The sequence below is a fragment of the Anas acuta genome, chromosome 24 (genome assembly GCF_963932015.1).
Source record: "Anas acuta chromosome 24, bAnaAcu1.1, whole genome shotgun sequence".
In the NCBI taxonomy this organism is placed as follows: domain Eukaryota; kingdom Metazoa; phylum Chordata; class Aves; order Anseriformes; family Anatidae; genus Anas; species Anas acuta.
Genome location: NC_089002.1, coordinates 7,317,429 through 7,439,324, shown reverse-complemented (window position 1 = coordinate 7,439,324; position 121,896 = coordinate 7,317,429). Strand labels below are relative to the sequence as shown.

Sequence of the window (121,896 nt, the reverse complement as noted above, 5' to 3'; positions counted from 1 at the left end):
TGAGACAGAAGCTCAGAGCTACCTTGGCAATATGCAGTACAAATTCTGGCCATTTTCTTCAGGCAGGAGCTGTTTTCCAACTTCATTCCTAAAGGACTGGGTACAGTCCTGGCTGCCAGTATGCTAGAAGGAATCTGCTTAAAGCTAGCTGTTAGGAGGCACTTCACAAATTGATACCCTGCTCTTTCAAATCCAAGCAACCTTATGTAGTTTAGGGGAGTTTTTTGGTACACCTTGGATTGTGCAAAGTAGTGGTCACTGCAAGGTAAGCCTTGGTTATGGTTCATCACTTACGGAGATAGGTGACACGTAGGCTTGCCAGCTGACTGAAAACCACCTTGCTATAATACAAAGTTATATAAAGGTAGTTCCTGAAAAAAATCAGAAACAAAATCATACCTTATAGCTCCCTACATTTTTTTTTTCTTTCTTCCCGTTTCATACACCTGAGAAGATGTGAGGACACTTGTACAACCCCAGCAGCTAAAATCCAGACTTTTGAGTAGATCTTTCTCTCAGGGAAAATCTTCTATGAATGGGACAGTAGTTGGTTAGACCACATCATGTGTACCTATCTTTTTGGTCCACAGCTCCTGTTATGATGAAAATATCAGCCCTGTGCCTTAGGGATTTTCTCTAAATCATTGGTTTAGCATGGAAGATGTCAGTTTTAGTCTCTCTTAAAAGACTGACTTCCATATTCTCATATTTTCCTGGGAGGTGGCAGTCTGGCCAAACAGGCAAAACTCTACTAGATGTGAAATGAAAGCCTAACTTAAATTTGAGCCCTGGTTTCACCTGTTTCAGTGGAAGTGCTTGTGGCTGCACTTTAAATAGTCCTGCAGTTCACCTCCCTTCTCCTTTTAAAGGAGGAGAGTCTAATTACAGGGAAAGGAAAGCAGTAAAGTAAGTTAGGCTGCTGTGCACTCAGTCAGCTGCTTGTGCTCTGTTACAGCAGGGTGTTACTTGGGGTTCTGCAAACTTGCTGCAAAGATGTCACGGGTGAAAATTCCAGGTAGGTCTGAAGGCAAGCAGTGAGACAGGGAGCACCAGGACAGGCTCGTTAGCCTACAGCCTCTGAGATTTTGGTAGTGTGTTGTCTTTCTGGTTCAGGGGACGGAGATGGGGTCATTGAGCACTTTCTTCCTGCATGTAGGCATTTTCAGATAATGCAGCAAAATAACAGTGGTATTGTTTAAATCTTGCCCTGCTCATACTGAAGAATGACATTGTCCACCCTGCAGCAGCCTGATATCAAATCATTGTAGAAGGGGTCAAAGGGGTTTCAGGAGTCTCCAGTCAACCTGGCTAAGCTCAGAAGATGTGGGGTGCTGCAGTCTCCAGGGAGTAGGAAACCTCCTGGGTATCAGGAGTACAGCTGGTCAGGCCTTGCAGAGCAGCACACAAGGGCATGTGACTGCCATTACAGAGCCCTGAAAAACATAAGCACCTAGTAGGTCCGATAAGAAAGAGCATGTTTAGAATTGCAGTGCTCTGTTGTGTGACAGATATGTCCTGGTAAGTGAAGCTGGTATTAAAGCCGTGCCCTGAAACATCAGTGGGAGTTTGTTGACCTTCATGAGTGTATTTTTCATCCACTAAAGAAATGAAAGGTCAAACTAGGCATTTCTGGGATACTTACTTTGCAAACGAATACATGGAGTTCAAATACCAGGACTGGATGCATTTGAACTGCAAATGCAGGCTGGACTTTGGAAAGTCAGCAGCTGGAGGCAGTGATGCCAGAACCCAGGTCTGTCTGAATTTTCTGGGTCATATGGAAAGGGCACGAGCAGCACCCTCAAAATGTCAATGCCACCCTGTAAGACCAGGAGTGAAAAATCTATGGAGCTGCAGTGTCTCAGCTGTCTGATCCTGTTGGTGAATAAGTGGAGATGTGACTGTAGGTGACAGGAGGATGAAAGAGAAACATGTTTGAAATCATTATCCATCCTGATCTTCATAAAGGGTGGTGAGTCACAGCCCAAAAAAAAAAGTAGATAGCAAAGGAACCCTGGCACTGAGTCACTAAAACATTTGCTCTTTTGTTCAGGTAGGAGAATGCTGTTTTGCCCTCTTAAGTTATTTCTATGCTCTTCTGCATCCCTGTCCCTGAACAGAGGTGTGGGGTAGACCTTCCAGGGCAGCTGGGTCCTATTGGATGGCTAGGTATCTGGTAGTTGCATGTACTGTTGACTGAGATGATTTAGGTTCTAGAAAATATTCTTCCCCTTGAACAGCTGCAGGGAAACCCAGGGCTTCCTGTAAGGCAGAAGCCAGATCTGAACTCTGTAAAGGAGCCTCAGCTGGATAGCATTCGCAGTGTGGTTCATCTATGCACAAAGTGCTGAAGCTGTTATCAGGGCACAGTGAATGCTGAAATTACATCCTTGTAGTGTAAAAAGTGACAAGTACTGTTCTTTCTTTTGTAAGTGGAAGGCTTTGCCTAAACTTGTACTTCACCAGTCCCTTTTAAATCACTGATTTGATGATTAGGCAAAAAAGTTTAGATTTTTAAGGGCTGATCACATCTGTTTTTGTTTTGTTTTTGTTTCGTCTCAAACAGCAGAAGAGAAAGGTGAGTATTGCTGGTTTTCTTTTTTACATGTAAATGCACTGCTGTGTTACTGTCTAGACATGATCACTGGAAACAAACAGCAGTTACATGATCATGGTGAACTTTTAGCAGTTCAAGAAGATGCTATTTCTCAGCAGTGCCTGTTGTGCCCCTCACTGTTTCATGGAATGGTTTGGAACTTCTGGTCCCTTGGTACATGAAGCTGGTTTTTGGTAAATACTGTCCTAGCACCCCCAAGCTCCTGTTTAGAGGACTGCTTTCCTCTGTGGCAGGAGGAGAAACGCTCTGCGACTTCCCTTGCGCCTATTCACACTTTTTTTTTCCTAAATAGAGATCCAGCCTAAATTAACTTTTTTTGAATGCATCCTGCTTCTAGTGGATTTGATCCATAAGGGAACAGATTCAGTGTTTCACTTCCTTTACTCAGGATGAATCCCAGAGCATGACGTCCCTGCCCTTGTCTTCCTACTTTGTTTGCTAAGGCCATATATGTCAACACCAACCATTTATTACTGAAATCTTGTTTTTGTGATGTTGCACTGCTGAGAAATGGACCTAGTGTCAAAATTTGCCCATGTGTTTACAGCTCAGCACAAACCTCTTTGCCTTAACATATAGTAGCAGGAAAGGAAGCCACTGTGTTACGTTTCCCAACTAACCTACTGGTAGGACTTTGGACCTGTAAACTCAGGAGTATGCTGTTGTGTTCTCCTACAAGACCCTGTGGGAGCAGAAGTTGGATAGGTTCAATGCTGAAAATCTCTTTTAGGTGTAGCGTATTTCTGTCATGCATGTCAGCCCTTTCTGCTTTGGTCCTCACCTGCTGACCATGATGTCCTGTTGGACGTGTCAGTGGTGTGGTCCTGTGTGCCCTTCTTTCAGCATCGATCTTCACTGTGCTTTATGCTGAGCTGCCAGTGAAACCTGCTCAGCAATGTCCACATGCTGCTATGCAAGTGTGCGCCTTGAGATGTTCCCAGAAGAGCCCTTGGGTTCTTGTTTTACGGTATTTTGCTGGCAGTAGAAAGGTTTTTAACAACCCTCTTCAGCTCCCTAAAACTCCAACCAACCTGGTGTCCATGGGGACTTTTCATAGAGCCATGTTATCTGGCACCTTTGCAGGATGCTGAATGTGATGGGCTGAGAGGGGCCTAGGCCACACGTTGGTACCCTAGCTAGGAGCTATTCAGCTGCCTTGTGATGGCAGAAACTATTTTGGCTGCTAGCTTTGTCCATCTCCATGTCCACCTCTGTCTTCATCCTGCCTGGATGCCTTGTGGAACAAGTAGGCCTTGGACATCCTGGAGTTATAAGGGCTCTGCCAGCCCTTCCCTCTTCCCCCAGTGTATAGTCTCCTAAGTGGCCTTCCCAAGGGTTTGCTTCTTTCTCAGCCTTTTTGTGCTACTCTCAGACTGTGGGTTGTGTTTAGCTTTTCTGGTGTGCTGCGGATGTCTAGGTGTGTCTCTGGTCCACAATGTGTGGGACAGGCCCTGTAAGCTTGTTGAAAAGTCTGGAGGGTGCTCAGGGTCTTCCAGGTGGGGTGGAGGTGGAGGTGTGTTAGGGAGATGAGAACCGAGCTCTAAGCTGATGGCAAGGAGCACCCTCCTGTTCGGGTGGCTGGGAGCCAGGTGCCCGTGTGACCCTGCGTCCTGCTTTCTCCTTTCAGAGATGGATGAGGCAATGCGCTCCTTTGCAGAGAAGGTCTTTGCCTCTGAGGTGAAAGATGAGGCGATCAGGCAAGAGATCTCTCCTTTTGACGTGGAAGAGATCTGCCCCATCTCGCGCCAGGAGATGAGAACACACATGATGCTTCAGGAGAGTTCCTCCGCGCCAGAAAAACGGTAAGCGACAACCAGAGTAGTACGGGAGAGGGTGAGGACCAGTGCCTGCTCATCCCCAGCCAGAACTGGAAGAAAGCAGGGGGATCACAAATCAAGGTCTGTGAAAACAGTTCACCACACCCAAAATGGGTTACTTCCTCGGTAATCCCAGAGCATCTGTCAGGTGCTTCAGGGTTTCCTTTCCAAGTGTTCCCACTGATGGACAGAAAGACACCCTTGGCCTGTTACCTCAGCACTAGCGCCGCAATGGCCACAGCTCTGCTGGAGAGCTGGGAGACCTTTCTCTGGAAAGGCGCAACCTCCAAAGACCACGTGTGCTTTTGAAAGTCTGTGGCCACTTAGAGTGCAGTGGCTTTTACTCTTGGCAGTGTCTGTCTAAGGTGCTCAGAAAGCACCAGTGAGATGGTTGATGTGCACAGCTGGAACATGACTGGTAAGTGCCCCTGACCTGTGTGTGGCCACAGAGTCAGGGCTGTTTGCCTGAGGCTTTCTTCCCTGGCAGGAGGAAGCGCATGCTCCGCCTGAAGACGATTGCACTGGCACTCCCTGTTGCTCAGAAGTCTATAACCAGGCTGTCCACTATTGATGAGGTCATCTCCACCTCCCCCCTGTACCAGACGGTGCCTGACTTCCAGAGGGTACAGATCACAGGGGATTATGCCTCTGGGGTAGGTACTTGCATGGCTATTCAACTTCCCCATGCTGGTTATCACCTCACCTAGTCCTTGCCTGGCCCTCATGAGTGCCAATTGTCACAGGAGCCTTCACTAGGTGCAGTGGGGACAGTCTGTGTCTTCCAGCTCTATTTGTGTCTCATAAGCATCTAATGGTGTCCTGCTGCATCCCTGGAGGATCTTGAGCTGAACTCCCTAAGGAGTCTCTGGGGATGCTGGATGCTGCCCATGACTTCCTCTGTACAGTGGGGGAGGGCACGGAAGGGTAGGAGATGCTCATTCTGCTGCAGCCTGCTCCAGCTTGCACACAGCTACGCCTTTCTGAGACCTGTGCACATAGGGCAGAATCACAGACCGGTTGAAGCTGCAAAGGATCTCCAGAGGTCATCTTGTCCCACCCTACTGCTCAAGCAGGGTCACCTGGAACTTGTTGGACAGCACTGTTAGCACAGCTTGGCCTAATTCCCCCTTCTCCTCCTCCTTTCTTCCACAGCCTCCTATTGTGTTTGTGCTGCTTAAGAGGTGCTGATGGCAAATTGCCCCCTCTTGGACTGGGGCAGGGTGCTCAGCTTGAGTTGCATAGCACAGGAGCCATTAGGGGAAGCTGAAACTCCATCCATGCAGAGGCACATTCCTTCTGCCATGACTGTGCCTAGCTGCAACTGCTGCTTGGTATTCTGTCTTGCTGCTCCAGTGTGACCACTCTTAAATGCCCAGAACACTTGTCTGTGCAGTAAATCACAAATTCTTGGCATATTGGCTGAGTGTAAGTTGTTGGTCATGCTTCAGTTTTCAGCCTGGGCTCCAAGAATAGCTTCCAGCGTTCTGCCCAGGCCTGGCTTCTATTTCACTGCCAGCTAGAGCTTGAGGTGAGGAATGTAAGCGGAGATGACAGCTGAAACTCATTTGTTCTGGCATGAGGAACTTCCTTTTGCCATGTCCAAGACTTCACCCATCATCCCTTCTTTGTCCTGCAAAGGCAGAGAAGTGGGAGGGAGGGGATGATTGTAACTGGCTGTAAATGTAGCTGTGCTCATTGCATTTTGATGCTCCAGGGTCTCTCACAAGCAGCTGGGTTCCTGTTGTGTGGTTGCATTCAACAAAAGCTCTCTTGCAGGTGACAGTTGAAGATTTTGAAGTTGTCTGCAAAGGCCTGTACCGTGCCTTGTGCATTCGGGAGAAATACATGCAGAAGTCTGTGCAGAGATTCCCCAGGACCCCATCTCAGTACCTGCGTGCTATTGAAGGTGATGTCTGGAGGGCAACTGACGTGGGCCCAGGTACGTTTAGGCATCTGCAGGGTTTTGCTCTCTTGCTTCAGCTTGGGACAGACGGATGTCAGAAAAGGGTTGTGAAGTGCTCCATGGGGAGATTGCTTACCCAGGCTGCTGCTTCTGTGTCACAGTACTGGGGCTATTCCTGCCCCGTGCTGGGGCTGGAGGAGCATGGCAGGATTGTGGGGTTTTGGCCAGCAGCCTGTGTCCTGTGGTATATTCTCCCCTTGGTCCAGTGTTCACCCCGCCAGTGAAGGATGGACAAGATCCCTTTGAAACTGGAAATCTCGGTGAGGACCTGGGATACCATGTCGAGATGAAGGATGGGGTAGTTTACATCTATGGCGACAAGGCGGCAGTTGGAAGAAAGGAGCCAAAGGACCTGCCCTACCCCTGTCTGGAGCACTTTGTTGATGACATGAACTTCCTCTTAGCCCTGATCGCACAGGGGCCTGTGTAAGTGCCTAGCCTAGCGCGGCTGCATGCAGCCAAACAGCTTCTGCTCCATCAGACAGAAGAAGAACCAGGGAAAAGCTAGAGTTGCCCCTTCCTCTCCCTGAAAGGAGGGAGGAACCCACTGATACCTGCCCAGTGGCTGGAAGCCTGAACGGGAAACTTCTGCCAGACTTAGACCTCTATGGCAGAGGCCCCAGGGGAGCAGTTGAGGGATGGCTGGCCTCAGGATCCCACCGGGCCACATGCGCAGCCTGCTGGCTACCAAAGCATCCTTGGCCCTTGTCAGCAATCTTGGCTGGGGTCTTGAGCAAAGTCAGTATTCAGGGCTTGGAGACACCCACTGCGGGTGTGTTCATACCTGGCAAGACCTTCCTGCAGAGCTCTGTGGTACAGCCAGAAGCACCGCAGGGAGGCAGGCTAGAGCAACACAAGTTCCTCCACCTCAGGCGAAAGCTCCGTCCAGGTGCGTTTGTCTGGCTGTGCCCAGTCACTGTTCTGCCCTTCGCTTTTACCAGGAAAACCTATGCTCATCGGCGCCTGAAATTCCTCTCATCCAAGTTCCAGGTGCACGAAATGCTAAATGAGATGGAGGAGATGAAAGAGCTGAAGAACAACCCCCACCGTGATTTCTACAACTGCCGGAAGGTAAATGGCAAGGCTCACAGCCCTAGTGACCCTGCAGCTGAGCTGTCGTGGTACCTGCCCCTCCCTGAGACATGCAGATATTAGAGTCAAGGTTTGGGACACCTGCATTGCTCCTGCTAATGGGATGGGACTGACATGGCTGCTTTTGGCCTATGCCATGGCTGGGCTGAGCCACACAATTTAGTCTCACTTAAGGGGTTTGTTAGCCTCCCCGTGGTGGTACCCAAGAATCCCATCCTGAAGCTGGATAGCTGTCCCTCTGCCTTCTCAGGTGGACACGCACATCCATGCTGCAGCCTGCATGAACCAGAAACACCTTCTGCGTTTTATCAAGAAATCTTACCGTGTGGATGCTGACCGCGTAGTTTATGATTCCAAGGGCAAACAGCTCACCCTGCAACAGCTTTTCCAGCAGCTCAATCTGCACCCGTATGACCTGACAGTGGATTCCCTGGACGTCCATGCAGTAAGTGGTTGGGCACTTATTGTAGAACTATTCTTACATCATTCTCATCCACCCCCACAGGCATAGCTTTTCCCTCTCTACGTGTACTCCCATGGCACACTGCACACATTGGTGTTTGTGGTACGGTTTAGCAGCTCCTAGCTTTCTGGGTTCTTTAGATCAGTCCCTGCCCAGCTGGTATGCTTGGACCCAGCATGTGTTTGCAGGATGCAGCCCTAATCACCTCTACTTCAGGGGCGGCAGACATTTCAGCGCTTTGACAAGTTCAATGCCAAGTACAACCCTGTGGGTGCCAGCGAGCTGCGTGATCTCTATCTGAAGACGGAAAATGCTATCAATGGCGAGTACTTTGCTACCATCATCAAGGTAGGAATATAGGGGAGGAGAAAGCACTTCATCTGTGGGGCTGCTGTGCCTAGGGGATGGAAGATCCCCGTGCACTGTCTGTTCTCTTGGTTCTCAGGAGGTTGGCTCTGACCTGGAGGATGCGAAGTACCAGTATGCAGAGCCTCGTCTCTCAATCTATGGGCGATCCGCTGAGGAGTGGCACAAGCTAGCCAGCTGGTTCAACAGGCATCGGGTCTATTCCCCCAATATGAAATGGATGATCCAAGTACCTAGGATTTAGTATGTGCTGTGGTTCTGAGAGCACTGTGCTTTATAGTGTGCTGTAACTTACTCTTTTACTTGAAGGGATTATGGGAAGAGCAGGCCATGTTCCTCTGCTAGTGGTTAATCCCTGTCTCTGTCCACAGTGATGTGTTCAGATCTCAGAAATTCCTCCCACACTTTGGGAAGATGTTGGAAAATATCTTTGTTCCTGTGTTTGAGGCAACTGTAAATCCTCAAACCCACAAGGAGCTGAGTGTCTTTCTACGCCATGTGAGTGTTACCTGATGATGTTGTCAGGGTGTGGTGAGCTGTGATGTTCCTGTTTGTGCACAAGAAATAGGGCATTGGCTTTGCCTGACATGAAACATGTCATCAGTGGGTTTGCAGCTCTTCTGCCACATTCTGGGAAAGGATGTACGCCCAGAAGTGCTGTAAGGAAGAGGTCAGGCTCTGGGCTGCTGGGGGACTGTAAGAAATGCTGTCCACTTACCTCCTGGAGAAGTGGTTTAATGTGAGCTTTCTTTCTACCCCTTGATAGAGCTAAGGGGTTTATGAGGAGCAAGGTCTGCAACCTCACTCCTCAATTCTGCTCCTGGGTAGGGCAGGGGTGTGGGTTACAGCCAAGCAATGGTAAGCTGCAGTGGGGCAGGTTGAGGCAGCCTATCTGGGCACGATGAAGTAGGGAGCTTTGAGATACAGCTTTTTTTGTTACTTTGCCAAGCAGATCACTGGATTTGACAGCGTGGATGATGAATCCAAGCACAGCGGACATATGTTCTCCACTAAAAGTCCAAAACCAGAGCAGTGGACTTCTGAGAAGAACCCATCCTATACCTACTATATATACTATATGTATGCCAACATCCTGGTGCTTAACAACCTACGCAGGTGAGGCCCAGGATCTGCTAAGAGACCTGCCTGATGGACTGGCAGAAGGTGGCAGAGGCCCTCCTTGCTCTGCCACCAGCGTAGTTTGGAGCTTCATGTCCCAGAGCAATTTCCAAACACTCCTCAGTAGCAAATGTGATGGACTAGGGTATAAAAACATTAGGATTGCAGAGATGTGTTCATTGCATGCACAGCGAAGAAAGAACAAGTAATGTGCTCTTAGGTCAAGTTGGGTTATTATGGGACACACTGGCAGGGGCTGAGCTGGACCTGAAGTCAAGGGATATTGCAGCACATGCCACCTAACCCTGTTTACCTGCTCTGAGTCCTCCTTCCATGTGCTTAGGCAGCGTGGTATGAACACGTTCCTCTTCCGTCCACACTGTGGGGAAGCTGGGGCCATCACACATCTGCTTGCAGCCTTCATGACAGCAGACAACATCTCCCATGGTCTCAACCTCAAGAAGGTGAGTGGAATAGGCTGCCACAGAACAGGCCAGGAGTGGCAGAGGAGAACGTGTTCACAGCTGATCCTCTGCTTTCAACTGACAGAAGACAGCCTGGCTTCAGGCAGATATTGCACGATTCCCTGGGTTTTCCCAGGTGTGTTTGGGGGTGCGGTTGTGAAATGTATTTACATTTCCCAAGGATTCAGCATTACAGACCTGTAATTGGATAAATCTGTATCTTTGGAATCAGTTGAGGTCTAAAATCATCCAGATTTCAACTCTATTGGTCTCTCATGCTCCCATGTAGGCTGCTAGCTTGCCTACATGTTCTTTTGCGTGACTCAAGCACCGTGCATCCGACTCTTGGCTGAGGAGCTGTGTTGATCTGAGGTGTGAGCCTGAAGAGGTGGAGGTCACAGCAGCTTTATCTAATAACCTGACAACTCTGCTCTCCTTTGCAGAGCCCAGTGTTGCAGTATCTATACTTCCTCGCCCAAATTCCCATTGCTATGTCCCCGCTCAGCAACAACAGCCTCTTCCTGGAATACGCTAAGAATCCACTGCCTGACTTCCACCAGAAGGGCCTCATGGTGTCCCTTTCTACAGATGACCCCATGCAGTTTCATTTTACCAAGGTACTGTGTCAGCTCAGCACCTCTCCCTGTCTGAACAGCGGCAGGAGAGCAGGGGCCCGGCTTGTCAGTGGAGCCAGCGGTGTTTGCGGAGGGCCTGGCCTCAGGGGCTGGCTCTGGGCCGGCAGAAGCAGCTGGCCTCTAACACCGCCTCTGGCTGCAGGAGCCCTTGATGGAGGAGTACGCCATCGCTGCCCAGGTCTTCAAGCTCAGCACCTGCGACATGTGCGAGATCGCCAGGAACAGCGTCCTGCAGTGCGGCCTGTCCCACCAGGTAGGTGCCTCTTGGGGGGGGGGGGGGCGGGCCGGGCCCCGCGGCGGCTGCCGGGGCTTCCCCCGGGGGGGGCTGCGAGCGGGGGGCCGCCGCCAGCGGTGCCCGGCCTCGTGCTCGGCAGGAGAAGGCCAAGTTCCTGGGGGAGAGCTACCAGGAGGAGGGGCCGCAAGGCAACGACATCCGGAAGACAAACGTGGCTCAGATCCGCATGGCCTACCGCTACGAGACCTGGTGCTACGAGCTCAACCTCATCGCCGAGGGCCTCAAGGCCGAGTAGGAGCACGGACGGGCGGCGGCGGCGGCGGGGCCTCGGGGCCGGGCCCCTGCGGACTGCGGCGGGACCTGGGGCGGGGGGGGGCTCAGCGGCAGCCGCCGGGCATTAAACGGCGTCAGCCAGAGCTGGAACGGCCTCAGGGGAGCGGGGCGGGGAGAGGGGCGGGGAGCGGGGCGGGCCGGGGCTGCGGGCTCCGGACGGGCGGGTGCGTGCGGGGCCGGCGGGCGGCACGGGCCGGGCCGGGGCTCGCCCCGCACCGCGCGGGCACCCGGCCGCGGAGGCGGGCAGGGGCCGTGGTGCCCGGCCGGGGCCTCGCCGCGGGGCGGGGGCGGGGGGGGGCAGCGAACGAGCGGGAGCCGAGCCCGGCGGGGAGGCGGCCGGGCCTGCCCCGGCCCTCGCAGAGCGTCCCTGCGGGGCTCGGCCGCGGCCCGAAGCGGTCGGGCGGCGCCGGTGCCTCCGCTCCTCCGCCTCGCTGAGGGACCCCAGCGGCCGTCGGGGCCCCTCCCGGCCGCGCTCTCCGCGCAGCGCCGGGCTCCGGCCGCTGCCGGGCCCCCACCCCCCGGCCGAGCGCCGCCCGAGCCGGCGCCGTGGGGAGCGCCCGGCCCCTGCCCCTGCCCGGAACAGGAGGGGGGCGGGGAGCAGCCGCCGGGCGAGCCGGGGCCGTGTCCGGGGGAGCCGGGAAGGGACGGCCCCGGGGGGCTGGGCCGATGGAGGCGCGGGGCCCGCAGCCCCGCCGCGTCCCCGCGTTTCTCTGCAGCGGCCGAGCGGCCGTCCCGTCGGGAGAATTGCCCGCCGTCTGAGCGTTTAGAAAATAAAAATTCCCGCAGCGATAATCCTGTGGTGAGAGAAGAAAAGGGCCCCAAAAGGCTCCTGGGCGGCCTGTCCTAAAAAATACATCCCTGGCTGCGTGTCCCGGTTTGTCACGGGGGGGGGGGGAAACGCAGAGAACGTGCGGGGATGCCGGGTGTGTGCTGGGGGGGATTCATCGGGGCTGTGCCTTACACAGCGCTGCTGCCTGAAGCGGCTGCAGGAGCTGCCCCGGAGCGCGGAGCCGTGGTGCTGTGCGCGGGTCTCCGTCCCCGTCCGGACGCGGCTCCCGAGGCTCCGTGGCGCTGGTGCTCTGGGGACGCGGTCCCCGGCTGCGTGTCCGGGAGGTTTCCCCGCGCTGTCCTCAGCCCGCGCCCTGCGAGCCTCGCAGCGCAGCTGCTGGGATGTTCCCAAAGCGATGAGCGGCGGCCCCGGCCCCAGGCAGCTCACCTGCGGTGGCCTTTGTAAGGCGAAGGTGTTTGTGGCTTTAGGCTGGTATCAGCTGGGGGGAGTTAGGTACTCGGACCTGAGAGCCGGAGGGAGTCACTCTGCTGACAGAATCTCACTTTTGAGAGCTGCACCAAGACATTGCAGCAGGATCACTCGTGTTTGGGTTTAATTTTCTCTCTGTCCCCCCTTGGTTCTGAGTTCTTACATGAAGCTGCACTGTTTCTGCGGCACGTAGGCAGTCTGTGGTGTCATGTCCCAGACAACTCCAGTTTCCAGTATTGCGAACCTGAGTGTTTAGCTACCATAAGTCAGGTTAAAAAAAAAAAGCAAGCCTTTAAAAAAGTAGTGCAGGTTGTCTGTATGTCCTCTGCTGCGGAAGCCTTTACAGCTTATATGTTTAGACTTTTTTTTTTTTTTTAGCATGGGTAGAAACTTACTTTCAAGAAACGGAATTTCATCCGTTCAGAAAAACAGTGGAAATTGAGAGTCAGGCATGTCTTTCTTGCCTATATAAAAGTCTTAGGACCCATGACAGTGGTCAGACTTAATCTCCTTTGGCCACATAGTTAAGATTAGCATCACACTTGCTGTGTTTGGCATCTGTGCTGTACGTTGCCAGGTATTTGATAAGATGGGACTCCATTCCATGGCACGATATGCAGAAGCTTCAAATAAGTTAATAACTTAAGTTGCTTTGAATGGAGGTGGAAATGACTAAGCATGCCACATTCCTGAAGCATTACTTATTTTGATATGAAATCGGCTTGTTTGGTACTGCCCACATCGTTCAGGCATCAACGTGACAGTTTTGTTCAGAAATGCTTCGGGTTTGTTCTGGAGCTGAACAGAATGCGAGTAGCTGAGAACTCTGGAAGGGATCCTTGCTGCCATGCTGACTGCCCCCTCATGCCCCCAGGACAGCTGTAGCCTTCTGAAGACCAGAAGCTGTCTTGTACTTGGCTACCAACGCTGGAAACTTAATGACAAGGCAATCTGTTGTCTTAGGTGATTTAGAACTGCATAAAAGGTGCAAAAGATTGCTTCAGAACTTGCCAAATCAGTGATTTGCTTGTTCTCGCGCCTGTTGTTCAGCAGGATAAGGTAAGGTGGTGTGTTAGTGTCTTTGTTTAGCTAATTACCTGCCAGCATAATTATAGTGAGGGGGTTTGCAGGGAACCAGTAGCACCAGCAGCTGGTGGGCTTGACTTTGGCATTTATTCTTGGACAGTGCTGGCACCATTCTTTCCTTGAACGTTTGGTTTCAGGAAACTGGATTGTCTTGAGACTGTGTGGAAAATGTGTAGCACCCTCTCTGGCTTTCTGAGTTGGAAAAAGAGTAAGGGCTGCCTATCACGTGGTGTGAATGTGCCTTTATTCCTCCGCTTTGGATAAAGAGGTGGAAGCTATCTTCAGACAGCATGGATCTGAGAGGCACTCTTGGGGAGAAATGTGTGATACTTCTGGCATGTTTTGTTTAGAAATGATTTCATGTCCCTTCGTCCGTGGCAAAGGGACATGAAATCATTTAATTTCCTTGAGTTTGGACCCTGGGCATCCCCAGCTGTGTTTTGTTCCTGTTGCAATGTTCTGTTTGATTTTTAAGCCACTGAGACCTCTAGTTCCTTCTGTTAGCCCTCCCTGATGTGTGCTACAGAAGCAGGCTTTGTGGGATGTGTGCTGTGAAAGTCTGTCTTGAACGTGTGTTTTGGGGAGGAATGTTTATCAGCAATTGGCCAGAGTGCAGCTGAGAGCTTCTGGTGATGTGTGTGGCTGGAGCGTAGCTGATGGTGGTTTTCTTCTTTTTGTCCTCAGGTTGTTATAACAGGCAGTCCCTGCAGCTCTGATACCGGGGTTCCTGGAGACCGCTGGGTGCTTTGGAGTCTCATGCCAGCTTGGTACATGCAGGGCACAGGTGAACCCGAGCAAGGCCGGAGATGGGGTGTTTGTAAGCAGGTCAGCACTTACCATGCACCCGACAGGGACTGCTGATGGTAGCTTCTCCCGCTCTGCTGTGCAGACCCTCTCCCGGAGCCACTGCCGCAACATCAAACAGAAGATCTCCCAGTGGGAAGGGAGGACACGAGGGTGCTCCAGCAAAGAGAAAGAGCACCTGAAGGACTTTGGAGTAAAATACGATCCAGGCTGTGATGTTCTATCCAAAGTGAAGCCAGAACATACAGAGAAGGGCAGAAAGGCTGGGTCTAAAGATCCAAAGAACTTGGGCTTGGACTTCAGGGAAAATGCAGGGAGCTGCTTGCAGACTGATGACCATGATGACCTCAAGTCCTCTGCATGCAGCCTAGCTTCCCAAGCCCAGGAGAATGGAGAGTGGCAAGCAGGCTTCCTGGACCCGGGGGCAGTGCCTTCCCCAGGCAGCTTCTACGCCTTGCAGGGGCTGTGGAGGAGAGCAGATGCCTTTCTGCCTGGCAAAGCCCCACCAGTTCCCTTGGACCTGGAGAGGAAGCAAGGGAGCTGTGGCTCCACAGGAAGAGAACTTAGAGCTGAAGAAGTGGACTCGTTCTGTAGAGCAGAGAGGAGCATGAAAGACATTTATTCAGCGGCTGTGGGGCAAGAAGAGGAGCCAGCTGCTGTCCCACCACCTAAGCCCCGTAGGACTTTCCGCTATCTTGCAGAAAAGAGTGCAAGTGGCTACAGCAATGCTAGTGCTACCAAGGAAGCTTCACTGCAAAAGAAGCATGGAGATGACTCAGTGTCATCTTCCAACAATCTTGAGAAGACAACAGCCAGCAGGAGTATCAGAGGAAGAAGCCAGAGGTACATTGATTCATCTCTTCTGTATGAAACACGTTTCCTTAAATCAGTTTCTAGATGGGTGTGGTGGTTTTACTCAGGTGGGCAGCTGAGTTCTATCATGGCCGGTTTCTCTCACTCCCCCTCCTCAAAGAGGAAGGGGGAGAAAATACAACACAAAGAGCTCAAGGTTTGAGATAAGGATGATTTAATTAAAGGGAAATGGGAGAGGGGAAAAAAAAAAAAGCAAAGGCCGTGCGGAAGCACAGAGAGAAGAAAAAAAAAGCAGTTACTGTCTACTTCCCATCAATGGGCAATGTTCGGGCCACGTCCTGGGAAGCAGGGCCTCAATACGCATCATTGTTGTTCCTGAGGACAGATGCTTCCACTATGACAGCCCCCCTCCTACTCCTTTCCCTTTCCTACCTTTTATTGCTGAGTCCAGAGTGGAGCATCCATGTGCTTGATGTCCCCAAGGAGGATCAATCTGTGCAGACTGGAGACTATTACTCACAGGTACATGCATTTGTCTTTAGAAGATGTTTTGCTGGTTTTCCTCTAGGAAATCCTTTGAGTTTGAGGACATCCACGGCTTCCGCAACTGTACGGCAGCCACCAGCTCCCACAAACTTCGAGAAGAGACAAATGGCACTGCAGGACCCAGGCTCATCTACACACAGTCAGAAGACAATATCTATGAGGACATTATCTGTATGTGCCTGTGCTTCTGGGGGATTTGCTCACCTTATTTGGGGGTAGCTAAGCAGCTGAGGAGGGAGGAATTAAGAGGAGAATGCATTGAGGACCTGTCTAGCTCTGTGACTTTTATAATCTGGATTCCTTGTTGATGTTAATAGCTATCTGCCTGTGAATAACTGTGCAGAGTAACTCTCTGTGTCTAGTTTCAGATGTCATGGAAGGTTGCTAGAAATGGCCTGTGTTAAACAGATTTCTTTATTAGCTCTTGACACCCCCTGCTTGAGTGCTGCATAGAGATCCGTGTGAACACTGGCAAAATTAGCTTCTTTGCAACAGAGCTACTTTCTCTGCAGTGTTGGAAGTGTTCCATTTTGTTGAGTCTATGTACAGCTTGCCAAGTTGATGGTAATGGGTTAGAAGGATCTTTGTGTGTTAGAAACCTAATTCATCTCAAAACACATCTCTCTTCAAACCCTGTTCAAACTTGGCAGACAACTGCACAGACTTGTCCTAATCATTTTCCTTGCAAGAAATCAGAACTTTGTCTTCCTCCATAAATCCTCTGTCCCAGGTCCTACAAAAGAGAACCCCTATGAAGATACCAGAGTGATGCCTTTACCCCTGTGGAAGATCCCATCTGTCTGGAAGTTACCACCCTCCCGAAGCACTAGGAGGGCTCCCAAGGTAGGGGATTAAACTGTCATGTTTGGAGAGCCGTCCTCACAAGGGCCCCATTTTGTGCTCCTCCCCTGCTCTAATTCCCCAGTGATATGTAACTGTTTTTCATATCCGTTTATTGTTGTTTTTAATGTAAATGGTAATGAATAGTCATGGCAGTAACAATTGATAAAGCTGTTAAGGAGCAAAAGAATAGGAACAAGAGGGTGTTTAGGAGATATTTCAGTGTACAGGATGGGGGTGGGAGGGAGAGCTTGGTAGAGCAGGACATTGCAGAAAATTTATAATTTGTAATCTCTTCTTTGGCTCTGAACTTGGACCAAAGCTTAATCCCATGCTTAACCATCTCTTTCAATATTATTTTCTAGCTTCCCCCAAAACCTTCCTTCTTGAGTCGCAAAACTCTTGAGCTGCAGCCCTCCCTAACAAATTTGCAAGGAAAAACGGTGAAGGACACAACATTGCCTGTCACATTGACTGAGTGGAAGCTGTTCCGAGCAGCAGAGGCTGCTAGCAGGAGAAAGAACTTGCCCTGGGTAAGATTTAAACTTGAAACATTACTTCTTGCATTGCATTTGAAACTCTTGCTGCTTTGTCTAGCACCTCTACATGCTTCGTAAGCAGTCATGGAGCTGTGTGTCAGTCAGGTGAATGTTGATTAGTACTGCTGTATGTGTGGACAAATGACCCCCTTGAACCATTTCCCATCCAAGTAGTAGGGCAGATACTGGGAGATCAAAAAACAGAGGTTCTAGCTAGGCCAGTGGTAGTTTTGTTGGCCAATAATTTGCAAATGGGATAATGGGTCAACGAGATCAGTGCTGTATGTGAATGTCAGCTGTTCGTAGTGCTTTGTCCTTTAAGGCTTGTTCCCAATGCTTCCATGAAGTGTGATGATGCTTGTTTTGTGGTGCAGGAATGCAGGGAAACTCTGAGCTAAAGGGCCAGCCCTGTACAATTCTGTTTGAGTGTACTTTGCTCCCCGTGACTTTGCAGACTGACCCCCAGTGTTCTCCCTTCAGGAACTGAGTTATTAGGCAGCTGGCAGTGAGGTGCTGCTGTAGGGAGATGGCTGGGTCCTTGGTTATTTGTCATATTGACTTGTGGTTCTTGATTTCCACTGGGAACATACTTTTGTAGCCTTTTCATATGCTAAAGGTGAAGAGCAGCTTATTAGGGATAAGCCCATTTCACAAAGCCTTCCAACAGTTCTCCCCTCTGCTGATTCTGGTTGCTCCCTTCTGCCTGCGTGCCAGAGATGGATATGCTTCTGAGGCCAGAGTGAAAAAAGCCTGTAATCCATTTTTGCACTAGAGGATTAGGAGTGGTTGTAATTCTTATTTGATATGCTGGTAATCTTTCAAGATTCTGGTATTAGTTACCAGCGTGTAGAACGTGCTATAGAAGGACAGCTGCAGCTACTGCTGTGTGCTATATGTGTGACACTTGGTGCACAGGACTCAAATTCCAGTTGTAATGGCAAAAACTTGCTTTTGTCATGGGAAAATCATTTAACTTCTGCGGATCATTATTTCTTGAGCATATACACCCAATTTGCACAAGACTGTGAGGTAAAGTTGGACAGGTGCAAAGTACTTGTCAAATGTTAAGTGTTTTAGAATAGCAAGGAACTTTTACATGTGTTTTGTAAACAAACTGTAGGCTTGGAAAGTCAGGAAGGAGTTGGCATTGGCAAGATTATAAAAATGCTGTGATGAACAGTATCTTTCTTTTGGAGGGGGAAAATATAACATTCGCTAAAGCAAACCTACTTCAAAAATCTGGTAACAATTTACATGCAGGAAGCATACTTTGCTGTCAGGAAATTGAGCCAAGATTGCTCAAGAGATCAAGAAAAGGATTGGAGTCTAAAAAGAACTTTCTTATTGCTTAAGAAATGCATAGGTGCCTCAAACACACCCAGTATCTTTCGCTGATGACTCAATTGTACAAAAATCAGAAGAGAAACTGAAAATCTTTACCCCCCTCTACCACCCAGTGTAATTTAGAGGAGGCAGATTTTGGAAGAGAAGCACTGCCTCCTGCTGTGTGCTGTTTTCTTCCTTTCAGCCTCATGTCTGTCTAGTGCAGAACACTGCACTAGAACATAGATCTGAAAGAAAGAACCTAAGTATAGCTTGCTGAACTGGGGATAAAGGCTAGAGCTGAAAAACAGGTTCCTTGCTGAACATCTTCCTTTTTTTATGCAGTATTTGTGGTGACAAATGACTGTACCACACCCTGCTATGTTCAGTAGGAGCATTTAATGAATCCTTCACTTGAGACAAGAATGAACTTGACTTGCTGTCTACATTTTAAGTAATTCCTTCACAATGAAGTGATAGCAGTCTTTGACATTCAGAATCGATGAGCCAAATTCAGCACTAGCAGGTGAGGATAGGAGTCCAGAGGAACCCATGTTACAGAAAACATTAGGACTTTGGTTTTAAGGCCTTTGTGACTAATGGAACGAGGGTTAGTAGCACTGACCTGGAGTGACAAATGCTGACACTTCCTCAGTTTCTGTAGCTTAGTCTCTTTTGGAGTGTGTTTGTTTCCCCAAATTTTTCTTCCAGTGGATTAGGTCTGTGGCATAGGCCCATTGTTCAGTCCTACTGTCTTTGTTCACCTGTGCAAAATGAAAGCACATAATCCATTCAATTTAGTAACCTACCCTAACATACAACTACAGCAGCAAATAAACAAAGCAAACAGACATTTAAAAAAGCTGCACTGGGAGAGCTTTGCTTTTCCCTGGTCTTGGAAAGAACTGGGGTGCTTGAGAGCATGTGAAGTTCAGAGTCCTTCATGATGGGGGGTTTTTAAGATACATCTGCAAGTACCTCTGCAAAAGAAACTGAGGTCTGATGCAAGACAATTTGCCACTTCTCATGTCTGTTTAGTAAGCAAAATATGACAATTTCCAGATTGTATGTACAGTTCCGTGTCAACTTTGAGTCGCGCTAACAGTAATCTCTCTCCTGCAGCAGAAACTGTGCTTGTTCATTATCCAGTAAGTTGTGCTAAAAGTACTCTAGCAAATGATCTCTGAGCCAGGGTTCCTGGCAGGACTTCAGCAGCCTTTCCTAAGTATTGTGGTGCTTCATGATAGCTCTATTGGTCTTCAGTCCTGTTGGCACCTAGACCTTTTTCTGGACCCTGATATTAACCTCTGCTTCTGCTTTGGATTTCAGTTGGTACTAAGAATACAGGAGATCTTTGATTCTAAGCGTGGAAAGAAGAGGGTGAAGTTGCTCAGTCCTGCTGGGAGAGTGACTCCAACAAAAGGTATGGGAGGTCTCCAGCACCATTCTCTTTGCTACATACTTGTTGAGTGGCACAATTCCTGTAGGTCTTGGGGTACTCTTAACAGGCCAGGCATCACCACCTCCTGCAGCTCGTGCTGGACTGACTCAACAGTGCTGAACCCTGTGTCTTCCAACTGAAATTCCTGGACTTTCAGCACCATTAGGACTGGGAACACTTTACTAACATAAGTTTAACTCTTAGGAGTGGAAGATTTTCCTGTAGTCTGTGCCTGAAGAGCTGGAGTAGTGGTTAAAAGTACTTCTTCAAAGAAACAGGGAAAACAAAAAGTCCCTGCAAAACTGCTTGGCCCAAGAACTCTCTGAGAGCTCCACTCTTCTCTTTTGTGCCTCTAAAATGGTATTATTGTTGCCTTCTGAATTACTAGCAGTGGTATGATTTTTCTTTATCGTATGTTCTGTTCAGCAACTCTGGTAACTTTTATAGCAGCATCAAATCACCACTTGGTTTCTGTTCTTTGCCGGTGTTTGGCTGATCTACATTCGGCTTACTGGAAACAGTGACTTCAATCAACTCTACTTCCTGAAATTTACTGTTTTAGCACGTTTGCAAGTAGCAGTTGTTCTTTGCTGATGCCTTGAGCAGGATAGATGAGCAGACCTGAGTGATGTTGATCTGATGAGTCTAAAGTTTTCTCTTTCCCAGGTTAGGGTGTTGCCCATCTTCCTTCTCCATGGCTAATAAGCGAAAACTATTTGTGTTTCAGGTGAAACCAGTGGGAATGAAAGTGATACGGAAAATCAGCCAAAAAGTGAGTGAATCACAGGGGCTGGTCCTGTCCCCATAGCTCTACACATTTGGCTAAGCTTCTAATGGGATAGGCACACTGACTTATCGTGGCTTCTGCCAAGACAGAGAAAGGGCACATCTGAGAGGTAGTGTGGCCAAGGCTGGGAGCTGTTGCCTTGATAAATCAACTTCTATTTCTTCCACTTCTCCTGAGCCTTTCAGGTTTAATGCCGTTAATCTGCTAATGGCTAGCAGTAAATTTATTTTTTGGGGTTGGTAGAATCACACTTATTAAAATATCTGTTGCAGTAAATTGTCTACAGATCACCGTTATTGATAACACTTGAGTTTATTTTCCCACTATTTCCTTCCCTTGGCTCTATTTTATATTTAAAGTGTTGTGAAATGCACTTTTCTGTGGGAAGAAGTCACTTGGTTGTTTGTCTGGTACCTTATTCCCAAGTTTGATCATAGGCCTAAACTGCAGACTTGAAATAACTACTTGGTCTTAACTGGTGTGTGAAGAACCAAACTGGTTTTAGTTTCTATTGCCTGTAAGGTTTGAATGTGAAATGGTAATGGTTTACCAGCAGCCATGATAAGGGACTTTGTCAAATCTAGTGAAAAGGGCCAGTGTAATTGTTTTGGGTGTTTCATTTACTTAGCAGAAAGCATTCAAAAGGCTTTAATGTGGAGCTGATATTGAAGTTTCACCTTTTTATGTTAAGGAGAGTAATAGAGAGTGAAAACTGTCTGCAGAAATACAGTGTCTGTCACTATCTGATACAGGAATTGTTTTAAGTGTCCATAATGTGTTAGGGTGCCTGGGCCATAGGAATTTCTTACATCAGTGTTACCTGTGCATGTGAGTCGGTCGAGACATCTCAGCCTGGAAGCTTGGTCTGTCTCTCTTAAATGGCCGTGCTGCTTTATGGGCTAGCTGCCTGAAGCTTGGCAACTACCGAATTGATGGTGCTGAGCTTTTCATGGCCTTTCCTTGTTGTTACTACTGTGTGATGTTCTGAGATGCATAGCCAAAATAAAAAAAAAAAACAAAGACAGGACAGGTGGAGAGTGTTTGTTATCAGGCAGAAGAGATTTGCAGAGTTGCTGCAATGCCATTGGTCCTGTAGCTGTGCACTTGACAAGTTGACACAGGAGTCCAAGGCCAATAGCATGTAGCAGTTCTGTGACATTAGGCGAATGTACCCATTTCTTTTCCTTTTTCTAAAGGTGATGGTGATTCCTATTCTGTGAACTGTAGGTGTCTGGCAGTAACGGTCACAGAATTGTTTTGGATTTGTTCCCTTCTTCAGGTCGACACAGGGGCCTGCTACTGGTGCAATCAGCCTCCAAGAGGAACCCACACTACCAGACACTGGAGAGAGATTTGATAGAGTTTCAGGAGCAGCAGCTGTTTGAGCTGTTTGTAGTGGTGTCACTGCACAAGAAGGCATCTGAGATAAAATACACACCACAAATCATACAGCAGTTTCCCAACAAGGTAAGAGCCGAGGGGAAACCTCCTCTTGAAACACACACACCCAGCAGCTGTTTATCTTTCCTCCCAGTGTGTGTCCATTCCTAAACTCTATACCAGTGAAGCTGGGCCAATGGTTAGGGTACAGGTTTGGGATATGAAGCACCTTGCTTTGTTACAAATGTATTGGTTATTGTTGGACATTCGTTTGAGTATCTTTCTCAATTCTCTATCAATGGGGAATCAAGTGATATTTTGGAGCTCAGGAAGATGGTTCAGAGGGGATTTGGTGCTTACAAAAACACTGGCCTTTTTTCTGGTATGGATACCACTATCGTGGCAGATTGCTTTGTTTCCTTGTCTGTGGGACCTTGATATGCCTTATATCTCTTTAACAAACTTTGACAACTAATACAGATGCAACTGCTTCTTGACTGTCCAACTATGTAAAGATCAGCTTTTAGGCACTATACTATGATTAACTACAGTATAGTGGGTAGGACTGTCTGGAAGTTGGGGCATATGGCAAATCTGTTTGAAGAGCTCAGAGCTGAGAGAATATAAAACCCAAGAGAGCTGGAAGACTGTTGAGAGGTCTTTTTAAACTGAAAATAATTGCCTCTGAGGCAGTTAATGAAAATAAATCTGTTCCGGCTAGCCAGTGTGCTTTTACCTGCATGCTTAATTCCCATTGGATGTTACAGGTTTGTCTTTTGTTGGAACTAGGAAGGTTCATACTGTTTTTGTCTGGAAAAACCATAAAGCCATACTATATTGTGCTACACTGCCAAGGCAGCCTGCAGGAGAGCAAAGGGAGTGCTGTGCTTTGTTCCCAAAGCTGGCATGACCTCATCCAGGTAGTTTGTGATTTATAAACAACGAGTAAAGCAGTTGGACTGATGATGTGCAGGGCTAGAAGCCCAGGGATTTTATGCTTGCTTACACTGTTCTGGAAAAACAAAAACAAAACAAAACAAACAAACAAAAAAAACACATTACAAGGACATGTCTAGTAACCTCCAAAACTGGAGGTGAATTATGGAAATTAAACTATTGTGAACTAGAACTTTTGAAACAAAGTTTCCTTCTGTCTGTCATTTGGGCTTAACCAAATGGGAGACAAAGTTGGTGTGTGTGATTCTGAATTATGACTCAGTGTACACATTAGCGTGAAGTGAAGAGGATGATATGTTGATGTTTTCTTCTGTGGTTCCAGATGGAACTGAATGTTCAGTTGTCAGAATCTAGGCTTGTATCTGCTGGCCTTCCACTGAAAACAGATCAGAACTAGTAATTCTAGCTGTGCTACCAGGAGTAATCCAGTGATTATTAAGAAATCTGAATGTTATCCAAACCTTGTTCATGTTATGTTGTCCAACAGCATAAGTGTTTTGTATGCAAATAACTTGAGTGTCAGATGTGAAAATGTTTTAAATTCACAAAATTAGTAAGGGACCATGGCCAGAAAGAGAGTGCACAGTCTTAATTGATGGGTAAAACTGAATGCCCATAAACATCTGCCAAAAGTGCGAACTTCAGGGTGTTAGAAGGAAGAAAGGAATGCAACCAGATTTGGCTTTTCCCTGGTGCAACCTCTCAGACTCTTCAACACTTCTGGGAAGGGCAGTACATTGTTCTTTCCCTGTTGTCTTAGCAGACAATCAGACCCAACTGTACTATGTGGCTGTTTAATGGCTTTTATATATTCACTGAAAATAATAATAATGATAAAAATTAGGGTTTATGTGTCTGCTGCTCAAATTTTGGTAGGTGACTTCATTGGGACAGTTTATTGTGTTGGGATTTTGCAGGACGTGTTATCCCATAGTTATGCAGCAGTGATTATTGAGGTATTTTCATTTACAGATGTCTTCTGTAACCTTGGTCATGGCCCTAAATCTTACTCAGTTCTTACCACATCCAGCTGGATAATTTTAAAAAAGTCCAATTAGCAGTTAAGTTGCAAGAGGGAAGTAGGTACGTGTTATAGTCAGGATGTGTTCTCCTATACTTGTGGATTAGCTATCTGATGGTTCAGCATTTGGAAGTGTCAGGAAGATGCTGTCCCCCGTTGTTTTAAATGCTGCAGCTGTGTACTGCACTTCAGTTACTTTAAATGTATGTTACCCCTCCAGCCTGAACATCCCTTCAGACAGTCAAAGGATACTGAAGAGAGGCTAAAGGTCATTCCCAAATTCTGCTTTCCAGATCCTAAAGACTGGTTTCCTGCATCACAACTTACAAGGTAAAGACTTGTTGCATACTGATGTCTGAAGTGGATAATGCTGAAAGCTCAGATATTTGCAAGTTCCCAGGACCAGAGGAACTGCAGACAAAGCCAGCTAAAATGGGAAAGGCTGAGTCCCTAAGTCCAGTGAAGGGGAAAAGTGAGATACAGAAGTGGACTCAGAAGTGCCATGTCTGCCTGAGCATCATCTTTTTATTATAAGAAGGAAGTTTGTAGTATCTGTTTAAGGCCTAGCTTGATGAGTCCACAGTCTGCAGGTGCCTTTACAGCTGAAGAGAGCCTGATGTAGCTTGGCTACCCACAGCAGAGGGGTCTTTGACATGACTAGAAGGAGGGATGGCATATAGTTTGTGTGGTGCACATATGACTTTGTTTGTCAGTCTTTTGTCTGAACTGCATAGTCAATTTAACTGTGACTGTTCTTTGTTTCCCCAGTGAAACGTTTTCTTTTGTTTTGACGGGTGAGGATGGCAGCCGCTGGTTTGGGTACTGCAAGAAGCTCCTGGTAAGCATTTGTGTATTGGATGTAGTGTAAAGAATGCACTGATAAATGCACAGTCAAGGGCAGATTGTGAATTGGCAGTAATTTCCCACGTAGGTTCTGTGGCTCCTGTGCTGCTGAGGTTACTAGTCATTTAATTGCATAAGGGATGGACCATGATGATGCCTGGTAATACAGTGAAGTGGGTTCCGGGTGTGAAAGCTCCTAGAACTAGTAATTGCTCAGGAATTCCGAGTCAGAATTGTAGAGGGAATTATGGCAGAAAGAATACTGTGTATCAAATAGATTGTAGGTGTTAGGTTCTTTATTGTATCCATGTTATCAACATAGCCATTCTTATTGCCTTTCAGCCAGAAGGGAAGGGGAAGCGCCTTCCTGAGGTATACTGCATTGTCAGCCGCCTAGGCTGCTTCAACCTCTTCTCCAAGGTGAGACGGGGACTTACTTCATGTCAGACATGAGTCTCTGACAACCTGCAAGCACCAAGAAGTAACTGGATGCTTCTGTCCAGTCTAGAATTGTTCAGCAATTGCAGTAAATCCTAGCAGTGTGGTGCTTCCTTGCTGTTTTTGTACTTTGATGGGGCAAATAAAATCATACTGGGGCTGGGACTTGTCAGCTGATATACTGACAACTACTTCTTCAGCAAATTATTGTCATGAAGTGGTTTCTAATACCTGGTATTACTGATGGTGCTCCCTTCATCCTCTTCCATGACTTGGAAATGGAAAATCAGTTTGTGAGCTGGGGGGAAAGCTCAGCTTGTTTTTCATAGCACAAAAAGGAGAGTAGATAAAGGAGGAAAACCCTAGAGAAAGCTCTTGCAAGTAAAGAGCAGCTATTGCAGGAGAGTACAGGGGCAAGTTGATGATGAAAGCTGATTTCTAATAATTGGAGCACTTGAGATTAAGATTGGAGGTATCTGTTACTATTTGATTGTTCAAACATTTGAGAGGAGCTTACATGAGAATCATACGCAAGGGGGAAAGAGGCTGTTAGTGTGTTGGACCCTTCAGGTGTAGCAGTGGAATGGCATACTCGAACATAGGCCTGTATCTCCGCTGGTTTACAAGCAGGCATTGAAACCGTCTGATTTATTTTCTTGCAGATTTTAGATGAAGTGGAGAAGAGGCGAGAGATGTCCCCAGCTCTAGTACACCCATTTATGCGTAGTGTAATGGAGGCGCCTTTCCCTGCTCCCGGGCGCACCATTGCTGTAAAGAGCTTCCTGCCAGGAGCAGGAAACGAGGTAACTGCATTCAGGACTGCCTTTCATGTGTTGTCTGGTGTCTCGGGGCCATCATGGAGTTTTGCAGATTGCACTGTAGAGTGACGCTGTCTGCAAATCTTCATTCTGATGATAATTTCCTAAAATCTGACTGGAGCTTGTCACAGAAACTAGCTTCCTGTTGAACCACACTGCAATAGAAGTGATTCACTGCTTTTTTTTAAAGGAAGAACTGATTGAGAGTCCTTTGTATTACTCTGACTTGGCTGTTGAGGTGACATGGGTTCAACCTGTGAGAATCCATCACTTCTACTTTCTGGTCAGGTCCCCCCTCATGCATTTGAACTCTGTGCTGTTCTCCCAGGTTATGGAACTCTGCCGTCCTTCAGATTCTCGACTTGAACATGTTGATTTTGAATGCCTGTTTAAATGCCTAAGTGTCTCTCACGTGATACGGGTCTTTGCCTCTCTCCTGCTGGAAAGGAGGGTGATCTTTGTTGCTGACAATTTAAGGTAAAATAATGAGACTGAGTAACTAGTTCTTCCTGAGAGATACTGCTTTTTCTCCTGTTTAGGTCTGTTTCATGTGCAAGGTTGTCTGACTTGCTGTAAATAATTTCATTTTAAAGCTTTTTTTTGTAGACTCTCCACAAAATGTTTACTTAAAATTTGGAGAATGCATGAGGAAATAAGTGAATGTGTCCTTTACCTCTTAGGTCTGGGTTGATGCTATTCCTAGCTCCCCATGACTGATTTCAAAAGTGGACGCATGGGGTTTCTGTTGATGCATAAACAATATATCTAAATTACAATTTTTTTGAGCATTTCTAACCTATGTCTGTAGCTGAGCACTGAAAGACACATTGACAATACACTCTATGCTTCTCTTACTTTTTTTTTTAGCACCCTGTCTAAATGTGGCCATGCTGCAGTTGCAATACTTTATCCCTTCACTTGGCAACACACATACATACCAGTCCTACCAACTTCTATGATTGATATTGTGTGCTCTCCGACCCCATTCTTAATTGGCATTCTCTCCTGCTCGTTACCACAGCTCCAGGACCTGCCTGTAGAAGAGGTGAGAACTGGTTGAAGCACAGTGGAGGGACAATTTCAGTGGTATTAGGCTGACCTCACTGGAGGAATCTCTGTGGATTCTGTCTTTAATATATAAGTCTTAAACCTTTCTGAGACAGTTTGTGACTTGTGAGATACATGTCAGGGTGTTCCATTGCTATTAAAGATAAAAAAATATTGACTATTCTTATAGGCAGGCTGGAGTTACGTGAAACTTGTGGTTTGTGTGTGACATCCCCTACCACTGGAGAGAAAAAATAAATAAAGAAATGGCAGCATATGTAGTTAAAAAAGTTAATGTGTTTTGTACATCTTTTCCCAGGTTCTGATTGTTGATCTTTGCACTGACAGGTTTTTGCAAGAGGTGAGTGAAATAACAGCACTAATCACTAATGTTTATGTGCCAAGAAAAGGCACCAACGAAAGGAGGTGTTAGCAAGAAATCAACAAAAGCTGGTTTTCATATGTAGACTCCAGTGGTTGAAGAAATCTCTTGCGTTCCCTTTTGATCACTAGAGAAGGAAACAAACTTACAACATCTTTGTTGTAAGATTGAGGTTTCATGAGATACAGAGAGAGCACTGAAGCCAAAGGTGCAGCTTACCTGAGCTGGATTTAGAAACAGATACCAGGATTCTTTTCTGCTTTCTGTCTGTCTTTCTGTGGACTTGTTCTCTACAGGGCTTTCTCCTCTCTCGTCTAGTTGGGGTATTTGTTTTCTTTGTTCTCCAGGAGTGATAGTCTGAGACAAATAATTACAGTTCACTTGCGATTCTCTGCTGGCCCCAAACTTTACCTAATGTGCTGGAGGTGCCTTCTACATCACTAGACAAGTCACTATAAACTTACTGGAGTATTACTAGTTCAGGAGGATATTTGCATCTCCTTTCCTTTGCCTTACTGTTCTGTTTCGCGTTGCTGCCTGCAAATGGAGAAAGGTATTAAAGGATTGTTTTCTCACTAGAATGTTGAGACTTGTCATATTTTTCGACAAACTTTTGTTGTTCTATCACAGTTTGTTTTATCGCTGGTCTAATGAGCATGACTCCATGTAGATGGTATGGTATACATTGTTCTGTATTGGTCATTTATGTATTGATTCTACATAGTCAGAAGGCACCGAGCAAATGTTTTTCATGTCTCTGACAACAAGACAAATGTATTGTCTCCACTGAGAACTATCATAGCATATATCATAGGGCAACTTCCCTCTAATTGTTTTAGGCATGTTATGAGTATTTTTTAGCAGTTCATGAAGAGAGGTTTCTGTCGAATAGATATAACAGAAAAGCTTTAATGGCCACTTTTCTGTTTAGGTATCAGATGAAGATGAGATCCTGCCTCATAAACTGCAGGCTGCACTTGTACAAATCCTGGAGGAACGAAATGAAATCTTGTCACATGAGCAGAGCTGCATACAAGGTAGGTTTATGGAAAAATGTTTTCACATCTTCAATTCTCTTCAGCTTCCACGTTGTTGCCATAAAAGTGTGCAAGTGGAAATAAGCATTAGGAAACCCATTTTATAAAGCTATTTTCCTGTGACCTTGCTGAGAACATCTTTATTTTGTATGTGTTATAAAGAAGTCTGCTGTCCTAATTGTTCCTCTTTTTATGATCAGTATATGTAGAGCTCTTGTTTTGCTTAGGCCAAGTGCATCATTTCCCACGCAAAGTTTTCTGTAATTTTCCTGAAGTGGCTGAGAGCAAGTTTTTCTTGAACTCGGAGCAGGTTTCTGTACTTTAGAAGATTATGTGACATTATTTTCAAAGTTGATCTTCCTTATAATGCTTCAAATAAATTAATGTGTAAAATCTGTAAATCTGTCTAATTTGTAAAATAATTAGATTGTTATGAGTTTACTGTTTATTAGATACTAGATACTTAACAGGGGAAAAGAAACTATGAATGCTTTCACTCTACTGATAAAGTTTCAAAATGGAACCTGTGCCAGCAGACAGTTGACATGGGAGAGAAATCTTAATATTTGAGCCAAGGGCTGCTCTGATATTGAACACTCATATGAAATTTCATAGTCTGAGACAGCCAGCCGAAAAAGCAACTGCTGCCCTTCTTTTAAAGAGGATTGTCCAAAGTGGTGAATGCAGAGTGAAATTTCTCCTCTGCTGAACTCTTTTGTCCTCCTCACAGGTGACATGCCTCTGAACTCCTTGGTCTCTGAAGCTTTTGTGCAGTTCTTTGTGGAGATTGTTGGTCACTACTCCCTGCACATGAACGTCACATTAAAAGGGGAGCGGGTGTTCCAGCGGGAACTGTTCCGTAAATCCCACGTGTCACGCAGTGTGCGTCATTTCCTGCACTTCTTCATGGAAACGCAGATGTTTGCAGGGTTCATACAGGATCGAGAACTAAGTAAGAATGTGGTCAAAGGTGAGGTTTGATTTTAACTTCTTGTTTTACAAACTCACTTTCAAAGTATAATGTCATATAACAGGATGAGGCCTTGGACAACCTAATCTGTTAGGTGGCATTCACCCCTGCCTGTGCCAGGGGGGTTGGAATGTGATGGGCTTTAAGGTCCCTTCCAACCCAAGCCATTCTATGATTTTATAACTTTTACTCTTAAAAAAGCCTTTTGTCCTGGCAGGTTTTCCCATTGGCATATGTAATAAAAGCCAGTTCAGTACCTAATGGTGGTGGTAGAGGGACAGTTGGACCAGATAGCCTTGAAGGTCTTTTCCAACCTTAACGATTATGATTCTAATAGCTCCATGCCCTTCTAATTACTCAGAGTTCATCTTCTTAAGCAAAGAATTTTTTTTCTGCCTCTCTTCTGAGGTCTTGATCCTGTAACTTACATTACATATATGATTTCCGTTTTGTAATGTTGTCATTGATGATACGAGATGCCATGTGCTGAGAGATGGAATACACTGACTGGCTGCACGCTATTTTTCTTCTTCAGGCCTTTTTGAGGTCCGTGCCTTAGAGTATTTGGAGAGTGTTACGGAGACTGAACCAACTGGAATGAACAAAATCCTTCGCAGTCTTGGTAAAGTCATAGCTTTGTTTTTTGTCCTTGTTCTTTTAAATAAATGTAGCTATTGAACAAGTCACAGAACGTTAGGGATTGGAAGGGACCTTGGAAGATCACCTAGTGCAGTCCCCCTGCCGGAGCAGGAACACGTCCAGGCGGGTTCGGGAGGTGCCCACCCGCTGGGCAGCCCGTGCCCGTTCTGTCACCTGCAGTAACCCTACGCAGGTCGGCTGGACGCGTTGGTTACCTCCTGTCCTTGCGTTCCTCCTGTCTTTAATTGCCTCTGCAGGGGCCACAAAACACCGTTGTAAGGCTTTTATTTCTAAGCTTCGGCAGCCCTAGGTGAGGTGTGCGGCCATCCTCAGCCCTCGGGGCTGTCTGACCGCGCAGCCTGGCCTTGCTTGGGGCTCCCCTCGGAGCCTGCTTTGGGGGGGGCGCGCTCTTGCCGGCAGCGGCGGCCCCCGACGCGCCTGCAGCCCTAACAGCGGCTTCGTTCTCTTTGTGTCCCCTCTGCAGGCAGCAAAATGAAGTTTCTCCAGAAGAAATGACCTCGCGCTGCTGCGGGACAGCAGAGCGGGGCCGGACTCCTCGCGTTTGGCTCCGGAGGGGCCGGGCTCTAATAGCAGCCGTGCCGCCAGCCCGCCGTGTCCGAGCCTCTCTGCGGGAACGGGCGGGAAGGGGGGGGAAGGGAAGGGGCGGGCGCCGTCCGGGGGCGGGAGGGGGCGGGGCGGGCCCGGCGCGCAGGCGCCGCGGGGCGGAGCCGCGGGGTCGGCGCAGGCGCGGGGCGGGGCCGGGCCGGGCCGGGCGGGCGATGGCGGGGCCGGGGCTGGTGGCGGGCGAGGTGGTGGTGGACGCGCTGCCGTACTTCGACCAGGGCTACGAGGCGCCGGGCGTCCGCGAGGCGGTGAGTGCGGGCCGGGCCGGGCCGGGGCCGGGGCCGGGGCCGGGAGCGGGGGCGGCGCTCCTGCCTGACGCCCCGCGTGCGCTAGGCTGCGGCGCTGGTGGAGGAGGAGACGCGGCGGTACCGGCCCACCAAGAACTACCTCAGCTACCTGCCGGCGCAGGACTACAGCGCCTTCGAGGTGAGCGACCCCGGCCCCGGCCCCGGCCCCGGCCCGCGGCGCCGCTCCGCGCCCCTCACCGCCGCTCTCCCCGCAGACCGAGATCATGAGGAACGAGTTCGAGCGCCTGGCGGCCCGGCAGCCCCTGGAGCTGCTCAGCATGAAGAGGTGAGGGGCTGGGGGGGGTGGCGCGGGGGGCGGCCGGCGGCCGGGGCTGAGCGGGCGGGCGCTGTGTTCCAGGTACGAGCTGCCGGCCCCGTCCTCCGGCCAGAAGAACGACATCACGGCGTGGCAGGAGTGCGTCAACAACTCCATGGCACAGCTGGAGCACCAGGCTGTCCGCATCGAGAACCTGGAGTTGATGTCTCAGCACGGCTGCAACGCTTGGAAGGTGTACAACGAGTAAGGCGTTCCCCGACCTGCTGAGCCTGGCCGAAGGGCTGGCGCTCGGTTGTCGTGTTTTCCGTGCAAGGCCGGTGGGAATCTTTAGGATGCACCCTGGAATAATGGAGTCCCTCTGAGAGAGCTGCGTGTGGAAGAAAGGAATGCTGATCTGAAAGAAAAGGAGCTTTCTCTGTGGCCAAGAAGTACCCTGTGATTCCATAAATCTCAATCCCGATTTTTTTCAAGTTACAGTTTTGGTGGCAGATAGTTGGTAATGGGCTGTAACTACGGATAACTAATGGGAATAATGAGTCCCCATGAAATGGTAATTCAGTAGCTGAAAATAAAAGTGATGTGCTGCTGATCTTCCTCACTCTGCAGCCATTTAGTAATAAAGTTGTAAAAGCCATGAAGAGTTCTAGAAAGTGTGGTTGCAGGAATCTCCAGAGCTATTTCAGGCAGAGAACGTAAATGTCTGCTTTTAAGAAGGGTTAGCTTCACTTTTAAGTAATGGTGTAGACAAAAGGAATGTGAAGCTTACCTTTTGTGAGAAGGCAAAGGGTTGTTTACCTTAGGAGAAGGGCGTTAGGTAGAGAATCTTTTAAGTTATGTATCAGGAAGAGAAAGGAACTGTTTCTATTCTAACAGTTTGATATGGGGGGGGGAAAGCTGGTTACTGGTAAGTTTACAATGAGAATTAAAAGACAGACAATAAGTTAACGAGACGTTTCAATACAATTCTGCTGATAATAGTGCAAACTAACACTGAAAAACATGAAAATAAAAAGCGTTTGACTAATGGATGTAGTTTTATGATATTGTCTGATGGCAAGGGTTGAAAGTAGTGATTAGTGAAGGTTTACATCTTAAAACTGCACGTATTATGATTTGAATGTTTTTGTATTGTTCCCTTCAGGAGTGAAGAGCACAGACTGGTGAGGCCAAGTCTTATACTTGCCTTTAGTGACATGCTGCCTGTTTAAAGAGTCCAATGGCAAGTTGGGTAAACGAGGCTGATCTAACAATTACATGTTTTGCTAATGCTTTGCTTGCATTCTGCTATTAGGCATCTGGTTCATATGATAGAACAAGCCCAGAAAGAGCTTCAGAAGTTGAGGTGAGTCATTGGTTTTCATAGTCTCATACTGAGGTTGGAAGGAAAGTGGAACAATATTCCCCCCCCCCCCCCCCCTCCTTGTGTACTTGTGTATCAGCTGCTACAATGGTCAAGGGAAAAAAGATCCACCCCTTCCCCAGACTATGACATTTATAATACCTGTTGCACTCAAAGTAGGTATGGTTTGATTTGATTCTGTCTGAACATGTGCTCTGAAGAAAATGAATTCTGGTAGGATCCTCTTAGAAATGCAGTTGTGTTTTCGTTGCTGATATGCTTTTAACGCGCAGTTGTCTCAGGGCATGCTGGCTGATATTGAGTTAGTCCCGTCATTTTTAAAGTGAATGCTTTAACAAGTTTACAGAGGTGAAATAGTCAAAAATGGTGGTTGTATATTGAAGTGATGTACCTTCATAACTTTGTCTGGACAGGATGCGATGGACTTAGTAAGTAAAGCTTTCAGATATGTGTAAGTTACCATCATTTGCAACCTGAAGATAGGGCTGTATACCGGTAGAAGGTGGGGTTGCATAGCCAAGTCTTATTTTTTATTGGTGTTTGGGTTATCTGTGATTAGTGTCTTAGAATCAGCATGGAAAAGGAGCTCAAGTTGGGAAAGTTAAAGGAGCACCGTGGTGTTGTATAAGGAGGCTAACAGGAAAAGTAACTTGGTCTCTAGGTAGTTCCAAGTATTCTTTCTGTACTTCCCCGTCGATTCACTGAACAACTAAATTTTGTTAATGGTTAGCAGGTCCGCTTCTCTGACTTCTTTCAGAACAAAACTGATTTCCTGTTCCCTGCATTGTGCCAATAGTGGTAGACTTGAATGTTTGAAGTTTTGGTTGTAGTGGGATGGATTTCTTTTGTGTATTTTTTTTGTTGTTTTTTAACTTACATCAGGGTTCTGGATGCTGGTACTGTATGGTGGTTAGGATGTTGACTACACAAGTAATGGTAGTACTTCTAGAGCACTGTATTTCAAGCAGCAGATACTACAAATTTTAAAGAAATGAGGCAAAAAAACAAAACAAAACAAAACAAAAAAAGACAACTAACCAAAACAAAAAAATGTATTTTTTCTTCGAGGAAAAACATCCAAGATCTGAATTGGCAGCGAAAGAACATGCAGCTCACAGCTGGGGCGAAGCTACGAGAAATGGAATCTACGTGAGTGTCTCGATTTTTTTCTGTTACATCTTCCATGGATTATATCTCCTGTGTGAAATTCCTTCATGCAGAACATCAGTTATCTTTCAGTACTGTTGTAAGAAGCTATCATGTGAACAGTGTTGCTTTGCACAGGGTTTTAAAAGGTGCCTAATTCAGTTACTGATTACAGTTACTGTGTCTGGGTGAAACTGTGTGGCAGATGCAAGGAGAGCTTATTGGCTGCTTGAAATTGTGTAAAACGTTTTTCTTAAACTTCTCCATATCTAAATATGGAAAATCTGGTTTTGAGCCTTTTTTTCTTATAATCTAGTAAATGAAATATTTTATAGTAAGGCTCGATGGGGTTGAAATCCCGCCTTTTGTCACTGTGTTTGTTCTAATGGCTGTTGATTTCTCACGTGCTGAGCAAAACGCTGCGGTATTTGGTGTCCTTGTGCTTCGTCCCGAGCACTTCCCGTCCTGTTCCTTTGGAAACCGTTAAGCTCCACGTAGCACTGAAAGCCTTTTTCTCCTCTCTGCTCCCTTCCAGGTGGGTGTCTCTCGTCAGCAAAAACTACGAGATCGAACGGACGATCGTGCAGCTGGAAAACGAGATCTCGCAGATCAAGCAGCAGCAGGGGGAAGCCAACAAGGAGAACATCCAGCAGGACTTCTGAGGGCGCTGCCCGCTCCCGGGGCCGCTTCCTCTTTCTGTATTTCCCCTTCTGCCCCCAATAAACCGCCTTCTGCTCCGTTCCGTTGCGTTCCCTGCGCCCTGCGGCCCCGGGGGGGGGGGGGGCGGGGGTGGGGCTCCGCTGGGCTCCGCCCCGTCCTGCCGGCGATTGGCTGGGCTCCCGCCGCCGCGGGCCAATGGCGGCTCGCTCGGCGGCGCGATGACAGGTGCGAGCGCCGCCCCGGCCGGCCGCGCGTCACGGCCCGCCTCCCCCCTAACCCCCCCGCGGAGCCGTCTCGGCCGCGCCTGCGCCAGCCTCGGCCCCGCCTCCCCGCCGGGGAGCGCGCACGGCGCGTGGTGACGCCGCGCGTGCGCGGAGCGGGGAGCTGGGTTCAAAGGAGGAAACATGGCGGAAAACAAAGGAGGCGGCGGCGGCGGCGACGGGGCTGCCGAGGCCGGGCCGGGCGGCGGCGGCGGCCCGGAGCCCGTGGCCGCGTCCCCCTCCGGCGCCGCCCCGCCCGCGCCCGCCGCCGCGCCCCCCGAGGAGCGGGACAGCCCGGGCGCGGCGGCGGCGGCGGCGGCGGAGCGCGCTCTCGGGGAGGCCGAGGCCGAGGCGGCGGCGGGGCCCGGTGCGGTCCCGGGGCCCGGCCCCAGCCCCGTGCCCCCGCTGACGCCGGCGGCGCCCGGGCCCTTCTCGCTGCTGGACACCTGCGCCGTGTGCGCGCAGAGCCTGCAGAGCCGGCGCGAGGCCGAGCCCAAGCTGCTGCCCTGCCTGCACTCCTTCTGCCGCCGCTGCCTGCCCGAGCCCGAGCGGCAGCTCAGCGTGCCCGCGCCCGGCGGCGCCAACGGCGACATCCAGCAAGGTGAGCGCGGGGCCTCCCCCCCAGCCCCCTCCCAGGGGAGCCGCTCGCGGCCCCGGCCCCGCGCGGAGGGCGCCTTCGCCGCGGCTGCGGCTCCGGGGGCTGGGGCCGTGCCCCCCGGGGGCCGTCCCGCGGCGCTCGTCGCGGGTGGCGGCTGAAACTTGGGAGCCGGCCTGCCCGCCCCGGCAGCGTAACGCCAATCGCGGCGGGCGTTCGTGCGCCTGGCTGCGGCTTTCGGGGCTGCTGCCGCAGAGGCGCGTCTTTGAGGAGGTGCTCAAGTGTTCGGGGCTGCAGCGCTAGAAAAAATCCGTCGGGGTGAGCTCCAGTTCGGCGTTGTCACGGTATTACGGGTGCTGCTGCCCTGCCTGCGTGCCCGGTGTCCTGTGCCGGTGGGCTCGCCGTGTGTGCGCAGTCCAGCCGTGAGTAACTTTGGTGCGGTGGAAGAAGTGTGGATTGCACCTTCCGGGTGCTTTTGTTGAAATCGTAGCTTGAATCTTGTATCGTTCTAGTTCCCATGTTCCGGAATGCAATGGAAAAGCTTCTGGAGCTTTTAGTGGAGTGGCTTGTGTGCTGTGGCCTACAGACCAAGCCAGAGCTCTGGCGAATGGCTTTTCAGCTCTTAACTGGGCCCTGTGGTCACTAGGACCTTGTTTGGTGACAGCTTCCTGCTTTTAGCAAGGACTTGAGCCTTTCCTGTGTTGCGCAGTGATCTGTTCACGGGAGGTTCTCAAGTAATAAACCTGGCTTTCTAGTGACTCTTTCCTCCAAGCTGTTCAGAAGCAGTTCATCTAGGATATGGGTCTGAGAAGGTCCTGTGCTTTCTCTTTTATAAGGCTTTAAGTGTAGTTTATAAATACGGTAACTAAAGCACTCAGTTGGTCTTGCGATCCTTCTTGTTAAATTCCAGAGTTTATATTCTGTGTGACATGCATTAACGAGAGATATAGAACTTGTCAATTTAGGTTTATTATACTAGTAATTAGGAGGATGATTGGAGTGCATCTGTTAGGGTACAAGTGCAGGAAGAACATGAAGTATGCATGACGTAGGATGTCAGTTCTCATTGTGTATTTTAAGAATGCTCGATTGCAATGCTTTGGTGAAATAAGGCTTAATGTCTTGGTCAAAAACTTACAGATGACGAGAGCGAGGTGTGCGTAGGATCCGTGCCAGCAGAGATGTGTATGTGCCGTCTGTTGTGGTACGTGAGCGCATGGACATACGTATTAGTGCAGCAGGTCATTAGAGAACGAAACGCTGATTAACCAGAACTGCTGAGGTGCGGTTCTGTCAACATCTCTCTCCACATGTTGTAAATGGGATCAACCGAATGGCGCACGAAATGCTCATCAGTAAATCAGGTTTAAAAAGAAAAAAAAAGACATTCTCAACGTACGGAGAAGTACCGTGCTGCTTAGTCATGCAGGTTCATTCCCTGTTGGCATAGATTGTGTTAGTCATGAATCCTGGTGTTACTTCCACTTCTGTAGTCTCCTTAACTGTGAGCAGATGTTTTTTCATGGAGGAAGAATTAATGGAAGGTAGTGCCCGTAGCTGTACCTGGAGTAGGTTGCGTGTAACTGCAGCCTATTCCTGCTGGATTATATGCTGTATGTGCATCTACACTTGCCTGCTCTTTTTTTTTTTTTCAGCGTGTCTACACCTAGTTAAGAGAGCTATAAATGCAATGGAAAAGTACTGCATTTTGCTTTTGATATTTTTCTCGTGGTTTTCTTAGTTTCAGATTTTGCTCCCTAAGAATTGTCAAGCACTTCAAAGAGTAAATATGTGTATTATTGGATAGTAACTGAGGGAGCTGCTTACTGGGAGTTGAGTGCAAGTTGGGTACCCACAGAGTAATTCTCTGACAACAGCATGCCACTGCTCTCAGAGAGAAAATCGTACGAGTGCTTGGAGGCAGTGGTTGCTGGTGGTCTGTATCGGCACCTCCTCTACCCTGTTGTCACTCCTTTGAGTCACTCCTATTCGCTAGCAAATACAGAAGAATGGTCTTAGTTCCTGAAAGTTTAGAAACGCTGACCAAACATAAAAACCAGAGTTGTGCCTTGCTGTGTTAATAAAGATGTAACTGGTAGGTTCGTGCCTCTTGCACTGATGAAGGAGAATCTGTGCTGTTTACGTTGAAAGAAATCAGAAGGCTTTGTGTTTATGTATTTTTATGTTAGGTATTTAACACACAAAATTGTGTCTTGTAGTCAGTTACTTTGTAAGTTGTCAACGTGCATTTTATTTGGTGAGTAGATGATTTCTCAATGCCTGGTGTTTCAGCTGTCCAACTGTACTCTTCTTTCAGGTTGAATAGAAGCCTACAATAAAATGCCTTGTCTTTGTGTTACAGTATTCTGAAATATGTGTATTTTTAAGATAAAGATTTCAGAGGGTTAAAGGTACTGCAAAACAGTTTATGCACCCACAGCTGCTGCTTTCCGTGGGAATATAGGTTGTTTAGAGTTTTTACTGAGGTATTTACAATCTTTCTTAAGAAGATTATCTCACTACAGGGAATGTGTGTTTCTCCCGGTTCCTTGTGAATATCGCAATCTGGCAAGCCTGTGTTAGGCTGAAAACCTGAAATGGAGCTACAAGATGCTTTCAGAGAGCCTAGGAAAACATAGAAAATGGGTAATATGAACGTATGTATAGTTTGAGGAACAATACATTTAATTGTGCTATGGAATACATAGCACAAATTGTTCTGAGATGATGAATTCAACTCCCATACCCAGGGTTTGTGTATTTAGAAATAGTGTATTAAATGACACCTTAAATTATGAAATAACTATTTTTTGCCTTTAGAAGGAGAAGATAAAAATGATGCTACATCCACACGAATATCACTTAACGTTTGGTAGTAACCTTGTTCTCAGTAAGGAAAGTTGAAGATCAGGACCTGAAATAGACTGCTTAAACTATGCAAACACAGGTCATCTTGGCTTCAGGGACTGTCAGTACTCATCGCCTGACCTCTCAGGGCTCTTCAGCTTTCCTGTGCTTATGAGCGAGAGCCATCAGTGTGTTCTGGAGCCCAGCGAAGGCTGAATTCTGAAAGAATTTCTATTTATGTCCTGAAAATCTTGGTATGAATTAAATTTCAATCTCAATTAGTAAAGTATTTTAAAATAAAATCTGTTGTTTGAGGACATTCTAGGGTGGTTTTTGTTTTGTTTTGTTTTTATAATATTATAGTTGTCTGCAACTCTTATAAATTTATATTCTTTATTAAATATTATGTGTTAGTTCTATGCATGTGTAGTAATGATATAAGCAAGCATTGTTTGCATTAAAAAAAAATAAAAAGGGAGTTAGAAGTGGAACTTGAAAGCAGTTAAACTTTTTATATTCAGACAAATGGCAGCCTGATGGTGTCTTTCGCTTTACCTGTGCGGTTATTTTCTGTGTCTAATCCGTGAAACTAGAACAGGGGCTTTGATGTGTGGCTATTCCGAAACGTGTATTTGCACATTTAAATTTCTGGCAGAAGTGAGTATTTTGCATATGCAGTAACCACTATTGATGCTGTCAGCCAATAAACGAAACCTGGCAGCAATTCATTCCTCAGAGGACCGCGCACATGCCAAGTTTGAGCTTAAAACGGAAGTTTGAGTTGTTAGATTGCACAAGTGCTTGCAAATATTTCCTGAACTGTGAAGCTTTAACATCGTTATAACAAGGTAAATATCTGAAAGGATTTGGGAGTTACTTAATGCTTTTGTGTTGGGAACCAGCCTGATACCTTTCAACCAAAATAAAAACTGTTTAAAAGCAGGTGTCTGGAATGATGCTGTTCTCTCAACTAATAGTAAGGGTTGTGGAAGGGTGGTGACTCGGCTGTCTGTGGATGTTTTGGTAAAGCCTTAGGTTAGCTCTAACCGATGCAGTAACTATCAACAGGAAATCTAATCCATTTCTTTAAAATTGACGTTCTTGAAGGAACAGGGAATCAGAGCAGGTGGTCAGGGACCTGCAGGTGTCTTGCTCAGCCTCTTGCCAAGCACAGGCGCAGTTAGAGGAGAGGAGGGTTGGTTAAGGCCTTGTCCACGTGAACTGTGACCGTCTACGAGGACGGTGACTTTATGGCTTCGCCGATGCGTTATGGCCATCCTTGTTGTAAATATGTCAAACATTAAGGTGACGCGCGTTCTCCCTTTCCTCACTTGCACCTGTTACTCCTTCCACTGCACGCCTCCGGGAGGAGCTTGGCTCTGCCCCTGTGAGCCCCGCTCCCTGAAGTCAGGAAGCTGCAGGCAGCGGCGAGGTCCCTGGCACGGTGTGAGCAAAGCCGTTTGCTCCAGCCGTAACCTGTACGTGCTGGGTTCCAGCCTTGATCACCTTGGCTGCCGCTGCTGGGCTTGACCCTGGTCTGTGAGTGTGTGTGCTGTACTGGGGAGTCCCAAACTGGACCCAGTACCAGTTGTGGTCTCCCAAAGCGCTCGGCAGGGGAAAGGATCACTGCCTGGGCCTGTTGGCTGTATGGCTGATGCAGCCCACGATGCTCTTGGCCTCTTCTTGCAAGGACATGCTGTTCACTTCAGTCAACTTGTTGTCCACAGGTACTTAAAACATTATATTTTTGGGTATTAGAGTAAAATCAAACATAATTTTTATATTTAGGCTATGGATTTGCTTGAATATTGTGAAAGTACTAAAGAATTGAAAAAGATTTTCATCTTACAGACCAGAACTTATGCGGAAGGAGCAGGATGTTAGTTAAAGATACAAATTTTAGTATGTAAGTAGGGATGTTTAGGAATGCAAGTGTTTAGGCTCAATTTCTGGATAATCGGGAAGAGAGATACTTTGAATTTGATTTAAAACTGCTGGAAAGACTCTGCAGGTTAGCACACCCATGAAAGGGATCCAGCAATGAATGGTGCAACTGAAGTGCAAAGTACTTCTGTAGCACCTTATCCTTTGATTGTGGATGTTTTCACTTGGGAGTTACGTTACGTCTGGTTGCATTTGTTCTGTGAGTATCTTCACAAATGCTGACTCATTAAAAGCAAAGATAGGAGGCATTTTATGTGAATATGCCATTTGTGTTTCTTCAGCATCAGTGTTATTCCTAAATGAATAAACTTTATTGGCTGTGCCGTGGGGTCACTGTGGTGATCACATGTGAGTGCTGCTTTTTGTGATAAAAGCCCCCAGTTTCACCTATAACTGGGTTGACCTGAGGGGAAGCAGTTGCATCACATGCTGTTGCTGAAGTGTGTCTCAGACTCCTGACTTATGCTCTAATATTTGTCTCTTGCTCATCAGCTGCTCCCTTGGTCAAAGTTCTTGGCTCCTGAAACCGTCCCCCTTCTTGTTTCGGACGGTCTTAAACACTCGGTGAGATGTCCTGCGTGCCAGTGCTCTGTTCAGAAGCGTGTGCTGGTGGCACAGGTACGGGTGCATGGGGTTATCACACCTTCGCCGATGGGTAAAAATTGCCATCATTTACTCATCTTTCAAAAAATGACAATTAAGTACCCTTAATCAACGAGGAAAAAGAAACCTGTAAATGTCTGCCTAAGTAGGTGTCTGATGGCTTGGTGTTACTTTGCTCTTACATGATTTACTTGGTATTGCGTGCGTTCTTCCAGTCTTACCTGTTGTGATTTGCTGCTGTTTGGCTTCACGTGTTCATGTACAAAGTGACTAAGCTGCATCCTCTTCTGTTTGGAGGAGAAAAGGTGGGAAATCTCCTCAGGAACATGCTTAAAAGAAACAATGACATTCTGTTGAAAATAACCCTGTGCTGCGCGGTGCGAGCAGTGATCTCCTTGCCGCCGGCAGTGCTCTTTGTCCTGTTGCCCGAAGGCTGTCGTGGAATTACAGCTTGAGGGGTTTTGCTTCCCATTGTTGCTTCTTTTCTGTAAGGTTTACAAAGCATTTGGTTAAGCTGTTGTGTGTTTGCTTTAAGTTGATCACAGCGCATACGGATCCTTGAGTTCGGAAGCCTCTGGTAACAGTTAGCTCCGTTGCTGTAGCCAGGATCAGGTCTTCAGAGAGCAGACAAGTGGTCGTGGCTAGCTGTGGCTGCGTCCTCCCTCCCGGCTTCCCCTTTGCTGCCTGCCAGCCCCGTGCTGCTGGAGGCTGCCGGCTGGCGTCCCTCTGGCCTTTGTAAAGAGACCTGGGGAGGGGGCGAGGGGAGCGCAGGGCGCAGGTCTGGCCAGGAGTCGTGAGCTGATGCTGCCAGCTCAGAGAGCCTTGCCTTGTCTGCACGTGGTCTCTGAAGCACCTAAGGAACATCCAGGAGGGAATTTCTGGAGGTGTGGGGTTAGGAGCAAACGTGATTTAGAAAATTCCATCTTTTATTCCTTCTTGTGCAAAAGCAGTAGAGCACGTACTGTTACTGGGCAGAACAGGCCTAGCAAAGCTGTGCTGGGGACAGATCAGCCGATTTCAGCGTGTTAGAAGTGCTCAGAGTAAGAATTCCACAACATCAGGTTGGAGTGGGCATAACATCCAAAGGCTTGACATAAGCTTTCACTAGAAAAAGTTTTTTCTAGTTTGCTCCTACGAGATTGGAAGCATAGGGAATCAAGCCTTTTCACCTCCATCTCTGTGAAAATGTGTGTATTAGGACTAAAAATGTTTTTCAATATTAAATTCCTAATTTAAATCGACACAGAAAAATCAAGTAGTAAGTTCTCCTGTAGTGTAACTAGGAAGATACATTATTATTATTTTTTTTAACATAAGAATTTTCTTGGGTTGTAGCCAGCGGTGAAGCCTGGTCTATCTACTTGTTTACATAAATATTTGAGCCTTAGCTTGTCCCAAAATGTATTCTCATAACATTTTTATCATTAACTTTGTTAGCTCACAAATTATCTTATGTTTTGACATAGATAAGGATTTCTCCCCATTTCTCTTTTCTGTAAATGCAGTTTCATCGTTATTTTCCCTGTTTTTCCTTCTTCCCTCAAAATTAGAGTTGTCTGTATTTTTTCAGCGGTGCAGTTTGTTTTTTAGTACTAATGATGCATTAATTTGGTTTATATTAGATTAAAAGATTGGGATACGTCAAGTGAGTATGAGTTGTACAAAAGCTCGTGTAATATTAGAAAGCTATCAATATAATAATTAATATAATGACATAATAGTAATTGAGATGTGAAAATGAAGTCAAATGCTGAATGAGAATGGTGAGGCCTTTTCGGAGGATTGTGATTTTCATCTCCTTTGAGAGATGGTTAATGCTGAATAAGGAACACAATCATCAAATGAACGATGTGCATTACAGGCGTCCTATTACAGAATTTCTAGGTTGGAAGAGACCTCAAGATCATCGAGTCCAACCTCTGACCTAACACTAACAGTCCCCACTAAACCATATCCCTAAGCTCTACATCTAAACGTCTTTTAAAGACTTGCAGGGATGGTGACTCCACCACTTCCCTGGGCAGCCTGTTCCAGTGTCTAACAACCCTTTCGGTAAAGAAGCTCTTCCTAACATCCAACCTAAACCTCCCCTGCCACAACTTAAGCCCATTCCCCCTCGTCCTGCCACCAGGCACGTGGGAGAATAGACCAACCCCCACCTCACTACAGCCTTCTTTAAGGTATCTGTAAAGAATTTTTCTGTAATTTTCTGTATTTATCTGTGTTTTTCTGAATTTGTCTGTAAAGAATTTATTGCTGCAAGGCTGCCGTGAGCTCCTCACATGCAAGTATGCCTTTACCCAAATAGGATTCTATTTACTAAGCAGTCTCTTGTGTCTAGGGATTATTGTAGTTAAGGTGAAAATAAATGTCACTGTGGGAAAGCAAGCATCTTCTTGAAATACACTTCTCTAATCGTATTTCAATAGAACCTTGCACGCGGCTTCTATTTAGGACTCAGATCTGCGTGCTCCAACCTCGGCAAGCAGGGCTCTTGTGGATTTGCCTCCAAACCTCTTTGTCTCTCTCTGCCAGGTGCAAAGCGCTGGCAGCACCTTGCATCAACGGGTTTGAATGTATGGGGGCAAAAAGCAGGGGTGCGGCTGTGAGAACAGCGTGTGCAAACAGCTCTTCCCCCTGTCCTTTGGGACAGAAGCAGTGGACAGGGTGGAAGTACCATGGTCAGAATCCAGCCAGTGAGTTGCCAGATGGATCTCTCACTTCTGGCAATGAAAGGCTTGATTTTATTCAAGCCTTCAGTGCTTGTCTAGTTCAAAAAAGAAAACAAAGCCCACCTTAGGGAAGTGCTCTGCATCTGTAGAACTTGACTATGCATCGTAGAGACTAGAGATCTTGGGCTTCATTTTTTTTTTCTGTAGTATTTCCCGTGATTAAACCACAAGAACACTAAAAGTCAGCTTTAGCTGTGGTCTGGTTTAGATGGAATGGTTTTAATGGTAAATGTTTGAAAGTTTTGTTCTGTAAGTACATCTGCGTACAATCTGATAAGTGGCTTTCATACAGTGTTCACTGAAATAATCTTCTTTCAGGAGTAAGAAAATCTCAAGATTCTGCATGTGGGTGAGACTTCATTGTGTATGTGGAAGCTCTTGTACGTGGAGGGACTGATGCTGGTTTTCACATCTCGCTCTTGAAGAGTGTGTGTTTTGATGAGATAGGGAATTCTTAGTTGGATTGTTGCTCTGCAAGAAATCGTTTGTGTTCTGAAGAGATCATTGTTAATTTTAACACTTGGAAAAATAATAATTAGCTACTAATATAATTAATCTTCCTGAAATAAGATCCAATGTTATAACTGCATATCCACAAAGGAGTTTTACATCATTTAATTGCATTTACTTTTCAAAGCATCACATGTCCCATTGTACAAAAATCCTCAAACACTTTGAAAGCATCTCCTTGAAAAAGGTATTCCCAATGAACGTGTAGGAACTTGATTTAAGACTGGATGACATTTCTGGGAAGGAAGAGATAACTGCCACCTTAGTGCTACGTAAGTGTTCAAACATTAAATGGAGGTGGTACTTAGAACACCTCTAAATGTTAACTTGGTTCCTGCAATAACTTCTTTGAAGTTCAGCTGAGGATTTAGAACTGTGATTTAACAAGTATGGAGGAAAACAAAGTAGACCTTTTGAAGAATACCAGAAAGGAACTAGTTGTCTTGATACCTAGTGTTCAAACTGTGTGTGTGTGTACATTTGTACGGATATATGCAAATTGGTTGGGTGTTGCCAAAAGGCAGGTGCAGTTGGCCCAAGAAAACTTTTTGGTAGAAACTTACACATTTATTTGCTATTATTTCTGCCTTCCCTCCAGAATGTTGCTTGAAAAAATCCTGAAACATTCATATAGGGCATAATGCCATATCTGCCTCCCCAGCCTGGTGGAAATGGGCTGTTAGAAAATATCCTCTGGTGTATCAGGGAGACTGTTGTGACACTGTAGTACTTTGTAGATGTTTTCTTGAATGTCACTGAAGTCATACCTCATGATGTGGGCACACTTCTCTTAGTGCTTATTTTGAGACAAATTGGAAAATAGATGGTTACAAAAAGTAACAAAGGGATGTCTTGAGTATCACAGAAAAAAAAAAAGTTGGGAAAAACAAATTGTTTTCCCAGAAGTATAGTGTGGTGATTTTCTTGGTTTTATTTTTTTGGTCTTGTTTGTTTGGGAAAATCTGTTGCATGATGTATAAATTATCAAAACTTAGTTTCTTCTGAACAGGTGTGTGTGTGGTGCTAGGGTTTTCTTGTTTGTTTTAGTTTTGAGATGTTTCATTTTGTTTTGATTTGTTTGTGAAATCTGTTATACATGAGTAACAACATGTTTTTTAAGGGTAAAATCAATTTTGGAATCTGTGTTTACCCAAGTGAAAGAAGCAGTCTGAGGGTGTTGTGTTCATTCTCGCCGTCTTTTAATTTTGGGCATGATGGTTTCCCATTCATTTTCTTAAAACTAGGAAATATTTTCTGCGTTGCAGTTGGTGTAATCAGATGTCCAATATGCCGCCAAGAATGCAGACAGATAGATCTGGTGGATAACTACTTTGTAAAAGACACATCCGAAACACCAAGCAGCTCTGATGAGAAATCAGAACAGGTATAACACTTTCCTGCTTGCCAGAATTCATGTGCTATTTTTGTTCCTGTGTTACGTTAATGCTTTATAAGAAAATTATGGTAACTGACTTTAATTCCCCTTGTAGGTGTGCACAAGCTGTGAAGATAATGCTAGTGCTGTAGGATTTTGTGTGGAATGTGGGGAATGGTTGTGCAAGACCTGCATAGAAGCTCATCAGCGAGTAAAATTTACTAAAGATCATATGATCAGAAAAAAAGAGGATGTATCTTCAGGTGAGTGTTTTGGTATCACTGTAGGAAAAATATTTTTTCTTTGGCACATGTGAAGAAAGAGAGGGAGGATTATTTAGATACCTACCAGCTGCCTGGCTTTCCTGAAAGACTCGGAAAAAAAGCTGCCAGTGCAAAACTAGTAGTTCTAAAAGTAAAGGAAAAATAAATTTTAAACTGAAATGGCTTATTTGCTATTACTTTGTACCGTTTGATGTTCTATATAGAAACTATGCTAAGCACAGAAGAAATGTAATAAAACTGTCATATTTAGAAAGGATTTTGATCAGGTCTTAATGATCCTTTTACTTAATAGAATAAATAACTAAACGGAGTGGTTGGGAGCTGGAGAGCACTGACATCATGCTAGTCATATCCACTGGCCAAGGAAATGAAATTATCCATTTTGCTGTACTTTGTTATAAGGAGCTATTTTAATTCACCCAGCAGAAAGAAAAGTATATACAGATAAGCTTACATTCATATTCAGTATAATGGTACGGTTACATTGATATTGCTGTGTAAATGTGGAATTTTAATTAATTTTCAGGTTTTATCTCTTGGTTAGCAGAAATTAACAGACATAGTGGGTAGGCTGCTTGTTTAAGCATGCAACTTTATTAGGAGTTTTTAATTCCTAAATTATCATTTGACTATATAATTTGCAACTGACTGAAATACTGTGGAAAACATTCTCAAAACAGATGAAAGGTTGCTCCCCCTTTTTGTAAAGGGGATAGGTTCAGATTTATTCTCTCTCTTCAGCTAAAATAAATATGATCTTCATGATTGTTCTTCATGATTGGGCCATTTCAAAGGAGTAATACTGCATTGCTTTCTGTCACTGCTTTTGGGAAAATTGTATTACTAGTTAGAAATTTTTAGTTCCTGAGCTTAGTTCCTGTGGATGACAACCTTGTTTCACTCGCTCTCTCAAATAAACTTAATTTTTGGAGAGGCTTCTCTTTATGTCTTGCTGGGTGTTGTTTCATATTACATTTAAATGTATTAACCCTAATAAGCAATAACCAATTAACATAAAATCAAATGACAGAGCGCTACAAAGGATTACTGACTTCTTTCATTAGGATTGTCATATTGTGACTGTCAAGGTGATAATATAGCCCCTTTTATGCTTCTGTAACCTGAGTGAGGAGGTGCCCCAAAATAACTGTTCCAATGTAGTAAGCTTCCTACTAGAAATTCGTGTTGATGTTTATGGAGATGGAATGTGGCAAAAATGTAACATTCCTTTAGCATACAGCCATCCCTAGAAACTGTTGGTTGTGGGGAATGGCTATTCATTACTTGCTCAGCAAAGCTTTTTCCCGTGTTTGTCAGAATGTATGGTATGCCTTGGGGACTTCAAAATTCAGTTAAGGAGCATCAGCTTTAGATTCATGAGCTTTCTTCCTTTACAGTAATTTGTGTGATATAACAAGCTTCAAAAATGTTTGAGACTACAAGGAAGACATTTGTGTTTACTTGTTTTAAACCTTACCTGATCTATCTTCCAAAAGCTGCTTTCATCTGGGTCAAGCTCAAAAAAGCTATAGAATACCATGTATTTTAGTAAATTCATGACCGTTTTTTGGACAATAAGTTCTATGCGATTAAGTAGATAAGTAACTCAGTTTAGTTGGAGTTTAAGTAACTCTAAGACTGGTTAATAATGTCGCCTTGCATTTATCACTTCAGTTGCATATGACTTAATGAGCTTTATAAAGATTTTGAAGTGATAATATAGAAGACCTATGGGTGTTTGATAGTATAAAAGTTTGAGAGGTTTGGTCCATCCTTTAGAGTGTCAAAGGGGATATTGCATGCAATTTAATCTTTAAATGTATACGCAAGCCAAATGATTGTGTACAAACAGGCCTTGTGTTCTTACAGGTGGCAGTGTCTTTTTGAATATTTTTGGTAGGGAAAGAAATTCCTTCTTCCATCTCAGTACAACGGAAGTGAGAACAGCTATAAAACACTGGCACTGTAAATATTTTAGTGAAAACATTCACGGTAACATTAGAACAGGACTATCACTGTCTTTGAATTCTTGGTTGTTACTTACTTAGCTTGGAAGTTAGTATTTGCACTTCATATTGTCTTAAGTTTTGTTTTAAAATGCAAAAATGGTTTGTTTCTAAAAACAGAGGCCGTGGGAGCATCTGGTCAACGTCCTGTTTTCTGCCCTGTCCACAAACAAGAGCAGTTAAAACTTTTCTGTGAAACATGTGACAGGCTGACATGCAGAGACTGTCAGTTACTGGAACACAAAGAACACAGGTACTCACATTACCATGTCTTGTTTCCTGTGGTGTGCTTTCTTAGAGGAAAAAATGACATTGGTTTCAAACAGTGTCTCTAAATACTGTTGTATGTACTCTCTGTCAGATTGAAATGATCCCGTGCAGAGGAGAACCTGTGTGCAGTGCTGAAAACTTTTAAAACTGAGCTATGTCAGGTGTCTTAGGACTGGACTCGAAACAACATCCTCTGAGGTGATTTGGTGTGATTAAGCTGTTACCTAGCCTGGCATTCACCAGTCACTATGTTCAGGACACAAGTAAAACACTTAAATAGGTGTTAGAGCCCTGAACACCTAGTGCTATAAAAAAGCAAAAATGATACAGTGAGTCACAGATGTGGTAATTTTTTGAAAAAAAATGATGTGGTAGTCATTCAATTTAGGGTGAGTTTTGTAAAGGGAAGGAATACGTTTTGCAGCATAGATTAATGTATTTTTCTAATATAGAGGGGGGAAAATGGAAGAAAAATGGCTTTAGTTGGTTTAAAGTTGCCTCATTCCAACTAAAAAGAAAGTATGGGTTTTGTCTCAGGAGCTTGCTTTTTTCTTGCTGCTAGAAAAAAGTTTGAACCTCTCTTATGATGCTTTACAATTTACTTCTCTTTAGCAACTCTCATATGTTTGAAAAAGCACTTGGCAGTGATATAATAGAACCAGGGGAGGAAGTACATATCAGCAACTTGCAGCACTGCTTTATATAGGTGCTCTACAAGTAACACTTCTCTAAAGGTGCTTGACATTATGATGCAGTACAGAATTTACCATTTATTATTTTTTTTTTACTGGAGCAGTGATTAATCTCGTAGGCTGCTAGAGCAGCCTAATGGAGAATTTTCACCTTTAAAATTAGTACCATTTAGAATATTAAATTCAAATATTCCTACTGTGTTCTTTTGTAGGCTTCATCATAAATATTCTGAAGGCACTCCTGTCTAGAAAGTGCGGTCTCCTAGGATTTGTTAACTAACATTTTCTAGTTTCTTTGCAACCATGCCTTGTGCTTGATGCTAACTGATTAATAATCCATAAATGGATTTTAATTTTTCTACTTATTCATTCTTTCAATAAGAGAAGACAATGCTTTGCTATTAACATACTTTGTTGTAGAAGAATATTTTAAAAACTTTTATCTGAATTACAGGTAGTTAGGGTGACTGCTTCTGTCTTGAAGTAAAACTGCTTTTTATGAAGTTCACCAAATCACTGAGGGAAAACCATGCCAAGTGGAAACAATGATTGATTTTAATCTTCTATTTACTTCTTATTTGACATCCTACTAGTTTGCAACAAATGAGGATGTTGAATCACTGTTTCAGTAGCAACATGGCACAATGATCAGAATTTCAAGCGAAAGAATTGCTGGTGATGCAGAAAGCTGACAAGCTTTCAGCAGCCTAATGGAGTGGGATTCATCTCTAGTGTAGGTAGTTTTCAGTTTGCATACTTTGGAAGCTTAGATGTAAGCTTCTAACATTGAAACTGAGGAATGTAAACTCATTGTTCAACCCTGTCCCTTGCTGCTACAAACAAAATGAACAGGAGCACAGCTGTGTCTTCTCTAAAGAGAAGTCACAAGACTTCTCTAAAGTTTCCTCTGCTTAAGGCTCTGTTATCATAACTGTGAGCTGTTTGGAACTGAGAAACAGTGTTAATAGAAATTTGATCATATATTCAGTCTTTTCCCATTATATTAGATTGTAACGTTGTAGATTTTGATACTACTTTTTAATAAATTTTGATTTAAAATAAAATAGCAACTTCCATTTCAACAGTTGTTGCAAAGAAAGCACAGGTTACTTCTGCTCAACGTATGAGATGCTTCACTTTTATTGTAGGAGTTTTCTGCCCATTTAAATGTTGAGATTTACTATAGTGAAGAAGGGACATTTGTCTGTTACTAAATTATACTTGAACATGAAGTTTACTCTACAGACAAGAATTGGCAAATAACTGGTAGGAATCCTGGCTACTGGGGGGAATCTTGATAGTTACACAGTTGACAAGAAAGAATTGAAACTCTTGGAGCTGCTTAATTCCCCCCTGTCATTTTCAACCTAGCCATTTTGTTTCTGTTGCATTGTTAATTCATCTTGTGATGTGTGTTAGGAAAATGTGTTTTCATGAATTTCTCGTGTTGTAGCTACTTGCACTGTTTTAAGGTAAAATAATACCTTAAAGAAGCACCCTGGAAGCAGTAGCTGTTTGGTTGTGCATGGAAGTGAACAAAATGTTCCTCACTTGGAAGTACCTTTTACAAAAAAAAAATTTAATAGGATTTTTTTTTTCAAATTAAACTACTTTAGTCAAATTTGAGCAGTATTATATCAAGTGAAAAACCTTTCTTGGGATCGGATTTTTTTTTTTTTTTGGTATAAATGTATGCTTATTTTTTGGCTGTTTTTGTTTAATGAAAGAATATAACTTTAAAGCTATTACTGCATTTTCCTCATCTACTGTTACCAAAATCATTTGTCAGACTCTAAAGATTCTGATACCTCTCTTAGCTGGTCTTCCATAGCTTGATATCTTGTGGAAATGATGCAGTGTGTTGCCTCCATGTGTAGATGAAATTAAGAAGTGACCCACAGAGATCCAGTCTTCTGGACATTAACAGAAGATTTTATTGGTACTGAAACATTTTGCAAATTGATCTGGATACATGTAATCTGATTTTTTTCTAATTTCAGTCATATTTTTTTCAAAATTTGCATGGGAGCTAATAGCTTTACATCTAAATTAGGAATCCTTGTCTTCAGCACATTGCTCCTTGGTAACTGAGATCTTCTTTTGCATGTGAAAAGGTATCAGTTTCTAGAAGAAGCTTTCCAGAATCAGAAGGGTGCAATCGAGAACCTGTTGGCCAAACTTCTTGAGAAGAAGAATTATGTAAATTTTGCAGCTGCCCAAGTTCAGAACAGGTAAATAATCTAAAATGATTAACTATAACTATTACATTGTAATGTTTTCTGCCTATGGCGAAGATTTTCTGGCTTCGCTGAGAATTCAGTGAATTTCTGCAGAATATGATTGGATTATATAAAGGTTATGATTATATGCTGAGCCAAGTGCAGGTGAGATGCTAGTTTTCTTTGAAATGTTGTGGGAAGATGGCTGTGGTGGTTAGTAGCAGGAGGCATAGTATAAAGCGCCTGACAATGCTTTTCTCTTTTTTAGGATAAAAGAAGTAAATGAAACTAACAAACGAGTAGAACAGGAAATCAAAGTGGCCATATTCACGCTCATCAATGAAATCAATAAAAAGGGAAAATCTCTCTTACAGCACCTTGAGGTACAGTCAGTAATAAAAGTAATAGTGTTGATTCATTGTTCCCAATCCCCTGTTGAGAACTCTCATTCCATATTTGAAAACTGTTTGGTGTGAGTGCAGGTTTTGCAATACTAATATTGCCTGTGAATGATGTGTTCTTGGAAGTTTATGGAAGTTGAATGGAAGTGAAATTTTCCATGAGATTTTCAGCTGGCAGATTATCAAAGGTTGAGTATTTCTCAGAAGTGAGGCTGCTAAGTTTATCTGCTGTGTTGAGGAGGTATTAAATGGCATTTTTCTGGTTGGGATAGGGGGCTGGTGTTCAGAGTGCCTGGCCACCTCTGTTGCTGTCTCTTTCTGCAGCTCTTGTGGTGGCAATTGCAGGAATGCCAGGGCATCACCCAGTACTGAGCTGGCACTTGCTGGGTCCTAGTCTGGGTCACTCCCCAGTTCTCTGTCATGCTGCCATGACCCTGGCAATATGAGGACGAGGGAACTGATCTCATTTTATATTAGTTGAAACTTTCTTGGGATAAAGCAGAGGTTCTTACTTGAGCCCACTCTTTTCCCTGCACTTTGATACGTATAGGAAGAATGATAGATTGAAATAATAGAGCATTATTACCTGATGGTTTTAGCTACTCTGAATATAAGCTTTAGTATAAGTTAATTTGCTTGTGACATTTTTCTGTTATGCTGGGAGAACTGTAAAAGTGGTTTATATTTCCCTCTTAATCTGGAGTCTTCATTGTAATAAAGTTTTTATCTCTTCATAGAATGTAACAAAGGAGAGACAGATGAAGTTAATACAACAACAGAATGACATCACCGGTCTTTCGCGACAAGTGAAGCATGTGATGAACTTTACTAATTGGGCTATTGCAAGTGGCAGCAGTACTGCTTTACTGTACAGTAAACGACTGGTAAGGAAACATTCTTCAACTTGTACGGTACAGAGAATGCTTACTCAAAAGAAGTATCATGTAGCTTCACTAGATTATATCCAAGGAAGAGAAAATGACTTGTTTGAACATCATTTAAAAAACAAAAAGAACACTCCTATAACAATGGAATATATTTCCCCAATTGTACATGTTTCATGTGTAAATTAAGGACATAACAGTTTTATTGTAGGAGTGAGGTAAAGCTCTGTAAAGGCACCTCAGTGTTTCACTTGAGTCATTGCAGAAAATTTGTAAAAGTACTTTCATAATCCTTTGGATACAGTTAAAAAAAAAAATAAAAAAATTAGTCGTATGGTTTATGGTTTTTGTGGTAAACTGAGTGTCTTTTTTAGGCTACTAACAAAACACATGACTAGTCCTTGTTGGTGACTGAGAAGTCTAAACTTGCTGGGCAAGGGCACTCTTAACATTCTCATTCTTTATTTCGTTGTAATCAACAGTCTTGTTTTTGCTTTCCATTAGATAACGTTCCAGTTACGTCATATTTTAAAGGCACGTTGCGATCCTGTCCCAGCTGCCAATGGAGCAATACGGTTCCATTGTGACCCTACATTCTGGGCAAAGAATGTCGTCAATTTAGGTGAGAAAATTCTGACTGTTCACTCTCTGTTACTTGAAAAACTATATTGAGTTAGAGGTGCTCATCAAATATGAATGAGTTGGAGTGCAGTGCATCTCTTAATGCAGAAGAGCAAAACTCTCTTGATGTTATCTGTATCATTATCCATATAGTCCTGATTACCCTCCTTGTCTTGCTCTCTCCTATTACCAAAGCTTCTTCTACAGCATTTTTGGTTCCCAATAGGAATGGTTCTAGAAATGGCCCTTTTCCATCCTCTTTTTAAGGTCGTTCTAATGGTTAGTGTAATATGCTTGTGCTAAATGAGTGCTTCAGTTTCTGAAAGGAGCATTTTTGGAAGTAAATAGAATCAGTTTTGCCAATGTGAGCTTCATATTTATCTGCATGTGGGTTATGTACAAATGTGTTGGAAGTTGTGTGAACAAACATAATTAGGACAGTTGATAGGGTCTTGAGTACCAAGCCAGTCCATGTTATTGCTGGAAAGGTAAGTGAATTCAGAAGCAATGTTTAATTAGTTTTGTGTTCTAAGATTTCTGACACAATTATAAAGGTAAAGAAAAAAAGAAAGCTTTAAAATGAGAAATGGCTTCTGTTCATGTGTGCTGTTTCTTGCAGTTCCCACAGCAGTAAGTTACAGCACCATAGCTGTAACTTTTTGTATATTTGGTAGTTTTTCCCAGTATACCTGTTTATTCCTTCTTTTCCCTAAAGCATTAACTGCCTTGGGAATGTATAATATTTTTGAAGAGAGGGAGGAGCTTGGAGGGGTTGTTCTGCATGAGTGCTTAGTGACAGCTGGGATCACTGAACATGCAGTTATGATTACTGCACATAGCTGACTGCTGTTAGATGCAGTAACACATGTGCTCTTGTGACAATGTAAGGTACTTAATATGTTAGCCTCTTTATTATCCACTTATCCTGCAGCAATTTAATATCAGTTTGTTTTTTTCATATGAATCCCACTATTATTTATAGTTTTCAGAGAACAGGTTTTGAATGAAAGAAAAGGTGAACTAGAGTGGGGAGAGTACAGTGAGACAGAAGTATTTATTAGCATCTGTTTTCTGTTCCTGAAAATTCTAGTAGAAAATTTGATTAAAATATCACCTTTCTGATACTTTCCTGATGCTTTTGTGTGTATTCAGTTCTTGCTCAAAGTCCACTAGCCAGATTTGCTGTTTCTGTCCTTAGTCGAGGAGGTTTATGTTCACGATAAACTTTTCATCATGTCAATAATGTTTTAAAATTGATGCTGTTCCTTTGTGGCCAGTTGCTCAAGCAATTTTTGAGTGTTGTTAGTCTTGGGGATTAATCAAGAAGGAAAAAGCAGTGCTTTCAAGAACAGAGCATCAAATGTTTGGCTAGAAACCAGGCAGAAAAAAAAAAGCTTATATAGGAAGTAATATAGAAACTACCTGCCTTGTTAAAAAGCTACATGCGGATTCCAATGAGTATATGTTCAAAGTCAAAAATCATAATTTTGCCCTTGCCTTTTAAAAATGGGATTAGACATATGTAGAGGGAATATGATCCATCCAACTGTATCAAGGCAGTACCCAGTTTTAGCAGTATTTTGTGTTATGCTGGTAGTATATCCTGTTCTTAGAGTCATGCAGTGATGGGACACTCTTCTCCCTTGATATCGTTTCCCAGTTTTTGCTTCCATACTTACAGAAACTTTATGCTGAATGTGTTGTTTTTTTTTTTGTTTTGTTTTGTTTTTAAGATTATGTCTCTTGTCTTGTGTGATTGTGGTGAACATGAAGAACAGTCATGTCTGTTTATGAAGCTTTGCAATTACAGTTCTTTCAGTCTTTCCTCACATGTCATATTTTTAGTTCTGTAACTTATTCTCTGGGTTTTCTTTTTGCTTCTCTCTCGTGTATGGTTATGGAGACTTAATAAGAAAATTCAAACTTAAACTGCCTTGTTACTGCAGCTGTCAAAAAATCAGTTAGAAACGTCTGACTGTTCTGCGTTTATTGACCTTTGGATGATAATGGAGATCAAACTGTTCACTACTTCTATTTTGTTTTATTCCTTAGGTAACCTTGTTATTGAAAATAAACCAACTCCTAGTTACACTCCCAATGTAGTGGTTGGACAAGCTCCTCCAGGAACAAATCATGTCAACAAAACTCCAGGACAAATTAACCTAGCACAGCTTCGACTTCAGCATATGCAGCAACAGGTGTACGCACAAAAACATCAGCAACTGCAGCAGATGAGGATGGGACAGCCATCTGGGTCAGTTCCCAGACAGACAGGTCCTCAAATCTTACAGCAGCAGGCAAGTTTCTTGTATGCTGTTATTTCACATTAGACCATAATACCAAGACTTTCAAAACAAATCAGTTTATAAACATGAAAATCTTTTGAAATTTGACATGCTTTAAATATGAGAGCTATTGGCTTTTCTTGGTGTTATGTATCTAGTAAACCTACTTCTGTGGAAAGAGATTGGCTTCTTTTTTCCATGTTAAAAGCAAAAATTTTAAAAAACAAAAACCCTTGCAGCCTCCCAGGTTGATCAGCATGCAGACCATGCAGAGGGGTAACATGAACTGTGGGGCTTTCCAAGCACATCAGATGAGAATGGCTCAGAATGCTGCTCGTATACCAGGAATACCACGCCACAATGGACCACAATACTCCATGATGCAACCTCACCTTCAAAGACAAGTATATCCTGTGTACACGCTTCATTTGTGCCATTGTGCCAAACTTTCATTACAATAGATGATACCTCCAGCTTTAAATGTGTTTATCTGTAACACAACTCACAGCTACACACATTTATATGCTTTGCCATGTTGCATACTGTACTGTGACGTTTTTGCTGCTGAATGTAAGAAAACGTAAACATGAAAAATTAAATGAATTTTCGTTCTGTCACTAAAATGTATTGCATTTTAGTTCTGGGAAACAAAACATTTCCATTTTTCGCTTTTAGTGGCATTCAGTTTCTGGGTTTCTTAAAGAATAGTCAGCAATAGTGAAATTGAATGTGATGTAATTTAGAGTTTTTTAATGAAACCAATATCTAAAGTGTTTTTAAATTCAAACCTGAAGCACGATGCCAAGCTCTGCATATCATTAAAAACAAAAATTATTGCCAATGTTAACATGACTGGAAAACCAAAATGACTTTTTAAAACTTGGAGCATATACTCTTTTGTACATAGACATATGGACTCTAAAGTTGTCTTTGGATGAAGTCATTGCTTTAAGAAAATATAACTGTATATGAAAATAATTTGATATAAGATCACGAAAAATCTGTACTGTGTATTTAAATATCTAGCCATATAAAGTTCTGTGTGTGTGTTTTTTGTTTTTTGTTTCTTTTTCCTTTCCAAGTAAATATATACAGCAGTTGGCTTTGCATTCAGTGCTATCGGGTTATGTTGATAGAATGTGGATTTATATCCCTCCCCTACCCACCATTTTTGTTGAGGACAATCATATAATGTACATGTTGCAATTTTACTTGCAGAATGGCTATACAATTTGTCTCTAATGCAGTGGTGGTCTCTTCTCTTTTCCTACAGCATTCTAACCCTGGACATGCGGGGCCATTTCCAGTTGTTTCTGTGCACAACAACACTATTAATCCAACTAGTCCCACTACTGCAACAATGGCAACTGCAAACCGTGGTCCAACAAGTCCGTCTGTTACAGCAATTGAACTCATTCCTTCTGTAACAAATCCGGAGAATTTACCTTCCCTGCCAGATATCCCACCCATCCAGGTCAGTGGAGAAAACCAGACAATTAGGCTGTAGGTGAAGCAATGACCTGCCTTACTTTCTGTATCTTTTTTATTTGTTTATCAGTATTTGTGGAATTGTTCAGTTATCATTTAGAGTAGAAGAATTAAAATCTCCAGCCCTGGCCATGGGCATGCAGCTATCTTAATTATGTAGGGCTGACCTGCTTGGCCTGTGATGGGTAGTATTTAATGGCTGTTTTACAGTAAAATTGTTACTTAGATTAGTGAATTCCAAGTACTGTGTTTACTCCCTTTCTTCCACAGGTCTGTCATGTGGGAAAATACCACTAGAATAGTTGAACAGTTTTGTATGTTGAATGCTCTGAATGGTGATTTACTCAGTATTAAAGTTGCCTGTCACTGATTTGTGATGTGGAGAGTTCCTAAATGTTACAATCAAATGCAGGAAGTACTGCAAATAGGTGTCCTACTCCTCTGCTTTCTCTTCATGTTTCCCCTGTACCCCACTAGGGTGGCTGTAATTAGTTCCTTGTATTTTTAAGAGGCCAGCATTGGCATTAACTTTGTATGCTAGAAGATGCAGTGGAACACTTAGACTGGCCTCAGTGATTGATCCTGAACTGTGGTTGTAGTGTCTGTCTGGAAATTCAGTGTGTGACAGCTGCTGCCTCTGTAGTTTTCACTTTACCAGCACAGTAGTTTGGTACTCACTGACTTGGAAGTGCAGTGTGCCTCATGCTCTTTTCACAGAGAGATACTGGGTAGTACTGCACACAAGGTGAGGTAGATGTTGATTAAGTCAAGTTAATTTGAAGAGGTCAGAAGCCTAATGTTATCTACAGGTGGAGTCAGAAAGTAAAAACAGTAAGTTTTCTGCAGGAGTGTTTTGTAGGCCAGGTGAGAGGAAGATGGCTTAATTTCGGGAATGTGATGTTTATATTGAAATTCCAAGTTCCAACACTGTTCCCACATAAAACACAGGATGCTTGATCACATTCAGGGACACAATCACCTTAGAAACAAAACTAAAATTTTATCAAAGCAGCTGGTCTTCTGTAATACCAACAATTTTGTAACTCTTAATCTAAAAGAGTTGTGTTGAAGGGTTATTCTTTTTTTGATGAAGCTGCAGGTAATTTGCTAATGTAAGAAGAGCAAACAGAAAGGATCATATCTCTGAATGTGATTGATCTATAGTCCTGAAGCTCTCTTTAGTCATTAGAATAAAACACAACTATAACTGGTTATGGTTACAACATGACTGGTTATGACCAATTCATATGAAGACATTATTCAGAATTATGCTGTCATCTATCTGGTGTTTTTACGTAGTCAAAGTAACAGGGTACCTGTTTCCTTGTTTCCAGTAGATACTAAAATTGATGTAAAAAGGGAATGGTGGGGAGAGATTTCACATCATGCTAAGGAAGAAAAACAAGTTTATGGTTTCCCTTAATATCGTAATTATGGAATAACTCTTGCAAAATTAGTAATCTGTTAGTTTGTGTGACTAATGCACTGAACATCTGGGAACCAAACAAGTCTGGAATAGCCCAAAGTAAGTGTAGCCTATGACCATGCTGGAATAATTCAAACAATCATAAGCTTTTCAAAATCTTACATTAAGCTTCTGACTGGGGGGTTCTATATTTTTGAAAGATTGATCTCTGTATAGAACTGATTAAAATAAAAGTGTTGGTGCCCTGAGTCCTTGAGGAAATACTGAATAATTCTGTTGAAGATAATGATCACAGTGTAAAGATGTGAAACTATTAACAAAGTTTAATTAGGCTTCTCTGACTCAGACTCTTGTTTTTGTTTTCTAGCTTGAAGATGCTGGTTCAAGTAGTTTGGATAACCTTTTAAGTAGATATATCACAGGCAGCCACCTACCCCCGCAACCTACAAGTACAATGAATCCCTCCCCAGGGCCTTCAGCTCTATCTCCAGGGTCATCAGGTAAATGCGATAGGTATTTCTAGTGATTCTAGAAAGCAATGGGTATTTCCAGAATTTAAGAAAATAAATATGAAAATAACCTACTACTTCATGACACAAAAAAAAGTGATATTTTGTTAGTTTAAAAAATACTTTGCTCAGAAATAAGTCCTGGAAACTTAAATTTTATGCTCCTTCAGAAATATCTTTCTAGTAACAAACTGCCAGCATATGAAGGCAGTATTCCAGGTATGTGTACAGACTGATCTATCTGTGCTATATTTTTTGTCTTACATTACTGCAATCCATTTTTTGTGCATGTAGTTCAGTTATGGATATTATGGATGTAGTTCAGTTATTGCCTCCAAGTGATGACTGCTCAGACCATTTAAATAAGTTTGTTGAATATCAGCAAATACTTTATTAGTCACAGAAGTTCCTATACTCAACAGTCATCTAAACAAGGTCATTGTAAGTACAGCTCAATTGAGAATAGAACTCTTGTTATGCACATGAACAAATTAAGTCACCAATACATAATGCTGAGTTACAGAAACATTGCAAATGTCCATTCCCATGAGTTAAGAGGCAGTTTTCAGTCATTTGATAGGCATGTTTCCGTTAATCTTCCCTCTTCAAGATTATTGGAAGATTTTATGAATGATTGGTTGCAGCAATGGAACTTGTATTTCTCAACACCTGCATGCAAAACTCTCTGTCTTTTGAGTTTTTCTGGTTTTTTTTTGGTCTGCATTTCTTGATATTATTGGTGGGTGTCAATGGATAAAATTTGAGAACTTAATCATCTGTGGCCTGTAGTACTGCTTGGAATAGGTGAAATAATTAGGGCAACATTAACAGTGTGTTGTCTCTGCTTATATTTAATGCAGTGTGCTAGACCTTTGTTTTAATCAAATGACTGAGAGGGCAGCTGAGTCGTTTGAATTATTAGGATATTCCAGCAGCACTTCTGGCATTAATGAATACCAATTATTTTTTTTAGTGCAGAATGTAATTTTGTACTAAGTTAAGTTCTACATTTTTTCTTTTCAGGCTTGTCCAACTCCCACACTCCTGTGAGGCCACCTAGTACCTCCAGCACAGGTAGCAGAGGAAGGTATGTCATGTCAGTGCTGTGAGGCTGAAAAATCAGACATGAAGAATTAAAAAAAAAAAAAAAAAAAAAAAATCGGCAAGAAGTCAAATAGGGATTTGTGATCCAGTAATTGAAGAATGCTTAAAGGAAGGAGTGTTTTATTTTTTTCCTTTAATACAGTTCTCTGCTGTCTCATAACATGAGCTTTTACTCTTATAAAAGTTGCTATGTGCTTTGCCTTTGAAATCTTTTAAGAAATGTTAACTTAAATGTCTTTGTTATAATGAATTTTCCTCTTATTTATGTGCTTTCTAGCTGTGGCTCCTCGGGCAGAACAGCTGAGAAAACTAGTGTTAACTTCAAGTCTGACCAAGTGAAAGTCAAGCAAGAACCAGGGACAGAGGAAGAGATATGCAGCTTCTCAGGAACAGTAAAACAGGAGAAAACGGAGGATGGCAGAAGGAGTGCTTGCATGGTAAAGTTAGTTTTTGAAATGGTATTTTATGGTATTCCTACCAAACATGTAGAATTCTGAAATCATAAAGCAATTTTACTCTTAAGCATTGTATTCTGTTAACAGCCCAGAAGACTGAGAGGTATTTTGCTCTCTGGCAGTATGTCTGAACTTTAAGTGTGGGCAAGCTTAAGTGGTGAGCTGTTTTTGTAGCACTACTAAGGCTCTGTATTAGGGATTTTTGACTTAAGTACCAATAAGCTGGCATCAGGACTTGCATAATTGCTTGCTGGCTTATGTTGAACAGAAAAACATTAAATAATGACAGATGATTTGGACAGGACTGGACCTAGTGATGTGGATGCAAAAGAAGCAGTCCTTCCAAGTTTCATGTAGTTTGGTAGGTAGTTCTCATTGAGAGTACTTCAGTAGAAAAGTTAGGACTTAATAGGTTTGGCGTTTGTTTATGACTTTTTATTTTATCCACTGATACCATGCACTGCCAGACATGGGATAGAGTGCCACGTAAGATTTATCTTCAGCTATTGAAATGAAATACCCCCAGCAAGTGTGTAGGGTGTTTGCTGCTTTTAATCTTTAATAAAATCAGCAAGTAAGCCATTGTTAGTACGAGTTCCTGGGCATTCATATGTATGTAATTATAGAGAAGTCTTCCAATCAGTCAAGAGTTCTTATGTCAAAATAAATAAAACATTTCCGCAAATGAATATTTCGATGTTTCCCAGCTACACTTCCTTTTAATAAGATTGTGTAGTGGCAGCAGGGTGAAGGATTTGAGGATTTTTCCTAATGAAAGTGGAGATATATATTTTTAACAATTTATTGGTATGTTAGGATTGAAAGTCTATTATGCCATATTTTAGTAGGAATAAGTCTTGTCCTTGAAAGGATAGACTTAGGAAAAATTAGTTTTCAATACTGTATGCAACTCTGCTCTTCAGAATGATTTGCCGCTTATTTTGGGAAATGCATATAGTACTTTTTAAATGGTGACTGATGTTTAGCTTGCAATATAAGAAGAAAGATTCCCTTGTTAAACTGACTCTTAGATTTTCATGTGCTACTTTCATTTCAGCTTAGCAGTCCTGAGAGCAGCTTGACACCACCACTATCCACTAACTTGCATCTGGAGAGTGAATTGGAAGCATTAGGAAGTTTTGAAAACCATGTAAAAACTGAACCTGGAGATTTAAGTGAAAGTTGCAAGCAGTCTGGACATAGCCTTCTAAATGGAAAATCCCCAGTGCGGAGTCTAATGCATCGATCAGCTAGAATTGGAGGAGAAGGCAATAATAAAGATGATGATCCAAATGAAGACTGGTGTGCAGTATGCCAAAATGGAGGGGATCTATTATGTTGTGAAAAGTGCCCAAAAGTGTTTCATCTAACTTGTCATGTACCAACACTCCTCAGTTTTCCAAGGTACCAGAAACAGTGTATTGGTTCCTGAGAACAGCTCTGTGGTCTCATTCAAATGGTAGATTTCAACATCAGAACGTCAAATGATATTCTGGTACTCCTCAAGATCTGTTAATTCTGCGAGACTTTTTGTCAGTAAAAAACTTGCATTTTAAAGATACGCCTGGATCGTTTTGCAAGTGACTGATTAATGTTTGTTTGAAAAACATACAGTCTCTCAAAGTGTTCTGTTACGTAAAGTTGATTTTTAAAGTTATGGTGAGGAAGGTATTGTGAAGTATCTGAGCATATTTGGGAGAGGAATACGAGGGCAGGCAAAATGGCCTTGACTGTTAGATTTACCTTGAGCACTATGGGTTAACCCTTATCTTTAAATATATCCAAGTCTTTGATATTGTACAATGTGAATTTGTAAGAGCTAATGAAAAAATCTTTGTAGCTGGCACTGATGAGACCTTGTCCCTGGATGCCTGGAGTAATACTGTTTTGTGTGTTGTTTTTTTCTTTTTTTTTTCTGTTTAGTGGAGAGTGGATATGTACATTTTGCAGAGATCTGAGCAAACCAGAAGTAGAATATGACTGTGACAATTCGCAACACAGCAAGAAAGGGAAAACAGCACAAGGCCTGAGTCCTGTGGACCAAAGGGTATGTAAGTGCATTCTGACACGACCAGTCCCCCACTGTTTCTTGAAGATGTTTTTTGCTTTGGCTGCAGCAAATTAATTAGAGCTGTGCGTTTAGAGAGAAAAAAAAAAAAAAAGAGTAATGAGAGTGTCTTGCTGTGGCCACGTGATTAGGCCTTGGTGATTGTGTGGAAGTGCTCCATTACGTTGGAACTGCTAAAGCTTGCATGTAAACATACATACTGTATTTAAATGCATCCTTTAACGTGCATTAATCTCTGTGATGTTCTTAAGTAGACTTTACATTAACATTGATACAGTCTCCGTACAAATAGCTATGTAAGTTTGATATGTTAAATTTATACTGTGAGAGGTACGTTCTTGTGGAAGGTATAATGACTTTGACAGAATTATTTTTAGATTTATCAATGAGCCTGTGCATAAAGCGTTTAGAGCATTAACAAATCAAATTAATCCAAAGGAATTATAAGCAACGGAAAGACAAACATTTGAACAGGGAATTCATAGGAACACTGTAGTTGGTTTCAAATTATTAAATTTTATCTTGTGGGGAAAATAATAATTCTGCAACTTAGTCCCTTCTTGTAACTTCCAGTTGCTTGGACAAATGCAATTGTGGGTTGTTCTGTTTTTTTAAAAAATAAATAAAATAAAATTGACTGTTTATTAGTGTGCCTCCACATGTTTATTTTAGCCCAAGACTTTTGTTTGTTTGTCTGGAAGAAGAAAGCAAAAAAGGAGTATATTTCTGCTATGTGAACAGTAAGGTGTTGTTCCACTCCTTCGTGCCCCACCCCTCAATGCCCTCATAAGGACTTTCACATATTTATTTATAAACTTTTGAAGACTATTGAAATTTTCTAGTACAAAATACAAAAGCATTTATAATGTGGAAATATAGACCTATGGGCTGAAGATAAATTTAGGATGTTAACATGAAGCTGTTTATTTCTTTGTAAGAAATGTGAACGTCTCCTGCTTTACCTGTATTGTCATGAGCTGAGCATTGAATTTCAAGAGCCAGTCCCAGCCTCGGTGAGTCCACTTAAAAATAGTTTGTGATTTCTTTTTTTGTATAACATCTCTATAAATGCTAGAATAGAGTTTGGGAAGGAACTGGCTGCTTTTACTTGAAGCAGGTCATTCAGAATTTCATGATGCTGAAATATGCAGAAGCTGATCACACAGATGTTCTAGTCTCAGTCTTAAGCCTATATATTGAAAACGTTCAGTTAGCAATTATTGAATTGAAAAAGGATGAGTCAGGATAGCAATGAAATTTAAAATGTTACAAGAGGCTTTTGGAGAACTTTTTTTTTTTTTTTTTACAGTCTTTTAAATGAAAGGATGTAAGAAACTTTTTTGGCTCTTCTGTTTTCAGCTGTAAGAGAAATAAGTGTACTGAAAAGCATTGTTATGCTATGACAGTGAGATTTGGGAGGAAGTTCTTAAAAAGTACGAGGAAAGGAAATTGTTCCCACTTACTGAATGTGCATACTGTGTGTGAAAATACCAGCTGGTTGATATTTTGAGAAGAAATTAATTGCTTCTCTGAACTATGCAGTCATTTTAGTGACAAGTCATTGTTCATTTTTTACAGATACCAAACTACTATAAAATTATAAAGAAACCAATGGATTTATCTACAGTTAAAAAGAAACTACAAAAGAAGCATTCCCAACATTACCAGACTCCTGAGGATTTTGTGGCAGATGTCCGGTTGATCTTCAAGAACTGTGAAAGGTTTAATGAAGTACGTTAACTTCCAATCTGTATACATTTTTTTCTTTAGATTAAGATTTATTTCAGCGCAGTTCTGCAGCTTCTCCAAGTAGAAGCTGTACTTCCAGTTGAAAATTTCTGCTTATAGAGCAGATGCTGAATCAGACACTTAAAAAATATAATACAATATAGTTACAGAACTAACTCTCCTTTTCAGCTAGATGGGGAGATTGAATCCTTAAAACTGTCTCAAACTATATAGGTTATTGTTCTTAAACTCATGAAATACAGTAGATCTTATTTATTAAGGAAATTTCCCTTACTGAGGAAAACTAACTTTTTTGACAAATATTCTACTGGTTCTAATGCCTCATGTAGGCTGAATCCAGAAAAGCATTTTTTCATTATTCCTAGTGTTAAGCGTAGTGCTTTAGCTCATGGGTAGTTGGGCTCTCATAAAAATTAGTTTTCAGTAGATAACTTCTGTATGGAGTCATATTTCTGATGAATGTGAAAAGTTGACTTATTTTGCAATGAACTCATCTGATACAGAAATATTTGGACCTTACCTGTAGAATGTGAATTTTAGAGGTGCACTATGTAGGTGTTACTATTAGGTGGAGCAAAGGAAAGATACTCTGAATATCAGAAACATTTATGGTGATGTGCTGAAACAGTAGTCACTGAGGTAAGATAGGCATTTCTGAGATGCCTTAAAGTAAGGCCACAAAAAGCCCTGCAGAGAAGACATTTTAAGGAATGGCATGGCCAGTATTTTTCTGTAAAATGTTATCTGAGTTTTACAACGTTTGGGAATATGTTTCTGGCTCTGTGAAGTGGTAAATTGAGGTATGCAAGTATACATATAAAATCTCAACTGCTTCCTGAGTACACTAGTAAAGATCGAGGTTAAATACTTCTTAGAACTGTGATGCTGTACGCTGTAATTGTTCACAAGTGTTTGGGACTTTGACACCCCGACTCCCTTATGTCTCTGTATTAGGTGGAGGTTATTGAGCACTGTGGAAGAAGTTGCAATTATGTGAACTTCTCAATCAAGGGAATTAATGAAGCATCTACTGTAGAGGAAAACATGCTGCAGCTCTTAGGGACAAGAGTAAAACAAGGGAGCAAGGACTGATGGATGTGTTTAAAAAAGGTGTTTCAGACTTGTCTTGCTGTTTGAAATGCTGGCTAATGGCAAAGGATGAGTCACCTTGACCTCTTATAACAATATTGGGTCTAGTGCCTCTAAGCCATATTCACTTAAAAAACAGAAATCAAAGTGGTATGCCCCCCAGGAAGGTAGTCTCGTGGAACACTTAAACGTTAAAATTGAAGTGAGGCTTTTCCACAATAATGTATGGGCAACTTTGTGATGGAGGAAACAGTCATGAGTAGAGTGCAATTATTAAAATGACTGGGAGCCACTTATTTGTACAGAAGTTATGTGTTTTGTCAAAGGTTTGTTTACCTCATGTCGCCCTCTTAAGACTGTTTTATACCTGCTTCAACTAAGTTTGAGAACTAAAGAGGTGTAGTCCATAACAAACTGTTTTCTTGTTATGGCTGACTTTAGTCATCCAAGCCTATGCAATCTCATAACTTTAGAAAGGATTATAATTTCATTTTTTTTGACTCTGGTATCCTTTTTAGATGATGAAAGTTGTTCAAGTTTATGCAGAAACACAAGAGATTAATTTGAAGGTAAGCGTTTCAGACCATGCACACTTGGTGAAGGGATGTGCATTTCCAACAGGTGAATATTCCTGTCTTCTTTTATTTACAGGCTGATTCAGAAGTAGCACAGGCAGGGAAGGCAGTTGCATTATACTTTGAAGATAAACTTACAGAGATCTACCCAGACAGGACCTTCCAGCCTTTGCCTGAATTTGAGCAGGAAGAGGATGATGGTGAAATAACTGAGGACTCCGATGAAGATTTTATACAACCACGTAGAAAACGCCTAAAATCAGATGAGAGACCAGTGCATATAAAGTAATCTAAAGTGGACCTTAAATTTATTGTAAAAACTGTTACTTAAGTGTTCCTGGAATATTACCATGCCTACAGTGGCCATCTTGAAGAAGCTGGTAGCTTTTTAAACAGTATTAGACTACAAAAAAAAATAAAAATAAAAAATAAACCACACTTGTACAGAAAGGCATCAAAAGGGGAAAAACTGTATCGTGAATTTTTGGTGTTTTTTTTTTTTTCCTTGATTATTTTCTGTTTCCTTTTTTTTCCCTGATGGAGGGGACATGCTTGTCCTGGTCTCAGATAGAGGTGAATGAATGTTGAAGAGAAGCAGATTTGATATTTTCCATGTACAGATGAGACTGCTTAGTAAAATGTTCTGCAGGACTGGACCAATACAGTTACTGTATCTTATCTTGATGCTGAACTACAGTGTAAACTGTAAGCAACGTTCCTGAAATCCCCTCTTTGTGTGAACCTAAGTGTGTGTTGGGTCATTGCTTTTATCATCTCATTTAAGCGGTATTGTGAATAACTGATCTTCTGTGTTGATCCAGTTACCTAAATTTGACTTTCTTTACTACATTTTATGTATAGAAAAAGAAAAAAAATCATTAAACTGTTCTGAATTGGCAAGTGCAGGAGTGTGAGTTCTTGACAGGTGCAAGACTAAACTGGCTGTTGCAACAATTGATTTTCAGTAGGCCTAGGTGTATTTATTACAAATCCTGTACACAGAACGTTTTAATAGCATTCATAGCTCAAGTCCTCATGTTATATCATCTGTCCGTGATCTCCCTAATAAGGCAGAATGTTATTATCTTCAGTATTTGTTACCGAATGTTCTGTACCTGAAGAGGTAATAAATAACTGTTTGGGGTGTTTTTCCAGTCTTCCTAAATATCAGTTTCTAATAGACCACTTGGCAAACAATAACCTAGTAACTACCAAATGTGTAAAATTTCCTGTATTCGCTTTGTCTTATTTGTAAATAGTGAACTGAGATTTCTTACAGATCAGCAACATTTGCTGAACTGTTTTTAAGCTAATATGTATTCTTATTAATTGTTCCTAATAAGAAAAGATTTGTAATATATGCTGTTTCTAACATTGCATTAATTTTGAGGCTCTATCTTACTTTTTATTAGAGTACTACTCAGAACTTTCTTCAGAACCAACTTGTGAGCAAAATGTCTAGAAAGATTGGAATAAACCTGTTGAGATTGGGTAATTTATCCTTCTATGGAACAAAGCACTTGCACAGGCCAGGATTTGGTGTTGAGTGGTTTCTGGTCAAATACTGAAAACAGGTCAATTTCCCTATTCCTCTAAACCCTGTGGCAGGCATCTCTGCTGTGCCTTCCCACTGCGCCCTGTCCTGTGTTCATTCTAGCATTTCTGGTTGGAAATTAGGTCATTACAAAGTAATTACACTTTTAACAGTTATTTCCTTCTTTACTGACAGAAATCAATACTAGAACTAAAATGTAATTTCTGGCCTTCGTATAGACCTTGTTAAAAGTAAAACAAAACAGAATTTGCCATTAAGATTTTGTATGAAGCATGGGCAATTCCTGTGACTGTTCATTGTCTGTACTTTACTATAATAATGGTAAAGATCAGTATTTTTAGCACAATGTATCAAATTGAGATATGCTCTCAGCAATGTTTATGCAAACCTCTTGAGATTGATTTCTTTTTATAGTAACAAAGTAGATGTACATTGTGACTATACCTCCCTTACAATAAATAAGGGGACTGAAGGTATTTGAAACTTCAATCTCACTTCTTTAAATAATATAAACAATACAGTGGAGACAAACTATTTTTTTTTTTTCATTTCTAAGACATTAATATAGTGTCAGCTTAATTTTAGTTTTTACTAGTTGGATGCAAAAGGAAGTTATCCTACTTAAACATGTATTATATGAACATACAGCCCATAGAAAAGAATGTGTGAATAGGACACTAATCGTAACAAGGGATCATTTAATGGCTCTGTCTATTGCCTACTTACGCGTTTCTAGTTTCTCATTTTCATTTTGGAAAAGAATATTATTAAAATTGAAATGAAAATAAGATACTTGTGAATTTTCTTCAGTTGGGGTTACTATTTTTATGGTGTTTATGCACTCCAGGTTCTGTACCTTCAGGCATCAGCTTCTTAACTGTTCACTTTGTGAGGCACCAGTCACAGACTGCAGATACCTACTGCCTGAACTGAAGCATAGGACAAGCATGATGGCATCATAGACTCGGTCACAGAGTGGGAGAAGGTCCACAGCACAAAACTTGTTCAGGGGAAGCACGTGCACCCTGGCTGCTGCAAGGATGGCAGCATATGTTTTTTTTCCCGAAGTACCAGACCCCAGACCAGTTGTTTAAATGTTTTTAAGATATCCCCTCCAGTAATTCTTCTGCCTTCTCATTGGGGGTGAAACAAACTTTGTAATCTTGCAGAAGTCCTGCAAAACCACATGTGATATTAAGCTTTGACTTTGATGAGAGTTGATGCTATACTCTTGCACATAATCCAGTGAACTTCCAGAACTGGTCCTTCCATTCTGCTCATTAGCCTTCAGTATGTTAGGTGGAATTTTGACCTGTGTGCAAGAAACTTTAAGCATTTCTTTTATATGAAGGAACAAAACAACATTCTGAACCCCAAACACAGTAATTCAAGGTTGTTTTGAAATTAGCTACGTTCCACTCATAAATACTCAAAAGTATAGATAAGCTCTGCTAGTACATCTCCTGATCCTATGAATGGTCTATAAATGGTCATCACATAATTGATCAGGGTTTGCTCAGTCAAAGCAATGTTTTGGTGCCACGTTGTATGTAACTTGTTCAAGAGCAAATTAGTGAGTTTTGTATTAACAGGCCACTGTGTTACTCTGAGAATCTTTTTTATGCTAGATGATGTGAGTGCAATACGTGCAAGTGACAGTGTTACCCTGGGAATTAGTGTAACTTCCATAACTTATTGCAGATAAAAGATATGGTGGGTGCACTGTCCTTGCCAGCTGCTTTATCTGCTTGGTTGTAGTGTTTTAACATGATAGCAAGAAGGTAGTCTGGCATATGATGTAACTGTATGCTCTCATTTAAGGCATTTCTGCAAAAAGACCATTTGTGTCTTAATTTTTGTTGTAAATGACCCTGAAGTTTAAGTTAATCCAAAGAAGTAAAAGGCAACTTGCTTTTGAAATAGGAATGAAAAGTGTACAGTATGCTACTTGTGGATTTCTCTATTACCTCAGCAGGTATCCTGCCATGTAATTACTAGTGATTAGTGCTAACTTAACCAGCTAAGTAGGTTAAGGTCTTAAGTGGCCTATAGTATACCAAGGCTGAGTTACTATCCAAAAAAAGGATATTCCCCAAACTTTCAAAAATGGAAATGCTCTGTTATATGTACATAGCTTTTTTTTTTTTTTTTTTTTTTTTTTTTTTTTTTGTTTGAATGTCGCTATTGCTATTACTTGTGACATTTGACCGTGTCAGTATACTCAACACTGGATCAGTGAAATGTTTTATAAACATTTCTGCAAACCACTGGAACAGAAGTCTTTAAAATTAGCTTAAATGTATCATTCTGTTATATAACCTAGTTTATTGGCTGACTTCTGTAAGTTTAGGTAATGGCAACAGTGTTTTAAAGCTGTGTGTATGAGGTACTGAAGTAGGCTTTTTCTTGTTTTTCTTACTCTTCCTTGGAAAAAGCAATAAAACTGCTTTATCTGTTGCCTATTAGCATGACAGGAATCCTTTCCTTTGGATAGTGATTTTATAGGAAAGTTTGTATGCATATCACCAAGCCTAGCTTTTAAAAACAAAGTGTGCAGGAGTTATTGACAATATAGTGTGGCATTTTATTTTAAAAATTGGGGAAAGTTACATATTTTTTTAAAAAGTAGGTGTTTGAGTAAATAATGAAGGTACTTTTTTAAAAATAATAAAAAAATTTATATGCCACAGTTTACATAGACATATTTCAGATCGAACATATGCATTGTATCTTCAGATATGGCAATTTCTTTTATTTTCTCAAAACGCATGTACAGTAACTCTTCCATCTAGTTCCTGTGTTAGTTTACAGGGATTCAACTTTATACGCTTTCTAATGTAATTGAATTGAATTAGTTTTCAAAAATTGCAGTTAATTTGGGTATCTTTATTATAAGTGAATTATTAAATGTCTGAAATGCAGTTTTGGCCTTTTCTATTGAGTGATCTAAGCAGCTCAAGGCTGCTTTCTTTAGAATTTATTGAATTTGTATAAGGGAAGGTACTAAAATAATTTTGTAAGTTTGACCTGTTGAAGCATTCACTCTAGAGTGAGTGCAACATTAAAAAATAAAAAAGTGCATGTCTGCTAATGGCCTGCAAATGGGGGAATTTCTTCAGTTCAGAACACCATATATGTATATAAATCTATGAAGATTTGTGCAGCTGAAAGCCTGTTTTTACTTGTAAATGTATTCATGGAAGGGTTAAATTCATGGCATTCTGCGATTATTTCTTGCTTCTAGTAACTAAACTGCTACTCTTTTGCACATAGTAAACTTTGCTCATCTTTTAATATGATTATCCAGAAAGTGCTGTTTCTGTGGTATTGTATTATCTAAATAATCATATTTAATTTTTTTTGAACAAGCTTACAATTCCTAATTGTTCTGTTTCTGTGTTGTTGTTTTTTTTTCTTTTTTTTTTTTTTTTTTTTTTTTTTTTCCGCAGGTGTGTAATAATAATAAAAAAGTTTTTCTTTAAATAGTTATTTAATACATTAGTTGCCTGTAAATATTTCTTGTTAAGTGCTCTGGAATGTGCTGTAGAAGTTGTATTAGATCAGTTTAAGCATTGTTTGAAAACCATTTTGTTTTGGTTATTTCTATTAAATTAGAAAAATGAATATTTCAATTTGAGTTTCTTTTTTTGCAAATTAGGTCATTAGGTTACTAATTCACATCTGGCAGGAGAATTTTCTGGTAACTGTAGTGAGAAAGTACAGATAAATATCTGGGTGAAATTTTAAGTGTGGCAATTAAAATAGAACCACCTGGGGCTGCATTGTGTGCAGCAGCAAGCAGTTAGCAGTTCCAAGACTGAAAATACTGAAGTCTAAGTGGCACTCTTGTATGGTGGGAGTCAGCAGATGGTGCTCTAGCATGGCCGTTTATGTGCTGATCTCAACGAACAAGCAATGCTCCTCATTTACTTGATGCTAAAAGTTGTGCCTTGGGTTCTTTTTATGATCAGAGCAAGCAACCCAGCTAGTAGCCACTGCAGGTGCGTGCTGAGTGCTCCCCAAAGCAGCAAGGTCTGAACACCACCCATAGCCAGCAGCCCTGTGCCCTGGCCCTGCAGCTGATCCTGCCTCGGGCTGTTGTATTCTTGGTGCTAAGCAAAGGGTTAAGACTAGAGGGGATCTGAGCCTGTCAGTCAACTTAGCCCTGGATTTTTCATGTTAAATCAGGCAGCAGATGTTGGTTAAATTCAGCCTGCTTCGAGCTCTGGCACAGCTGTACTGCAATAGCAAATGTTACCAACAATCGTGGCACTGACTGGTTTTTCCTGGGAAGCAAGACTTATACTTCCCTGAATGAGTTAAGGAACAGTACTTAATCCTAGAAGGATGGGCAGTTCCAAAGGCAGTAAGACTGAGGCATTTCATTTCTTCCTTTATCAACAACTGAAGAGCTGACTGGGGCTGTAGAAGAGCTGCATGTAGTCTGCCTCCTGCCGGTGCTGCAGTTTGTTCCTGATGTACCATCCTTGTGCAACTCTCCTTCCTTCTGAAAAACATGATTAATCAGAATGTCAAGTGTTCGATAATCTGCTTTGATATTCAGAAGGAGATTTCTCCCCCTATCTTGGTGTCTTGGATCTTTGTTAATTCTGTATTCTCTGAGCTCCCTTTCTCAGCAAGTGAGAAATACTTAGTGTGCTGCTGGTCATGGTGGGGGACTGTGGACATGTCAAAACAATTTAAATGTTCTGCCCAATTATAATTGATCTAATCTTTCTCTAGATTGACACTATCTTTTTAATGTCTAAGCGGAACATAAATGTGTCATGCCACCTTATGTGCTGCTGGCTGTTGAAAACCAAGTTATGTAGAAAGTAATCAATAATTTTACTGCTGGGCTCTATCCTACCGTCTCCTCCCAAGGAGGCCTCTCTTTCTTGCCTCTGCTGCACACAGTGACTGACTTCACAGAGATGGATTTCTGGTTGCATGTGTCTGAGATATGATTTTTGGAGGCCACACTTTAGGTAGTGTAAGATGGCAGAGCTTCACCAAAGTCAATAGAAAAACTTAAACTCTTGTTCACTTGATGAATTAAGTAGGTACTGTGGTCTGTGATGCTAGCTAGAGAATGAAGAGAATGATCGAGCAGGTTAATCAAGGAGCTTTCAGGTTTCTTTTCACGTTAATTTCTCTTGTAATAAAAACATTACTACACTTTTTCTCAAAGGCACCATTGTTTCTGCTTTCTCTATTATAGAAATATTGCCATTTTTATTACATATATTTCCACTGGGAGAGATAAAAATAATGAGAATATGGAAAATATTTTGTAAGTGCCTTGAGAATAAACAGCTTATAACTCCTTATTTTCCATTACAGATATCAATTTAGCCTGTTTCTTTCTGAAGGTTGAGACTATTTTTTTTCATAGTTTTTCTGTTTCCATGAAAACAGTTATGATTTAAAGTCAGTAAAACTCCAGAGAGGGCTGGGCTTGCAACCTCCTGGAGTCTCTCTTCTGCCAGTTGCTATTGCCCCCAGTGTTGGAGTATGATAGTGGCAGGTGGATGTGCTCAGTCTCTTACTATGCCTTGCAGAAACATGGGACTTTCTGGATTCTTTTTTCCAGCTCCTCTGTGCCTAGCTATTTTATTTTTTTTCATGGTAGAAATTTTGCTAAGACAAACCCGTATGTACTACAGTCCCGGGCTGTTTCAAGTCTAAAGACTACTCACCTCATAGCTGCTAGAGCTGCCTGTGTACACAGGTTTAGAAATGTCACGTAAACTGTCAGTGGAAATCCTTGATCAAAACCCTTGTTGTGGTCTGGAAACACTTTGTGCCACCAGGGAAGACCAGGAGACAACTGCGGTTATGCTTAGAAAGGCTGCCTTCTGCTTTACTGAGTTACAGTGGCTGAGGAGTGTATCAGAGCCAAGGCTTCTTGGCAATCTTTAGCACTTTATTACTGAATACAAATGTTAATCTGTTTTCTGAATTTTGACACCAGCATTTTATTGGGCTTTGAGGAAAGTGCAATCTTTCAAAAATAAATTATGCAGTAATACTGGCCATCTGTCCACTGGACAGAGGGTTGAAATGAGACCCTAAAAGCAGCAGTTCATAATCTGTTCTCAGAAAAAGAAAGTGTTAAAATCTGTTGTTAATTTTTATACAAAGGCCATCTTGATCCATCTCATAGCTGCGTATCAAGCATCAGCTACACTTGGGGCTTTTACAACATCACAGAAATATGTTTTTGACCTGGGAGGAGAGAGTGGCTAACTTTATAAATCAGGTTCGGGAACTGAAATAGGTCTGATCCCAGGCTTACTCTCATTCTTATGGGGTGGTACCACATCTGGGAAAAAGGATTTGCTGCCATAATATTCCTAAAGCTTAGGTCCTTAATAACCCTAAGTGGAAAATACCTGGCAGGCCTTTGTGGCATGATGTTGTCACCAGGAGTGTGCACACAAGCACTCTTGGCTTGGGTGCAGCCAGGAGGTCAAGTCCTTGGGCAGGTACACCACTGTGACCCCAGGCTCTCATTTGATTTCATTTTATAGAGATTGTGCATGTGTTAACTGCAGATGTTTGGAGGATGGAAGGACAGAGCTGCACAAACTATTTAGCTAATGGCTTTTGGTCATGGGTGATAACAACTACAGTACTCAGGACCTCATCTGACCTCACAGTTGTCCAGATCCTGCCTGAGCAGAAATGGCTTTTTAGATCTTCCAGCCCTGCCAAACCATGCTGTGACTGTTCACCTTGAGGATATGCAAATATTCCAGGTCATTAAAATATGTTTCAGAAATCCCATCACCAGAAAATAGTTTTTGATGCTAGTCCTGCCCCAGAAATCTTCTTGCTAGGATGCACTTGGCTTCAAAGAAGTCTGCAGTGTCTGGGTTTTAGTGCAGTAAGCTGAAGTGCTTCTTGGAACCAGTGCTTTTCAGGACACTGAGCCACATTGTCTTGCCATTAAACCAATGAAGCTAGCACCAGAGAGCAATATCTCCCTGACAATATAAGGCAGAAATACTGTGTACCCCTTGTTGCTGTGGTCTTTACCACTATGTAGATTCATCATGTGCTGTGCTGAGGAAGTGAATTAATTGTGAATTAATTTGAATCTTTAAACTTCACATCTCACAGTTTGCTCATAGTGCAAGTCAGGGGAATGTCTCTTTAGGATACAACTTGGAGGAGCAAACTGAGGATTTATTTTTTTTTATTATTATTTTTTATTTTTTTAACCTTCCTTCTTCCTTGTGGTGCCAGGATATTCAAGGAGAGATATGTCTAGAACTGAATAACTGCTCCCAAGAAAGCTGATACGGCTGAGCAGACACTGTGCAGCCAAGAGACTTGGTATGCAGAAGTAGGGAAGTAGTGTTTCCTTTGTTTCTTGTATTGCTTTGTGCAAGAAAGGGCACCTTCACAAGTTTTATTGCTCAGCAGCATGAAGGACCAGGGTCCTGGGGACCTTTGCTTTGCAAAATGTTCCTGCTTAAGAGGAACAGAGAAGTGATCTGAGTTTTTTTGTGCAAAGAAGTGTAAATCATTGCTCTTTGGGGAAAACACAGTTCAGCCCAACTGCCCTCTCCACCATGGGAGGTGCTTCCTTTTCTTGCTGTACCAGCAGAAATACAAAATCCTGGCTGCTCCACAAGCTCCCTGGGGTTGAGGCAGGAGAATGCTGCTGGCTGGCAGTTGTGTACAACATGCAGTTCTGTATGCATTTAATACTTCAAGAAGAGCTGGTTTTATTTATTTTCTACAATTAGTTTGAGCGCCAATTCTTGCTACTAGTATTGTATTTCTACTTATACTTAAAGCCCTGTTTCTGTTATGGCAAACAATAATTTCCTCCTCTCTGTGCATAGAGATTAGGTGAAGATGTTCTTTTAGCTTGCCACTTTCATAGTCTGCCACCACAGAAGATCTGCATATCAAAGCAGTGCATGAAGGTGCACAGCAATATGTGTTATGTTTATACACAGATGGCACATTGATGTTGCCAAAGGATCCAGATCAGAGTCATTTTTCCTGGCAAGAAGCTCTGAATCTTTTACTAGCTGTTTCCAATTATCATATTAACTGGGAGAGTAAACAATGTCATACTATTAGTTATAACTGACATAAATAAATGCTGCTGCTCCCTCTCCAGTATTGATTATCTAAAAAAAAAAAAAAACACAACAAAACAAACAAACAAACAAAAAACACATTAAAAAAATGCTTCAAATATACCCTAATCCAAATTAAAAACAACGTGTTCTACTTAAATTCTCAGTTGGACAAATATATTTGCAATTCTCCCTTAGAATCACATGCTCCCATAGATGTGACCAGAGGCACTGAACAGAAAAAATAATTGTACGTATACTGAGCAAATTTCAGACTATAGACATAAATAGCCTAAGATTAGATGTGTATTGAACGTACTCTCATTAATACAATTGAAGTGTGATACAAAACTTCCCACTTCCTACTTCAAATGCTAGGTGTAATATTTTCTTTGGTGCTTGTCTTCCACTTTATGGATTGGAAAACAATTATTCTTTCTCAATCTGCTCACTCTTGGATTTTTATGACTGTTGCTGCTTTTAATCTTGTTTACTGAGTAGTATGTACAGTCCTCTAACTAATGCAAACTATATCCAGTATTTTCATTCTTTCATTCTACTTTTTTTTTGTCTTCTCTGAGGTGATTATTTCAAACTTAGCTGAAGAACTGCATTCTTGCTTGTAATAGATTTCTCTGTATAATCCAAGTATATGAAGTCATTTTCCCCTAACATTTGCAAAGTGTAATTATTCAAGGCTAAGCCCTTCTGGACTAGCTACAGATTCAGCATTTTCTATTTAACTATTAGCTCTGCCTCTTTAAACATAACATCAGGCCACTGGACAAGGAGAAGATAAATGCTAACACCTAAGAGGAAGGCACGCCACACTTTCCTAAATGCCACATGAACGCAGCAGCAGGGAAAAGCTTACTAGAAGCCCAAATGCCAGGGTGGATGCAGGCAAGACAAAACTGCTGAACCCATTCTGAGATCATCAGCTCTGCTCAAATCCCTATGACCTGGGAGCACGGGGAGGGCACTTGCCTTCGCTTTTCATGCTAGAAGGTAGAAACACGACTTAGGGGGCAATTTGGCATCTGAGTGCAGTGCAGTCTGGAGACAGTTGCCAAAAGGATGCTATGCAGTGGTCTAGGAGCCACACTCGTGGGCCTGTTCCTTGGTTATGCCTCTCTGCTGTGCGTTGACAGCAAGGGAGGGGACAGGGGGCTGGCAGCAGCAGCAGCTGGAGGGTGGTGAGAGCAGCACCTGGGGAGAGGGCTCTGGCTCCTCCAGAGCTTTCCCTGTGCTAATGCTAGTGGCAAAATGGGTGCTTAGCCAGAGATGAGGCAAAACCCCACCCACACCTTTGTAACACATACATCTATATGAGCAACAGGAGCTAGGAGAGGCGGGGGGGTTCTTACTTGGGAAATGTTGTTTTCCAGCCTCCTAAGCCAGACAATAAAAGGTGTGAATGACATACATGCAAAGGAGTCTGCATTTTTTGTTCTGAAGAAATAACTGTTGAGAGGATGAACACTAATACCAGGATCTCCTGTTATTGTTACCCAGCAAGCCCGGAATCCTCCTATTTGTAAATGAAAGTGAGCAATTGACCCAAGGTGACTTTAAAAAGGAAAATGTTCTTGGCATTTTCTTTGAAATAAAATTAGGTGGTTTTGTTTTGTTTTGTTTTTCCCCCCAAATAATTGAATTTTGCTATTGATCTCTGTATTACAAGCGCTCAATTGGACATTAACCTTTTTCTAAGGGTGGTTTGTGGGTTTTTATTTGTTTGTTTCATCGTTGTTGTCTGTTGAAATATCTTCAAGGTAAATTCAAATTTCAAATGCAGTACTTGACTGATGTATTCCAGGAATTCCACTCTTGGTGCCAGTTTGGTGGCTTAGGAAAAAGCTGTTATTGTGCTGGGGAGAAGTAGTGATGGTAAATTAGCCAGGAGTTCATGTGGATCCCCTTGGGTCTCACTGTACTCTGGTTTTGGGAGTCTGGGCCACAAGTGCCCCAGAGGAGGCAAAGCAAGCAGGAGCAGGTAAGAGGTGCTGCTTCCTCACCGGAGCCTGGTTGGCTCCTTTCTTGCCAGGCCATGAGCACGGCAGCAGCAGCTGCAGAGGTGCTGGCAGGCGTGGGCCGAGTGCCAGCAGTTGTTGTGAAGCACCCTCTGAGGCACTTGTGCAGGTGCCAAGGCTGACCACACGTATCACTTGTTGGTTTCAGTAATGCAGGAGATGAAACTGCTCCATTTAGAAAAACCTCGGAAGGCTATGATGAGTGTTGATGTACCTATTCCTCGCTGCTTAGTGTCATTATCTCTTATTTTGGAGCTGGCTCCCAAGCCTGGGACTCTGTTGCCTCTGAACAGTGCTCACTCAGCACAGCTGCTTACCTCCTGAGAGACATTGTATGGACCTAAATGAGGGACAAAAAGGCCCTTCTCTAAGGGTCGTGTTGCCTAAGGAAAAGTACTGTGCAATGAATGAGGCAAAGAAGAAGGATGAAGGTATCAGTGAAGGGAATGCTTGGTTCAAAAACAAGTTTTGGGAATAATCTAAGTTTTGTTTGTTTGTTTTTAAAAAAAGATAAATAAGTGGGTAGTTTTAGGGAGTTTGTCATAGAAATGTTATGCAAAACTGTACGTGAGTTTGAATTCCTGGTGAGTTACTGGTTAAGTTTCCAATCTTGCAAAGATTGGAATCTCTGCTCAGTAAACATGGATCTGTGTAAGCCATGGTGCTGGCAGCAAGCAGCTGGAGATGGTGTTTGTCCTTGCATATGGCAAATATTTTCAGAAATACTTCCAAATTTGCAGATATATCTTAAACTGTTTGCTGCAAAAGGTGATATGGCTTGACCGGGAGGTGGTAGTGTCTAATTAAAAGTGTTTCTGTGACCAGCTGCAGGATATTGCTGTCTTAATAAAAGATTTCAGACGTTGTTATGGCAACAGAAGTTTTTTGGAAGAAGAATTGCTTAGTAGGTAAGTTGCTTTTGCCAGATAGAGGTTGCTATGCTGAATAAAGCACTGTGGTGGAAACCTGCAGCCAGATAGCGATGGTGAGATGCCCAAAACACATCAGTCTAGGCAAGAAGTCAGGAAGGACTGGTGTAACCAGGACGGTCCTGTCTGCAGCTGCACATGGATGTTGGAGCCAATGCCTTTCCGTGTATGGGTGGCATGTGCACCTCAGCTGCTCCAGGTGGAAGGGGATGCTGGTCCTGCCCAGCGTGTGGGAGAGGCACGGGGCAGTGGTGGGGCAATCCTGAGGTGCTGGGCAGCACCAGCTTCCTGGTGCCCTGTGCCTGTAATGTGGTGCTTGCCCCCAGGCTGGCCACAAGAGAGTGGAAATGGGAAGGGACCTGGCAGGAGAAAGCTGCACAAGGGACAGCTGGGGTAGGTCCTGGTGTTCCCTGCCTGGAATTTCAGGACTGAGCTCCTGGAAAATTTGCTGACTTGCATGAGCCTGTGTGGCTGGGCTGGAGGATCTGTGCTCCTAGTGCTGCTTGGGTGCTTGTGTAACTCCTGGGACTCATATAGTATGATAGCTCAAAGCACTTCAGCAAGTAATTAACAGAGAAAATAAACACAACGGCATTAATCTTAAACATACTCTGTTGTGATGTGGGGCTGAGGGACCTGTGCAGCTTTAGCTCTCTCTCTCTCCAGTGCTCTCATTATATTTGTACGAGCTACTCTGCTCCAGAGACTGCAAGAAATCATTCTGCTGAATATAATTGTAATTGCCTGTTATACAATTTCTTCTTTTCTCATGTCTGTCAAATGCTGTTGCATGGCATGACCTGTCTGCTAAGTTACAACAGAAATAAATTAAAAAAAAAAAAAGTTACAGAAAATAAGTTAAAGAAAAACAAACAACAAATTATGAAATGCAACAGCATTCTCAATCTTCATGGCCATCTGCAGCCTGTCATACTATGACTGGTACGAACAAATCAATAAAAACTACTGCTTTTGTTATCTTTAGCAGTTCTAATAGTTTGTGCAGTGTTCATGGGAACACTTGTTTCTCTGGCCTGACGATGTGCTGTCCTCAGAGCATTCACTCTTCAGTAAAATTGCTCTGGGGCTGGGATTTGAAACTGTGCCTCTGGAGAACTGAGAAAAAGGGAGGCCAGCAATGGAAGGGTTAAGTGGAATTATCTGGGCTGCAGCTTTAAAAACATAGTATGGAGGGGATGAAACTGAATTTAGTAGGAGGTTCTTTGTCTGGAACACGCCTTGGCAGTAAACAGAGATCTGATCTCAGAGGCAAAAGACTGTCAGGAGCACGGCAGGGCTGCAGCGAGCTGAGATTTCTGGAGTCTGACCCACTGGTCTGAATGCTGAGGAGGGTTTGTAGAGCTGGAGATGCGCAGGGTGTCCCTTGAGGTGCTGCCATGCCAAAGGGTGGGACTGGTGTGATTAAAAATAAGCAAACCTTCTTCTCTTAGTTTGACTTTCTTAGACAGCCAGGGGGGACAGCAGAGGATGCAGTCTGGGAGATGAGCGGCACCAAGGATGACAGCCGCTGTCAGAAGGCAGTTCACATTGTCAGCGGGCTATGCCGGAAGAAAAGCCTGCCTAGCTTGGACCTGGATGCTTGCAGGGAATTCCTCCTTCTGCCTTCAGACCAGAGCCTGAGTATCACCGAGCCAGGTACAGTACTCTGGTCCTGTGTGCTTGAGCAATGCTTGTGACTGCAAACAGCCAGAGGCAGGAGGACTATTGCAAAGGGTAGGAAATGTTTGCAAGCTCATTGTTGGAACCTGGGGGGAAATGGTCTCAGCACACACATCTGTGTCATTATTTTCCTTTACATGTTCCTCATCTGAGCTTTTGGTGCGAGTACTACTTACCCTGTTGATGTGAACAAGTGTAACCTGGTGGGGATAGCTGTACTGAGAAGACAGACAGGGGAAGTGCTGGTGGAGAGATGGTTAATGATATAAAGTTCTGTGAAAGTTCCTCATTTTATTAAAAACCTAGGCTCCTGTCCTGTATAAAGCAAAAAGTAATAAAAAGCCTATTTAAGAAACAGATGCCAGGAACAAATTGTTGTTATCCCAGCTTAAGAAAAGCAAGGATTTGCATGGATTTTTATTTTTATTTTAAATCAAATAGGGAATCTTAATGTACTTTCATGTATTTCTTTTAGTGTCCCTAAGAATCACCTGAAGGTTGTCCTCATCAGCTTGTAGAGCTAGAGAGACACACCAGCATTTCAGCAATGGGCTAAGAGCAGTATAGGGCTCTAAAAGTAAAGAGGCATTTCTTTATTGGAATGTGGTTAATTTTCTGTACACTTCTGATCACAGCTTCTTGTTCCTGAGAGGTCTGCTTCTGCCTGTAACTTAAAGACATTTGCAGAGGGAATTTACATCCCAGGGTCACACTCTGAGGAGCAAAAACCAACCAAACAAAATGCTTTTTAGCATTATTGATAACATTCTCTAAGTTGTTTGTGTATTAGATCATTTGTGCAGAGCGCTTATTCATTTATTTATTTATTTACTTTTGTAACTAGCTGACACTTATTTTAAGGTTTCTGTAGATAATAATCTACTAACCCGGCCTGGTTTCATGGCATAAGTATTCAGAAGCTTTTCATCTCCCCACATGAGGACACCTGTGCAGAGCCCGGGCATAGCACTGCAGCCCATCAGTTCCTGCCCAAGGCTCGTTGTGTCACCTCGCTGCAGTTCCTTCCTGCCAGTGTCTCACGCACCGGGACATGACTGGCACCAGGACACACTGACAGCTCTCTGCTTTCTCTGGGGTTCTGCCATCTGTTTGCTTGTAGCACTGCTTCTTCTACTGTTTTGCCAGTATGTTAGGCCTAACACCTTCATTTCACATTCCACTCCTCCTGTAACTTGTCATCTTAAAATGTCTTTGCTTTATATCTGCTTCTTCTGGAGGCCTCTTATCTCTGCTGGTACTACAGTTGTGCTGCATCCAGTGAAGCTGTTTTCTCTATTGCAAATAACTTTCTGCATTGTTTCCTATTTTTTTTTTTAACCTTGGTCCCAAATTAATGTTTTCTTGACAGTATGCAGCAGGAATACCTGTACAGCTGTTGCTCTGCCTACACTGATAAGACAGATAGGGGCCTGCAATTGTTTGTGCAGCCTGTTAAGGATCTCATTAGTCTATTTTCAGGTCACAATCACATCATCATATCACTTTAACAGCTCCAAACATTTGCTCTGATCTCTGGTTTAAGCACCAGCCTCTGTCCCAGTGCTTTGTGCTGGGCTCTATGCTGGGCTGACTGACTGCACTGGGTGCATTAACAGCTAGTACTGCTGTCTCTGCTCTGCATGACCGGGCCCATTTTTATGTCTAGACAGCACTGAGGACACTGTTTAGGCCCAATAGGTACTAATATTTCTGAGATGCCTAGATGTAAAACTGCTCCAGCAAGGGAAACACATCTGTTTGCACTAAGCATTAACTAATGTTGTTGACTGCGGTGGTAAGATAACCTTTCCCATTAGTGTCTGTATGTGTATCTAATTATCTGCATTTGTGCTTTGTCCCTTTTCCGCTGAAGGCTTATGTTAAGCAAATTTGCTATCAGCCACCTGGACTCCTATGTTCAGATCTGGTGAGCTCTTATGCATAAAGATGTGCAAATAAAAACTGATGTTGTGCAAAGATGAGCAGTGATAAGACTTTGAGATAAGGTGCCGTATTGATCCCAACAGGAAAGTCAGAGGAGGAGCAGTGCAGCACAAGTGCTGGATCCTGCTGAGGTGTTCCCAGTGTTGGACTGCACAACCATGGTAACCTGGGTGTAATATTTTCTGGTGTAAAATTGACCCTCTCTGTCATCATTGTGTAAATTAAAGGACTTTTCCATCAGTTTGTTACCTCCTGGGTTAATCTATTAGGTGATGGATAAATCAGCTCAGGTTGGCAACTGTCCCCATGAAGCTTGCATTGCTGGCAAGCAGGCAGATGAAAGCACTAATGCTCCTCAATCAGGGAGACAGAGCTGCTTCTGCACGGCTGTTTGCCATTACACCCTGCAAGGTGATTTGCTTTTTTGATATCTTTCAAGTATTGAGAGAGAGCATTATTTTCTGGGAATGCTGTGGAGTTGCAAAGAAACTAACAGAGTATCAGTAGCCTTCTTGAACTGTATCTGACTGTGGATAAGAACTGTGAATACAAAAATAATATGTAACGGTTTATGTGAGAATATGTTGAAATGTGCAACTCTGGTTTTATGCAGTGATAGGTCTGTTGAAAGCATTTTGAATTGGATCTGAAAAGTGATAGCATGTATAAAGTAGATGCTTCCCTACTCTCTGTGGTTCAGGTTATGTAATAGCTGACTCCCCTACTTAGTCAATAACAGAAATGTAGCTGCAGTATTTCTCTAGCATGGCGTATGGTATTGTATACCAACAAAGGAGCATTGCAGGCTGCTGCTGGCTAGTAACCCAGTAGCTAAGTATGTCAGAAAAATAAGGTATTTGGATGAGGAAGGTACTGGTAATGATGCATCAGTGGCATGCGAGGGTGAGTGTTTGCCTGCAGTTTGGCCAGTGGCAGTGCCAGGAATAGAACTGATCTCCTGGCTGTGGGCCCTGAGATTGAGCAAGAGGCATCATCCTTTTGTTGTGTTTATCTAAAATCTCCCCTGTAGCTCACCCCATCTGATAGCTCTCTTCCCTGCCAGTCCTCAGCTGTTGTGCAGCGATGCTGTGAGTGTGACTAGCAAGCAGGCACAAGCTGTAGGCAGTGGAGATGCCTGTGATATAGAGACAACATTTACCATTGCGGTGATGTGCCTTAAAGAAATGGATACATCGGTTCTCTGCCCTGGAGCTGCAGCAAGTCCTCTAGGTTTGCAGAGCTGAGCTCACCGAGATCATTCATGGAAAAGCCCTGTTGAAGGGTGAAGTACTTGGACAGCCCTGCGGGGGAACCCACGCTCGAGACCCCAGGGCAGTGCTGTGCTGGGCACGGTGGGCTACTGCACGTGGCCTGATGCCCCTGCCTGTAGGAGAGGAGCTGCTTGCTGGAGTGCAGCAGATTCCCGGGGCTTTGGGGTGCAGGGTGCCAAATCCCACTCTCCAGAGCCTGCTGGGGCAGCACATGCACTCTGCTGACTGCTCGCATCTGGGATTGCTCCTAGAGGATGGAGCCCATGGCCTCTCCTGCAAGCAGCCCTGCTCCAGCCTGCCAGTACCCCTGGGCAGTGAGCATGGCATCACTCCTTGCCATCTCTTGCTACCATGAAGGGTGCTATGGGCTCATCTGCATGGTCAGGCTGCCACTGAATTTGGGCTGAATCACAGTACTGGTTCACTCCCAGTGTTTGCTGGAATCAGATCCTGCTCCCCACAGGTGCGTGGTGCTGGGCCTGACGGCAGACAGAGGCTGCCCACCCATGCTGGGGGTCGTGCCAGGCAGGGGGCAGCACACAGGTTGGGAGCTTGAGTCCACAGAGGGATTTAAAAACAAAATGATTATTCTGAAGTGAACATGCAGAGCTGGTGGAGCGTGACTGGAGTCTGTGACTTGTGATGCTTGCTGACTTTAAAGGAGGGAGCGTGGGTGCGATGTGGAAAGGAATTTACACCAGGACCTGAGCACATCCAGCACCTTTTTTTTTATTATTATTATTTTTTAATTTGCTTTCCCTCTTTGTATCAATTTGTCAAAAGCTTCAATGTCCTGTACAATAAGTATAGGCTACACTATGTAGGTGCTGTGCAGATGTGTTGCAGTCTGTACCCAGAAAGTCACTGTGGGGTTGTGTGCACTGCCCCTGTTGATGTCAGCACAGCGTGTGTAGCCTCCTCAGACCCTTATGCATTGATTCTCCTCAGCAAAATGCCCTATGCTTTCCTAGCACAGGGTACTAGAGATGAAGCTAGACGAAGAAAAAGGACAACTGGGGAAAATGCAAAAACAGAGGAGTCTTTAAGATAACATTTCCCAGCACACTTTGTCAGCTACCCTTCCGAGCTCTAATCCTGCAATAATTCAGTGCATATTTAGCATTTTGCCCTTTGCGTGAACTATTCTTTTTAAACTTCATGATGTAGACAGTACACCTTGTACAGCAATGAATACCCTCCTGGCACTTTACAAATACTATTAAAATGTTAAACCCACATGTACATAAGTGTTCCTGCTGCAGGCAGAAAAAGGGCTGAATTTTTGTGCAATACAGGGTTTTTCATTGCAGGAATGCTGATGGCAAATGAACGTTTTTATATGGAGAAATTGCTTCTGAAATATTTTTCTTGGAAAAAAATATCTCTTGATAGGATGCTTTGACTAATGGGAAAATTGATGGCATGTCCATTCACTGATGTGGGATGCCTATGGCCACAAGCTATAAAATATGGGCAATTTTTGAATTTACTTATTGGCTGTAATAACACACTTCTCTGAATCACTGTTAAAGTGTATTTTAAGTAAATATGGTGCCATAACAGTGAACATGTTCAAAGTCACCCAGGCAAAACTAATATTAATCACTGAAGCTTATGTTTCCAGAGGCCAAGCATGCGAGTAGAAGCACCTACAGGCAAAGATATTTCTTATCACAGAGTAATGCACTTGCAAAATTGATTTTGCTTTCCTCTGTGAGTGCCTGGTCCACCAGCAGAAATGGAAACAGCAAGAGCTGCATGCAGCAGATTTGCTCTTTAGCTCAAGTAAAACAGCTTTGTGCTCTGATCCTGAAGGTGTCAGGTTCAAACCTTGCTACCAGTGGGAGGTTTACAACTATATTAAAATAAGGTCAAAACCTGCAGCAAAAATATAGGAAAAATGATAATATAGCCAGTCTATGAATATATGTTTATGTGCAGTGTGTATATTTATGACTTTACAGCTGGCTCTGTCTATGCACTGCGATGGTCCTGATAAATAAAATGCACCTATAGAGCTGTGTGGAGTGCGTGTGTTTAGGAGCTTTGTAAGTACATCTCTGCATAGCTGCAGGTTTGAATCTGCTTAATTGCTGTTGGTTGATTCATTCTTGAAGCAGTACAGGGAAGCTGATTATGTTTATAGGTTTTTTTGCGGACCTCAGAGCCTATTCCTGTGCAGCTGCAGTAGCCTCATGCATAGTCAGGGATCAGAATCTAAAACTCCATAGAAACAGGCAGCCAGATTGCTGCTGGTGTTAATTGTGTGTGTGAGCAGGCTGAGGACAGTGACCACGGATTGTGCTGAAGAACAGATACCTCTCTGGTAAGTCCACGTTTCTGAAGTTACTTTATTATTTTTTTCCCCTTTTTCATAATATGGAGCCTCTTTTCCTTAGCAAATATTTACTACAGAGGTTTCTGCCTTTGCCATTGAAACATTTTCTTTTGCTTTCAGTGTTTTCCTTGTTTCACCAAGACCAAGCATGTGCTTTTGGCTAGTTCAAATCAGGGCATATTCTTACTCTGATCTTCTCCGCTGTTTTGTAGGATGATTCTGAGAAGCTGGTATTTTTATGTTTGCAGGTGTTTGTTGCTTGACATCTTTGCTTTGCTGAAGTCGTAACAGTGCAATGTGTACAGCCTGCTGCATATACCGTGTATTCACTTACATTCACATGGTTTCACATGTTCTCATTCATTGTTCAGAGGTAAAACTAGAACCACACCTGGATCTCAGTTCTGAAATAATTTTTCATTTAAGTATAGTTTCAGCTATCCTTGTTTTTCTTACCTGTTTCTTCGTCTTACTGTTCACATTTCTAGGTATGCTTATATTCTTCTTTGACCCCATGTTTCTATCTCATGTTGGTTAAGCAGCTTTTTCTAGGTTTAATATTTGTTATTTCTTATTCAGAGGTGATAATATATGTTTTTCTTCCTCTCTGTATAATGTAGAAAGGAGAAGCTTGTCTGTAACAGCCCTTATTGTTTCACTTCAGTAGACTCACTAATATAACAGTCACTTATGATGGCAGTTGTTTGAGAAAGATGTGATTTGTCTCTCTGCCATGCATTGTCTTTAATTATACTTGTGCACAGCAAAATGGCATCCTAGAAGGACAGAGGAGGGATATTTGGAGAGACTGTACATTAAATTTTCTATGGGGAAAAAAAAAAAAAAAAAGTTATCCTGAAGGGTGTCTTGTGCATTGTGAAACTGCAGATAATAATTAAGGCCACTTATATTTTAGTTCAGTTTGTTATGCTGTAGCAGGGTAGTGTTTGACAACATCATAGGAAAATATGTAACAAAGACTAAAGGCAGGATGCCAGAAGCTCAGTTCATAGAAGCCCTTTCAAAGACATCAAAACATCATACACCTCCAGAGTATTTGGTTCCATTGGATAATAATTGCCCAGAAATTCTGGCACACTTGTATCTTTGGTGATATAAGTATTACTCTGATTTTCTATACTCGTTTGTAACTGCTGCAAAGAAATGTATGTACACTTGTAACAACACAGCATTAGATAAGTACAGCAAGCACCTCTTTAAATATATTCTTTCCACACTCACTACTTTATCTCTTGGACATCTGCGCGTATTTGCTCAGAGACATCTGAGCTCGGTTCTGAATCTGCTCTCTGGTCAAAATGATCATGCTAAAAGGATTTTATGATGCATGGCATGGAATGACATGAGCCGTTGGAAAAGGGAAAAAGAAGCTCAGAATCCCTTTAAAAAATCTGAGGGATCAGGCAGTCCAGTCTGCATGGTGACTGCTGTGTGGTACATTTTAGGGGTTAAAGATCGCTGTCTTTGTTACAAGCTAATGGAAGCAGCAGCAGCAGCTAATGACAGGAGCAGAGCCATTCAGGGAGGAAGTTCCCTGATCATTCAGCACAGCCAAGAGTCAGCTCCTCTGCCTCTTGAACAAAGCAGTGCTGCTTCCATCATTGCTGCATTATGAGCAGGGCAGCACAGGGTCTCTGCACAGAGCAGCTGGTCCCAGGCGGGGAGGTGACTGGGGGATCCTCTTGGCTGCTCTGTGTCCTGCAGACACTGTTCCAAACAGCTCAGTGCTCTTCTGCCATGCAGACCAGGCTGTCTGTCATCTGCCAGCTGTTAGCAGTGACAAGCTGAGAGAGGGGGAAAGAGGGAAGACATAGGCTTACATGCTCATGCTGGGTCTAGATGGATTTAACTGGCAACCTGACCTCTCAGGAACATGGATCTGTGTATTTTCCAGTCTTTCCAGCACATGTGGCCAGGGGAGTCTGCATGAGTCCTGCATTTCTCCTGCTCTGAAGGGGTTTACTATGGGATGGGTCCAGGTAATTAAAGCTCTTCCAGGTGTGTTCAGGTAGTTGAGGAGTGCCTTTGCTCTGGAGGGGCTGGGGGAAGTGGCAGTGCTCACAGTGCTGAAGCAAAGCCTCCAGACAGCTTTCCAGACTACCTTGTCCCAGGCTTGGGGTCAAGAGTGCTTTGTGCACCGTAGATCTCTGCTTCTTCTGATGCTTGGGCTGTGTCTCCCTGCATGGCCCCAGGTCCTGCTGGAGGGTCTGTGTTGCACTGGCGATCAGTGTTTGCTTCCTGCTGCGCAAGATTCATGTTCTGAGGCTGCAGAGTGGGATGAAGGAGACCCTGGCTCTCTTTCTGATCACACTTTTGTTGAGATGTTTCAGGACAGGCTGGCTTTGTGTTTTTTCTTTTTTGAAACAAAATGGAGTCAGAGCACGCCTGCTGCTGTGAGCCTGGGCAATGAGCACAGATGTCCCCAGCCTCTCTGATGTTACCTCACAACAGCTGTAGCTTTGACCAAGGCTTTGAAGAGTAATTTTAATGTCCAGGGTCTTTGGTCACTTATGGGAGAGAGAGCGACAGTGAAAACCTTTTGCTTGTTTTGTTTACATCACATCTTGAAATGAAGCCATATTTCTGCATCTCAGAAGGGTCCATAAGATGGTATTTTACTGTCTGCTTAGCTTTGCCGAGCTTCAGGAGGTCTGGACAAAGATGTGCCTCATATTGAACAGCCTCCCTGGCACTTGCATGCTCAGCTTAGGTCCTCTGTAGAGAGGTCACATCGCAGGGGGAAGATGACACTCAGGGTTGGAGATGTAACCTCAGCCCAGGGGATCACGTGTGTGTTCAGCACTACTGAGTCATTTACAGATGTTGCTACAGCATATTGTGATAAAATGTCATGGGATTAGCACACAGCTATGTACTATAATTATATGCAGTGTGGCTTATAATAGTTCATTAGATTGTCATCAGCTAGGCATAAAGCAATGACAACTGTTACTATCTCATTTATAATACCCTAGAGAACAGCTGATTAAGACACAAAACGACCAAAATCACTGGGGAATGTTTCCTTCAGTTTGGAACATCTTTTTTTTCTATTTTTTGTCACTTTTGATAATAGAAACGAACATTGCTGACATCTCAAAGTTCCACTTCTGGTTGCACATGCCAACAAAAGTTTGAGAAATGAGCATGCCTTTGATGCAGTCTGGAGGGAAAGTCTGAATCACTTGTGAGTAAGTAACCAGAGAATACCTTTCCTCAGCAGAAAGCAAGGAGGAGGGGAGAAGAGTGGAGGCTTGTGAAAGTTTTGCAAGTTGAGCCTGTATGGTTGAATGGTTCGACAGTCCCTTTTGCGTAAAACAGCCAGACTCCTGGTGCAGGTGGGGAGAGTACACAGCACTCCTGACCCATGCTGGTTCCTCTTGAAGGGATGCTATTGAGGTCTGCAGTGACTATACAGGCTGACATTGCTGGTGAGCTCAGGTCGTACTGGACTTCATGACAGGTCACACTGTGCTCTGTCTCCAGCAGATACTTCTGGTCAAGCTAGCCCTCTGCAGAGTGTGAGAAATCCTGTGGGAGAGGAGCCTGAACAAATATCTTCTGTTTCATCTAGAATCCCTTGCAATAGTCACACAAAAACTGATACTACGCTGGCATTCATGGCTGCGTCTCTCCCAGTACAGGCAATAAGAACCAAGTGGCATAATGTGGTGTAAACATATGGAAAAGCTGGAGCTGTGCCCAAACCAGGGAGGGTGCTGAGAACATTGCAGATTTGTGTCCATGCCCTTTCAGCATAAAAGCAGGGACAGAGCTTCCTTGCTTTGCTGAGCTGGTTTCATTCAGAGTTTATGGGCTTCTTGTTTCTTCGGTCTTCTGGCAGTTCCTCCAAGAAGTGCCCAGGGGTGTGACAGAAGAGGTGATTGGCTCTGCTCCTATATTGTCCCCTTGCTGATGTCCTTGCTGACATGGAGTGTGGGGGTTAAGGAGCCTTGTTGCTGGGGCAGGCACTTTGACAGTCTCCAAGCGGTTTGGCTGAAGTCTCCTCTTAATGTCACTGTTCCCTTATCTCCTGGGGCATCCATGCTGCAGCATCCAGATTTTCCTTTTGTTCTTGAGCAGAGTTTATTGAACATTTGTCAGCTGGTGAGAGTTACTTATCTGAAGTGATGAAAGTGCTTCAGCAGGCTCCTCTCAGCTGAAGTGTCCGTATTCTCATTATTTTGGGTATTTAGGAAGGGATGCCACTTGGAACCTGTCTGCTTCTCTTGCTATTACTGCATATTTAGGCTTTCTATTCCCTCCTCCTTATTATTATTTTTTTTAATCTCCAAATTTTAAAAAAGCACTGTAAATCTCTGCAAATGTGGAAAATGTGGATCTGTAGAGAGTGTAGAGAGTATCTGACCACATAACGTAGCCTAAAATTCATTCTGGGTTAGAGAATGGCTAGAACTTTATTCCATGTGCAAATGTATTATTCAAATGTTTTCTGCTTAATTATAATTGGAACTGAAATTTATAAAATTTGGGGACTTGCAAGCACTGTCACTAATAAGCTGATATCTGAATTCTAGGACAACAATATAGATAACTGGTAAAGCTGCTAATGGAACAAATCTCTGCAAGAAGTTTTCTCTCTGTTCTAGTTGTTCTCCCAGATATAGAACCACATCTCCTAAAGAATTATGGTAGACATTTAGAAAAAAAAAAGAAAAAAAAAAAAAAAAAAAAGGCATTGTTTAATGAAGAAAGTTCTGTCTGGACTGGAATTATGAGGTTGCTCTCTGCACTTCGACTTAGTTGTTTGAAACACTGGTTCCCTCCAAGTTTGCCTTTTGAAACAGGTTGTCTTCATACTTAACATGCAATAATGAGATATTTTGAATTTTATGATCTTATATAATTACTCTCAAAATAGCTTCTGATTCATCCTTGCCTTTGAAGCCTATAGTTTGCATTCCAATAAGCTCTTGTATGGCAGGAACCCTGTGGTAGCAGCAAATTAATTTTTAAGAAGTTTTCTCTATCTGACTGAAACTTTGGCATAGCTAGTTAGAGCCTTCCTGTTTCTGTCTTCCTATAACCCGATAGGAAGCTGGGACATGCAGAGAAGGTGAGGAGGCTCTGTCTGGGTTCCCGTGGAGCCCATAATCGCAGGTGGAAACTGGTGAAAGCCGATAGAGCTAGACCCAGTGTCCAAGAACTGGGGAAGCACATGAACAGAATAAATGTCCTTTCAGCTGCCTGCAGGAGGACAGTTAGGTTTGCAGAGCTTCAAAGGAGGCATTTCAAAATATCTTTCAATGGTTTCTCTCATGACATCTGCAACATTCATCTCATGAAGCTTTCTGCCCCTCTGCCGGTTTGAGAGGGAAGAAATTTACTATTAAACATATAGTGAATTTTATATGACGAAAATTTTCACATTAAATGATCTGAAAAGTCTTCTTGCTTTTATGTTATTTTCAATTGTGCTGTCTTTGGATTTACCTGTGATTGACTTAGAGTAACAAAACAAGATTTACCCACGGTCTGCAACAAACAGCAGCAGAAAACACTGCTTACTTTCACTTAGCAAAGCTTTGTAAAGTGTACTCAAGGCTTGGGAATGTATATGGTGTATTAAAGATCTTCCATCCATCCTGTGAGTCTTAGCAATCAACTCTCCTGAAGAGTGCAGTAGTCTCCCAGGGGCTCTGTGGGCATTTCATAACACTGTGCTGCTTTGGAGAGACAAGAGGAATAATCAGTGAATCTTTATGTATATTGTTGAGAGACAAGAACACCCTATTTATTTTGTTCTGTATTGGTCACAGTGCCAAATATTTTTATTACTTCATGGTTCTTCCCCACATATTCTAAGGAAGTTGCACTTTCCTCAGGTGGGGCAGTGCTCTCTGTCTCTCTCTAGGGAAACCTGATAAGCAGCCAAGCTCCTGTTAGTTTCAGCAGGGTGCTAGCAGATGCAGATAGAGCAGTAGGTGACACCTGACTCTTGTTGCTGTTGCTCAGATTTGTCCCAGGATATAAACAGTTTGGAGAGCCTAAGAAAGCAACTCTCAGCATGAGATAGTGCCCGAAGGACAAGAGAAGCTCTGCTCATTCCATAATTGTTTTCTGAGCCAGTTATTTAAAATCTGCTGAGAACTCAATGAAATATTTTTCTATCGATAATGACCACACCTTTGTTCTTTGTGATCTCATTTAAGCAGGACTCCCTGCTGCAGTGCTTCACAACACATCTAGCTCCTCTGCTGTTAGGCTACCTGTGAAAAGCAAATTGATGGCAGTTAGCCTTTGAAGTGGCAGCTGTTAATGACTTCTCTAGTTCAAGAACATTTCAGGACATTCTCCTATAGCTCAAAGCTGCCTAGAGAACATAGCCAGTAAATCAAGAAGAGGTGTTACCGAAATTTCAGATGACAACCAAATGTCAGTGAGTGGACCCGAAGATGTGACAATGAAGAAATCAGATAGAGCACTGGCATGTTGGACACTCTCCCAACAGAGACAATTAGTGAGCAGGTTTGCGATGACTGCCTCTCACAACCATTTTCTGCACACCCCAGTGCATGCTTAGCTGTAGGCTCTGTTAAAAAGAGCCGCTTGCTGCTGCAAGAACTGGAGCTGTGCTAGGTGACAGGAACAGCCTGGTCTTTATTATTTGCTCTGTCACCATTCCCACGCCTGTGGCATGCTTGCAGAGAGGATAAGGAGCTCTCTGAGAGCTAAACATTGCTGCACTGCAGCTCATTTCACTCATCAAATCCATTGATTTGAAACATTTTACAGTTCATAAGACAGCCAGTTTCCATCTCAAAATTCCTGTTACAAAGTGCTCTACTTGCTGCTTTACTCCATGGTGTCTTCTGGGTTTTGTTCTGAACTGTATTCCCAAAGGGGTTGTTCCCTTACTCTGTTGCAATTCTTGTTTTGTCTTTGGCTCTGCTTCTGCTAGATGCTGTGTAGCTGTGCTGGTTTAACATTCGGTTTCTGTTCCATCCATTCCCTGTTCCTTTGAAGCTCTGTAAAGCTTCAAAGCTGAACAGTGTTATTGAATAAACATGCCTATAGCTAGGACTTAATGTAAACCTCTTCCTTTTCTCCTGCTATTGTCCTGTGTGCCCATCTAGCCCCCCCACCCTGGCCAGTTGTCTGAGATTCACCACAGTTTTTCATGCCCAATTTCCAGGCCTCAGCTAATCAAACTTACGTTGCTCATGCTTCTCAATGGCAACAAAATTAGATCAGCAATTGGTGGTGCCTCATGTGGTCTGATGTAGCCCCAGAGCTTCCTGTCTTCTCTAGCAATAACTCTCATACTAATCCATCATTTGAATGCATGATTTCTAACAAAGCCCTACAGAAATAGAACAATATATGCTCAAAAGCACTGTTGCAATAGAAAAATGTAGCAGAAATGGACACAGAAGCCTGGAAATACTTCCTCACATGGTATAAGCAATGGCTGATATATTATACTGGAAAACCAGGCATGCAGTTAGCAAAAGAAAGGTTAAGCCACAACATTGTCACCCTCTACCTCCAGGCTTTGTCATGGTCCTGTAGCTGCTCCTCCAGGCAGCATTTGCTGTGGCAAGAAATTGAATTCTCCAAGTCATAGTTTGGAATAGCTGAGAGCTGGGTTTTGTTTAATTGTTTTTCAGCTGAAAGAAACTTAGCGGGAAACAAACCCGTCAGAGCTCTCCCTGATGCTGAGATTTTCCATTGGCTGTTTGAAAGCTTACCAGTAAGAATCGCTTGCAGGAAATAAGTCCATTTCCTCTTGGAAAGATAAGGTCTGAGGCTTTGTCAGTGTCTGTGCATGGCAAAGGAGCTGTGGGACCAAAACTGTGATGACAGTGTTGCCAGGACCCAAACTCAGTAGAAAGCTGAGTTCTTCTAGCATAAGCCTGGCCCCACTCTGGGCCTCAGCCCAGAATATTTATTTTTTCAGTCCCCTTGAACTTTCACTCATGGTATTCAAGCTTTCTTTAGATCCAGCGGTTAGCTGGAGTGATTAATAGATGCTGGAGTGGTGAGAGAGCTACCAAAGGTATTTTGTTTCCTGTATGGGGAGTGGGTAGAAGGAAAGCTGAATTGCATCTCCTAAGATATTAAATATAACTCTTCACATTAAACTCAGAGCTATCTGTGAATCTCTTTAATGATAGTGCAAGCTACTTCAGAGTAATAAAAGTCAATGTTGCCACAATTAGACCAGTATTGTCTTGCAGTTAATAGACTGTTGTAATCATGGCTTTGTCATATTATTAATCATTTTCTGTTTGGACTTTACTAATTATCCCCTTTGGTAACTCAGCTGGGGTAGTATGAAGTCATCAGCAACATAAAATTGATTCATGGTTCCACCATATTCTCTTAATTAGTTCCATTCCAAGATGAAACAAAACACGTAGTTTTTCCTGACGGGTTGCTTTCAGAGTGCACTAATATGAGGGGCAAGAGGAGGGAGCTGGACTTAATGAGAAAGGATCCCCCTTTCTTAACTTTGCTTTTAGCTTCAAAATTTGAAATTAAAATGCAGTCTCTTCAACATGTCATGGGTTATCTCATCTTTTATTTGAAAGGCATAAGGAATCCAGTAAAAAGTAGTGACCTCAGAAGTTTTGTAGTTTTGAGTCATCTCATGGACTTTGTTTGAAAGCTCAGTAGCAAGGTTTTCAGATATTACAGAGAGACTAAAACACAGAACAAGAAGTCAAGGTAAAAGAGAAGTGAAATCATTCTGTGGTAAAGTTTAAAGGCTTCAGCATAGGAGAGGGACAGTCTTGGGCTACACAGCTCCTGAACATCACCTAGCCAACCTCTCACATCCGTCACCCCTTTCTCCATACATACCTGCTCCTTCTGAAAGAAAATAAAAGTGCACTGTTGGTTTTGTAACAAGTTGGTCTAAGCTGTTTTGTGCTGTCTCTGAAGACTTTGATTCATTGCTTTCCTTATGCCAGGCTGCAGATGTGGGAGACCAGAGTCTCAATTGACTCAGTTTTCATGTTTAACCGTACCTTCCACTGCATAAGTGGTGATAAATGATCATTTAGCATTAGCCTCCCAGGTATTGTTTTCTTTCTCCTGTAAGAGAAACCATTCTCCTGACTCAACAAAGGAAAGCTGAGAAAAGTAAGTTATCAGTGTCGGCCTTTCTGTGGATGTGCTTGCATATGTCCTGGCAGCAAATGGCTTACTGGTTTAGAAAGCTCTATTTCTGTATAAAAAATGCCATTTAACACAGATGGGATGTGCTCTTCAGCAGCAGCCTTTTCTAATCATATCCTTCAATTCAACATTGAACTGTTCTGATGGGGAATTTGTGGCACAATTAATGCACCACTGGCTCTTGCCCCATAGGATCCTTTTCCAAGATATTCTGGTATGGAAAAACTTGATGAAGGTCTCTGCTTTATAGTGAAGTTCCAGGACTGCTGGTTGATGATCACTTCTGGGGCACTGCTGTAAGATGCTATAGTACTTTGTCTCTGTAGGGATTCAGTCAAATTCTCAGTTCTTCTCAAAGTCCAGGTACACACAGAAATATACAGGGTCACAAATTCACAATTTCGCTTTTGCTTTATGTACCATGCTAAACCACTACATCAAGAAGACCTTTGTGAGTGAGACAACTCCTGAAGGAGTTGTTTGTGTGTCACCGGGTAAGTAATAACTCAGTGTCTTCTCCTAAGCATATCAGCTCATGCAGGCAAATGTTCATATCCATGTCTTTCCTGCTGCTTGTTCCTCCTCCCTGCCTCATTGGTCATATGAGAGCTATGTCACTAATGCTTTGTAGCAGGACCTGAAAAAAGCCAAAAGCAGCTTCCAAATGAAGGTTCCTCTGGAAAGGGGCTCCTGCTCCCAGTGGGGGACCAAGACTGGAAAATAGCCATGTTAATTTGTACTTGTCACTGCCTCCTTTTAAAGTTTATCTTTTCAGTTATGAGTTGTAATAAAATCCGTTTTTCAACACGGCAATTTCTCCCATGTCTCTCTCAAGGATCTGGGTTAAAATGAAGTAACAGTAGCCAAGTTAGGTAAGAACACAGGGAGGAATGGCTAAAGCCATGCTGCAGTTGTACAGTCCTGCTTGCCTGATAACAAACCAACAAATAATTTACTGTTTTTGTTTTGTTTTAGAGGAGAATAGAATGGAAATATAGTTCTTCTTGTATTTTTCTTTAGATGGGACATTTCTCAGCAGCAACAAATTTCATCTGCCCCTTGCAGAGCATGGCAATGCAGCCAGTCTGGGGGAGGCTTCTGTGTGGAAAAGTAAGGGCTGAGCAATTCCTGTGCTGCTCTGTGTTAAACAAAGCCCTTTCTCATTGTTGCCAAATCCAGATACATCCCTCTGTATCATCTGCTTGGGTAACCTCGTCTCTGAAAGTTGCATGCAGTGGGATAATATAAATAAACAAGCTAGTCTTTGGACTGAAATGTCCTTTTGGTCTTTGGAGAAGTCTTTGGGAAAAACAGGCCTTACCTCCGCTTGATGCAGGAATATCCAAGCAACCTCAGGCCCTAAGGCATTTTCTGTTAGATATGGTATTGTCTTCTTTTACAGTTGTAAAAATTGTAATATTGTAATTAGTAATAATTGTAAATTAGAGGACATCTAAGGCATAACGTTTTGAATACTGGGTATTTTTTAAAGTAACTGATATTTTCACATTCACAAGAAAAAGCTCATTAACTCAATTAAGGTCAATTCTGTCCAACTAATAAGTCTAATAAGTCAGAAAAAGGTCTTGGGGAAATTCAGTGTCATCTTCAGACAAACCAATATTCTTCCCAGGCAGATGCTTAAAAAATGTCCGTAAAATCTTGATTCCTTCCACTTGTGTTTTATGTGAGCTGGCAGAGTAGGAGGTCATGCATAAAAATATCTGTGAATCCTGTCAAATACATTATGAATGCCAGTTCAGCAGGAAGTGACATGGACTAAGATGTTTCTCGAGCTGGCAACAGGTTTTTCAGAAGGGATAAGTGATTATTTTGGATGTTTTCCATTAATGAGTCTTGAGATTCATGCATACTATATAACTCCTTGGAATGGACATAAGTATCTTTAGAGGAACTTTTCTGCCACATAACTTCCAGCAGTAATAGATTCTGCATTGCCACTATTTCCTTTGTAACAGTAAATTTCCTTGCACAGTAAATTTAAATAACTGGGAAGAATGCATATCCAAGTGAGGGCTTATGTTACTGGTTATTACTTGCTGACAAAGCAGTTAGTAAAAGTAAAATCTGCAAAGCAGCTTGGTTCTGAAAACACTCCTGCTGGGCTGTTAGATATTTTTAAAACTATTTCTGTGAAAGTCTTAGAATATTCACCGAGCAAGTCTTTGAAGCTGAGCTGTGTGCCGATGATAGTCCCCAGTTTCACCTGTGTCCTTACAGGCTGGTAGAGATATCTATGATACACTTTCTAAAGCTGATGTCATTTTTAGCAGCAGTTGCCATGTATTAGTTCTCTCTTTAAAACTCATTTTTGTGACTAATCATAAGAATAATTTTAAGAATTATAAAGATGCTTTCTGGGGAAAAACTTTCAGATAGCTCTCCATCACCAAGGATAATTGCGTGTATATGGATATCACCAAGCCTGCTGGAGTTCAAGGAGTGTTTGGACAACACTCTCAGACACAAGGTTTGATTTTTATGGGTTCTGTGTAGAGTCAGGAGTTGAATCCCTGTGGGTCCCTTCCAACCCAGGGTATTCTATGGTTCCGTGATTCTGTCTATGCTCAAGCTATGCATTTCTTACAAGGATTTGAAGGAACGGCACTTAGAAATTATTGAATTTCTAAAAGATGCTTGCAGAGGAAAGAGTTGGAACAGGAAGAACAGATGTAATTGCAAAAAGTCCAGATTCTTGATTTTTATTATGAAACTGTTTGACACTGAACAACCTGGGCACAATTCCAAGACTTAACCCCAAACATAGAAAGTTGTACCTTTGTGCTCATTGCTTTTAGCCAAATCTCTAAGGAAGCTTCACTGCTGACTTATGCAATCCTATTTATTATTGAATAGCAGTATGTATTTTTATCCTGGAGTTATAGCAGAAAATAAATGGTGCAATCTGACCTGTACAGGAGGCTGTTGAGGAAGAGGAAAAGCTGCTTGCAAAAACTTCTGGACAGCAGTCATTCTTTCCATCTGTACCTGCTGGTAGCTTCCATCACTTCCTTTCAACACAAAGAAACTGAGGACAGTTGGAAAGATTTGCCTCAAGCTCTTAGTGAATTTGCAAAGCTAGGTAATTTTGTGGAAAAATAGTGCATCTATCTCTTCTGGTATATCAGAAACAACACATGGTTTCCCAGGTGTTTGGTAGAACTGCCTTGTACCAGTGCAGATGTCGCACTTTGTGTACCTGACACTTCCTTGAGATTTCACTTACAGTGATTGATGGAAAAATCCTAACAGTAACTGTTGTGTTCCCAGATAGCACATTAGCAAAGTTTGATGATAAAAATGGGTTCCTTAAACAGTTTGCTTTTATGGTTCAACAACCGTTGTTTTGTTTTGTTTTTAATCATTTTTAAATTCAGCTCTTTTGTCAAGATAAAAAATTAATCTTTCCTCATATTTTATAGATTTTCTCAGCCTTAAACATTAATTGTGTAATTATGGTTGCATGAAACTAAAATATATGATCAAAGGAAACAGAAGGTCTGCTCATGACTTCTAGTTAAGGTAGAGCATATTTCAGAAATGACTTTTATAGTAGATATGATGAAGCACAGATGTGAGTTTCCCAGATTATCTGCTAAAAGCTAAGCTGCCGGCAAGGATGAAGTTTGAGAGAGATTGTTTTAAATACAGTTCTTGAGAGAGTCAAGTCTTAGAGCACAAGGAAGGGAGAATCTGCTTGCTTTAAGTGCTTTTAGACAAAACCCAAAGAGGGGCTGTCAGTCATGGACAAAACAGAAACACTCGGCTTGCGGCCATGCACTAGGACTTGGCCAGCTCTGACACAGGCTGGGGCCCTGTTTCCTGTGGCTTCTCCCCTCTGTCTCCTGCTGACGGCTGCGGGCTCCCCCCTCACGGCAAAGCGCTGCCCACCCAGCCACTGCTCCGCTCAGCTCACCCGCACACGGGGCGAGCTGCGGGGCGTGGGGGGCCCTGCACAGAGTGCGTGTCAGCAGCCACAGCCTGCCACTCACGGCGGTTTCGCTCTTTAGCAGTAGCACCCCTCTGTTCCTTCCCTCAGTTAATTTTACGGGCCCCTTGCTGTATGTGCTAAGAATAATTTTAGCTAAAACTATGGATACAGTTCACAAATAAATGCAGCTCTGGGCGTGTTTCTCTGGTCTGTGGTAGTGAATTAAGTAGGTGCTATTTCACGTCATAGAAAAACATTTATGGTCCAAGTGTACACACAAACAAAAGCCAGCAGGAGGTAATGGTCATGTTGTATAAAATTCTGGAGTGTTTGATATTATTTTGCCTGCCTATATGTCCTGACTTGCACTTACATAAATGAGGAGCATAGCTTTACTGGTCACTGCAAGTAGCACAGCAGACAAAGAATTTTCCTTGAATTCAAACCAGTCTGTGACTGAATTTTCCATAGTCCTGACACTGCAGACATAATTGCAGTACAAAAATTTGTCGTCTTCTCCAGGAGATGGTATTTTTAGGTATTTCAAACTCTTGGAATTATGGTTTGAGCAGGGATTTGGGAATTAAAAATAGCCAATATTTTCTCTCTTTGAATTGCTGTGAATCATTTCACAGCCAAGATCTGATATATATTAGGATTTCCTAATTCTTCTCCTGTGGGTATGGAAGCTCTTTCCACTCCAGAAAAGACTGAAATACTTATTGTAGGAGATAAAATGACTCAGAAAGTCAGAGAACATTCATAGACTCTGTGCTATTCAGAATAAGGAAGCATGTGTATTACTTTCTGTACAGTGTTCTTCTATATTTGGTTTCACTGCATCAGCAGCTTGTGTTTTTTATTTATTTATTTTTATTTACTTTTTATTCTCTGTGGGCACAGCTGGGGAAGAAGCTAGTGTTACTAGTACAACAAAAATCTGCTTCCAGGATCATGTTTTTGTTTTTGTTTTTGTTTTTAATGCAGTGTCTGAACACCTGTGTTATGAAGCAAAAAGGCATTTTCTGCCAGGATGGCACTGGAACTTGCTTTTCTATCATTCAGTTCTGCAATTCTGCTCAGACTGAGGCTCAGTCATTTGCCAATGCCACAAGAGAAACCCAGGATGGTATTTTATAGCCAAGCTAAGCATCACAGTATAAAAATACCTAACTCTGGTCATCTGGAGATGCCCTTTTCTCCCCAGATGTGTTTGGGGCAGGCAGTGGTCCTGGGATGCACACTTTGATTTGACTCTCACTTGCAGACCTGCTAAAAGCTCTCCATTAGGCATGATATATGTGGCTTTAGAGCAGTTCTTCGCTTTACTTACGGCTTTCTCACCGTCTTTCTTTTCCTTTCTTTTCTTCTTTCCCATTCCTCCCCTCTCCCTGTCACTGTTGCCTTCTCTCCCTCTGTAGAGCTCTCCGTCAGCCTCCTCGCGGTGATAGTTGTTGTGTGTGGACTGGCCCTGGTGGCAGTTTTTCTGTTTCTCTTTTGGAAGCTGTGCTGGGTTCCCTGGAGGAATAAGGCCATTTCCTCTAACCTGGCCGTCTTGCAAAGTGAGGCAGTCTGTAATAAGGAGAACATGGCAGACAAGCTGAAGGACACGGGTACCATAAGTTTCCTGGAGGCAGCTGTGAAGATCAGCCACACTTCACCAGACATCCCCGCAGAGGTCCAGATGTCCATGAAGGACCACATCATGCGGCGTACGCGGATCCAGAGGCAAACAACTGAGCCTGCATCTTCTACCAGGTGCGTGGGCGCAGCGCTCTGCAGGAGGTGCTGTGCCTAGGTGAAGCTGGCTGTGGGGGGGGGAGAATGTTGAATTGATCCTAATGTTCAGATGTCTTCAGGGAGGCCAAAAAAACATGCCCACCCACATGCTGGATTACTTTCTAAAGATTCAGCATGAACCAATTAATGTATTAAGGCTAGTTTACTGTGGGCTGTTTAAATAAATAAATAAATAAATAAAGTTTTCAAACCTTATTACCGTGACTTGACCTCATTGTGTCAAGCTGTCAGTATGCTTTGGCCACTTTAATTTTGTTACAACATGAACAGCAGACTGGAGTATCAATGATGCTATGTAGTCAGACAGACTCAGACCTTTTTGCTCTCTCTATGTGGCTCATTGCAGAAACAATTAGATAAGCAGAATCAATGTATTGCTCACTGTCGAAGCTTAGCATGAGCTGTATTCAGTGCTGGTGATCAATGTGCATCTCTGTCAGACAGGGACAGAGATTAAAGCATCATGTTTGTTAAATTTAGGATAAGACTGTGTGAACCTTGGGACACCTCTGCAAAAACACTGAGAAATACGGTACCTCTTCCTTGACACAGAAGGCTGTGAATCTAGGACAGGAAACAGTGATTGCCTGGCTGTGTCCCAACACTTCTGCTTGCTTTGTTGGCCATGACTATGATGTGTAAGAGAGTACATATAACTGTGAAGACAACCATAGCTCAGAAAAATTGTCTGCAGTACAATAAAATACCTTTTTATTTAAATAGCACTACTTTTTGAACAGCTGATTGTCTCTCTGTCATGCACACACTCATTCTGTTGTTTTTTTTTGTTTGTTTGTTTGTTTTCACTTTTCCAATTTGGGAGGAGAAAAAAAAACCAACAACTTAGTTTGTCTTAATCATGACAAATGAAGCAGGACTTGTTTGTACATCAGAAGGTGTCAAACCCACTTTCTCACACAATTGAGCCTGGCATGAACTACAGGAGACAAGCAGACCCAAGGATATTGGGGAACATCCTTGTGCAGTCTGGGCTCTGACTCAGCCCAGCCCAGAATACCTTTGAGGAACCTGCCAAAAAGGAGTGGGGTCTCTGAGCACCACATATCACCAAAAGCTAATTCTCTGGCTCTGCAAGTTATTAGTATGGTTAAATAACTCCATAGATTTCTTGTAAACACCAGATAATCTGAAATATTTTAAAGTCCACATAAAGCATTTCTGCTTCACTTAGATAAAGTTTTGCTTGTGTAAAGTTTTACTTGTGCTGAAGGGGAGCTCAAGGCAAGAGGCAACTTCCAAATGAGGCTGTGCATTTCTGTCTGTCAAGAGTTATCTATCATTTTTGGAGGAGAGTCTATTAGCAAAGTTTGAAAGCAGCAACACCCAGAACAAAACCTAACTTTTTGAGCTAGTAGTGTTTTTCTCACTTTAAAAGATCTACTTTTTGTTGTTGTTTGTTTGTTTTCTTGAGAGAAACTTAGTGCCAGTGTCTTGGAATTTTAAGGACTGAGGGGGAGAAAAAGTCCCCACACTGGGTTGTCTGTAGCTTGGTAAAGGAGTTGTTTGGTCTCATATATTTAGCTGTGGGCTGTTACTTGTGTAACAAGTGAAAAACTGCAGCTTGCAGAAAATACTGTGACAGGAAATTTGCTGGACTAGTTCCTCTGATCACTGGAAGTTGTCATTCAGTGTTCATTCTCCATAGCAGAGGTCAAAATCACCTATTGTAGTCATTCTTGTGCTCTCCCTGCTTTCCTACTTTTAGTAGTTCAGGAGAAAAGGAAAGGAAAGTCGTTGGAAAAACATGCAGCTGTCCTCTCTTCCTTCTGCAGGCACATCTCCTTCAAAAGGCACCTTCCTCGGCAAATGCACGTATCCAGCATGGACTATGGCATGGACCCACCTGCTGTCGCTGAGCAGCCAACCAGCATAGGCCGCATTAAGCCTGAACTCTATAAGCAAAAATCTGTTGACTCTGAGGACCCCAAAAAAGAGGCAGCAAAAACCTGTGGAAAAATTAACTTCACACTCAAGTACGACTACGAGAATGAGACACTGACTGTCCGAATTCTCAGGGCTTTTGATTTGCCAGCCAAAGATTTCTGTGGCAGCTCAGATCCCTATGTGAAGATCTACCTCCTGCCTGACAGAAAGCGCAAGTTCCAGACACGAGTCCACAGGAAGACTCTGAACCCCACCTTTGATGAGTCCTTCCACTTCCCTGTGCCCCATGAGGAGCTGGCAAGCAGGAAGCTCCACCTGAGTGTCTTTGACTTTGACAGGTTCTCCAGACACGACATGATAGGAGAAGTTATCTTGGAGAACCTGTTTGAGGCCTCAGACCTCTCCCGGGAGACTTCCATCTGGAAGGACATTCAGTATGCGACAGCGGTGAGTATCTGTTATGGGGGTGGTCCCTGCCCAGGCAGCACTGCAGGGTGGGATGGGTTGGCCTGCTTCTTCTGGCTGAACTGCCTGAAGTGGTAAGTCCTGTGCAGCTGCCAGCTGACGGGTATTTTGCAGATGCTACCATTAGCCCTGGGAACCTACAGCAATCACACACAGGGGTGGAAAAGAATTTTGTATGTAGAAGCTTGTCAGCATTACCAGATTCCTGGTTTGCTGGAATTTCATCCCCTTGGTAGTGACTTGATGTTATCTCACCTATACTGAGTCTCATTGACACCAGGTTTGATAAAAGCTGGAATGAGGGGTTAAGTTCCCTGTTTGGCATCTGTTTGTCATGTGAAGGGTCTTGGGGTCTGGATGTCTGCCATATGCACAGGATAAAGAGCAAGAAATAGTTCTGCAGCTGACCTGTCAGCTGTACAGGGCTTCACTATACTGAGAACATGATTATGTGTTACTGGAACTTATGTCAGAGTTTGATGAGGGTCTTTTAGCAGTTCTGTTGAATTCTCTCTGAAAGAGAAACCAAACATCAGAGAAGGAAATGTTCTAGACACTTCCTGTGCTGCAGACTCAGGTTAGAGCTGGCAGAAGAAGCCACCTTCTCACCTTGGTCTCAGTGCACAACCAATGACATTAACCTCTACATAATAGCTACTTGTACACTATCCTCCCAGGAGGACTTTGCTGCTTCTGAGGGCAATGATTGACCTGCTTTGCAGTTGGACACCAAGTCAGTCATTGATTCATGTTGTTATTTCTCAGACTGGAATGTGAGATGTCCTCATCCATGTGCCTGAAAGCATGGGTCCTGTCAAATCTTTGCTAGTGACTGGCATGGCCCTATGACTTGCAAAATCTGCACCTTTTTTCTCTGTCCCACAGTCCTCACCAGTTGTACCATGTGGCCACTGCTATTAGTGCTTGTTCTTTCTTTGCTGGGTGTTCATAACCTTGGCTTGTCTCCTTTGTTAAAGAGCTGAAAGTCTGACATATATGCACAGCCCTGTCCTGAGCTCTGGTGCCATGGCCAAGACTCACAGTACTGGGGAGTGCCGGGTGTGAGCAGGGTGCAGGCCTGGTGTGCCCCTAGGGTGAGATGTCTGCTTCTGCCTGCAACCAGCTTCCAAAGCTGCATGGTCACCAAACTTCAGGAGAGTGATTTTATTTTATATTTTATTTTATTTTATTTTATTTTATTTTATTTTATTTTATTTTATTTTATTTTATTTTATTTTATTTTATTTTATTTTATTTTATTTTATTTTATTTTATTTTATTATTTCATTTCATTTCATTTCATTTCATTTCATTTCATTTATTTTTTTTCTCCACTAAACCTTTCTAAAAGTTTGCAGGAGTTTCTGATTTTGTTGAGTGCTTGGGATTCCAGCCATTGGGGTCACTTTACTGTTGATGCTGCCTTTGTACTGCAGCTCCTGAGCAGCCCACTGGTGTGGCTGGGAGCTGCCTGCAGCCCTGCCTGCAGCTCTTGAGCTTCTACAGGCCATGGTGAATGAACTGGCTGTGGTGCATGGAGCTTCCCTTTCCTTTCTACACAATCAGCATGCAAGGAGTGCAGGAAGCCTGAAGGCTACAAAAGGAAGAGACCTGTGGCCAGGAGTGAAACTGGGATGGAAAACACTTGGTTTCACTAGAGGAAAAACATGTAAAGTATAGAATATGAAGCTTTAGGAGAAGGTTATGCAATTTTTGACCTGTGTCAAATGTTCTGTCTTTTTCTGGGATTGTTCGGTAAGAAATAGCCGATGGTGTCCAAGCTGACCAAGAGAAATAATGCTATGTGGAAAAAAGCTACAAAAAACAGGTGGAGAGACACCAACAGAAGGGCTGTTGAGGGAAGAGCCTCCAAATAAGATGTATTGTAAGTGAGAAGAGCAGAGCCAATATCACACCCAAGAAGCAATGTGCAGCAGTTTTGCAAAGCTTCCACAGTAACATCAGGTGTTGTTTTTGGCTCTGTCCCCTCATTCTCCCTGTGCCATTCTTTGGGAATGAATGTGCCAATATTGGTACATCTCAGCCAGTTGTAACACACTCAAGGACATTTCTGTTTAATCAAAAATGAGAAGGGTAAATACAGTTTTTATAATATCTAAGGAAAGCTTTGGGTAGCTAATAATATATTAGATCAATCCTGAGGGTAAGAAGATAGGAACACACTTAAGCAATGATATAAACTGTTCAAATAGCTACCACTCAACTATTTAATTAATGACTGTACAGCTTGTGAATCAGTGAAACATTTTTGGTTTCAATTCTGCAAAGGTTATTGATTCAGAGCTTCCATTATTTCCTAAGAGCTGCTGATACGAATTTTGGAAATGTCCCAATATCTATAATCTGCTATAAAATAATGTACACACAGGACACGTTTTACTTGGCTGTATTTATGGTCACAAAGAAAAATCTCTTGACCTGATACAGTGAGGTCAAAGAACAATTTACGTTAGTTTTTTATTCTGAATAGATCTCTCAGCGCAAGGAGAGGAATAGAAGGTTATGTGATGCCCATAGGGTGTTCTCAAGATATAATATGGACCTCTTCTGGCAACTGTGTCCCTCCCTAGCTGCTCCCAAGCCAACACAAACCAAATAACATATGAAAGAGTAGACCCAACCCAGTGTGTTGTCTGAATGCATAATTGTTGCACTGTGCAGCAGATAGAGCAGCCAGCACAGCCAGCACGCAGAGTGAGATGCAGATGCTCATTTCTTTGATAACAGAATAATCATTTCTAACTATAATTTCACAATATTTATTTTATTTTTTTTCTACTATCAATAATGTCTGTATCTAAGACTGGTAGATGCAGTGTCTAATTGGAGCCAGGGGCACTTCAGTGCAGAGATGAAATCACAATCTTCAAGCTCAGTTTTGATGCAGTAGCAATGTTTTCAATGCAGATTCCAGACACTCATTACTGAGTGCCTCCTCAGTGCTGTTATTTATTCAGGTTCTTTGTTATGCAATGCAATTCATCTTATAAGAGGAAGAATACCTATCAAGGTAACAAGAAGTGCTATGTTTTAAAAAACAAATGATAATTTCGGGAACAAATTTTCTGAGTGGTCATTTTAAGACACTAAATGAATAAAGCTCAATAAAATACTGAGCTCCCTGCTCTCTGAAAATTGGCTGCACTGAAGAGCTTGTATCCATTTGCAGGCAGCCCCATGACACTGACAGTGACACCAACACTGACACCACTGACACTGACTCCTCTGTGTGCGCAGCCTCAGTCCATTGTGGCCAATGCTGGGCTCATCCAAGGGCCATGGAGAGGAGTCCTCAGGCATGGGAAGGCCTGAGATGTGGGTTGGGCAGTAAGGGCAAGGGGCAGCTCAGCTCATGGGATGCAAAGGACACCAGAGGACAGCTGAAATAAACGTGACAGCCACTTCACAGCACTTAGTGACAGCGTTTAAACGTGCTCTGCCTCAAAGGCAGCTGTCCGGCTTAGAGCACACAGTCTTCAAGCTGCCTGCCTGAGCTCATGAATAGAATTAGCTGGTATTTGGTCAAGAATAAGAAGATGCAATGGTTCTAAAAGCTGTATAGTATGTGCTGAAAAACATCCTGATACCTTAATAAGGTACTAGAGGAATAACTCTGTATCTGTTTTCATATATTTCATTACTGATCACAGACAATGAGATTGTGACTCAGATAATTTTGTGGTATCGAAAAGAAAGCTGTTTAGGATGCCATTGTTTCTGTTTGTTTGTTTGTTTGTTTTGAGGCAAGCAAGAGATCAGAGCAGGAACTCTGAGTGGATAAGAGTATTAAATTCATATTTACCAGCAAGCTGTAACCTTCTGGGATGTTTGTTTAGATACTTACAAGTCTAGTCATACATTTCTCTATACAGAAAACATTTGGGTGCCACTTATTTCTTTTGTACACTCTATGCTTGAGAAGATTTTCAATTTCTTTGAAAGCCCAGTGAAGTCTCTGTCAAGAATCAAAACTTTTATATATCACTCATTAGTATTCTGAATGTCTAAGTGGAATAAATATCTGATCTTTGCCTTACCAGAGAATGAGAAGGAAATAATTTGGCAAAAATCTCATCCATCAATAAGATCTATTCTCCCAAGACTTAGCAAAACTTAAAGTGCCCAATGCATTTACTTATCTTTGCAGTTCCATCTCTCTACTACTCACAGCTACAATTTCTTTTCATCATATCCTTATATCATATTGAAATGATGCTCTGCTTCCAGAAATAAATAGGTGGTTTGCTTTACAGGTGTGGGATATCTATATACAAAATAAAATACTTTTAAAAACCATTTTTGGAAGGTATTTGGAAATCTTTCTGTTTACTTCAGATGCTAATGCTTTCCAGTTGCTTAAATAAGACCAGTACTGTTTATAATCTTACTTTTTGGTCTACTTTTTTCCCAAATTGTCATGAGTAAGGCAATGATAGAAAGGGCTTTTAGGAGATGTAATAGAGAAGGTTGCATATACAAGAGGTGCTAAGGGCTATGTGTGCTCTGTGTAGAAGTTGTCTCACAGAGCACCGAAAGAGTAAGTTGTATTGGTCTCTTCATAGTTCAGAAAGTAATGAATGTTTCTGAGTGCCATCTGCAGGTTATTTCACTATTTATACACATATTAATCCTGTTGTTTGTTAGCTCTTTGAAGGAAAGTCAAAAAGGTTGGTGCTCCAAACATGTCAAAACCCAAAAGCTCAGTTTCTGCTAAATGGGGTCCTTCACAATTCTCTTCTGAAAGAAAGTGCTGTCCCTCTGGTGTTTAACCACCCAGAAATGCATGCTCTACTTCAGAGAAAAGCACCACGTTACTCAGAATTATCACTATCCTCTGCTGAAATGTTAGGCATTACCGAAGTCTGTAAATCTCTAGTACTGAGTTTCTCTGTGGTGAACCACTGGCACTGGATGCACTATAAAGTCTCTCATTGCATTTGTTGCACTGTACAAGTAGAAAATTACGGCTCTGCTGCCTGGTAAGGTCTCACCTTTCTGTGATCTTGCTCTGTATTTTCCTTTCTTTGTTTTGTATTCCTCTAATTGTGGAAATAGGTGTTAGTGTCATGCATTTGACACAAAAAGATATATACTGTACATTCCAGCCAAGCTTGATACTACTGTAATTTCTTTAATGGTCTTTATTTGGTGTCAGGTGCCACTTCTGTGTAAGCAATGGAGCAGAAAAAGAGGCGTACATTAGCTGTAATGTAGTAATGGGAAATGCACACTCCACTGAGGCAGTGAAAGATTATCCTTAACTATGATTTGAAGCTGTAACATTTGGACACACTTTTTCCTGTTCCCTATATTCATTTTTAGCCAAATAACGTTGAATATGCTGAAAAATAAATTCTATGGCACCACCATATAGTAAAGTGTAATTCGCTGAAAAATGACAGCATGGAGAAAAGCCTGTTTTAGAGTGAATGCTACATGAATCCTGCACAAAGCATTGTGTCAGAGCGTGGAGGCAGCCTAACTGATTCTTGAACATTTCCAATATAATGTGTTCTCTGTTTTATTGAAGGAAAGCGTGGACCTGGGAGAGATCATGTTTTCCCTTTGTTATTTGCCAACTGCAGGTCGCCTCACCTTAACAGTCATTAAATGCAGGAATCTCAAAGCTATGGATATCACTGGATACTCAGGTAGGTGCCTGATCACTGAGAAGGGCCCCATTGCATCCACACTTCCCCCTCCTCCCTTGAGATAGCGTCAGTGGATAGTGGGCATATGTCTCTTGGTGCTAAATGTGTCATCACTGAAATACGTGGCAAAGTTTTGTGCGTGCTTTAAGTATGCACAAAATTTTAAAAGTAGAATTATCTATTCAACACATTCCCAAGGGCATAAATCCAGGGAAGATGATTCTATATCTGAATGTGCTGTTCAAGGAGACTGCCAGTGGACTGGTGTTCTACATGAAAAGCAGTTTCTTTTCCAGAGATCAATGTCATAGTATTTGAATTTCATCAACAACTTGTGTAAAATACAGAAACAGTACAGTAAAAGATCTTTGCAGAAAACATTTCTGCTTAGCTGGAGCTTGATGCTATTTGAAAAGTCTGAGGATTAAGACTTCAGATAAAGCCAGCTCAGCATTTCTGTAATAATATGCTGCAGGTTTAGTGCCACTTCAAAATGCATTGAAATTGCCCAAGCAGCCAATATAACAAACAGAAGCTGTTTGTATCTAAAGTGCATTCTGCTATGGTCAGCCAGTAGAAAGCATGCGAGGCAGAGCTGCCCTAATACCTTCTTGTTCTGCTCTCTAACAATTGGAAAATGGTTTTTAAAATTCCTCTATTCACTGTAACTCTGCTCCATAATTTTAACAAATGGATAGAAAAAGATGCCTGTAAAATAACCTCCTCTTCCAGTTTTGATCCTCAAAATTCTGCATTACATTTTGTTCTTAGGCAAATTTTGAAGAAGTTCCAGTTTTGCTTCACAGAAAGCAATAAAATTGCTTTCTGTGTCCATGCAATTAATGCCTGAGTGCCCAGTGCCCACTATCAACATCGGATGAATATTGGCTCTAGGTTTAAGATGTGGCCTTTGTATACTTGCAAACCCTTACCACTGATAGAAACAGCTGATTATTTTTTTCCTTCTGAGAAATCCGCAGTGATGGTTCTTCAGTGCCTGAACCTCACAGAACTGTAGAATGCTTGGGGTTGTAAGGGACCTTTAAAGAACATCTAGTCCAACCCCTCTGCAGGGGCATGAGGTTGGTCAGCATTCATACCAGTACAAGGAATTGTGGATTCTACTGGTACAGAAACATCATTTTTTTTCTAAAAATACATTTGAGGAGAGTCTTTGGCTGACAATAATTTAAAGTCTATCCTTGGAAAGTGCTGTTTCTATATAGTAAAGGTAACAAAATAAATCTCCATAAACAGAAGGCTTTCTCCTCTCTCTTCTTCTCAGATCCATATGTCAAAGTGTCTTTGCTCTGTGATGGGCGAAGACTGAAAAAGAAGAAAACCACCATAAAGAAAAACACACTTAATCCCACTTACAATGAAGCAATAATCTTTGACATTCCCCCAGAGAATATGGATCAAGTCAGTCTACTTATCTCTGTCATGGATTATGATAGGTAGGTGGGAGACTCTGGAGAACAGGAGAGGAAAAAAAAAACATTGGGCACAGGTTTTCTGCTCAATAGTAATTTTCCTTACTATCACAACCTTGATTGCACTGCTGTCTGGCATAAATCTGTCTCTCGTGATTTACTGTTAAAGAGCCATGTATACTTATGATCATGGATAATTAGCTGCTAAAATACTACCTATGGTAAAACGGATCCTTTGCTTTATGGCGTTTTCTTCAGTGAGTAGTGTGTGTCCCTTTGCTATTTACTTGTCCTGCAATTCATCATCCAGTTTTAGAAAGCAAATGGCTTCACTCAGAGCAGTGATAGGTGTATGAATTATCCATTACTGAACTTGTTCTTATTCTTGGTGTACACCACTACATGACACATGCTTTCAGATTCTGTATCAGGACTGATCTATACTTCAAATCATTTTAAAGTTTTTATAACTGTTTCTGGTGATGACAGGGACTTGCTGTTTTGAGAGCAGCATGCACAAACAGCATCAGGCCAGATCTTGCTGTTGCAGTGCAGGTATCATGCAGGTCCCATGTTCACTGGCACCATGTCTCATGGTGCTCTGATAACACGGGTCAGAAGTCTCGGTTTGATTGTGCACAGCATTCTGAGCAAGAGATAATTGTGTTGCTTTCCTATTTTTCTTCAGAGTGGGTCATAATGAGATCATTGGGGTTTGCCGTGTGGGAGTCAATGCTGAAGGACTTGGCAGAGACCACTGGAATGAGATGCTGGCATACCCACGCAAGCCCATTGCACACTGGCATCCATTAGTGGAGGTAAAGAAGTCTTTCAAAGAGGTGTGTAGCACTATTCTTTCCTTTTAATGCATATATTGTGCATGGCTGAGCTGTTTCAGGGCTTTCAGAGAGGAGTTACTCTCACCTGGGAGTTCCTGACAAAAGCTGAGGGAATGTTCTCACCAGAAATGAACTCTAGAAAATGAACACCTCTGTATCATCTTGAAATAGTTTCTTGAGCTTGCAAGCAAGAATGAAAGGGATTGTATTTGCAGATGTGACAGTTTCTGTGGGGTTTTGTTTCTTTGTTTTTTTTTGTTTTATAGAAGACAGAGTGGTAAGGAAAGCAAAAGCTGTTCTGATTGCAGAACAAAGTGTCCAGGGATATCAAATAATTCAAGTTTCAATTTTTCATCCTAAAAGATTTTTTTGTTGACTCATTTCCAAGCCTTTGAGGGAGAATAGATATAACAAATATAATTGCTCTAGGCATTTCCAGAGAAAGAGATTCATTTGATGCAGCCTCAGATGATGACATTGGCCTGAAAAGACTGAGTGCCATTTGGACCTCCTCTAGAATTTTCTTCCTCCTTGCACTCCATTTTCTTACACTCCTATGGAGTTGTCTGCTTTATGTCTTATTTAGCTCATAAATTCTGGAGGAGAGAAATTTGAAGAATGGCACTCATATTATTGACACTTCAGGTATGAAAATAAAGCCAGCATCTGTGACCAGCAGTGGTAAAATAAAAGCAATTAAACCTGTAACTGGGGTTAAGGAAACATGTCTTTCAAAGCCACAGACTAAATTCATAGCAAAGATTACCTTATTTTCTCTTTGAAGTTCAGATACTGAGCTCTAGTAGAAGGCAGATACTAGCCATGGCAGTCCACTATTGTAGTCAAAACCAGTAGGCTCTATTTTTCTTAGAAATCTGGTCTTTCCTCTAACAAGAATACAGCTTGTGCTCAGTATGTTCCATCTCAACTCTTATCAGGCTAGTTTCTAAAATTTGAATTTGCCCATACCACAGGCAGGTCTGTTTCATGTGCTGGTTTCTTTCTTTCTCCAAGCACTTGTAGGCAGCTACTGTATGAGTGAGAGGCCAGCCAGCACCTAGCAGATCTCTGCAGCAATTTTCATTCTTGCTCTTTCCCTTAGTGGCCTTTCTCTATCCCAGCTGAAACATGACTGCAGGATGCTGCCCAGAGCCATGACTAATCAGAGGAATTTCCTCTCTTCCTGGACCCAGGGGAACTTAGCAATTAAATATTTTATTTTAAGGCACGGTGGAGAATATCAGATAAGAGAAATGTAACAATCCACACTCAGTTGTATGAGATCATTCATGAGCTCATATTGCACCACTGTAAATAAGAAGAAATGACCCAGGATCAGTTGTGTAGAACTGGTATAAATCAAAACAGAATTAAAGCAGTGTAGAATTTGTGTATAACAATAATATTGCCTTTGGGTGGTGAGCAGTACCAGGCATTCATTAGGCTTTTTGTGCTAAAACACTAGCACCTTTCACATGAGTCATAACTATTTGGACAAGCAGCATATGCTATCTCATGCTGCCATGGAGAGCTGGGGATCAGCGACTGCTGCATTTTAGCATAAATGCTTAGTGATTTATCATTTGACTAGTTAGCTCAATTCTATATCATCAGTAGCACCTCCTTGGCACATCACCAGCTCTGATCCAGGGGCAGGAGATCCTTCTGCTATTTGTCGTTTATATGACTTTACTACACTATTTTTCAGATGAAAGCTGGAGTTTGAAAGAAAAACTCCTGTAAAATTTTTCAGAATAAATGGAAAGAAAAGGACATCATTATTATGAGAAATTTAGAGAAACTGGAAGACATAAGATGACTCACCACTTAAAATATACTTTAAAAGTCACTGCTGAGCCCCAATAAAATACAAGTGAATCATTTCACCCCTCAGTGCGCAGGTCAGGAGCTTGCCTTAAAAACAAAGAAACAAACAAAAGCACAAACAAACACTCTGATCATCTGTTGTGGTATCTCTGCCACAAGCCAGTGCACAGAGACAGCAAGCAAATGGTCCCTGTGTTTATTTGCCCTTTTCAGCTTTAGCAATGCTGTCTGCAGCTCTATACCTCGGCTTAAAAAAAAAAAAAAAAAAAAGGCAGAAAAAGGCACAGGATCCTGGACAGAAATTACAGGGGAAATGCTGTTTGTTGGTTACAATTAATCACATCATCTTTTCCATATATGTTTGTGAATCTTTTAAAAGTAGTTTTGGCTTTGTATCCTGTATCACGCAGCTCCAGGTTCCCAGCAGGTGGAGGCCACCCAGCCCAACCAGGCTGACCTCCGGGCAGCAGCAGCAGGGTCTGGCACAGCCCTGGTGTGGGCCCAGCAGCCGCCATCTCCCTGCGCCTGTCCTTGGCCCTTGGGTCTTCGCAGTGGGGCGGTTCAGTCTGTGCTGGGATCCGCAGCAGCCACTGTCATCATCTCCAAGGGTGCTTGGTGCCAGGGACCAGCAAATGCAGCCTTCACTTTCTGGTTGATCCTCACTGTCTGTTCTCTGTTTGCTCCGGTGATTAGTAATAGCCTCTTCTGTGCGTCTGTTTCTTTCCTGATTGAGTGCTTGATCTTAAACTGAAACCAAGAAAACCAGTCTTGAAGCGTCTTTATAAAGGTGTAAGTTGAGAAACAGATCACTGAAGCTATTAACCTGGAGAATACAAAGCTATTTAGTCCCCCTTTCTTCTATCCAATGCCTCTCCACAGTCATATATCCCTCATGCTCTTGATGAGAGGAGAGGCCTCTTATCACATAGCTCTAGACTACAGACACATGTAGGAAAGAATGGGGAATCTGGAACTTGTTTTCTGATCTACACACATAGTGCCCTGACAGGTATTTCTTGGAAAAGCTCTGTCTAAAAAAGGGGCTTCCACCGTATTTTGAATACAGCTCAAAATCACACATGCTGATGAAGTTACGATTAAGAACAATGTCAACAGGGAAGTGTGTTCCATCAGTGAGGACAAACCAGCCCACCTCTTGGTCCCCACTGTTGCTGGTGCCAGGATGTGCCTGAAGGACAGGGCTGCTCCGCTGCAGACCCTTTCCTCCAGCTGCTGAGCTGTACTAATGCAGCCCCAAAACCCTGCTTCTGGGTGGCAGGAGTTGCTAGGGTCTTTTATCTGTGAGCCAGTTTTGCTTTTCTTCCACTGCAGGAGTCCTTAGGGAAGCTTTCTTTTGTCACATGTCATGTCTTTGGTTGCTCCATATTTATCAACAGTGAGTAACAAACTTTAATGACGGTGCTTCTTTAATGACCATCATCATTAAAAAGGAACATGTGCAAATGAATCATTAATTACAGGCTCCTAAGTAGTATCCTCCTCACACTGACTTTTAGAAGGAGAGTTTGTGAACAGAGATTAGAATTCTACTTGCTTTTGCCATTTGGAATTACTCTGACTGAAAGCTCTTTGCTGTTACTTTCTTCTACATTTATCAATACATCAGTCTGCCAGGTTAAGTGATGTGTTTACAAAAAATATAGAGAAAATTACAGTGTATCTTTCCAGACTATGAAGGGGACTTCTGAACATTGGAAATTTCTTTGTTGTATATGAAAGAAAAACTCCATTTTATATCACAGAGTAGCATCACCAGTGCAATGCAAAACAGGCCTTTGATGTTGCCAAGTACCTCTGACATTTGGCATGGGAGCATTTATTAGTTTAAAGCATTTCTCCAGAAAAAAAAAAAAAAAAAAAAAGACAACTTTGCTGAGAGCTGTCATGACATAATGAAGAACAACCATTTATCTTTAAAGATATGCAAAACCAACATCTTCCAGACTTCTGGGCATGTTTGACTTCCCATGAGCTGTTCCTAGTTTCTGAGTTGTGCTGTCTGCAGCCTGGTTCATGATTGCCTCTCCCTTGGCAGAATGAGTACCTGGATTTCATGTCTAAGCTGCAGTGGTACTCTGGGAGTGTTTGAGCCCCATTTGGGCCACATGCACTGTGCATACAGTCTGTGATGTTAAATGTTTCCCCTAACAAAATGTGCATGTCACCAGAGAAACAAGTTCCCCAGAATTTATCATGAGTCTGAAAAACTTCATTTTGCACACCCTCGGGATGTTCTTCACAGTAGTTTGGATGCTCTTTCTGTAGCTCAGTGATGTGTGCTCAGGACTTGGCAGAAGATGCATTGCTGTGATTTCTCTTTTCCCATGACTAGTTCTACTTGAACTGGTTTGGTGCAATTTGCCTAATGAGTTTTCACCCACAGAAGTGAAATTCATATACACTAAAGTGTGAATGTTATCTAGCAAAGAGTTTGCTTACGTAGGAGAGGAGGGAATTGATCTGGGGGATAAAGAAGCAGTGGAAGTATTATGCCTCTTGTTGTCTTTGGGAGATGTCTATCATTTGTCATTTGAATATAATAAACAAGATGGTGAGATGGGCAAGTACTCAAAAGCTTAAGTAGTAATGATTTTGAATTATAGTAATAGCCCCCAAGGCAGATGACTAATAATTTATGATCTCATAAGTATGGAAGGAAAAAAAAAAGAAAAAAAAAAGTATATTCGCTCTGTCTACTCTGATCTGATTTTCATTTTGAGAAATATCTCTGGCACTGTGGACATAGCTTCTATGGAATAATACTACCATTCCAATACTTTCCAATACTGGAAATAATAAATAATACTTTCCAATACAGGAAAGCATTTTTTGCAATTACTCAGTATTTATTAAAAACAAACAAACAAACAAAACCCACCAACACTAAACCAGGACACAGTGGAAAGGTAAACTAAGAGCAAACTGTCTACAGAATGTATATAGATACTATTTATTTTTCTTTTGGGCAGGGGATATCAGTCCTCACAATTGTGGACTGATTTATAAAGTAATAGAAGAGAGCATTCAGTAATTCTTCCTGACTGGCTAAATGCAGGCATTCAATGAGTTGAAGCATGCTGTGGAGCAGATGATACTGTAAAAGAGGAGATAGGGAACAAGGTAAATGGATGTAAGAGTTTCAAATGATCTCTCCTGTCTGCTTAGGCTTTCATTCTTTTTTCTCCCACCAGTGGCAAGGCCGAGCAGCAAGCTTTGACAGCCAGGGGTCTTGTCCCTCTCCTAAACCACCACCCACACCCTGATACAGCAGCGCAACAAGAAAAACAGGACTAAACCAAGTTATTTTTGCACTTGGCCTACAGTCTCAGTAGTTTGTTGCTGAGTGACAGTGGCTGCAGCAAGACTTTCCAGCCTAGTTGTTCCCGCATAAGTAAAGGCAGAAACCCGTTTTGTGGTCAAATACGTCTTTGTCTAATATGTCTCCCAAGGTGATGTGTTTCTTTTTGTGGCTTTTACTGTATGGACCTGTTTCCAGAGGAAGAAGCTCAGTAGACATGAGATGGAAATTTGGTCTGTAAAATAAGATGTAAAATAGTTTTTAATGTGTATGAAGGCTGGAAAATTGCAAAGATGTTTTGAGTTTCTACAGACAGCATACTTTGCCAGGAAAGGAGACATCTGGACCAGCTGTGCTGCACTGTCTGTGCCTGCTTAGAAGAACAGAACTGGAAGACTTGAGAAGACTTCTGGTCTGTGAGCAGATCTTTACTGTTGTGATCAGCCCAAATTCAGCAATGTGTTTACAGGTTTCCTGTTCATGTAGAGGTGTTCATGAGCTGTTAGAAGTGTGTGCAGTGTGTATCCCAAATTCCTTTTGTCATATATAAAAAGAAAAAGCTGTTGGTTCCTTGGGCATGGGGCAGGGATGTGGGTGGAACTGTATTTCTGTATTTCAAGTCTCCCTAGAGCTACCTGCATGAACAGTTTCTTAAGACTCCCTTTGTAGCTGCTGGTCATTACCCCCCATAACATCACCACATCACGTGGAGCACTGGAGTTGTCATGAGTGGAGCTCAGACATGAAGGGGGAGAAGATGTTACAGAAATAGGTGAAATTCTTGCATGAACACTAGATCTTTATTTCTTACATCATCCTAGTAATAAAGGGTGAACAAAAGGGTAAAGGGAAATATAGAAAAACAATATAATAGTAGAAGAACTTCCACACTTTTGTCTTGAATAATCAGCACTTCCTTAATGTATAAAGTTTCTAAGGCCTAAGACCCAGAGGAAGATCAAATTGTGAAGAATGAAACTTCCCTGGCTCCTTGGCTGCAGAGACCAAAAATGAAGTTACAATGCTATGTACTAGCTTTACAAGTACAGCTAATTCAGCTGATCTTTATCAGACAGCTGCAGATTCTGGACGCTTTCACATCTTGGATTTTTCTCTGAGTTGCTAAATATGTTAGTGCTATTTGTTCCATTGTAATTAAATTAATTAAATTAATGAAAATAAATTAAAATATTTAGGTTTTGAGTCAAAATGAAATTTGCTAGAGAGACAGCCATTGCTCCTCACATCAGGTTAGCAGAAACTGCATCCATCAGCCACAATTTTCAGGTCAACTTCAGTTTTCATTTTCCTAAATGTCACAGCATCAGCCTTCACTGAACATCAGAACTGTTATGAATGCAGAGAAGGATATTCATTTGCATTGATTTTCTGGGTAAGATGAGTTCAGTGATGGACAAATACGTACCTTCTAGTCACACCTTGTGTCTTAATTCTCTTTATGTGCCACGTGCTATAGAAGCAGAAACAATAAAATCACTTTATTTGTAACTCTTGCCTTGCCTTGTGAAATGCTTCCTCTCATAAAAGCAGTAATCACGTGCTATGTGATTTCAAATGGTTACAGTAATCATAGCAGATGTTACTGAAGGTGATGATAACATATCCTCACTTGGTAAGGGATGCTGCAAAGGCAGACCACACATTTTGAAGTAGACACTCCTTAGGCTATCAGAGCCACAGTTCTTGATTGTCCTGGGACAGGCTGTGTACATTCTCTGGGGATCTGCTGGGGCAATAGTCACAGAAGAAAAAAACAAAAAAAACAAAACAAAAAAAAAAAAACAAACAAAAAAAACAAGAGCTTACAGTCCATTTAAACAGAAAGGTGGTGAAACTAGTAAAAGTAGTACCAGGAAAACTGGTGAAAGTAGTTTTCCAGCATAAAGAGAAGTACCGTGTACCTCTACCAAAGGACACCACTGAGTACTTCCAGGGCAACTCATCCTTTCTGGGAACATTCCAGTCTTATTATAGGAAAGAGTTCTTAACCATCCCAAATAATTGGTTTACAGTGGATGGTTCAAAAGCTGACTGCAGTCCCCCTGAAACTTGATCTGAGCTGGACCGAGCCTTCAGGTTTTTAATGTCATGAATAGGAGGAGGCCTCTTACAGGTTTGTAGATCAAAGCACCTGTAACACAAGTGCAGAGTGGAAGCTGTGCCCAGAGCAAGCTGCCGCAGCCCCAGCTGGATATGAAGATGGCACTCAACAGTCTCTAATTGCACTAACCCACTCAATTTTTTTTTCTTCTTTAATTCTGGCTTATTGTTTTTTTTTTGTTGTTCTCTGTATATTCTCTGTCTTTTATCCATTCTTCTTGTTATCTAGGATTTAGTCAAAACATACGTGGGGTTTGACACAAAGCTTCTATTTTTAATCCTTGCTTCACACAGATAATCAATTTCCACTCAATACTGACTGTCACTTGCATTACTGGAAAACTGGATCTCTTGCTAGTGAGAAACACCCACTCCTCAATGTCTCAAAACCCCCTACATTTATATTTTAAATGCTGAGATTTTGCCTCATCCCTCAAAAAGGGGATAATCAAACCATTGTGTGTTTGTCATCGCCTCAGCACAGCCACTCAAGAAGATTGGTCACACTAATGGAAACTAGATACCCTGTACAAGCACAAATACTTCTCTTTCATCTAAAGAAGGATTATAACTCTGAAAACAGCTGAAGCTGGCACAAGCCCCATCCCAGAATTCAATCAGACTTTATTACTCCTTCCCTCTTTCCATGCTACTCTTAATTATATAATAACTCACAGAGCAGTTATATGACTATCGAGCAAAATGAGGCAGACCACCTCAGGGCTACATACCATGGAACAGCCTGCACAAGTGCTGGTTGTTGGTCTCTTTGCAAAGTCTGCAAGCAGCCACAAATGAATGGTTTATGCTGAGTAACGCAAACAAAATAAACACATGATAGCATTCCCAAACCTTCCTTTTCTTTTTGATTTTAGTCTCACAGTCTCCAGTTTCATAGAACAACGACTGACTAGGAAAAGCAAGAGACACTGCAGCGAGGCCTGCCACTTAATTACTGCTAGTTTAATGATGGGGACAAAGGGCAACGTGAATCCTCACGGGTATGTTGGACTGCTCATTACAAGAGAACAGAGATGGGGCCAAGGAACTGTCTGCAGTCAAATTCCCACCCACTGATTTGAGAGCAAAATAACTTGGTATAAGACAAAAATGTGAAAAAACACACAGTGGAAAGTGAGGTCAGCTGCTGTGAAGCTCTGCTGTCTGCACTGAGAAGAAAGCTGCAATGGAAAAGGAGCTGTGCAGGAGCTGCAGCCTGTTTTTTTTGGCCAGGATGAACATCACCCCAAAGTCAGGGCTGTCAAGAGGCCAGTGCTGCAGGTGAGACTGTGAGAAGCGGAGCTTGGCTCTTCTTTGCAGATGCACAAACCTAGAAAAAATGGATTTTGTCCAAGTGCTGGAGGCATCCCTGGTAACACTGCTTGGCTAATGACACTTCTGCTGCAGTCAGCCTTCAGTGGCAATGCCACTTGAATGCTCAAGAAATGTTTTCTTTTATTTTCCTGGACTTGACACAGGGATAATTTGTAATTACATTTTACTGTTTTATATATAAACATTTTAAAACAGTGCATTAGTCATGCAAATACAGTTATATATATTATGTTGTCATGATGTTTGTAATTAAAAATAAGGAATTTACAGCACATATATTTCAAAAACCCAGTGTACTTTTCTATTAAAAAGACAGTTCATTAAAGCTAATAAAATACCTTTGAATGGCTCAACACAAATCCTAGAGCATATTCTGTTGCCACGGAAACAGTCGGCACCAAAACCAAGTGGAGACAAGAGTCGCTCCAGCACCAGAAATAAAATGCAAAAATGTGATTAGGCAGGTAAAGAGCCCATTGAGCCCCGGGTGCCTGGTGTGTCTGAATGACCAGCAAAAAATAAGATGTTTTCCGGAGCAAAGACAATCCTTGCAGCAATAGGCATTTGTGCTGCCAGATGCAGGATCGTCAGATACCTCAGCAACAAACACCCTTCAGGGCGAACCAAGCCGCTTTTGGAATGAAATGAGAAATGGAAGATCCAGGAATGCAAATCCATGGCACGTAATTGCCTGGTTTGCCTGAACACAGCTGAGCATCTCAAAGGGATATTGCACAATTGACACACAGCATGAGGATGCTGCACCCTAGCTATGCCAAATTTCATGGGGGTTATTGGTACTGGTGTCCCTTGATTAAATTATATTTATTTCTTGCTGTGTTCTGCAGCAACCTGAACATTTCAATTTCTCAGGCAGGCTTGGATAAGGAATGGAAGGAAGATGGCAGATTACTCTGACATCGGAGATGGTTCCACTGGGGAAAACTGCGTTTCATTTAAAACCTTGCTTTTATAGAAAAAAAAATGCAGTCAAGGAAGCACTGAGAATTTAGAACAAAGCTGTGAGGAGCAATCTCCTCCAGGAGCTGATTACAAAGCATAACTCTGGTCTGCGAGCTGCCTGCTCATCTGTTGGAGTTCTCCTGGTCGCAGGGCTTGGAGCACTTTGAGGCTAAGCAGGAGATGTAAAGTGACTGAAGTGCTGCAGCCGCTCAGCAGGAAGTAGCTCCATGGAGGTCAGGGACTGCCTTTCTATTGCAAATTAATTGATACATTAATACGCATGTCTTTGTTCTCTTTTTCCTCTCCGTTGCATGGTCTCATAACACATAAAAAATCTTGCTTTCCCACTGGGAGCTGGCCCACCAACCCCACAGCCGCTACCCCTGCTCCCTGGATGCCTGGCAGGGCCCTGCCACCACCTCCATGCCCCAGGAGCAGCGCTCTGCCTCGGCTTCCCCACCATGGAGCCCTGTCACAGACCTGCTCCTCTTGCCCCAGCCAGTGGCTCGCTCATCTGAGATGCTCCGTGGCTCTAAACCAGCATTAAAACCTCTCCACACCCATTGCAAGCAGCTTGCAGTGAGAGGTGCCAAGCGCTGCCGCTTGGCAAGGGACAAGGAAGGAAGCATGTCACTTTGGTGGGGCGAGGGTGACGAGCCAGGGCCCCTCGGAGCAGCCAGGACAAGGAGGCACCGAGCCGTGCAGGCTCCGGGCCTCCAGTCCCCTCCACAGATGCCTGCCCTGGTGGCTTTGCCTCGTGGATTTAGTCAGACCTCACCTTTTTTCTTACTGGAGCAATTCCATGGAAAGTGCTCATCTTCACTTCACTTGCAAGGGCTCATAGGCAATTTTGAAGAAATTCACTTAACTAAGATATTAGTGAGTCAATAATACACTTCTGTATTTTATTAGAAACAGAAAAAAAACATATATTGCTTTTTTTGACCCTACCTGTGTAGCCATGACATCAATTTTCTGAAATGATCAGTTACCATGGTTATAAGTCCCTCCAGGCTGCCAGATGCCTGCGGCAGAAAGGCACCATTTCGGCCCCAGCACTGGGGTGCTGCGCCAAGCGGGGGCAGCCACTCTGTCCCCCTGGGGTCCCACGTCCCTGAGCACAGCCACAGGTGCTCACTGCACCCAGCAGGGCACCTGCCTCTGCCCGTGCCTTGGGCCTGGAGCTGCCATTCACCCAACCTCAGCTGCAGGAGAGGGGCCAGAGGCAAACAGACCAGCAAAACTCCTCTGGGGGTCTTTGGAACTGGTCCATGACCCCCAGGCTGCAGCCGGTGACAGAGCAAAGCACAGGGGAGGGAAACCCAAGCAATCCTTTGCCACAGGAAGGCCCACTGCATCCCTCAGCACTTTTGCCTTGGGAGGATGTACTGAGCAGAAAATTTGGATCTATTCCAGACACGCTCTGGGAGCTGATTTTCAGAGAGCAGAGGAATTAAAGAACTGCTTAGATGAATAGCTGAGCTAGTATTTTTGTGTCCTCAGGAAACATCTTTCATAATAATAGAATTAGTAATAATAACACCGCAGAGAAGATCCCACTGAAATCACGTAGACTGCAGGATGCATGAAATCCTGAGCATGGTGCGAGCTGCCTGCGTGGGTCCTCCTCGTGTCAGCAATATCCTTGTTGACTGGAGACAAACCTTTTACTGCGAATCGGGAGCGATGCATGAAGCACAATCCAGCCTGATCAAAGTACTGAGGTAACTGCAAACTCTGTTCATAATGGAAACTGTCCAGAAAATAATGAATCATTGCGTGTTGCAAACCACAGCTTCTCCGACAGGGCTGTGAGCTCTGAATCTAAAGATT

At 42.7% G+C, this 121,896-nt stretch overlaps 5 protein-coding genes across 10 annotated transcripts; all 5 read left to right on the top strand.

Moving 5' to 3' along the window:
- The first annotated feature begins 876 nt into the window (after positions 1–876).
- AMPD1 (adenosine monophosphate deaminase 1) lies at positions 877–14,274 on the top strand. 2 transcript variants are annotated; one of them, XM_068659828.1, is made up of 16 exons: positions 877–1,015; positions 4,245–4,419; positions 4,922–5,087; positions 6,211–6,373; positions 6,604–6,823; positions 7,339–7,468; positions 7,740–7,934; positions 8,169–8,300; positions 8,398–8,561; positions 8,690–8,816; positions 9,271–9,434; positions 9,781–9,901; positions 10,345–10,518; positions 10,679–10,789; positions 10,911–11,062; positions 14,133–14,274. In XM_068659828.1, exons 1-16 carry the CDS (start codon positions 994–996, stop codon positions 14,140–14,142), a joined length of 2,226 nt encoding a protein of 741 aa, XP_068515929.1. In that variant the 5' UTR covers positions 877–993; the 3' UTR covers positions 14,143–14,274. The 2 variants fall into 2 exon arrangements, with proteins under 2 accessions (XP_068515929.1, XP_068515930.1); XM_068659829.1 differs by lacking the exon at positions 14,133–14,274 and having other exon boundaries at positions 10,911–11,187.
- On the top strand, positions 14,274–30,678 carry DENND2C (DENN domain containing 2C). Its single transcript, XM_068659825.1, has 18 exons — positions 14,274–15,095; positions 15,634–15,782; positions 16,342–16,454; positions 16,817–16,984; positions 19,643–19,736; positions 20,482–20,526; positions 21,821–22,008; positions 24,120–24,229; positions 24,668–24,737; positions 25,085–25,162; positions 25,843–25,983; positions 26,327–26,475; positions 26,866–27,043; positions 27,365–27,406; positions 28,359–28,464; positions 29,195–29,434; positions 29,970–30,056; positions 30,558–30,678. The coding sequence occupies exons 1-18, from the start codon at positions 14,287–14,289 to the stop codon at positions 30,587–30,589; spliced, it is 2,799 nt and encodes a 932-aa protein (XP_068515926.1). The 5' UTR covers positions 14,274–14,286; the 3' UTR covers positions 30,590–30,678.
- Positions 30,679–30,811: 133 nt separating this feature from the next.
- BCAS2 (BCAS2 pre-mRNA processing factor) lies at positions 30,812–34,504 on the top strand. 2 transcript variants are annotated; one of them, XM_068659830.1, is made up of 7 exons: positions 30,853–30,945; positions 31,031–31,123; positions 31,200–31,270; positions 31,343–31,504; positions 32,553–32,603; positions 33,690–33,770; positions 34,303–34,504. In XM_068659830.1, the coding sequence occupies exons 1-7, from the start codon at positions 30,853–30,855 to the stop codon at positions 34,427–34,429; spliced, it is 678 nt and encodes a 225-aa protein (XP_068515931.1). In that variant the 3' UTR covers positions 34,430–34,504. The 2 variants fall into 2 exon arrangements, with proteins under 2 accessions (XP_068515932.1, XP_068515931.1); XM_068659831.1 differs by lacking the exon at positions 31,031–31,123 and having other exon boundaries at positions 30,812–30,945.
- Positions 34,505–34,793: 289 nt separating this feature from the next.
- TRIM33 (tripartite motif containing 33) lies at positions 34,794–66,318 on the top strand. 4 transcript variants are annotated; one of them, XM_068659820.1, is made up of 20 exons: positions 34,796–35,288; positions 45,184–45,302; positions 45,409–45,556; positions 47,704–47,836; positions 50,660–50,776; positions 51,033–51,147; positions 51,903–52,049; positions 52,554–52,671; positions 54,723–54,967; positions 55,195–55,359; positions 56,229–56,429; positions 58,237–58,369; positions 59,402–59,465; positions 59,760–59,919; positions 60,995–61,341; positions 61,861–61,984; positions 62,944–63,018; positions 63,584–63,736; positions 65,362–65,412; positions 65,495–66,318. In XM_068659820.1, the coding sequence occupies exons 1-20, from the start codon at positions 34,832–34,834 to the stop codon at positions 65,705–65,707; spliced, it is 3,285 nt and encodes a 1,094-aa protein (XP_068515921.1). In that variant the 5' UTR covers positions 34,796–34,831; the 3' UTR covers positions 65,708–66,318. The 4 variants fall into 4 exon arrangements, with proteins under 4 accessions (XP_068515923.1, XP_068515925.1, XP_068515921.1 ...); XM_068659822.1 differs by lacking the exons at positions 65,362–65,412; positions 65,495–66,318 and adding an exon at positions 64,709–65,344 and having other exon boundaries at positions 34,794–35,288; XM_068659824.1 differs by lacking the exon at positions 55,195–55,359 and having other exon boundaries at positions 34,795–35,288.
- Positions 66,319–79,271: 12,953 nt separating this feature from the next.
- On the top strand, positions 79,272–117,153 carry SYT6 (synaptotagmin 6). The gene is made up of 7 exons (XM_068659770.1): positions 79,272–79,690; positions 99,806–100,142; positions 101,978–102,536; positions 108,106–108,226; positions 109,512–109,683; positions 110,348–110,498; positions 115,538–117,153. The coding sequence occupies exons 1-7, from the start codon at positions 79,537–79,539 to the stop codon at positions 115,607–115,609; spliced, it is 1,566 nt and encodes a 521-aa protein (XP_068515871.1). The 5' UTR covers positions 79,272–79,536; the 3' UTR covers positions 115,610–117,153.
- Positions 117,154–121,896: the final 4,743 nt, after the last annotated feature.

Coding starts and splice junctions, on each gene's coding strand:
- TRIM33 (XM_068659820.1), top strand. CDS start 34,832: ATGGCGGAAAACAAAGGAGGCGGCGGCGGCGGCGACGGGGCTGCCGAG. Junction 35,289..45,183: donor CAACGGCGACATCCAGCAAG/GTGAGCGCGGGG, acceptor TCTGCGTTGCAG/TTGGTGTAATCAGATGTCCA. Junction 54,968..55,194: donor CTCAAATCTTACAGCAGCAG/GCAAGTTTCTTG, acceptor AAACCCTTGCAG/CCTCCCAGGTTGATCAGCAT.
- BCAS2 (XM_068659830.1), top strand. CDS start 30,853: ATGGCGGGGCCGGGGCTGGTGGCGGGCGAGGTGGTGGTGGACGCGCTG. Junction 31,505..32,552: donor GCTTGGAAGGTGTACAACGA/GTAAGGCGTTCC, acceptor TTCTGCTATTAG/GCATCTGGTTCATATGATAG. Junction 32,604..33,689: donor AAAGAGCTTCAGAAGTTGAG/GTGAGTCATTGG, acceptor TTTTTCTTCGAG/GAAAAACATCCAAGATCTGA.
- AMPD1 (XM_068659828.1), top strand. CDS start 994: ATGTCACGGGTGAAAATTCCAG. Junction 4,420..4,921: donor TCCTCCGCGCCAGAAAAACG/GTAAGCGACAAC, acceptor CTTCCCTGGCAG/GAGGAAGCGCATGCTCCGCC. Junction 8,817..9,270: donor TGAGTGTCTTTCTACGCCAT/GTGAGTGTTACC, acceptor TTTGCCAAGCAG/ATCACTGGATTTGACAGCGT.
- SYT6 (XM_068659770.1), top strand. CDS start 79,537: ATGAGCGGCACCAAGGATGACAGCCGCTGTCAGAAGGCAGTTCACATT. Junction 108,227..109,511: donor GGATATCACTGGATACTCAG/GTAGGTGCCTGA, acceptor TCTTCTTCTCAG/ATCCATATGTCAAAGTGTCT. Junction 109,684..110,347: donor TCTGTCATGGATTATGATAG/GTAGGTGGGAGA, acceptor ATTTTTCTTCAG/AGTGGGTCATAATGAGATCA.
- DENND2C (XM_068659825.1), top strand. CDS start 14,287: ATGCACCCGACAGGGACTGCTGATGGTAGCTTCTCCCGCTCTGCTGTG. Junction 20,527..21,820: donor TACGGAAAATCAGCCAAAAA/GTGAGTGAATCA, acceptor TCCCTTCTTCAG/GTCGACACAGGGGCCTGCTA. Junction 25,984..26,326: donor TGCCAGGAGCAGGAAACGAG/GTAACTGCATTC, acceptor CTGTTCTCCCAG/GTTATGGAACTCTGCCGTCC.